Genomic DNA, 112,031 nt, shown 5'->3' on the forward strand with positions numbered 1-112,031 from the left:
TCTGCTAGCCAACCCAGGTGGCCTTGCATGGGATGGGAAGAATTGTCATCACACAGTTGTTATCAGGGAGTTTTTGTTCGGCTCCAGCCTTGGGCCCGTGCAGCTGGCGCCGTGGTGTCCGCATGTTGATGTTGTTGATTTTTCTTTTATGCGAGCAGCTCAGGAGAATTTTAAAGCTGTTCTTTAACACTCCGACACTGGTCTCTCAATCTCCCGTTGGAGAGCCGCGAGCCTCCCCATGATGGTATCAAACTTCTGTTCCGTGAAAAGAAACAAAAACATTTAATTTTTTGATCAGCTGACGATAAAAGTTTTTGTTTACCAAATGAATTCTCTTGGAAATTGCCACCTATTTAATAACTGGATGGGTGAAAATCACCTGAAATTAGTGTTCTAGGGTTAACGAGTGATGATATTAAAGTCAGTGATGGTTGGAAAGCCACCAGGTGTCTCTACAGTTGTGTTCCAGTTTTTCTCCTGCAGTGCAAAAACAACTCGTAAGCTATTTACGTGAGGATATATTTATCCCCTGTTCATCGCAGGTTTCTAATCTGATTTCACATCTAGAAAAAGACACTTTCTCTGCTTTTGATTGTTGAGTAAAAAGAGGTTTACTTTAATCTGCTCAGTAATCCCATTCCCCAACTACATCGTTTCTAACCTACAGTGGTCAGATATGAACATAAGTCAAACATAAGTTTGATCATTTAATTACATTTTATTTATATAACACCAAATAAGAACAACAGTTGCCTCAAGGTACTTTATATTGCAAGGTAAACACCCTAAAATATTTGCAAGAAAACCACAATCAGATAGCCCCTATGAGCAAGTACTTGGCAACAGTGGGAAGGATAAACTCACTTTTAACAGGGAGTGTAATTATTATTATTTCTTTAAACTGAGCAGTATTTCAGGGATTCACCCGTAGCCCTGTGTTTTTTGGACACTACGTGTCTTTAGAGGAAAAGATTCGACATTCATTATTTTTAGGGGTGGATTCACTGTGTCTTAAAATGTCTTCAGGTTGTCATATTTTCTTAGTTTACTGCTCTGGAAACACTAGTGGTTGTCCTAATGTGAATGTGAAGAACCCTGCATCCACATAAAACGAAAAGAGTCTTTATATGTCATCATTAGCTATCCCAGCCTTCCAAGATGGGAAGGAACGGCAGGTCGGTGCTGCCCAGGTAGGTTCTCCCTCGGTGCTGGAAGACATCGCTGATGGCCCATGTGAGGCGGCCCTCCGGGTCATGAAGCGTTCCCATGAGTTCGCCATCCAATCCCAGCTCCAGGACCAGAGCGTAGCGTGGCAGCAGAATGTTATACCAGTTCAGGGGAACCACCTGGAAACACAAACGCATTGAATGTTTACTATTAGTGCTAAAGTGTAAAATAACTTTAGCACTTAGCTCAGAATAACTCAGAATGTACAGCTAAAATCTGGTAATGTGACAGTTTCCTGCTTTACTTCATTACATATGACAGTAGACAAAGAAAACTTTAATGGAGTACTGCTATTAGCAATTTCAAGACATCAATTTGGACTCCTTTTGTGCATCTTACAGACTACAAAAATCTATGAATTTACAATAATCAACCTAATGAATTGCTAATAATAGAAGACACATGACATAAAGAATGACTTCTGAAAGAGTTCTTCAAAAGTTTTCTTGTTCACTTGAAATAAATAATAAATAATAATACTATACACATTTACAGTCTTCCACTTTTTGTTATGCCCCCCCAATAATTTCCAGATAAAAACCAGACCCGAGGCTTACAGCTACTAACAACACAGGACACGAAATGATGATTAAGGAGAGGAGAGAAAAAAAGAAAGACATTAATACTTCCTGTTCCCTTTTTTATTAAGATCTTTGCATGGAGTGCTGTCTTTGTTTGACTTAGCTTTGCATACATGTGGAACTATAACCGGAGATGGTGTCAGGCTGCAGGGAGTGGCAGGAAACAACATTAGACAAAGACGTGTCAGTGTTTTCTTTCATTCAGACTAAAATTGAGATATGTCCACTGTGCTAAAATCCTATAAACTTAAAATAAAAGCGAGTTTTTATTTTCCTGGGAGATCAAATCGTGTCTGAACTGAACCATTTCTTTTGTTGCCATGTCTTTGATTTAATTTTCACCCTTGAAGCAGTTCACCAACAGTTCAGATGTGTGTCCTGGGATGAATTCATTCAAGTGTGTCCGTGTGTGTCGGAGCAGTGTATTTAGTGTCTGTGTGTGTCCAGCTAAAGAGGCCCTGACCCTGTCCTGTTAGATTTCACACTGTCTCGTCACCATGCAGTCAGCAACAAAGCTTGACCACACTATAAATAACTGAGAATCACGGAGACCAGATGCATTATGGGAAAATAGATGAAACTACACTGCTTCTCAACAGAACCTCTGAACTTAAGCTGGGAAGCAGCTAAAACCTTTCATTATTAATTAATCTGCATTGAGCTTCTCAATACAAAAGATGTCCCAGCTACTAACAGCTTATTTGTTACTTTACAACAAAAAATAAACATTTAAGTGATTAATACTTTACTAAACTAAAATTTTCAGGTGATAGTTTAAGCTGATCTATATTTATCCCTATTAGTCAACTGACAACTTTTTTTAATAGCTTTGTTTTTATCATCGGCATTTTTGGCCGGATCTTTTAAATACTCAACTCAATCCAACATCACTAATTTCAAATTTTATTGTTGCTTTGGGGAACTGAAGTCATTTCGCAATTCCAGCCAAACAATATTTTAACTGGTTATTTGCAGAAACTACAGACTTTTTTTCTGTGTATTTACATCTTATATTGACGCCTTTATTATTAAATTTAAATAATCTTAATTTAATTGGACTGAGTTGCAGCTATCAACACAAAAACCAGGATGAAATCAGCACTTATCTGAGATCTTAAAGGCTGTTTTAAAAATAGAGCAGATCCTGTTTAGTTGCCAATAATCACACAAGTGAAGGTTTGACTCACATTTTTTTCTTATCACCCATCAGCACATTATCCTCATAATCAAAACTCACTGACCTTGGCAAGGAAGCGTTTGATCACTGGGTACGGAGCAATCATATCCAGGAAAGGTGGCATGAACTTCCGAAAGCGAGGTGTTGTTATGCCAACCAGGAATGTACCGTGGTCACTGAGGCGGATGTTGTCGGGATAACCAATCATATTGTCCATGATGACCTCCTTGGTCCCAGATTTTGGGCCTTTTAACCAAAACCTGATATACAACAAAACATTTTTCTTGATTTGAGTTTTTCTTCCTTTTGGGGGGAAAAAAGATCATTTTAAGGGAAAAGCTTAGTTTAGGCCTCCAGAAAATGAATGCAACTTTGTATAATATCCTCTAATCAATCCAAACCTCAGTATACGTCCAATGCTGGTTTCCGCCAGTAGCAGGAAGTCTTCGTCAGGTGACAGGACGATGCCGTTCGGCATGTAGAGAGAGTCCAGAAGCACAGTCACACTTCCTGACTGGGGATTGTAGGAGAGAAGACGGCCAAGGCTGTTCAGCTCGATCACCTGAAAAACAATCAGAATTGTTCAGTTTGAACGGTTTAGCACAGCTTAGCCTGATTTTGTACAGCTCTGTATTTAATGTATCCAAACGCCATTTATATAAAGCTCCAGTTTATCTCTTTAGTTTACATAAACTCATGCTGCTCATTTTATCATCGCTCTGCTTTGTTGAATCACCTAAAATACACAAAAAACTACATTTGTTTCTTTGCCTGTTTCACTTCAGTTAGCTTATTTGAACAAATCGTAGCTTATCTGAGATACATTTACTTTTATCTTCATTTATTAATTTCTTACTACTTGAAAATAAGGAAGAAACTATCTCCCTCTGCTCTCAACCAGTCATGACAGATGGCCGGCCCTCCTGAGCCTCGTTCTGCTGGACGTTACTTCCTGTTAAAAGTGAGTTTTTCCTTCCCACTGTTGCCAAGTACTTGCTCATAGGGGCCATCTGATTGTTGTGGTTTTCTTGCTTGGCTTATGAAAAACATTTAGAAAAATGGTTTTATTACATTATTTTATTACATTTAATAATAATAATAATAATAATAATAATAATAATAATAATAATAATAATAATAATAACTTTATTTATAAAGCGCTTTCAAACAAAGTGCTGTACAACTATTTGAAACTAAAAAGATAAAAAAGAAATAAAAGCAATACAGGTAAAAGACACAATACAAGTTAAAAACAGTAAAAATTTAAAAACTAAAAGCCATAGAATTAAGACATGTAAGATAGGGTGAACAAATGTGTCTTCAGCTTAGTTTTAAAAACCTCCACAGAGCATGCCTGCCTAATATCTTGAAGGAGGGTGTTCCACAGAAACGGGGCAAGGGCAAGATTGCACAGAGAGGGTGGATTCTGGTCGTGTTATAACTCCCTTATCCAGAGAGTGACATTTAATGACCGTAATAATGCTCACTAGAGAATCCATCAGCTCTGTCTTGAACAGTAACGGTTCCACCTTATGTTAAAAGGGTTCTCACTATCTACCACCCAAACTCCACATAAAATAAAACATGGTCATCCCTCTGGCAGTCGACTGCCACGGTGAACCAGGAAATCATATTTCTAATTTACATAATTACTGTGAGAGGTTAATCAGATTTTAAAGTGCTTCCTGAAGCCTCACCAGCAGGACTGAATGGACTCTTGTTGGTTCCTTTTTTTTGGCAAATTGGGCAGATGAACAGAGACAAAGAACTAGCTTAAGTGTCCTCTTGTGTTTTTGAGTGCTGTGGTTACTAAGCAACTCTGAAGGGGAAAAAAAACAATCCTCAATGGCGCTTGCTTGCATCAGCAGTCCTTTTTGCGATCTATTAGAAGACCAGAGCTGCTGCCCACCTTTGTTTCCAAATCTTCTTTGTGCAAATCTATAGTAAAAATTGTGTTTGGATTATTATTTTAAAGCCCAGACCTCCTTCTCACCTCCAGTTTGACGTGCCTGCGTCCCCAGCGACTGGAGGAGTCCGTGAAATAGATGATTCCAGTTTGGGAGGAAATCTCAAGCCCGTTTAAAAAGGTAAAGGGAACGCCATCAGCTCCTGAGGACAAACAGAATGACTTTACTGGTCTTAAAGGGATTCATACAGCATGTGGAGCACAACTAGCACACTCTGTACCCTCTGAATTAGCCAGGAGTAAAGTCTTTTCTCCGGTTTTGGGATCCACGCTGTGCAGCCCAAAGTAAGAGTCAGCAACAATCAGCTGACCGTGACGATCCAAACGGATGCCATGAGGGCGACCGCACACAGGTTCATAGTCTGTACTGCTCCCTGCAGACACACAACATGTGGTGCTGTGAAAACATTCAATGTTGTTCATTTTTGTGTCTTTTTGACATGCAAAAATCAACTTAATGATTTCCATTAGTCTCATATGTGCTTTTAAATACTAAAAAATAAACCTCAAATTATAAATAAAGGTTTACTGAATAATTAAATGCATCACCTTTAATATTCAGGTTTCATGTGTGCTGCAAATTACATTTTTCCCAGTGTTGTTGTAGCTAAATTCAGCGAGTCATCTGGTTTGGGTTATTTCCACTGAGGTAAATGAATCCTTGTTAACTGCCAAAGTTCATTATCATCCAATTTTCTTCTAACCAAATGAAGCACTGAGCTACTTTGACTGTCCCCTTAGACATACGAGCTCCTATTAGCCCTCTGATACTCAAAGTTAAAATTTAACTTTAAAAGTCATGTGAAGTCAGCTATTAAATGCCAGCTTTTATCTTCATACTATTTAAAAAAGATGAACTGCTGATTTGAAGGACATAATGTCACAGATTACAACAGCTACACAGTAAAGTTATCAAGACCACAAAAAGTTAGGAGGAAAGTGAGGAAGGATCAGTCATCCCTGAACAAACACCAACCGCATTCTGGTAGATTTTGTCCCATGTGAGTGATGAAGGTCAGGCTGTCGTCAGGACCGATTCTCCACAGCTTCCCGTCCACTGTGCCCGTGTACACATTACCTGAAACACACACTCCATCAATATGTAGCTTGCACGTAGATGTCTTCACACAGGAATAAGAGAGAAGGGGGAAAACAAACTCTCTCACCATGCTCATCAGCAGTGAAGGATTCCGGTCCGTGTAGTTTCCCAGTGAACAGCCTACGACCCTTCTGCAGACGGGTGTTGACAGCCAGCGGCCCTTCCAGAGCCGGAGGTGGCCCCTTCAGTCTGAGGAAACAAACCGTGGGTAACAATACAGGAAAACTGAACAGCAGCACAGAGCTAGATGAACTTTGTGTTATGAGCTATTATAATAGTTTTTGAACCTTAAATGAAAGTAAAAATGTAAATACATGGTTTTACGAAAGCTACTCTCTATATACACAGAGGCAAAAAGCATTTTTGATTGAATTAAAACATAAAAATGCAATCTGACTTTGACTGGTCTGCCCTTAAACTCTTCTCCTTATACACATCTGATCCAGTGGTTTCACTTTGCTTGTAAAACAGCAGTTTGGTTCTTGCACCCGCTTTTAAAAGGCTATTAACTGTATCTGCTGCACTTCCCACTATAACCATGTTTGCGGGCCTGAAGCGCTCCGCAGTCACGTTGGAGGGACTCCAGCTGAAAGTGTGAATACTTACACATGTGGTTTGGGGTCGATGGGAGACGGCAGCAGGTAAACTCCAACAGCTACAGCCAGGAGAGCCACTAACAGAGATCGCCTTCCCATTCTGAGCGAGACAGGAAAGAAAAAGCACTGGTTACTACAAAATTCATGACATCATAACACAGCTGCAAACTATTTGTGGCCAAATATTTCTGCCACCCTTTGACATTTTGTTGTTTTTCACTGGTCTATTGACCACAGAGCTGAATTGTTTTAAATGTATTTTAACTTAAAAAAAAAAAAAAGAAGTATCCATAAAGGGGAGACAGTTACTATGAACTTTGGATGCCTACAGATGTGAATTTCGGGGAGTTCCAGCACGATAACACGTTTTCCAGCAGTGACCTTTTAATGCCAAATCATGACTCGTGTTCTTAAAAACATTCATTCTAACACCATGAACATGATTATCTCCACCAAAAACAATGTTGTGACTTCAGTCAGCAGCTCCACACACGCTCCTCCTCCTCATCTGCTCTGACAGATTCATTAACCATGAAGGATCCAGAAAGGGGAAAAAAAAAAATAGAGGTCGTCCACTATTAGAACATTTCATGCTTTCAGGCAGCTTCATGGACACAGATGAGATGTACATGATTAAAATCCCCCCATAACGAGACATTTTGCATGTGTAGATAATTTTGAGCATAAGTCAAAGTAGAAATGTTAACATCCACAAGGAGATTTAGAATTAATTCATTATTATTAATTAGTTAACTAAAAACGTTATTTGTGTAGCATTCATGCAGCTAAAATTCCATCACGATTTTTCGAGAAAATGTGTGATAATTATATTTCTGATGATGATTTCTATCCATGTTTGCAACTTACAGGAAGCTGCAGCTGCATTATAGCACAACACTATTAACACAGCATTCAATCCAGAAATGTGCATCCCCCTTTTTCGATTACAGCACATAGAAAACAAATCAAATGTTTAAACTGAGAATATTCGCTAATTTAAGAAAAAAAAAAAAGAGCCTATTTGGATTTTGTGGCCATGTTTCCCCCTGTGTAGATTGCTGATTCATTTTTACAAAACTGTAGTCTTAGGCTGGCACGTGGCTCTCAGTCTCAGATATTCCCGGCTTTGTCTTAATGTTGTGAGAGTTGCTCACGAATGGCCTTGCTCTATGTCATATGGGTCAGTCCTAACACAAAGTAATAAAACAGCATCACTATTAGCAAAAAAACTGTCACAGAGAATATATATATATATATAAAAAATACAAATACAATTTTTTTTAATAAAACAATGAATGTATAAAATAATTCTGGATAAAAATAAAATAAGAAACAATAAATAGAATAAAACTACAAACTACTTACAATAAAGTAAATAAAAATAAAGTAAATCTGATTAATTGTCTTCAACCGACAGAAATCGCTACCTTATCGTGGTGGAGGGGTTTGTGTGTCCCAGGGATCCCAGGGGCTATGTTGTCTGGGGGCTTTTGCCCCCTGGTAGGGTCTCCCATGGCAAATTGGTCCTGGGTGAGGGACCAGAGAAAGAGCGATTCAGAAGACCCTTATGAAAAGAATATCGAGGGAACAGTTTACCCTTCCCGGGATAGGATTACCAGGGCCCCGCCCTGGAGCCAGGCCCGGGGAGGGTGCCCGAGGGCGAGCGTCTGGTGGCCGGGCCTTAGTCCATGGGGCCCGGCCGGGCACAGCCCGAAGAGGAGACATGGGCCCATCCTCCCGCAGGCCCACCACCCGCAGGAGGCGCCATAGGGGTCGGGTGCATTGTGTGCCGGGTGGTGGCCAGGAGCGAAGGCCCTGGCGGACTGACCCCCGGCTGCCAAGACTGGCAATAGGGACATGGAATGTCACCTCTCTGGTGGGGAAGGAGCCTGAGTTAGTGCGTGAGGTTGAGATTAGATATAGTCGGGCTCACCTCTACGCATGGCTTGGGCTCCGGAACCAGTCTCCTGGAGAGGGGCTGGACTCTGTCTCAGTCTGGAGTTGCCCCTGGTGAGAGGCGGCGGGCTGGGGTGGGTATTCTAATATCCCCTCGGCTTGCTACCGGTACGTTGGGGTTTTTCCCGGTGGATGAGAGGGTTTGTTCCCTGCGCCTTAGGGTCGGGGAACGGATCCTGACTGTCATCTGCGCCGAGTGGCAGGCAGTTCGGAGTACCCAGCCTTCTTAGAGCCTTCGGACTGCCTCGAAGAGATTCTGGCAAACCGTCAGGCGTCTCAGGAGGGGGAAGCGGTGCTCTACCTGCACTGTGTATAGTGCTGGCGGAGCGCTGCTGACGTCGACTGGGAAAATTGTCAGGCGGTGGAAGGAATGCTTCAAGGACCTCCTTAATCCCACTGACACGTCTTCCGAGGAGGAAGCAGAGTCTGGGGATGAGGGGAATGACCCGTCAATTTCCGGGGGCGAGGTCACTGAGGCAGTTAAACAACTCCTTGGTGGCAGAGCCCCTGGTGTTGATGAGGTCCGCCCCGAGTTCCTGAAGGCTCTGGACGTTGTAGGGCTGTTCTGGTTGACACGCCTCTGCAATGTTGCGTGGAGATCAGGGGCAGTACCTGTGGACTGGCAGACCGGGGTGGTGGTCCCCATCTTTAAGAAGGGGGACCGGAGGGTGTGTTCCAAATACAGGGGGATCACACTCCTCAGCCTCCCTGGGAAAGTCTATGCCAGGGTGCTGGAAAGGAGAGTTCGTCCGCTAGTCGAACCTCGGACACAGGAGGAACAATGCGGTTTTCGTCCTGGTCGCGGAACACTGGACCAGCTCTTTATCCTCTCGAGGATACTTGAGGGTGCATGGGAGTTTGCCCAACCAGTCTACATGTGTTTTGTGGACTTGGAGAAGGCATTCGACCGTGTCCCTCGGGGTGTCCTGTGGGAGGTGTTGCGGGAGTATGGGGTGTCTGGCCCATTGCTACGGGCCATTCGATCCCTATACAACCGTTGTAAGAGCTTGGTTCGCATTGCCGGCAATAAGTCGGACTTGTTCCCGGTGGGTGATGGGCTCCGCCAGGGCTGCCCTTTGTCTCCGGTTCTGTTCATAATTTTTATGGACAGGATTTCTAGGCGCAGCCAAGTGGCGAAGGGCTTTCGCTTTGGTGCCCTCAGAATCTCATCTCTGATTTTTGCGATTGATGTGGTTCTGTTGGCTTCATCGGGTGAGAGCCTCCAGCTCGCACTGGAACGGTTCGCAGCAGAGTGTGAAGCAGCGGGAATGAGGATCAGCACCTCCAAATCTGAGGCCATGGTTCTCAGCTGGAAAAGGGTGGAGTGCCCACTCCGGGTCGGGGATGAGTTCCTGCCCCAAGTGGAGGAGTTCAAGTATCTCAGGGTCTTGTTCGCAAGTGATGGGAGAAGGGAGCCAGAGATTGACAGACGGATTGGGGCTGCAGCTGCAGTAATGCAGACGCTGCACCGGTCTGTCGTGGTGAAGAGGGAGCTGAGTGTAAAAGGGAAGCTCTCAATTTACCGGTCGATCTACATCCCTACCCTCACCTATGGCCACGAGCTGTGGGTAGTGACCGAAAGAACGAGATCGCGGATACAAGCGGCAGAAATGAGCTTCCTCCGAAGGGTGGCTGGCCTCTCCCTTAGAGATAGGTTGAGAAGTTCGGCCATCCGGGAGGGGCTCAGAGTAGAGCAGCTACTGCTCCACATCGAAAGGAGCCAGCTGAGGTGGTTCGGGCATCTGACAAGGATGCCCCCTGGGCGCCTCCTGGGTGAGGTGTTCCAGGCATGTCCCACCGGGAGGAGGCCCCGGGGCAGACCCAGGACACGCTGGAGAGATTATATCTCTCGGCTGGCCTGGGAACGCCTTGGTGTTCCCCCGGATAAGCTGTAGGAGGTGGCTGGGGAGAGGGAGGTCTGGGCCTCTTTGCTTAGGCTGCTGCCCCCGCGACCCGGCCTCGGATAAAGCGGATGAAGATGGATGGATGGATGACAGAAATGGTTTTGTTTAAATAAACAAAACCATTTCTTCTTCAAGCTATTTCAGAAAAATGTACAACCTGGTACACAAAAGTTCACCAGTATTCAGGAAAATTGCAAAGCTTAAAACTTCCTTGGCGTCGAGCCTCCAGACACTCACTGAATGTCGCTTCCTGCTCAATATCGACTGGACAAGACGCACATATCAGCTCAAATATGAAGCACAACAAGCTGCCTTTGTTAACACATTTTATGGTTACGCTACAGGACCTGCAGTTAATGAATGCTCGGAGTGTACTTTGGCTTAGTGTTGATTACACCAAGCTCCTCTGATTCCTTTGAACATAAAGGAAACACTGTGGAGGTTTTTCTTGTTTCCTCACATCAGGTGATGTTAATCAGTCAGAAACTCAGATGTGGCATTTGAGTGTCAAGTGGAAAAAATCTGACATTTTGCAGTTGTGACAGCTTTGTAGGAATGAGAGAATTCCCAAAGAGTGAGCTCTGGGGAACAGTTGTGCAACAGATTGCTGGATTTCCAGCTAACCTCCTTAAATTTAGAGGCTAAATAACAACTTGTTCTGCACATTCTCCTGCCCCATATCAATAAATAAAAAGTCAGGAGACTTTGTTAAAATGAGTTTGTTACAATTATTTCCCATTATATATATATATATATATATATGTATAGTTATTTCTTTTTTTCTGGTATTTGTTAGTTGGTAAAGTAACAGAATCATGTCTGAGTAGTTTACTAATTCACAAAAGGGTTTAGTCCTGATGATAAGGAGAACAGTGGTCCCTGTATGCAGCACATAAAAATTATTAATTAATCAGCTTAGCAAGGTGACCGCTGTGCTCCGGGGACAAGTTGACATGCAGAAAGCTTGAGCCAGCACAGATTCTAGATCAACATTCATCAGCCCATCTCAATCAGTAAAAACCACTGTAGAAAAACTGTATTTAAAATGCACACATAAATAAAACAAACTTTCCCCATCTTATTTTAGATATTCCTTTATTTGATAAGCTTCAATTTTTACGAGTCTGCTATTGTAAAATAAAAACTTGCCTTTAAAATAAAGTTTACGCTGACTCAGTGCACCACCTTCTGGTACAAACTGGTATTACACAAAAGTACAGCCTGGCCCTAGTTGGACTTCTGTTGATTTCTCTTCAACACAATATATGGATGTTTTGGACACTGTTGATTGCTTTAGTTAATTCTGTAAGACTTTAAATTATTTTTAATCATATGAATTTACAGTAAGTGCTTTTAAGTGTAAAAAGGTACATTCTTTAGTTGTTCACCTAAAGAAAATATGCCTGAGTGCAAGACAGGGTCTTCTTACGCCCTTAAAAAATGCCAGATAACATAACAGCATGTTTCTGGGACCGCATGTTTGTCACCCATGTTGTATCGTTAGGTAATGAAGCATTATCTGGTTGCAACGGTGCGTTAAGGTTCAGCTTTCACCACCATGTATTACGTATTCAGACCATTTGTTCTGGCCAGTGGAAGCTCCACTGAAAACCATTACAATCAAACCTGCTACACCCGAGAAGTTTTTTTTTCTTAGTGGGTCATAAAAAAGTCTTTAACTCGCTTTCAATCTTTTAGGATAAAGCAGGTAAACGTATAGCCACAGATGTTTGACGGGAGGTTTGTAGAGCGCAAAGAGAACATTCCCACTTGCTGGTCGTGCGTGCGTTTGGTAACATGAATCACTGGAAATAAAAACCTTTTATAAGTATGTAGTCGAAGCCGAAATGTAGTCCAGAGCCTAGTAAGTCCAACAAACTATTGAATTCGGGTTTTTTTTCAAGTTGTTATTCTCCTAAAATAGAGCAGATTCAATTAATTTACACATTTTTAAGCGCAATCTGGCACAGGGCTCACAGAGAACGGTCAGTTTAAACTCGCGTTCGGTGGATTAGTGACTGTTTTAAATGAGCGCGAGCTAAAAATGAAACGAAGTATCAAACTTACATGACTGAAGTTCTGAGCGCGCGACTCCTCCGTCTGCTGGATAAGCCTCCGTATCAAGCAGAGGCGAAGCGGTAACGTCAGGACGACCGGAATGTACAGGAGCTTATCCGGTTTGGACCATCAAAAATAAAAGCCTCATTGGCGATTGTTTTGGAACCTATTTATGTCTTTGCTTAACAGAAATCCAGTGAAAAGAATTACAAACCCCAAAATTTACCGTCAAAGATTTTAACGTCATTTAAGTTAGTATAAAATTTTGATTGAGGACATTTTTCCAAAAATGGATTGATTTACAAAATATATCACTCTTGCTCAGTTTTTATTTTGAAAGTGGTATTGACGTTACTCCCGTATTTTTCCTGACAACTTCATACAAGAGGTTGAGTTCGAAAGAGGGACTCCCACATTTATATGAGGTTATTTGAGTTAGGGTCAAACAGAGGACGAAAGGAGGAGCTGCTGCATTGCTACTAGTGATGGGATTTCCGGCTCTTTTTAGAGAACCGGCTCTTTCTGCTCGACTTACTAATAAGAGCCGGCTCTTTCGGCTCCGAACCGGCTCTTCAGGTTGTTTTGTTGCTTTAATTAATTTATTATTACAATGATATTAAATTATGCACAAAAGGAATTACTAATGTAAAAAAAAAGTGGTTTTATTTATATATGTTTATATATAAATTAGAGATGGACCGATCCGATATTACGTATCGGTATCGGTCCGATACTGACCTAAATGACTGGATCGGATATCGGAGAAAAATAAAAAATGTAATCCGATCCATTAAATATCACGAAAGCATCTCACAAAACTTGCAACACGCCGTAACTCACCTCAGAACGTGTATGCATCACGTGATAGAGCAGCTGTGGCATGCGGGACCTGGGTGGTCTGGATAGCATGTGGAGCTTCGCTAGCAACCCCGCATTTCATCTCCGACAAAGTTATCCCCGAGAGAAGTAAAGCAAGTGTGTAAGTCCATCTCTGAATGTTTGTAAAGCATTCCTGCGTTAAGCTTAAGGAGCGACTGCCTCTCGCTCTCCGGCTGCTACTTCAATCGTGAAACTGCTTAACGATCAGCTGATCGGCTTTTCTGTCACGACTCCTTCTCTCTTCTTTGTTTTTGGCCCACTTTGCACCAGAAAGAGGAAACCAGCGGCTGAACAACAGCAGAACGTTTAAGCTTGATCAGCTGTTGCTAGAATGTATTTAATATTACTTTCTACTCCAGGATCTTTTTCTACGTAGCTGACGGCTGGTAACTGTGCAGGGGCGGATCTAGCAAAGTTTAGCCAGGGGGGCCGATAGGGCATTAACAGGGAAAAGGGGGCACAAAGACATACTTTTCTTTCTTATTCTCATTTACAATGTCTAGCTTTTAATAAATAATTATCTGACACACAAAGTTTTAATTTGATGTAAAATGAATAGAAGTCAATTACTGTATATAGTGACTATTAAGTCTAATATATATACCCTAGTAAGCTATAGTACTTTTTCCTTTGGGAAGGTACCATCTGTGCAGTCTGCAATTTTGTTGAAGAAAGATGTTGAATCTATTTAATATTTCTTGAAAAATAATTGATTTCTGTGCATTTTTTTTCACACTGCATCAAATTAAGGTTGATTACGTCGATTAAGCATCATGAGGTGGAGCGTGAGGGGTGGTTCCCTATTTTTTATTTTTGTTGTTGCTGGGAGTTGTAACCCTATTAGTTAGGTTGCTTAATATTTACGCTAAGTACTCTTTAAAATACCAGAATAGGGAGGATGGTGTAGGTTTAAGTTTATTAGATTGATCAGTATTGCTGAACTATTAAATATTTTTTTTGTACACAGGTATAACAGAATAGCTTTAGTGTAGTTGTTGTTTTAAACTTGAGTATGAACTTGCAGACTTGCAAAATGCAGCAAGATATTTTAAAAAACAGTTTTGTTGATTAAAAAACACTATATCGGATTCATATCGGTATCGGCAGATATCCAAATTTATGATATCGGTATCGGTATCGGACATAAAAAAGTGGTATCGTGCCATCTCTAATATAAATATATACAGTGGCCCCTAGAGACAAAGCATGTACAAACTCCAAAACACATTTCTAGCGTTAACTGAAATTCCAAAACAGAGCTACCTAGATCACTTAAATTACACAATTGAAAGCATATGTGTATTGTTTGTGTATTTATACACAAGCACTCATATATATTCAAATAATTTAAAAAAATGTTCATTTACTTGTTACTACCACACACCATATCCGGTCGTTGTTACTTGCCGGCTTGTGTAGGTAGGTAACAAAAGCTCTAGGTAACAAAAGCTCAATACTGCCCCTAGCATCCTGGAGCACTTCTGTTTGGCTTTTGTACGTATTTTGGAGTTTTTACGTGCTTCTGAGTTTTTACGTGCTTCTTAGTTTGTACGCGCTTCAGGGTTAGTACATGTTTTGAAGTTTGTACGTGCTGCTTTGTCTCTAGGGGCCACCGTAAATATACTTTTTTTTATTCACTCCACATAAAATGTAATAAATAAATCATATAATACAAAAACCAACTATTCACAGTTCAACTTTTAACTATTTAAATTTTCAGCTTTTTCTTTTTAAACAAATTTAAAGTGAAACAACACAAAACACTGCAAACCACAACACAATTACATATAAATTAAACTATGAAAACAAAAAGAAGATGCATATTCTCTGTCATATGGGCCTGCATAAATAAACTTTCTCAATCCTTTATCATCCGCAACTGAAAATAGTCGTGGATGATCACTATACCTTTCTAATGTGATGTTGTTGTCCCTGGCTTTCTTTCTGTCTCTCCCTCCTGCTCTGTGAGTGTTGCTACTGTGAGTGTAACTACTGCCCCCCCCCCCCCCCTCCCCCCCCTCTGCAGTGCAAAGCACAAGGCTCGCATGCTGAGTGAAGCAGAAAAAAAAAGTGAGAGAGAGAGAGAGAGAGACCCATGGCTGGCGATAAGGAGCCGGCTCGTGTCGTTCACGTCAAAGACCCGGCTCTAAGAGCCATTTCGTTAGCGACCGACACATCACTAATTGCTGCCAGAAAGTACTCGTGACAATCTCTGAACAGTTAGAACACAGCAGATACCTCTGGTAACCACAGGTAATCATATTGGTCCAGATTAAAGATAAATAGATTATTAAACAGAGCACTGTTGGCCGAGTCTTCTCTGTCCACGAGTAAAAAGGTACTGTTTGAAAAGGTATTTGCCCCCTACCTGATAACTTAGCTTTTGCATATCTGTCACATTTGTTCTGGATTATCCAAAAAAAAAAAAATTAAACAAAGATATCAAGAAAAATAAAATGCTATTTTTCAATCATCATTTCATTTATTAAGGGAAAAACGCTATCCAAAAAGTAATTGCCCCTTTTTGTTAAATCATGAATTAACTGTGATTAATCAAAGATTTTTGGAAAGCTAAATTCAATTTCATCATCTGATTATTACCAGACCTGTTGAATCAAGCAATCACTTAAATAGATCTTGTGAGACAAATTCAAGTACGCTAAATGATCTCAAAAAGCAACACATCACACCAAATTCTAAGGCTTTGGGACTCCAGTAAACCAAAGAGAGCCATTTTCCACAAATGGAGAAAATTTGGAACAGTGGTGAACCTTTCCAGAATGACCGGCCTTCCTAAATTACTCCAACAGCCCAGTGACGACTCATTCAGGAGGTCACAAAAGAACCCAGAACAATATTTAAAGAACTGCAGGCCTTAACCTGTCTCGGTTAAGGTCAGAGTTCATGATTCAACAATAAAACATTTTTTTTTAAAAGAGACTGGGCAAAAATGGCATCCATGGGAGAGTCCAAGGAGAAAGCCACTGCTGGCCAAAAGGAACACAAAGGCTAATCTCACATTTATCAAATAACACCTTGGGGATCCTTTCTGAAAATATTCTGTCGACTGATGAGACAAACGGAGCTTTCATTAAGCTTTGTTTAATATTAAGATTTGTTTGATGATCTAAAACACATGTGTCAAACTCAAGGCCGGACATTTATATCTAGCCTGCGAGATCATTTTATATAGATTTATTATTATTGTTATGCATGGCCCGGCGATATGAGGCGCTAATAACACACAAACTACAGTTCCCATAATGCAGCACTGCAGCCTCCTTGCTGAACGCTAGCTAGCTGGGAACATTCCCGCATCAATCAAGTCAAACTTCTATTATTGCGAAGCTAGCCCCTCACAATGGCGAAGAGACCGGTGGGAGGCTGAATATAGGGCTTTGGAGTTGACGTCACGTTGCAGTGCATTGTGGGATCGCGGTGCCATGTCAGTAGGCCAGAAAGCAAAACAAGCGCACAATGTTGGAGTGTTGGAATTCGGACTGCCAGAACCAAAATCAGCGCAAAAGACAAAGGGCTGTATCGCGACCGATTGCGCCCAGACGCCAAGAGACGGTACTTTGAAAAAATTGCGTGCATTGGTAATGTGGACCCGTATGAAATAAGGACGTGGAGTGGGAACCCAGACGACCACTGTGACCTAGTTGTGTGGACACAGAGAGACCTTGCTGTGATACGCATCTTCCCTGATGTGGATTTCTGGGAACCGTGTTTAAAGCAAGCACAAGACTTCTTCCTTAAAGTGTGCCTTCCTGAAGTTGTTGGGAAATACTTCTCCAAACAACGTGCTGCTCTAAATAGCCTGTAATGTTTCATTTTGTGGTTCAAGATTGATGCCAGCTGTGTGTTGACATGTAAATAGTTTGCATTTCATTTTTTTTTCTTTCAACATTATGTTTATTAAAGTTTTACATATATACATATATAAAGTACATACACAAACAAATTTACACAATAAACGAAACACAAGGTACATTCAATGAAAGCACTTGAGTCCATGAGACCTCTGACAGATTTTAAAGAATAATTTTCAGATTGCAGCATATGGTTGTGGTCCTGTACAGGGAATAGCTAGGCTGTCCCTGTCTCATACAGTAAACCAGATAGATCTTTAGTCCCAATATACTGGATGTAGCGCCCCCAAATTTTCTGGAAAATTTCTTGTTTATCTTTTAGAGTATATGTAATTTTCTCTAATGGTAAACATAAAGATAATTCTTTGAACCTTGCATTTCATTTTTATGTACTTGCTAAGTACATGTGAACAGATCAAGAATAAAAAAACAAACAAACAAGTATACTATTCTTTTCTGTTTTATTGAAACTACTTCACACAAAGTACAATTATTTACAATGAACTACACATGCAACACAACAGCTTTATGAATACTCAACAAGAGCAAGTTTCATTTGGCCCTGGTTTGACCACCACACTGGGGCACATATTCACCAAAACACAGCAAACAAGCAAACAAGCAAGTCTTTTTGCACTTTGACATTTGTTTTACTTTTCAGATCTGAAACCTATAACTTTTATACTGTATGTGTTTTGAGTCTACGGGGACTTACTTACTTTTAGCACGTTTAGCAGTTGATATTGGCTTCTTTTTTCAGTACTGGAGCTTCCTGCTCATTGAAGACTTTTCTAAAAGGAAATGCTTAATCCAAAATGGCGTTTTAAGGGCTTGGATTAATGTCAATTTCAGCAAATATTCTTTCTTATGTTAAAAGAACATGGATCTCTGTCAGTGATAACTTCTGACTTTATAACTCAAATTTTAAGAGAGAGCTTCACTGCTAAGCTTTCATCTGTGTGGGGTTCAAATCCCTTATTCAGATTAAGATTAAGATTTTATGTGACATTACATTGGCAAAAATTAAATTTACTTGAATAATGTGAGTATTGGAGTAAGTACTTGAGTAATTTTTGAATAACTTTAATTTTGTAATGTGCATATTTTATGAATAATGATTTTTCAATACTTTAATCTACTGAATAAGTAAGAATTAGACTTAATAATCTTTTTACTTTAAAAAGGGAAATTGTGTACAATCTTTTATTCTCCAAAATGCACATAATAAAAATGTTTTGGGGAATGTATATGCTTTTTAAAAACCAATTGCTTCTTACCTGATGCATGCTATAACTTTCAGCAAAACTGAACTAAAATTTGTTAACAAGCTTACCAAATAAGAAATGTTTTGTGAATTTTCTTTGCAGAGCGACTGGAAAGCCGGCTGTTATCAAAGCCCACATGCCCTAAAAAGGAGGGCGCGCTGGCCAGTAATGAGTTCATCACTAAGTTTAAGATAAGAGTTGATCAGAATAGAGGCGATGATGAAAGTCTGGAGCATCAGTTGGAGGCTGCCAACCTGTCTGATGAATCGTTCGAGGCCCAGACAGAAGTCAACGGACAAATATGATCACAGACATTTTAAAAACGCGAGTTGAGAGTTAAGGGGGAAAAATATTGTAATAAGTATATATTTGAATTGCACACTAAGATATAAAGTGATGGCAGCGAGCACAGTGTTGCAGGATTTAATTAAAAACACATCTGACTAAGACCAACTGAAATTTAGAGTTGTGTATAATAAAGTTTATTCATGATTAATAAAACAAATCTGTAATATTTTTCTTTCTCTTTTGTCCATTTGAATCTCGCTACAGCTTAAATAAAAGAAAAGAATGTGTTTTGAATAAATTAAACTCTATTCTCTCTTTTTCTTTCTTTCTTTTTTTCTTGGTGGGTTTTCATTTGCAATCAAACGCAACATTATACAATTATATAGTATAGTAAGAAATATCCTTTAACTTAATTTAGTATTTGTTTTTTAATTTTTGTTTTTATTGTTTCCCCTTCAGTTTTGTGCTTATCACATGTTCTAATCTGACATATTATGCAGTAAATTATTTTTGCAATAACTTAACAGGCCATTGTGGGAGCCAACATTCACTTATAAAAGACATATTTGTATATTCTGTGGGCTGCTTTATGGTTGTGTCATTTAGAAACATAAGCCACAACAGACTTCCACTGGAGAGTACTTAAAAATTTATTTTTATGTAAAGATATTTTAACAACTACTATACTAGGAGAGAACCTGTTGTTACATGGATTAATTGTACAAACTGTAGAGAAATAAGTTTAAGCGTGCAACTTTTTATTCATTTTTAACTGTGTTAATGTTTTTATGTTGATACAGCCGCCTCATATCTGTTTCCTGAGTGTTTTTTAAACCATGTACTCCATCTATGAGTAAGAACATGAATGAATTCCTTTCCAAATTTGTAGTTCTTTTTTCCAACTGTTTTTAGTATATATGTAACATTTCTTTACACACAAATGCTGGTATTCTTTTGCACCAAGACGTTAAAGAAATGCTAAGAAAAAATGAAAATACTACGTTGCAACCTGTGTGTGTGTGTGTATCTGTATCTATATAGGTATAGATATATATGTGTATTCGTACCCTTTTTTCATCATCTAGTTTCCTGTGCCAGATCTTCTACTGATCCACTGAGGCAGACATGTAAAAAAACATGAACTAAAGCATATTTCTGTATATAAACAGGACTTTAAATCTTTATCAACAGCTACTTTAGAGGAAATTCTTCAATAAACTGCAAGGCTCAACTCAGAGGACAAAACCCAACCTGTTATAAATAGTGTGACAGCAAACTTTCTCTTGTGTAAAGTTACAAATAGGAGTAATTATCCACAGGAGCTTTTATACATAATGAAGTTATAATTCGTCCTGTAGAAATTGTACACAGTAAATTTCCCAGTGTTAAATCAGCAGTGTTAAAGTGTATTTACTCTAATAGAGTCATTATAACGACAGCTGGAGCAAAACGCCTCCCAGTGTGGGCGCGGAGTTAAAAGACTGAGTGTCAATGTTACTCTAGATAGAAAGCTCCTCCCACCACAGACTCCTTTTCAAACCGAGAGAATTTTTCACGATGCCATTTTCTTTACATCAGTTACACGTAAGTTATTCATATTCACTTATTAAAACCAACAATTTGACATTTTAAACACAGGTAGCATGTTAAAAAAAGGTTACATTCCTTTTGTCCATGTTTATTATATATTTCATTTTGTACCTGAAGCAAATGTGACACTGTCTGTATGCTAACGTAAGGTTGTTAATTAGTGTTGGCTAAGACTGTAAGGCTTGTTAATTTATTTCAGTGTGTAGTGGTGATTGTGTTGTGTTCTAGCATGTTTGAAATTCCATTAAATTAAACCCTCCATGTGTTGGGAGCTACATATTAACATTAGCTAGCTAACAGCATTTTGGCTAACCTTGGTGCACGGGCAATTCGCTTGTTATTGCTACATTTTAAATTATGTAAGGCAATCATTAACTAATTAATATTTTACACTAATGTTACATCTTTAACTTCTTTTTGGATACCTAGCTATAGAGGTCGTTTTCAGTAAGGTTATTGTCTTATTTCAATTCCGCTGTCTTTAGCGATTTTACAGTTACAGTGATTACAACCAGCAGGCAGTATAAACTTGATAAAGTATCCAAAATATCCAGGATTCAGTTTGTAATGTTTTCTTTTAGTAGTTTGAACTTAAGATGGCAGTGTTTGTATTTGTAGTGAGTTAACTTGATGTTAACTAATGATGGTATTGACACAAGTTACCTTTTTCCATTTTTCCAGAGGGGCCGATGGCGATATGGCAGCCTCGCTTCTGTCAGTCTGCATCAGGGCAGCTGTGGCTACAACTGTAGTTTGCCTCCACCAGTGTGTGAATGTGAGAGTGAATGAATAGTGGTATTGTAAAGCGCTTTGGGTGCCTTGAAAAGCGCTATATAAATCCAATCCATTATCATTATTTTGGTTAGCAGACTGTTCAGTATGTTAAACTAAAGATGAACAAAATACTGACTCCCTAGTGCTAAGTTAGATCAGACAAACGGTAAAAGTACTAGTAATTATTTTAGTTTTGTATTGAGGAATATATTTCATGTAGGTGAAATACTCATTTAGTACAGGGCTTAAAAACTACAGCCAAGGGGTTGACATACATACAGTGTAAGAAATAACAATGCAAGGCTGTTTTACTGGTATTTATGGGACTGGTTTAATATTCACATTTTCTGTTTACAGTAGTTCAATGAAGAGCACTGACTATAAGAAATTACTGTCTACAGGAAGCATGCTGCTTAAAGCAAAACTGGGAGGTGTGCAGAAATTTGCTAGAGTATCTGAGCCAAGCCTTAAGGAATTTTGATTGCCGGTAAGAAACCAACATGGTATAAAAAAGGTGTTCAATGTGCTTTAAGTTCTTTTTGTTATTTAGTCTCTTCAAACTGCATTTTATGATTAATTGAAAATGATCTACGTTTTGGAATCATCTTAGCTACGAATGTATATTTAGTGGAAAAACTGTATAATGTGAGTGTAACTCCTAATCTACCACTTATCAAGCATGTTACTGGTGCTTAATAATTTAGTTTTTATTTGTTTGAGTCACTTTTGAAAAAGCTAAGCAGAAGTTATTTGGAGACGACAGTGACTGCCGTTGGTTGAAAAGAGAGGTAAAAAAAAACTTGAGTGGTGTTGCACACCATTTTATATTATTTTTTAAGATAAGATAAGATAAGATAAGATAGAACTTTATTAATCCCTCGGGTGGGTTCCTCTGGGAAATTCGACTTCCAAAAAGCACAGCAACGACCGAAGTTACAGTTACAGAATTGTTATACATATATATATATATATATATATATATATATATATATATATATATATATATATATATATATATATATATATACACACACACACATATATAAATACAGAGACAAATATAAATAAAATATACAAAGGGGATAAATAGAATAAATAGGAATAAAAAATAAAAATACAAGTGAATTGCACATTTCAAGTATTGAGTCTATTGCACTGTTGACTATTTACAAAAAGTATTGCACAAGGTATTGTACAGTGAGGTGAAGAGGCACTACAGCTTAGTTGTTCCCCCCTCCTTTGTCCTCCTGTTTCCCCTCCCTCTCCCCTCCAGAGAGGAGTTAAACAGTCTGATGGCGTGTGGAAAAGAGGAGTTTTTAAGTCTGTTAGTTCTTGTCTTGGGGAGAAGCAACCTGTCACTGAACAGACTCTTCTGATTGTTTATGGCCGTGTGCAGAGGATGCCCAGCATTGTTCATAATGTCCATCAGTTTCTTTAATGTCCTTTTCTCTGCCACTGTCACCAGAGTGTCCAGCTTCATGCCGACCACAGAGCTAGCCTTCCTGATCAGTTTCTCCAGCCTGGATGAGTCCTTCTTTGCTGTGCTGCTCCCCCAGCACACCACAGCATAGAAAAATACTCCAGCAACCACCGACTGGTAAAACATCCTCAGGAGCTTCCTGCAGATGTTAAAAGACCTCAGCCTCCTGAGGAAGTACAGTCGGCTTTGGGCTTTTTTATACAGGTGCTCTGTGTTGCATGACCAGTCCAGTTTATTGTCCACCCACAGCCCGAGGTACTTGTACTTGTTGACCACCTCCACCTCCTCCCCCTCTATCTGAACCGGCAGTGGACGTTCTCTGGACCTCCCGAAGTCCACAACCAGTTCCTTAGTCTTTGAGGTGTTGAGTTGCAGGTGGTTTGTGTGACTCCATGCGACAAAAGTCATTATTTTAAAGTCATTATTCAATACGTTGTTATTGTTAACCCTTTAAAGCGTCAGAGCTGCACGCTCCGTTTTGTGTAACTATTTTTAAATCCCTGTAGAACCTGAACCGTGTAAGCTAGCGCAATAATTTTTTTTGCATATGAAACCAGAGGAGTTGTACTTACATCTTATGCCATCAGCTTGTCCTCGGTCACGGTTTCCTTCCACATATAGCTTTGCAAAAACTGCATAAAAAGCGCTTGCAGGAACAAAAACATAATATTCCAGAAACACGCTTTGCCGATCCGATCAGCTGTTCGTAACACTTCCCACAGTGAAACAGACGTCAGCGCGAATTATAGCATGTCCGCCATTTCCTGCCCAAAACCGTAAGTGACGTCATTTTCGTGGAAAATGTAGTTTTTTACTTATAGGCCTTAAAAGCTTATACTGGTGTTTTTATAAGTCACGTTTGACTTTTCTGAATAGTTTCTGCTTAGAACTCGAATTGCACTGCTGGAAATAGTTTATTTTGATGCACCTGCTGTTTTCTTTGCGAATTTGCATCATAGGATTGTTTTTTCGTTTTTCCTGCAGTATATAAAAATTGGTGTATCTCCAAAATAAAACTATGAAGACACTCAAAATAAATTTCCTGTTGTTGTAAACTATTTTTTGCAACTTTTTTGTATTTAAAGTTTTGAGGGATAAACCTCTTAAATTTCTCCAAGTAGAAATGTATGTAAAAAACAAAACAAAAACGATTTTCAATTTTTTTGTAGTTTATTGCACTTTTTTGCAATTAATGTAGTTACTATGGACTTAATGCATACATATTATTAAAATATGGGCTATAACAGTTGTATAGCAACTTGAAATGCTCCCACAAATGGCACTACAACATGTAAAAAAATAACATAAGCTCTTGGTTCTATAGTAGGTCGTAAGGGTTAAATATCGTCAAATAATCGAGATCTCAATTTCAGTGAAAATAATCATGATTATCATTTTTGCCATAATCGAGCAGCCCTAATGTCATGTAATCTTTTTGTTTACTCAAACTTGTGTGCTTGTTTCCAGCATTTGCAAAGTTTGGTGTGCCAGCTGTAACAAAAGGAGTGAAAGTTTTTGATAGTTCAGGGACTGAGTTGGATGATGATATATTTGAGGATATAGTAACAGATCCCTCAACTGGGTTATTAACCATCAAATATGAAAAAGGTTTGTTTGAGTGATGTGTGTTTCACTGGATGTCATTTTTTAATATCATTATTACATTGTTTATTAAAAAGAGTTTATAAAATGTGTCTATAGAGGGACCATGTAAACTCATTTGTTTTGCTCCTGTTTTTGAGGTCTGGAAACAGCTGCTGCAGAAGTGTCTCCTGAGCAGTCCCAGTTATCATTGCCACATTCATCAGATTCACAGGATATGGTCATCCTTTCAGACAGCCCTTTGAGGAAACATCAGAAGCTGGATGCAGAAGTTAAGCAAGTAAGAGTTAGCAGATTTCCACATTCTTCTAACAGTGTCATTTTTGTTTGTAGTTTAAGTGCTCTGAACTGCAGTGGTTATATCAACATGTAGAATGTTTTTTTTTTATTGTGTTTTCCATTGGTGGAATCGATTCTCACCAGCAAACCTGGTGGAGAACGTATAATAAATGAATACAATCGGACCAAGTCCCTGGTGGATGAAACCAGAAGAAAAACATACTGGTCAACATACTTGACAGAAAAAAATGGGTAATTTATTTCTGGCCCTGTGATTTTACTATCATTTTCAAATTATTTTAAATCTCTATGAATTCCAGGGAAGCTGACTAGTTCTTTTCCTTTTGATCTTGCAGTACATCACCACCACGACAGGTAAAAGAAATGTATGCCAGAGGAATTGTAACCTTTTTCTCTTACCTCAGTGGCCTGTACTCCAAAAATGGCTATGTAAGTAGCCCATAGTAATAACTGATACAACCAAAATCACGTTTAAACATTTTAAATCCTGCTAAAATGTATGTTCTTATCAACTCTTCATTGTTACATAACTTATTTTGTTTATTCATTTATCAGTGTCTGTACATGTCACTCTCCAAGGAACATTATTATGATGGCGAGGGTAGCACCGGGTACTTGGCCTGGAGGATTAAAGCCATACAGAGATGCACTGCTAAAGGGAGGCGATTATCATCTGGAGGTAACATTTATAATTCAGTGGAAATACATAATACAGTTCCACATTGTGGTTCTTTATTAATAATGGTTATTAAATGTTGTTATTAGTTTTGATAAAGATGTATTTCATATTGTCTAGCACCAGGAGATGGATCATCGAGTGAAGACCAGTGTGGTGGACCAACTGTCAGACGAGAGTTGCAGTTTGTTACAGAGAAGTTACTGAGTGAGGATGAGTGCAAGGATACAATCTCTCTGATGAAACATTCAGCTGATGAAGACACAGTCAAGAAGAAGATGAAGTTGACATTTGTTTATCGACACAACATGGTCCTTGGCCTCCTGGCCCATACAGAAAAGAAATAGTAAAAACTTATATGTGATTACTCATGAAAGTGGCCACTTTCATGAGTAAATCATATAAGGCTTACATGATTTACTCATGAAAGTGGCCACTTTCGCATTACTTTCATACATTGTTTTAGTAAGTATCCAAAACATACAAGTTTCATTATATAATTTTTCAAGGGATCTTATATCTGTTTTCACACTTATATGCTTTTCATACAAGTTTCACACAAGACAGATACAAACTTTATAAGATTTATATATATCTTTTCCATATGGGGGGCCCTATTTCAGGAAGCCGGTTTAGAAAACTCAGAGTGAAAAACGATACTCAGGGTTGAGTAACCCCGAACTGTCCAACTCGGAATATTCGGTTTCAGAAAGGCTGATAACAATTAGTTCAATCAACGCGGAGTTGCTTTAACTCCAAGTTAAGCGCGCGCACGAGGATACATAAAGCCCTGATTAGTGGAGCACAGATTAAGCGAATTACCATGGAGAAGGAGGGAAAGAAGGCGCGGTCAATGTATTTTACAGCGCTTGAGGCTGAAATTCTGATGGCAGCATATGCTGATAACATGCAAATTTTGCAGAAAAAAAGTAACACAGCCTCAGCTGCAAAAGAAAGGGAGCATGCATGGCAAAACATAGCCGACAGAGTCAATGCGTGAGTGTTAATTTAAACATTGATCTAGGGATTTCCACCCATTTAACACGTTATTTTATTATATTTGATTTTGTATTTTATACCTTTTATTTTGTGATGTGATTTGAGCGCAGGTGCAACCCAACAGGCCCCAAACGTTCCTGGCAGCAAGTAAAAATGAAATATAAAAATATAGTCCAAACAGGTAAGGTGTAATTGTATTATGAGCCATAGTGCTTGGTCTGTTTGTCCGATGTAAATCAATTGCAGTTAGAGGCTACATTAATTTCCCCTCTGTAAGCACTTATTGAAATTATCTGAGCACATTATAAGTACATATTTGCTTACTCTGTATGCTCAAATGTGGCCCGTTATGGCCACTAGAAAAAAAGCGGAGGCCCGAAAAACAGGTGGGGGTCCTCCACCACCACCACTCACAGAGGCTGAGCAGTTGGCTTCCACATTTGTGATAATGTTGGCAGCATCACATGTGATCTTCACAGTGCAGAGAACACAAATTAGCATCCATTACTATGATGAAATAATTTGTTAGTTTGAAATGCTACAGGGAGCTATGTACCTGTACATTAATGCTGTGGAAAGACTTCCTGTTCACATAGTCTCCTTCATTTACTGAAGGAGCAATGATTGGAATGTGAGTGCCATCTGTACAGCCAATCACGCCTGGGAACCCTGAAAATAAATGTAAAATTTAAGTAGTAGTTCAAGTATCACCACATCATGTATTAAATTTTGTTCATCCTGCTACCTGCAATTTTGTGGCATCCCTCTTTGATGAATCTTGTGGGTCTATGACCGGGGAACACCACAGACGAGTACAGGAGACGTTTCAGTGCAACTGTAACATTCCTGACTGCCCGACAGACGGTAGCCTTGGGAACGTGCTCAGCATCACCAATATTATACAGAAAGCTCCCGTTTGCAAAAAACCAAAGTGCAATACAAATAATATGTACAGAACTGAGAGGATGTCCGCGATGTGTCACATGCGCAATATATGGCCTGAGGATGTTATCCAAATAACTTATTGATTGTGCTGAGAAACGGTAACGTTCGCACAGGAAATCATCAGGTAATGATAAAATGTCCATACGCGCTCTGATCACTCTCTCCCGGCGGAGAGCTCTGCGGAGTATTTGGGCTTCAAGATCTACTGGCTCTTCAAGGAAGGGACACGCCATGTCTGACACTTCCTACTGTCAGGTTTCCGACAAAGAGGCGGGGACAGTCAGGGTTAGTTGTAGTAAACCTGCTAGGGGGCAGGTTAGCTTCACGGAGTGTGTCGTCATAGTGACTCACTCAGGCTTCAGCTGAACTCGCTTTGTGAAACCGAAAACCCAGAGTTTTCGTTAACTCAGGGTATACTTACTCAGAGTTTGCACTAAACCGGCTTTCTGAAACAGGGCCCTGCTGTCAAGCAACATACTGTCTGTTTTTTTCACGTTTCAAAGATATCAAAGGCTTGGTGAATATTTGTCATTACTTTGACAATGTAAACACACTTTAATATTTTGTAGATAGCAGATATAATTCTCTATCCCTGTTACAGATCGAACAGGATTTTGTACTGATGTTTGGTGAGGATGTATCAGGCAGGTTGCTGGAGAGGTGGCCAACAACATTCAAAAGAAAGATTATCCAACAAGGCAGAAAGCTTCCTTCTACCAGTGACCTGGAAGAACTCTTGCTGGCAGCTGACTCACCTGAGGATGTCACTGAAGTTAATTGGTGAGCTGTTGTTTCTTTGATTAGCACATTCATAGCATATATAATGTTTGTCACAGAACAGTTATCCTTTTTGTCTTTTGGGTCTACTCAAACATTTTATCAATGCATTGAAATATATTGTTGATGATGACTCAACTTTATTAAAAACAAATAATTTTTGCAGGCTGGGACAGTGACCTCTCAGCAATTCTATTGCTATTACATCTGATTCCACCATCTGGTCAGGGTCGGAAGAGACCAGGAAAGGTGTCAGCTTCTCAAGCAGAAAGGCGTCTTGTGGTCTTCAAGAAGGTTTGTGTTTCTTTTCTATTTTTATGTTATGAATTACCAGTTTAAGAAACACTTGATTCTTATTGCCTGTCTGTATTTGTCTTTTCAGACTGGAACAAATATCCAAGAGCACCTTGATTCCATCACTACCAGCACTCAACCCTACCTCCTGGCTGTTGGGGTGAAAAAGAATGACATCCACCGGTTCTTCATTATTCTTGACAAGAATGCCATGCCATGCAAGTCTACCTCTTCACTTGGTACTGTTGATGAACTGTTTAAAGCACATTTTGTGTTTGGCACATCTTACAACACTATGCTTCACAACATGTACATGTTCATCCAGACCACAGGTTTTAGAAAATATTTAAATACCAAACACCTTAACTATTTTGACCAGCAGGCTGACACTGATGTTAATCTACAGCCTGATGTGGCAGTTAAAGAAGTTAGCACTACAGGGGAGGTGATGTCAACTAATGTAGAAGAAACACCCACAACATCTGAAAAGGTCAAATAAGAGCACTTTGGATAGGTGTGCCTCTGCTGTTGCACAGCTCAGGGCAGCTGGATTAAGCCAATCTACTGTGAGTAGTTTTGTCTCCTCAATGGAGGAAGTGTTTTTTGAGATTCATACTCAGGCTAAAGATGCAGCCTTACAGAGTGTACCTTTACAGTACACCACAAGTAAAAATAAATATAATAGTAATAAAATAAAGCATTGGGAGTCCTTTAGTCTGGAAAGATTAGCTTTAGGACCAGGAAAGATGGTGACACTTGGAGAGCTGGAAGAAGGTCCAGAATTTGCTTGGAGCTGTGTTGTCTAGCAGTTTGTTTTCAGCTAAGTGGATAATAACACACAGTACAGAGTACCGCCCTGACTTTATCATCTGTACAGATGTAGTGTCTGAGATTCTGCTTTTTTGTAAGATCAAAAGTATTGTTGTGAAAGATGACATTGTGTTGCTCTGCGGAAAACTGATGGAAACCCTGTGTTTTGATGACCATCATCATGCATTTAGGGTCAGACTGCATCCCAATATGGTGCTGAAGGTGTTGAACATAAATGAGCTGTGTTGCTTCTTCAAATCAAATATGGCATTTCAGTTTCCTCCCTGTATATTGCCGTTTTATGCCGAACTAAATTCATTGTTTTAAAGTGTTTTATACACTACATGAGATGTTTTTATATTTTGAGCCTGACATAAAAATAAAGCTGTTAAATGTATTATCTAGTTGTGGTTTTTGCTCACTTGTTTTATATGTAAAAGCATTATTAAAAACCAGGTTTTCATGCTGCAAAACAGTGAATTGAGTGTAAAGGTAACACTACAGGAAGAGTTTTAGTAACATTACTTGGTGTAAAATTAATTACAAATTTTACTCTATGAGAGCTAATTTTTCACTAGAGATTAGTGTATGAATAACACAGTATAGAGTAACATGACACTACTAGTAGTGCTAAGTTGATTTAACACTATGCGGTGTTACTCAGTGTTAAATTTTTACTCTATTTAGAGTTAAATTTACTCTAAAATTTTAACACTATAGAAAGAGTTGATTTAACACCAATTCTGAATGGCACCAAATAGACTCGGAAACAGTGTTAAATTTAACTCTTTAAGTGTTAGTTTGACACTGCAAATTTTACTGTGTACATTTAAGCTATATAGTTCCCTCTGTGATAACTCTGCTATGAATGCCTCTTATTAACTTTTATGCTTTTACAACCCACTATGAGCAAACACTCAGCAACAGTGGGAAGGAAAAACTCCCTTCTTGAAGGAAAAAACCTCTGGTAGAACCAGGAAATCTGTCTAAACTAGTTGGGGGTTAGAGCAACAGATGCAAGTCTTCAGATCATTTGCAGTGTGACTGTCTTTGTGCACACTTTAACCTGATTCAGTTTTCTTATTTGTCAAAATGCACCATGGGTAAAAACAAAACAACAAAACAAAACAAAATAGTAATGAAGGAGAATCCTCAGCAAAGATGAATTAAACAAGTTTTATTTTGATCAAATTTTACTTTAAGTAAAACACATCTTTATTTGATGACATTGAAGTCATCAAATAAAGACAGTTTTGATGGAGCTCCTGACCCAGCCCAAGCTCTCTATGAAGACGAGGAAAAACTCCCCAGGGGGCCAGATCGATGGGAAGAAACCTCGGGAAAGCCCATTCAAAGAGAGATCCCCTTTCCTGGGATGGCTGGGGGGGTTACAGGAACTCCAAAAAAGCTAAATTTTTATTTCTTTTCTTTTTAAGATTGACCCACTCTATCTATTCCTGTCCAACAGAAAAAAGAAAGGAAGTTACTACAATGTATCACACTTACATGATAAGGTGTGAATTGTGTGTTTGTGTGTGTTATCTTAGCCAGGGGTGAAGCTGGAGCTCCTCCAGTGTTGGGCGCTTCTCCGGGGCTAAAGCTAAACATGCCTCCAAGAAATTGCGGCATTCTTGAAAGAAAGAAAAGATCAAAAAGATGAAGATGATAGTTCTAGTGATCCAAGGCAGCAGTGAATCTGGAAGTGTGAAGTTTTCTTACCTGTGGACAGACGCTTTTTGATGCTCAGTTGCTTTGTGAGGAACCTCGCGGTACTAAAGTATCGTGCATGAAGCGCTTCATACAACACCACTCCCATTTGCCACACCGTGGTGGGTCCACACCTGTAGCAGCTCCTAATGTACCACTCGGGAGGGATGTGAAGAGGAGTGCCTAACAAACAGACACAATTGCAATTTCTTCTAAAACAAAAGACACAAATTGTTACATCTGTGAAAAGCAAGAGCAGAATATGTTACCATAGAAGATGCGATACAGAGATCGCTGTTTAACAAAGCAGCTCAGTCCAAAGTCAATGATGCGAACTCGAGGCACATCTGAGCCGGTCTCAATCAGAATGTTTTGTCCCTTGATGTCCCGATGAAAGATGTGTTTCTCCTCAAGTTCCTTTACAGCATCAACTAGTTGCTTCAGAATGACCTGGAAAAGATGAAAAACACAATAATGAGTTAATGCTTTTCTGCCTTGATTGAATGCTGTACAGTCTAAGGCTCTTCCAGTCAACTTACCTTGGCCGTGTCCTCTGTTAAAGTTCTTCCATTTTCTGCTTTGTATTTTTGCAGGTCCACAGCAGGGACAGGTCTCTCCAGCACCAGGATCAGCTCTTTGCCAAGGTCGAACCACTCCAGCAAGGACACAGGTGCTGATATTCCCACTGACCCTTCTGCTTCACCTGCAAGTTTAAGCATAATGGCCACTTCCACCGAGAAGCATCTTCCCATTTTCATCCTGAAATATTACAACAAAGTGGATGATGAGGAACGCCGCATTCAATCCAGTAATGTGAAACTAATTCAAGTGTTGGACGCTTACCGCCACTTTGCAGTAGACTTTATTTTGGGAATGTGTTTGATGGCAACCTAGAAGACACAGAGCATTGGTGAGCATTTCCTCAGTATGACATAATGAAAGGTGGAAAACACAGCAGACGTCTCAGTTTACGATATTATCCATTATCTGCGTCACTGCCTGTCTTACTACCATCAATCTGAACACTTACTGGAAAACGATCTTCTATCCGGTAGCCAGCAAACACTGCTCCGCAGCCTCCTTCTCCCGAGCTGGTGCTCCTCCACATATCTGGCTTGGAATTCACCTGAACAGACAAACAGCAAATCTGGTTTATTACAGCTGTGACACAAATTACTCTCCTCTGTAGCCTAAATGTTCCTTCTGCCCTTCCCCTGAATATAAAACCCAAGCTGCTTGCTACTTACGTTTTTGGTCTGCCACTGATTTTTTTGCCCTGGTCCACATTCCTTTTTTTTTTCTTGGAGTGGCTCTCTGTTGTCTCCCGCGGCCTTTCTTTTGCCATTTTTTGCGCACTCCTGTTTGTTGTTCAAGTCTGGAGATGTGGAAAACACCAAAAGCACATCAGCTCACTGGATGATAGACACAAACACTAAACACCAATATCTTAAACCTAGCAACCACACTTAATCTACCCCCTTATTCAACTAATTAGCCTACCTTTACCAGAGTCCAACGAGAAGGATGCTTGCTCCTCGTCACCGCTCATATGGTCGAGAAGTTTAGCCTTCTTTGCTTTCTTTGTTGTGCCCTCTTCATCTTGCACAACCTTGCGCTTCACACCTTTGACCACATCTGAGCTGGTGGAAGGACCAGCCTGCTCAGCGACCCTGCTCCTTTTTATTGGGGTCTTCTTTTCAGGACTGGCCTTTCTTTTAGCAGTCCTGCTCTTACAATCTATAAACGACAACAACACAGTGGTGAAAAAGCAGTTTGATGGCAAAGAATTTGAAATTGCTTTTGCTTAAATTATCACAAGTTTATTCTTGGGATAAAAAAAACTGACCAGTGCGAATTGATTACTAGGTTCACTAAGTCTTAGATCTTGATGACACTTGTTTGGTCTGTTTTTACTGTTGAGTCCAAGAATAAACTTATGACATTATTTTACCAAAAGACCGGTAACCTTTCTTTGATTAGACATCTTGGTATTAAAGCTATTTTTTCAATCAAACATATGATTCAAATACTCTAAAATGATTCACACGGTGTCAACATTTCTAGGATTTGGATTTTTAACCAGGATTTATTTTATTATTTTTACTTACCTTGATCTCCTGAATCTTTCTTATCAGCTGGAGTGGGTCATTTTTCTTGTTTCCTTTTTCATTGTAATTTTGGAGAACTTTTAAAATCGGATAAATGTAAACCGTAATGAGTTATAGATTGAGTTAATATTCCTTCAAAATGTGCACCTTTCAAAATGCTTGACTTTTCTAACTGAATTCTGTAAGTGAGCTTATAAGTAAACTCTGGAAAACTACGGCAACACAACATAGAATCTTGCCTTTCAGTGACTTCCACTGACTGCCAGCAGTTCAAAAGTAGTTTACAGAAAAACACTTAGTTATTTGGAGACGACAGTGACTGCCGTTGGTTGAAAAGAGAGGTAAAAAAAACTTCAGTGGTGTTGCACACCATTTTATAATTTTTTAAAGTCATTATTCAATACGTTGTTATTGTTAACCCTTAAAGCGTCAGAGCTGCACGCCCGTTTTGTGTAACTATTTTTAAATCCCTGTAGAACCTGAACCGTGTAAGCTAGTGCAATAAATTTTTTTGCATATGAAACCAGAGGAGTTGTACTTACATCTTATGCCATCAGCTTGTCCTCGGTCACGTTTTCCTTCCACATATAGCTTTGCAAAAACTGCATAAAAAGCGCTGCAGGAACAAAAACATAATATTCCAGAAACACGCTTTGCCGATCCGATCAGCTGTTCGTAACACTTCCCACAGTGAAACAGACTCAGCACGAATTATAGCATGTCCGCCATTTCCTGCCCAAAACCGGAAGTGACGTCATTTTCGTGGAAAATGTAGTTTTTTACTATAGGCCTTAAAAGCTTATACTGGTTTTATAAGTCACGTTTGACTTTTCTGAATAGTTTCTGCTTAGAACTCGAAATTGCACTGCTGGAAATAGTTTATTTTGATGCACCTGCTGTTTTCTTTGCGAATTTGCATCATAGGATTGTTTTTTCGTTTTTCCTGCAGTATATAAAAATTGGTGTATCTCCAAATAAAAACTATGAAGACACTCAAAATAAATTTCCTGTTGTTGTAAACTATTTTTTGCAACTTTTTTGTATTTAAGTTTTGAGGGATAAACCTCTAAATTTCTCCAAGTAGAAATGTATGTAAAACAAAAAACAAAAACGATTTTCAATTTTTTTTGTAGTTTATTGCACTTTTTTGCAATTAATGTAGTTACTATGGACTTAATGCATACATATTATTAAAATATGGGCTATAACAGTTGATAGCAACTTGAAATGCTCCCACAAATGGCACTACAACATGTAAAAAAATAACATAAGCTCTGGCGGACTTGGTTCTATAGTAGGTCGTAAGGGTTAAATAAATATCGTCAAATAATCGAGATTTCAATTTCAGTGAAAATAATCATGATTATCATTTTGCCATAATCGAGCAGCCCTAATGTCATGTAATCTTTTTGTTTACTCAAACTTGTGTGCTTGTTTCCAGCATTTGCAAAGTTTGGTGTGCCAGCTGTAACAAAAGGAGTGAAAGTTTTTGATAGTTCAGGGACTGAGTTGGAGATGATATATTTGAGGATATAGTAACAGATCCCTCAACTGGGGTATTAACCATCAAAATGAAAAAGGTTTGTTTGAGTGATGTGTGTTTCACTGGATGTCATTTTTTTAATATCATTATTACATTGTTTATTAAAAAGAGTTTATAAAATGTGTCTATAGAGGGACCATGTAAACTCATTTGTTTGCTCCTGTTTTTGAGGTCTGGAAACAGCTGCTGCAGAAGTGTCTCCTGAGCAGTCCCAGTTATCATCGCCACATTCATCAGATTCACAGGATATGGTCATCCTTTCAGACAGCCCTTTGAGGAAACATCAGAAGCTGGATGCAGAAGTTAAGCAAGTAAGAGTTAGCAGATTTCCACATTCTTCTAACAGTGTCATTTTTGTTTGTAGTTTAAGTGCTCTGAACTGCAGTGGTTATATCAACATGTAGAATGGTTTTTTTTTTATTGTGTTTTCCAGTTGGTGGAATCGATTCTCACCAGCAAACCTGGTGGAGAACGTAATATAAATGAATACAATCGGACCAAAGCCCTGGTGGATGAAACCAGAAGAAAAACATACTGGTCAACATACTTGACAGAAAAAAATGGGTAATTTATTTCTGGCCCGTGGATTTTACTATCATTTTCAAATTATTTTAAATCTCTATGAATTCCAGGGAAGCTGACTAGTTCTTTTCCTTTTGATCTTGCAGTACATCACCACCACGACAGGTAAAAGAAATGTATGCCAGAGGAATTGTAACCTTTTCTTCTTACCTCAGTGGCCTGTACTCCAAAAATGGCTATGTAGGTAGCCCATAGAATAACTGATACAACCAAAACACGTTTAAACATTTTAAATCCGGGCGGCACGGTGGCACGGTGGTTAGCACTGTTGCCGCACAGCAAGAAGGTCCTGAGTTCAATTCCAACACCAGGCCAGGTCTTTCTGTGTGGAGTTTGCATGTTCTCCCCGGTTTGCGTGGGTTCCCTCCGGGTACTCCGGCTTCCTCCCACCGTCCAAAGACATGCAGCTTATGGGGATAGGTTAATCGGATATCCAAATTGTCACTAGGTGTGAATGTGAGTGCGAATGGGTGTCTGTCCCTGTGTGTTGGCCCTGCGACAGACTGGCGACCTGTCCAGGGTGTACCCTGCCTCTCGCCCTATGACAGCTGGGATAGGCTCCAGCGCCCCCGCGACCCTGAAAAGGATAAGCGGAAGCGAATGGATGGATGGACATTTTAAATCCTGCTAAAATGTATGTCCTTATCAACTCTTCATTGTTACATAACTTATTTTGTTTATTCATTTATCAGTGTCTGTACAGTCACTCTCCAAGGAACATTATTATGATGGCGAGGGTAGCACCGGGTACTTGGCCTGGAGGATTAAAGCCATACAGAGAGCACTGCTAAAGGGAGGCGATTATCATCTGGAGGTAACATTTATAATTCAGTGGAAATACATAATACAGTTCCACATTGTGGTTCTTTATTAATAATGGTTATTAAATGTGTTATTAGTTTTGATAAAGCTGTATTTCATATTGTCAGCACCAGGAGATGGATCATCGAGTGAAGACCAGGTGGGTGGACCAACTGTCAGACGAGAGTTGCAGTTTGTTTACAGAGAAGTTACTGAGTGAGGATGAGTGCAAGGAAGCAATCTCTCTGATGAAACATTCAGCTGATGAAGACACAGTCAAGAAGAAGATGAAGTTGACATTGTTTATCGACACAACATGGTCCTTGGCCTCCTGCTGTCAAGCAACATACTGTCTGTTTTTCCACGTTTCAAAGATATCAAAGGCTTGGTGAATATTTGTCATTACTTTGACAATGTAAACACACTTTAATATTTTGTAGATAGCAGATATAATTCTCTATCCCTGTTACGATCGAACAGGATTTTGTACTGATGTTTGGTGAGGATGTATCAGGCAGGTTGCTGGAGAGGTGGCCAACAACATTCAAAAGAAAGATTATCCAACAAGGCAGAAAGCTTCCTTCTACCAGTGACCTGGAAGAACTCTTGCTGGCAGCTGACTCACCTGAGGATGCACTGAAGTTAATTGGTGAGCTGTTGTTTCTTTGATTAGCACATTCATAGCATATATAATGTTTGTCACAGAACAGTTATCCTTTTTGTCTTTTGGGTCTACTCAAAACTTTTATCAATGCATTGAAATATATTGTTGATGATGACTTTATTAAAAACAAATAATTTTTGCAGGCTGGGACAGTGACCTCTCAGCAATTCTTATTGCTATTACATCTGATTCCACCATCTGGTCAGGGTCGGAAGAGACCAGGAAAGGTGTCCAGCTTCTCAAGCAGAAAGGCGTCTTGTGGTCTTCAAGAAGGTTTGTGTTCTTTTCTATTTTTATGTTATGAATTACCAGTTTAAGAAACACTTGATTCTTATTGCCTGTCTGTATTTGTCTTTTCAGACTGGAACAAATATCCAAGAGCACCTTGATTCCATCACTACCAGACTCAAACCCTACCTCCTGCTGTTGGGGTGAAAAAGAATGGACATCCACCGGTTCCTTCATTATTCTGACAAGAATGCCATGCCATGCAAGTCTACCTCTTCATTGGTACTGTTGATGAACTGTTTAAAGCACATTTTGTGTTGGCACATCTTACAAACACTATGCTTCACAACATGTACATGTTCATCCAGACCACAGGTTTTAGAAAATATTTAAATACCAAACACCTTAACTATTTGACCAGGCAGCTGACACTGATGTTAATCTAACAGCCTGATGTGGCAGTTAAAGAAGTTAGCACGTACAGGGGAGGTGATGTCAACTAATGTAGAGAAACACCCACAACATCTGAAAAGGTCAAATAAGAGCACTTTGGAATGGTGTGCCTCTGCTGTTGCACAGCTCAGGGCAGCTGGATTAAGCCCAATCTACTGTGAGTAGTTTTGTCTCCTCAATGGAGGAAGTGTTTTTTGAGATTCATACTCAGGCTAAAGATGCAGCCTTACAGAGTGTACCTTTACAGTACACCACAAGTAAAAATAATATAATAGTAATAAAATAAAGCATTGGGAGTCCTTTAGTCTGGAAAGATTAGCTTTAGGACCAGGAAAGATGGTGACACTTGGAGAGCTGGAAGAAGGTCCAGAATTTGCTTGGAGCTGTGTTGTCTAGCAGTTTGTTTTCAGCTAAGTGGATAAATAACACACAGTACAGAGTACCGCCCTGACTTTATCATCTGTACAGATGTAGTGTCTGAGATTCTGCTTTTTTTTAAGATCAAAAGTATTGTTGTGAAAGATGACATTGTGTTGCTCTGCGGAAAAACTGATGGAAACCCTGTGTTTGATGACCATCATCATGCATTTAGGGTCAGACTGCATCCCAATATGGTGCGGAAGGTGTTGAACATTAAATGAGTCTGTGTTGCTTCTTCAAATCAAATATGGCATTTTCAGTTTCCTCCCTGTATATTGCCGTTTTATGCCGAACTAAATTCATGTTTTAAAGTGTTTTATACACACATGAGATGTTTTTATATTTTGAGCCTGACATTAAAAATAAAGCTGTTAAATGTATTATCTAGTTGTGGGTTTTTGCTCACTTGTTTTATATGTAAAAGCATTATTAAAAACCAGGTTTTCATGCTGCAAAACAGTGAATTGAGTGTAAAGGTAACACACAGGAAGAGTTTAGTAAACATTACTTGGTGTAAAATTAATTACAAATTTACTCTATGAGAGCTAATTTTTCACTAGAGATTAGTGTATGAATAACACAGTATAGAGTAACATGACACTACTAGTAGTGCTAAGTTGATTTAACACTATGCGGTGTTACTCAGTGTTAAATTTTTACTCTATTTAGAGTTAAATTTACTCTAAAATTTTAACACTATAGAAAGAGTTGATTTAACACCAATTCTGAATGGCCACAAATAGACTCGGAAACAGGTTTAAATTTAACTCTTTAAGTGTTAGTTTGACACTGCAAATTTTACTGTGTACATTTAAGCTATATAGTTCCCTCTGTGATAACTCTGCTATGAATGCCTCTTATTAACTTTTATGCTTTTACAAAACCACTATGAGCAAACACTCAGCAACAGTGGGAAGGAAAAACTCCCTTCTTGAAGGAAAAAACCTCTGGTAGAACCAGGAAATCTGTCTAAACTAGTTGGGGGTTAGAGCAACAGATGCAAGTCTTCAGATCATTTGCAGTGTGACTGTCTTTGTGCACACTTTAACCTGATTCAGTTTTCTTATTTGTCAAAATGCACCATGGGTAAAACAAAAACAACAAAAACAAAACAAAATAGTAATGAAGGAGAATCCTCAGCAAAGATGAATTAAACAAGTTTATTTTGATCAAATTTTACTTTAAGTAAAACACATCTTATTTGATGACATTGAAGTCATCAAATAAAGACAGTTTTGATGGAGCTCCTGACCCAGCCCAAGCTCTCTATGAAGACGAGGAAAAACTCCCCAGGGGGCCAGATCGATGGGAAGAAACCTCGGGAAAGCCCATTCAAAGAGAGATCCCTTTCCTGGGATGGCTGGGGGGGTTACAGGAACTCCAAAAAGCTAAATTTTTATTTCTTTTCTTTTTAAGATTGACCCACTCTATCTATTCCTGTCCAACAGAAAAAAGAAAGGAAGTTACTACAATGTATCACACTTACATGATAAGGTGTGAATTGTGTGTTTGTGTGTGTTATCTTAGCAGGGGTGAAGCTGGAGCTCCTCCAGTGTTGGGCGCTTCTCCGGGGCTAAAAGCTAAACATGCCTCCAAGAAATTGCCGGCATTCTTGAAAGAAAGAAAAGATCAAAAAGATGAAGATGATAGTTTCTAGTGATCCAAGGCAGCAGTGAATTCTGGAAGTGTGAAGTTGTTCTTACCTGTGGACAGACGCTTTTTGATGCTCAGTTGCTTTGTGAGGAACCTCGGCAGGTACGTAAAGTATCGTGCATGAAGCGCTTCATACAACACCACTCCATTTGCCACACCGTGGTGGGTCCACACCTGTAGCAGCTCCTAATGTACCACTCGGGAGGATGTGAAAGAGGAGTGCCTAACAAACAGACACAATTGCAATTTCTTCTAAAACAAAAAGACACAAATTGTTACATCTGTGAAAAGCAAGAGCAGAAATGTTACCAATAGAAGATGCGATACAGAGATCGCTGTTTAACAAAGCAGCTCAGTCCAAAGTCAATGATGCGAACTCGAGGCACATCTGAGGCCGCTCTTACAATCTATAAACGACAACAACACAGTGGTGAAAAAGCAGTTTGATGGCAAAGAATTTGAAATTGCTTTTGCTTAAATTATCACAAGTTTATTCTTGGGATAAAAAAAACTGACCAGTGCGAATTGATACTAGGTTCACTAAGTCTTAGATCTTGATGACACTTGTTGGTCTGTTTTTACTGTTGAGTCCAAGAATAAACTTATGACATTATTTTACCAAAAGACCGGTAACCTTTCTTTGATTAGACATCTTGTATTAAAGCTATTTTCAATCAAACATATGATTCAAATACTCTAAAAATGATTCACACGGTGTCAACATTTCTAGGATTTGGATTTTACCAGGATTTTATTTTATTATTTTACTTACCTTGATCTCCTGAATCTTTCTTATCAGCTGGAGTGGTCATTTTTCTTGTTTCCTTTTTCATTGTAATTTTGGAGAACTTTTAAAATCGAAAATGTAAACCGTAATGAGTTAAGATTGAGTTAATATTCCTTCAAATGTGCACCTTTCAAATGCTTGACTTTTCTAACTGAATTCTGTAAGTGAGCTTTATAAGTAAACTCTGGAAACTACGGCAACACAACATAGAATCTTGCCTTTCAGTGACTTCACTGACTGCCAGCAGTTCAAAGTAGTTTACAGAAAAACACTCTGGCAAACAAAGCCATAATATTTCATATAATTCAATCATTTCATATCAGTTAAACGGTTTCTTTCATTATCGTTCATCGTTTGTATAAAGACCTCATGTATGGATGACAGTATGAAGATTTGTGGTTGACCACACACTAATACAGGGAGTGCAGAATTATTAGGCAAGTTGTATTTTTGAGGAATAATTTTGTTATTGAACAACAACCATGTTCTCAATGAACCCAAAAAACTCATTAATATCAAAGCTGAATGTTTTTGGAAGTAGTTTTTAGTTTGTTGTTAGTTTTAGCTATTTTAGGGGGATAACTGTGTGTGCAGGTGACTATTACTGTGCAGAATTATTAGGCAACGTAACAAAAAACAAATATATACCCATTTCAATTATTTATTTTTACCAGTGAAACCAATATAACATCTCCACATTCACAAATATACATTTCTGACATTCAAAAACAAAACAAAAACAAATCAGCGACCAATATAGCCACCTTTCTTTGCAAGGACACTCAAAAGCCTGCCATCCATGGATTCTGTCAGTGTTTTGATCTGTTCACCATCAACATTGCGTGCAGCAGCAACCACAGCCTCCCAGACACTGTTCAGAGAGGTGTACTGTTTTCCCTCCTTGTAAATCTCACATTTGATGATGGACCACAGGTTCTCAATGGGGTTCAGATCAGGTGAACAAGGTGGCCATGTCATTAGTTTTTCTTCTTTTATACCCTTTCTTGCCAGCCACGCTGTGGAGTACTTGGACGCGTGTGATGGAGCATTGTCCTGCATGAAAATCATGTTTTTCTTGAAGGATGCAGACTTCTTCCTGTACCACTGCTTGAAGAAGGTGTCTTCCAGAAACTGGCAGTAGGACTGGGAGTTGAGCTTGACTCCATCCTCAACCCGAAAAGGCCCCACAAGCTCATCTTTGATGATATCAGCCCAAACCAGTACTCCACCTCCACCTTGCTGGCGTCTGAGTCGGACTGGAGCTCTCTGCCCTTTACCAATCCAGCCACGGGCCTATCCATGTGGCCCATCAAGACTCACTCTCATTTCATCAGTCCATAAAACCTTAGAAAAACCAGTCTTGAGATATTTCTTGGCCCAGTCTTGACGTTTCAGCTTGTGTGTCTTGTTCAGTGGTGGTCGTCTTTCAGCCTTTCTTACCTTGGCCATGTCTCTGAGTATTGCACACCTTGTGCTTTTGGGCACTCCAGTGATGTTGCAGCTCTGAAATATGGCCAAACTGGTGGCAAGTGGCATCTTGGCAGCTGCACGCTTGACTTTTCTCAGTTCATGGGCAGTTATTTTGCGCCTTGGTTTTTCCACACGCTTCTTGCGACCCTGTTGACTATTTTGAATACATACAGTGTAAGAAATAACAATGCAAGGCTGTTTTACCGGTATTTATGGGACTGGTTTAATATTCACATTTTCTGTTTACAGTAGTTCAATGAAGAGCACTGACTATAAGAAATTACTGTCTACAGGAAGCATGCTGCTTAAAGCAAAACTGGGAGGTGTGCAGAAATTTGCTAGAGTATCTGAGCCAAGCCTTAAGGAATTTTGATTGCCGGTAAGAAACCAACATGGTATAAAAAAGGTGTTCAATGTGCTTTAAGTTCTTTTTGTTATTTAGTCTCTTCAAACTGCATTTTATGATTAATTGAAAATGATCTACGTTTTGGAATCATCTTAGCTACGAATGTATATTTAGTGGAAAAACTGTATAATGTGAGTGTAACTCCTAATCTACCACTTATCAAGCATGTTACTGGCGCTTAATAATTTAGTTTTTATTTGTTTGAGTCACTTTTGAAAAAGCTAAGCAGAAGTTATTTGGAGACGACAGTGACTGCCGTTGGTTGAAAAGAGAGGTAAAAAAAACTTCAGTGGTGTTGCACACCATTTTATATTATTTTTTAAAGTCATTATTCAATACGTTGTTATTGTTAACCCTTTAAAGCGTCAGAGCTGCACGCTCCGTTTTGTGTAACTATTTTTAAATCCCTGTAGAACCTGAACCGTGTAAGCTAGTGCAATAAATTTTTTTGCATATGAAACCAGAGGAGTTGTACTTACATCTTATGCCATCAGCTTGTCCTCGGTCACGTTTTCCTTCCACATATAGCTTTGCAAAAACTGCATAAAAAGCGCTTGCAGGAACAAAAACATAATATTCCAGAAACACGCTTTGCCGATCCGATCAGCTGTTCGTAACACTTCCCACAGTGAAACAGACCTCAGCACGAATTATAGCATGTCCGCCATTTCCTGCCCAAAACCGGAAGTGACGTCATTTTCGTGGAAAATGTAGTTTTTTACTTATAGGCCTTAAAAGCTTATACTGGTGTTTTTATAAGTCACGTTTGACTTTTCTGAATAGTTTCTGCTTAGAACTCGAATTGCACTGCTGGAAATAGTTTATTTTGATGCACCTGCTGTTTTCTTTGCGAATTTGCATCATAGGATTGTTTTTTCGTTTTTCCTGCAGTATATAAAAATTGGTGTATCTCCAAAATAAAACTATGAAGACACTCAAAATAAATTTCCTGTTGTTGTAAACTATTTTTTGCAACTTTTTTGTATTTAAAGTTTTGAGGGATAAACCTCTTAAATTTCTCCAAGTAGAAATGTATGTAAAACAAAAAACAAAAACGATTTTCAATTTTTTTGTAGTTTATTGCACTTTTTTGCAATTAATGTAGTTACTATGGACTTAATGCATACATATTATTAAAATATGGGCTATAACAGTTGTATAGCAACTTGAAATGCTCCCACAAATGGCACTACAACATGTAAAAAAATAACATAAGCTCTGGCGGACTTGGTTCTATAGTAGGTCGTAAGGGTTAAATAAATATCGTCAAATAATCGAGATCTCAATTTCAGTGAAAATAATCATGATTATCATTTTTGCCATAATCGAGCAGCCCTAATGTCATGTAATCTTTTTGTTTACTCAAACTTGTGTGCTTGTTTCCAGCATTTGCAAAGTTTGGTGTGCCAGCTGTAACAAAAGGAGTGAAAGTTTTTGATAGTTCAGGGACTGAGTTGGATGATGATATATTTGAGGATATAGTAACAGATCCCTCAACTGGGGTATTAACCATCAAATATGAAAAAGGTTTGTTTGAGTGATGTGTGTTTCACTGGATGTCATTTTTTTAATATCATTATTACATTGTTTATTAAAAAGAGTTTATAAAATGTGTCTATAGAGGGACCATGTAAACTCATTTGTTTTGCTCCTGTTTTTGAGGTCTGGAAACAGCTGCTGCAGAAGTGTCTCCTGAGCAGTCCCAGTTATCATCGCCACATTCATCAGATTCACAGGATATGGTCATCCTTTCAGACAGCCCTTTGAGGAAACATCAGAAGCTGGATGCAGAAGTTAAGCAAGTAAGAGTTAGCAGATTTCCACATTCTTCTAACAGTGTCATTTTTGTTTGTAGTTTAAGTGCTCTGAACTGCAGTGGTTATATCAACATGTAGAATGGTTTTTTTTTTATTGTGTTTTCCAGTTGGTGGAATCGATTCTCACCAGCAAACCTGGTGGAGAACGTATAATAAATGAATACAATCGGACCAAGTCCCTGGTGGATGAAACCAGAAGAAAAACATACTGGTCAACATACTTGACAGAAAAAAATGGGTAATTTATTTCTGGCCCTGTGATTTTACTATCATTTTCAAATTATTTTAAATCTCTATGAATTCCAGGGAAGCTGACTAGTTCTTTTCCTTTTGATCTTGCAGTACATCACCACCACGACAGGTAAAAGAAATGTATGCCAGAGGAATTGTAACCTTTTTCTCTTACCTCAGTGGCCTGTACTCCAAAAATGGCTATGTAGGTAGCCCATAGTAATAACTGATACAACCAAAATCACGTTTAAACATTTTAAATCCGGGCGGCACGGTGGCACGGTGGTTAGCACTGTTGCCGCACAGCAAGAAGGTCCTGAGTTCAATTCCAACACCAGGCCAGGGTCTTTCTGTGTGGAGTTTGCATGTTCTCCCCGTGTTTGCGTGGGTTCCCTCCGGGTACTCCGGCTTCCTCCCACCGTCCAAAGACATGCAGCTTATGGGGATAGGTTAATCGGATAATCCAAATTGTCACTAGGTGTGAATGTGAGTGCGAATGGTTGTCTGTCCCTGTGTGTTGGCCCTGCGACAGACTGGCGACCTGTCCAGGGTGTACCCTGCCTCTCGCCCTATGACAGCTGGGATAGGCTCCAGCGCCCCCCGCGACCCTGAAAAGGATAAGCGGAAGCGAATGGATGGATGGACATTTTAAATCCTGCTAAAATGTATGTCCTTATCAACTCTTCATTGTTACATAACTTATTTTGTTTATTCATTTATCAGTGTCTGTACATGTCACTCTCCAAGGAACATTATTATGATGGCGAGGGTAGCACCGGGTACTTGGCCTGGAGGATTAAAGCCATACAGAGATGCACTGCTAAAGGGAGGCGATTATCATCTGGAGGTAACATTTATAATTCAGTGGAAATACATAATACAGTTCCACATTGTGGTTCTTTATTAATAATGGTTATTAAATGTTGTTATTAGTTTTGATAAAGCTGTATTTCATATTGTCTAGCACCAGGAGATGGATCATCGAGTGAAGACCAGTGTGGTGGACCAACTGTCAGACGAGAGTTGCAGTTTGTTACAGAGAAGTTACTGAGTGAGGATGAGTGCAAGGAAGCAATCTCTCTGATGAAACATTCAGCTGATGAAGACACAGTCAAGAAGAAGATGAAGTTGACATTTGTTTATCGACACAACATGGTCCTTGGCCTCCTGCTGTCAAGCAACATACTGTCTGTTTTTCCACGTTTCAAAGATATCAAAGGCTTGGTGAATATTTGTCATTACTTTGACAATGTAAACACACTTTAATATTTTGTAGATAGCAGATATAATTCTCTATCCCTGTTACAGATCGAACAGGATTTTGTACTGATGTTTGGTGAGGATGTATCAGGCAGGTTGCTGGAGAGGTGGCCAACAACATTCAAAAGAAAGATTATCCAACAAGGCAGAAAGCTTCCTTCTACCAGTGACCTGGAAGAACTCTTGCTGGCAGCTGACTCACCTGAGGATGGCACTGAAGTTAATTGGTGAGCTGTTGTTTCTTTGATTAGCACATTCATAGCATATATAATGTTTGTCACAGAACAGTTATCCTTTTTGTCTTTTGGGTCTACTCAAACATTTTATCAATGCATTGAAATATATTGTTGATGATGACTTTATTAAAAACAAATAATTTTTGCAGGCTGGGACAGTGACCTCTCAGCAATTCTATTGCTATTACATCTGATTCCACCATCTGGTCAGGGTCGGAAGAGACCAGGAAAGGTGTCAGCTTCTCAAGCAGAAAGGCGTCTTGTGGTCTTCAAGAAGGTTTGTGTTTCTTTTCTATTTTTATGTTATGAATTACCAGTTTAAGAAACACTTGATTCTTATTGCCTGTCTGTATTTGTCTTTTCAGACTGGAACAAATATCCAAGAGCACCTTGATTCCATCACTACCAGCACTCAACCCTACCTCCTGGCTGTTGGGGTGAAAAAGAATGACATCCACCGGTTCTTCATTATTCTTGACAAGAATGCCATGCCATGCAAGTCTACCTCTTCACTTGGTACTGTTGATGAACTGTTTAAAGCACATTTTGTGTTTGGCACATCTTACAAACACTATGCTTCACAACATGTACATGTTCATCCAGACCACAGGTTTTTAGAAAATATTTAAATACCAAACACCTTAACTATTTTGACCAGCAGGCTGACACTGATGTTAATCTACAGCCTGATGTGGCAGTTAAAGAAGTTAGCACTACAGGGGAGGTGATGTCAACTAATGTAGAAGAAACACCCACAACATCTGAAAAGGTCAAATAAGAGCACTTTGGATAGGTGTGCCTCTGCTGTTGCACAGCTCAGGGCAGCTGGATTAAGCCAATCTACTGTGAGTAGTTTTGTCTCCTCAATGGAGGAAGTGTTTTTTGAGATTCATACTCAGGCTAAAGATGCAGCCTTACAGAGTGTACCTTTACAGTACACCACAAGTAAAAATAAATATAATAGTAATAAAATAAAGCATTGGGAGTCCTTTAGCCTGGAAAGATTAGCTTTAGGACCAGGAAAGATGGTGACACTTGGAGAGCTGGAAGAAGGTCCAGAATTTGCTTGGAGCTGTGTTGTCTACCAGTTTGTTTTCAGCTAAGTGGATAATAACACACAGTACAGAGTACCGCCCTGACTTTATCATCTGTACAGATGTAGTGTCTGAGATTCTGCTTTTTTGTAAGATCAAAAGTATTGTTGTGAAAGATGACATTGTGTTGCTCTGCGGAAAACTGATGGAAACCCTGTGTTTTGATGACCATCATCATGCATTTAGGGTCAGACTGCATCCCAATATGGTGCTGAAGGTGTTGAACATAAATGAGCTGTGTTGCTTCTTCAAATCAAGTATGGCATTTCAGATTCCTCCCTGTATATTGCCGTTTTATGCCGAACTAAATTCATTGTTTTAAAGTGTTTTATACACTACATGAGATGTTTTTATATTTTGAGCCTGACATAAAAATAAAGCTGTTAAATGTATTATCTAGTTGTGGTTTTTGCTCACTTGTTTTATATGTAAAAGCATTATTAAAAACCAGGTTTTCATGCTGCAAAACAGTGAATTGAGTGTAAAGGTAACACTACAGGAAGAGTTTTAGTAACATTACTTGGTGTAAAATTAATTACAAATTTTACTCTATGAGAGCTAATTTTTCACTAGAGATTAGTGTATGAATAACACAGTATAGAGTAACATGACACTACTAGTAGTGCTAAGTTGATTTAACACTATGCGGTGTTACTCAGTGTTAAATTTTTACTCTATTTAGAGTTAAATTTACTCTAAAATTTTAACACTATAGAAAGAGTTGATTTAACACCAATTCTGAATGGCACCAAATAGACTCGGAAACAGTGTTAAATTTAACTCTTTAAGTGTTAGTTTGACACTGCAAATTTTACTGTGTACATTTAAGCTATATAGTTCCCTCTGTGATAACTCTGCTATGAATGCCTCTTATTAACTTTTATGCTTTTACAACCCACTATGAGCAAACACTCAGCAACAGTGGGAAGGAAAAACTCCCTTCTTGAAGGAAAAAACCTCTGGTAGAACCAGGAAATCTGCCTAAACTAGTTGGGCGTTAGAGCAACAGATGCAAGTCTTCAGATCATTTGCAGTGTGACTGTCTTTGTGCACACTTTAACCTGATTCAGTTTTCTTATTTGTCAAAATGCACCATGGGTAAAAACAAAACAACAAAACAAAACAAAATAGTAATGAAGGAGAATCCTCAGCAAAGATGAATTAAACAAGTTTTATTTTGATCAAATTTTACTTTAAGTAAAACACATCTTTATTTGATGACATTGAAGTCATCAAATAAAGACAGTTTTGATGGAGCTCCTGACCCAGCCCAAGCTCTCTATGAAGACGAGGAAAAACTCCCCAGGGGGCCAGATCGATGGGAAGAAACCTCGGGAAAGCCCATTCAAAGAGAGATCCCCTTTCCTGGGATGGCTGGGGGGGTTACAGGAACTCCAAAAAAGCTAAATTTTTATTAATTTTTTTTTTAAGATTGACCCACTCTATCTATTCCTGTCCAACAGAAAAAAGAAAGGAAGTTACTACAATGTATCACACTTACATGATAAGGTGTGAATTGTGTGTTTGTGTGTGTTATCTTAGCCAGGGGTGAAGCTGGAGCTCCTCCAGTGTTGGGCGCTTCTCCGGGGCTAAAGCTAAACATGCGTCCAAGAAATTCCGGCATTCTTGAAAGAAAGAAAAGATCAAAAAGATGAAGATGATAGTTCTAGTGATCCAAGGCAGCAGTGAATCTGGAAGTGTGAAGTTTTCTTACCTGTGGACAGACGCTTTTTGATGCTCAGTTGCTTTGTGAGGAACCTCGCGGTACTAAAGTATCGTGCATGAAGCGCTTCATACAACACCACTCCCATTTGCCACACCGTGGTGGGTCCACACCTGTAGCAGCTCCTAATGTACCACTCGGGAGGGATGTGAAGAGGAGTGCCTAACAAACAGACACAATTACAATTTCTTCTAAAACAAAAGACACAAATTGTTACATCTGTGAAAAGCAAGAGCAGAATATGTTACCATAGAAGATGCGATACAGAGATCGCTGTTTAACAAAGCAGCTCAGTCCAAAGTCAATGATGCGAACTCGAGGCACATCTGAGCCGGTCTCAATCAGAATGTTTTGTCCCTTGATGTCTCGATGAAAGATGTGTTTCTCCTCAAGTTCCTTTACAGCATCAACTAGTTGCTTCAGAATGACCTGGAAAAGATGAAAAACACAATAATGAGTTAATGCTTTTCTGCCTTGATTGAATGCTGTACAGTCTAAGGCTCTTCCAGTCAACTTACCTTGGCCGTGTCCTCTGTTAAAGTTCTTCCATTTTCTGCTTTGTATTTTTGCAGGTCCACAGCAGGGACAGGTCTCTCCAGCACCAGGATCAGCTCTTTGCCAAGGTCGAACCACTCCAGCAAGGACACAGGTGCTGATATTCCCACTGACCCTTCTGCTTCACCTGCAAGTTTAAGCATAATGGCCACTTCCACCGAGAGCATCTTCCCATTTTCATCCTGAAATATTACAACAAAGTGGATGATGAGGAACGCCGCATTCAATCCAGTAATGTGAAACTAATTCAAGTGTTGGACGCTTACCGCCACTTTGCAGTAGACTTTATTTTTGGGAATGTGTTTGATGGCAACCTAGAAGACACAGAGCATTGGTGAGCATTTCCTCAGTATGACATAATGAAAGGTGGAAACACAGCAGACGTCTCAGTTTACGATATTATCCATTATCTGCGTCACTGCCTGTGTTACTACCATCATCTGAACACTTACTGGAAAACGATCTTCTATCCGGTAGCCAGCAAACACTGCTCCGCAGCCTCCTTCTCCGAGCTGGTGCTCCTCCACATATCTGGCTTGGAATTCACCTGAACAGACAAAACAGCAAATCTGGTTTTATTACAGCTGTGACACAAATTACTCTCCTCTGTAGCCTAAATGTTCCTTCTGCCCTTCCCCTGAATATAAAACCCAAGCTGCTTGCTACTTACGTTTTTGGTCTGCCACTGATTTTTTGCCCTGGTCCACATTCCTTTTTTTTTTCTTGAGTGGCTCTCTGTTGTCTCCCGCGGCCTTTCTTTTGCCATTTTTTGCGCACTCCTGTTTGTTGTTCAAGTCTGGAGATGTGGAAAACACCAAAAGCACATCAGCTCACTGGATGATAGACACAAACACTAAACACCAATATCTTAAACCTAGCAACTACACTTAATCTACCCCCTTATTCAACTAATTAGCCTACCTTTACCAGAGTCCAACGAGAAGGATGCTTGCTCCTCGTCACCGCTCATATGGTCGAGAAGTTTAGCCTTCTTTGCTTTCTTTGTTGTGCCCTCTTCATCTTGCACAACCTTGCGCTTCACACCTTTGACCACATCTGAGCTGGTGGAAGGACCAGCCTGCTCAGCGACCCTGCTCCTTTTTATTGGGGTCTTCTTTTCAGGACTGGCCTTTCTTTTAGCAGTCCTGCTCTTACAATCTATAAACGACAACAACACAGTGGTGAAAAAGAGTCCCCGACATCAGGACTGGAAGCAGTTTGATGGCAAAGAATTTGAAATTGCTTTTGCTTAAATTATCACAAGTTTATTCTTGGGATAAAAAAAACTGACCAGTGCGAATTGATACTAGGTTCACTAAGTCTTAGATCTTGATGACACTTGTTGGTCTGTTTTTACTGTTGAGTCCAAGAATAAACTTATTACATTATTTTACCAAAAGACCGGTAACCTTTCTTTGATTAGACATCTTGTATTAAAGCTATTTTCAATCAAACATATGATTCAAATACTCTAAAAATGATTCACATAGTGTCAACATTTCTAGGATTTGGATTTTACCAGGATTTTATTTTATTATTTTACTTACCTTGATCTCCTGAATCTTTCTTATCAGCTGGAGTGGTCATTTTTCTTGTTTCCTTTTTCATTGTAATTTTGGAGAACTTTTAAAATCGAAAATGTAAACCGTAATGAGTTAAGATTGAGTTAATATTCCTTCAAATGTGCACCTTTCAAATGCTTGACTTTTCTAACTGAATTCTGTAAGTGAGCTTTATAAGTAAACTCTGGAAACTACGGCAACACAACATAGAATCTTGCCTTTCAGTGACTTCACTGACTGCCAGCAGTTCAAAGTAGTTTACAGAAAAACACTCTGGCAAACAAAGCCATAATATTTCATATAATTCAATCATTTCATATCAGTTAAACAGTTTCTTTCATTATCGTTCATCGTTTGCATAAAGACCTCATGTATGGATGACAGTATGAAGATTTGTAGTTGACCACACACTAATACAGGGAGTGCAGAATTATTAGGCAAGTTGTATTTTTGAGGAATAATTTTATTATTGAACAACAACCATGTTCTCAATGAACCCAAAAAACTCATTAATATCAAAGCTGAATGTTTTTGGAAGTAGTTTTTAGTTTGTTTTTAGTTTTAGCTATTTTAGGGGGATATCTGTGTGTGCAGGTGACTATTACTGTGCATAATTATTAGGCAACTTAACAAAAAACAAATAAATACCCATTTCAATTATTTATTTTTACCAGTGAAACCAATATAACATCTCCACATTCACAAATATACATTTCTGACATTCAAAAACAAAACCAAAACAAATCAGCGACCAATATAGCCACCTTTCTTTGCAAGGACACTCAAAAGCCTGCCATCCATGGATTCTGTCAGTGTTTTGATCTGTTCACCATCAACATTGCGTGCAGCAGCAACCACAGCCTCCCAGACACTGTTCAGAGAGGTGTACTGTTTTCCCTCCTTGTAAATCTCACATTTGATGATGGACCACAGGTTCTCAATGGGGTTCAGATCAGGTGAACAAGGTGGCCATGTCATTAGTTTTTCTTCTTTTATACCCTTTCTTGCCAGCCACGCTGTGGAGTACTTGGACGCGTGTGATGGAGCATTGTCCTGCATGAAAATCATGTTTTTCTTGAAGGATGCAGACTTCTTCCTGTACCACTGCTTGAAGAAGGTGTCTTCCAGAAACTGGCAGTAGGACTGGGAGTTGAGCTTGACTCCATCCTCAACCCGAAAAGGCCCCACAAGCTCATCTTTGATGATATCAGCCCAAACCAGTACTCCACCTCCACCTTGCTGGCGTCTGAGTCGGACTGGAGCTCTCTGCCCTTTACCAATCCAGAGAGTGAGTCTTGATGGGCCATCTGGCCCATCAAGACTCACTCTCATTTCATCAGTCCATAAAACCTTAGAAAAACCAGTCTTGAGATATTTCTTGGCCCAGTCTTGACGTTTCAGCTTGTCAAGTCAAGTCAAGTCAACTTTATTTGTCAATTCTGCCACATGTGCAGGACATACACAGAATAGAAATTGCGTTACTCTCAAACCCTAGTGATTAGAAAAATGCAAATAAAATAATTAAAAAGTAAAAATTTAAATAAATACATTACAATTTTACGTATAACAAAAAAAAGCTATGTAATATACAATATACAATATTCAAGTAAGAAGGCATAGTTGTGCAAAATAGGCAAATAGTGCAAATGGGGATTTAGTAGTGTACGGTAAGAGATAGTGTAACAACAAAGTCTTATGAGGTCCAATGCTTAAGCAGTCCAATGCTCCACGAAGTGACTGGAGCAGGCCAGTGAGTGCGTCAGAGAGTGAGTGTGTGTGTGTGTGTGACAGAGTTCAGTGAGACCGTGGTGGAGAAGAGGGGAGAGGGCGGCAGAATCGGGAGGGAGTTTAGCTTCCTGACAGCCTGATGGATGAAGCTGTCCTTCAGTCTGCTGGTCCTGGCCTGGAGACTCCGCAGTCTCCTCCCTGACGGCAGCAGCTTGAAGAAGCTTTGCATTGGGTGCGTGGGATCAGCCGATATGCAAAGGGCTTTTTTAGTGAGACGGGTGCTGTAAATGTCCTGGAGGGAGGGGAGAGAGACACCAATGATCCTCTCTGCAGCTCTCACTATGCGTTGGAGGGTTCTATGGCAGGACGCATTGCAGGCTCCAAACCACACAGTGATGCAGCTCGACAGGATGCTCTCGATGGTGCCTCTGTAGAAAGTGTACATGATGGGGGCTGGAGCTCCTGCTCTTCTTAGTTTGCGGAGAAAGAAGAGACGCTGCTGTGATTTCTTGGCCAGTGCTGTGGTGTTGTACGTCCAGGAGAGATCCTCTGTTATGTGCACACCCAAGAACTTGGTGCTGCTCACTCTCTCCACAGACGCTCCGTCAATGGTCAGAGGAGCATGTTGGGTGTGCATTCTCCTGAAGTCCACAACAATCTCCTTCGTCTTCTCCACATTCAGAGAGAGATTGTTGTCAGCATACCACGTGGCCAGGCGTCTCACCTCACTTCTGTAGTCGGTCTCATCCCTGTTGCTAATGAGACCCACCACCGTTGTGTCGTCCGCAAACTTGATGAAGAGGTTGGAGCTGTGTGATGGAGTGCAGTCATGGGTCAGCAGAGTGAAGAGGAGGGGGCTCAGCACACATCCCTGCGGGGCCCCCGTGTTTAAAATGATGGTGCTGGATGTATTACTGCCGACCCGTACTGCTTGAGGTCTTCCGGTGAGGAAATCCAACAGCCAGTTGCACAGTGAGGTGTTGAGCCCCAGCTGGACCAGTTTTTGAGTGAGCTGTTGGGGGATTATAGTGTTGAATGCTGAACTGAAGTCTATGAACAGCATTCGAACATATGAATGGTGTCTTGTTCAGTGGTGGTCGTCTTTCAGCCTTTCTTACCTTGGCCATGTCTCTGAGTATTGCACACCTTGTGCTTTTGGGCACTCCAGTGATGTTGCAGCTCTGAAATATGGCCAAACTGGTGGCAAGTGGCATCTTGGCAGCTGCACGCTTGACTTTTCTCAGTTCATGGGCAGTTATTTTGCGCCTTGGTTTTTCCACACGCTTCTTGCGACCCTGTTGACTATTTTGAATACATACAGTGTAAGAAATAACAATGCAAGGCTGTTTTACCGGTATTTATGGGACTGGTTTAATATTCACATTTTCTGTTTACAGTAGTTCAATGAAGAGCACTGACTATAAGAAATTACTGTCTACAGGAAGCATGCTGCTTAAAGCAAAACTGGGAGGTGTGCAGAAATTTGCTAGAGTATCTGAGCCAAGCCTTAAGGAATTTTGATTGCCGGTAAGAAACCAACATGGTATAAAAAAGGTGTTCAATGTGCTTTAAGTTCTTTTTGTTATTTAGTCTCTTCAAACTGCATTTTATGATTAATTGAAAATGATCTACGTTTTGGAATCATCTTAGCTACGAATGTATATTTAGTGGAAAAACTGTATAATGTGAGTGTAACTCCTAATCTACCACTTATCAAGCATGTTACTGGCGCTTAATAATTTAGTTTTTATTTGTTTGAGTCACTTTTGAAAAAGCTAAGCAGAAGTTATTTGGAGACGACAGTGACTGCCGTTGGTTGAAAAGAGAGGTAAAAAAAACTTCAGTGGTGTTGCACACCATTTTATATTATTTTTTAAAGTCATTATTCAATACGTTGTTATTGTTAACCCTTTAAAGCCGGTCAGAGCAGCACGCTCCGTTTTGTGTAACTATTTTTAAATCCCTGTAGAACCTGAACCGTGTAAGCTAGCGCAAAAAATTTTTTTTGCATATGAAACCAGAGGAGTTGTACTTACATCTTATGCCATCAGCTTGTCCTCGGTCACGTTTTCCTTCCACATATAGCTTTGCAAAAACTGCATAAAAAGCGCTTGCAGGAACAAAAACATAATATTCCAGAAACACGCTTTGCCGATCCGATCAGCTGTTCGTAACACTTCCCACAGTGAAACAGACGTCAGCACGAATTATAGCATGTCCGCTATTTCCTGCCCAAAACCGGAAGTGACGTCATTTTCGTGGAAAATGTAGTTTTTTACTTATAGGCCTTAAAAGCTTATACTGGTGTTTTTATAAGTCACGTTTGACTTTTCTGAATAGTTTCTGCTTAGAACTCGAATTGCACTGCTGGAAATAGTTTATTTTGATGCACCTGCTGTTTTCTTTGCGAATTTGCATCATAGGATTGTTTTTTCGTTTTTCCTGCAGTATATAAAAATTGGTGTATCTCCAAAATAAAACTATGAAGACACTCAAAATAAATTTCCTGTTGTTGTAAACTATTTTTTGCAACTTTTTTGTATTTAAAGTTTTGAGGGATAAACCTCTTAAATTTCTCCAAGTAGAAATGTATGTAAAAAACAAAACAAAAACGATTTTCAATTTTTTTGTAGTTTATTGCACTTTTTTGCAATTAATGTAGTTACTATGGACTTAATGCATACATATTATTAAAATATGGGCTATAACAGTTGTATAGCAACTTGAAATGCTCCTACAAATGGCACTACAACATGTAAAAAAAAACATAAGCTCTTGGTTCTATAGTAGGTCGTAAGGGTTAAATAAATATCGTCAAATAATCGAGATCTCAATTTCAGTGAAAATAATCATGATTATCATTTTTGCCATAATCGAGCAGCCCTAATGTCATGTAATCTTTTTGTTTACTCAAACTTGTGTGCTTGTTTCCAGCATTTGCAAAGTTTGGTGTGCCAGCTGTAACAAAAGGAGTGAAAGTTTTTGATAGTTCAGGGACTGAGTTGGATGATGATATATTTGAGGATATAGTAACAGATCCCTCAACTGGGGTATTAACCATCAAATATGAAAAAGGTTTGTTTGAGTGATGTGTGTTTCACTGGATGTCATTTTTTTAATATCATTATTACATTGTTTATTAAAAAGAGTTTATAAAATGTGTCTATAGAGGGACCATGTAAACTCATTTGTTTTGCTCCTGTTTTTGAGGTCTGGAAACAGCTGCTGCAGAAGTGTCTCCTGAGCAGTCCCAGTTATCATCGCCACATTCATCAGATTCACAGGATATGGTCATCCTTTCAGACAGCCCTTTGAGGAAACATCAGAAGCTGGATGCAGAAGTTAAGCAAGTAAGAGTTAGCAGATTTCCACATTCTTCTAACAGTGTCATTTTTGTTTGTAGTTTAAGTGCTCTGAACTGCAGTGGTTATATCAACATGTAGAATGTTTTTTTTTTTATTGTGTTTTCCAGTTGGTGGAATCGATTCTCACCAGCAAACCTGGTGGAGAACGTATAATAAATGAATACAATCGGACCAAGTCCCTGGTGGATGAAACCAGAAGAAAAACATACTGGTCAACATACTTGACAGAAAAAAATGGGTAATCTATTTCTGGCCCTGTGATTTTACTATCATTTTCAAATTATTTTAAATCTCTATGAATTCCAGGGAAGCTGACTAGTTCTTTTCCTTTTGATCTTGCAGTACATCACCACCACGACAGGTAAAAGAAATGTATGCCAGAGGAATTGTAACCTTTTTCTCTTACCTCAGTGGCCTGTACTCCAAAAATGGCTATGTAGGTAGCCCATAGTAATAACTGATACAACCAAAATCACGTTTAAACATTTTAAATCCGGGCGGCACGGTGGCACGGTGGTTAGCACTGTTGCCGCACAGCAAGAAGGTCCTGAGTTCAATTCCAACACCAGGCCAGGGTCTTTCTGTGTGGAGTTTGCATGTTCTCCCCGTGTTTGCGTGGGTTCCCTCCGGGTACTCCGGCTTCCTCCCACCGTCCAAAGACATGCAGCTTGTGGGGATAGGTTAATCGGATAATCCAAATTGTCACTAGGTGTGAATGAATGTGAGTGCGAATGGTTGTCTGTCCCTGTGTGTTGGCCCTGCGACAGACTGGCGACCTGTCCAGGGTGTACCCTGCCTCTCGCCCTATGACAGCTGGGATAGGCTCCAGCGCCCCCCGCGACCCTGAAAAGGATAAGCGGAAGCGAATGGATGGATGGACATTTTAAATCCTGCTAAAATGTATGTTCTTATCAACTCTTCATTGTTACATAACTTATTTTGTTTATTCATTTATCAGTGTCTGTACATGTCACTCTCCAAGGAACATTATTATGATGGCGAGGGTAGCACTGGGTACTTGGCCTGGAGGATTAAAGCCATACAGAGATGCACTGCTAAAGGGAGGCGATTATCATCTGGAGGTAACATTTATAATTCAGTGGAAATACATAATACAGTTCCACATTGTGGTTCTTTATTAATAATGGTTATTAAATGTTGTTATTAGTTTTGATAAAGCTGTATTTCATATTGTCTAGCACCAGGAGATGGATCATCGAGTGAAGACCAGTGTGGTGGACCAACTGTCAGACGAGAGTTGCAGTTTGTTACAGAGAAGTTACTGAGTGAGGATGAGTGCAAGGAAGCAATCTCTCTGATGAAACATTCAGCTGATGAAGACACAGTCAAGAAGAAGATGAAGTTGACATTTGTTTATCGACACAACATGGTCCTTGGCCTCCTGCTGTCAAGCAACATACTGTCTGTTTTTCCACGTTTCAAAGATATCAAAGGCTTGGTGAATATTTGTCATTACTTTGACAATGTAAACACACTTTAATATTTTGTAGATAGCAGATATAATTCTCTATCCCTGTTACAGATCGAACAGGATTTTGTACTGATGTTTGGTGAGGATGTATCAGGCAGGTTGCTGGAGAGGTGGCCAACAACATTCAAAAGAAAGATTATCCAACAAGGCAGAAAGCTTCCTTCTACCAGTGACCTGGAAGAACTCTTGCTGGCAGCTGACTCACCTGAGGATGGCACTGAAGTTAATTGGTGAGCTGTTGTTTCTTTGATTAGCACATTCATAGCATATATAATGTTTGTCACAGAACAGTTATCCTTTTTGTCTTTTGGGTCTACTCAAACATTTTATCAATGCATTGAAATATATTGTTGATGATGACTTTATTAAAAACAAATAATTTTTGCAGGCTGGGACAGTGACCTCTCAGCAATTCTATTGCTATTACATCTGATTCCACCATCTGGTCAGGGTCGGAAGAGACCAGGAAAGGTGTCAGCTTCTCAAGCAGAAAGGCGTCTTGTGGTCTTCAAGAAGGTTTGTGTTTCTTTTCTATTTTTATGTTATGAATTACCAGTTTAAGAAACACTTGATTCTTATTGCCTGTCTGTATTTGTCTTTTCAGACTGGAACAAATATCCAAGAGCACCTTGATTCCATCACTACCAGCACTCAACCCTACCTCCTGGCTGTTGGGGTGAAAAAGAATGACATCCACCGGTTCTTCATTATTCTTGACAAGAATGCCATGCCATGCAAGTCTACCTCTTCACTTGGTACTGTTGATGAACTGTTTAAAGCACATTTTGTGTTTGGCACATCTTACAAACACTATGCTTCACAACATGTACATGTTCATCCAGACCACAGGTTTTAGAAAATATTTAAATACCAAACACCTTAACTATTTTGACCAGCAGGCTGACACTGATGTTAATCTACAGCCTGATGTGGCAGTTAAAGAAGTTAGCACTACAGGGGAGGTGATGTCAACTAATGTAGAAGAAACACCCACAACATCTGAAAAGGTCAAATAAGAGCACTTTGGATAGGTGTGCCTCTGCTGTTGCACAGCTCAGGGCAGCTGGATTAAGCCAATCTACTGTGAGTAGTTTTGTCTCCTCAATGGAGGAAGTGTTTTTTGAGATTCATACTCAGGCTAAAGATGCAGCCTTACAGAGTGTACCTTTACAGTACACCACAAGTAAAAATAAATATAATAGTAATAAAATAAAGCATTGGGAGTCCTTTAGCCTGGAAAGATTAGCTTTAGGACCAGGAAAGATGGTGACACTTGGAGAGCTGGAAGAAGGTCCAGAATTTGCTTGGAGCTGTGTTGTCTAGCAGTTTGTTTTCAGCTAAGTGGATAATAACACACAGTACAGAGTACCGCCCTGACTTTATCATCTGTACAGATGTAGTGTCTGAGATTCTGCTTTTTTGTAAGATCAAAAGTATTGTTGTGAAAGATGACATTGTGTTGCTCTGCGGAAAACTGATGGAAACCCTGTGTTTTGATGACCATCATCATGCATTTAGGGTCAGACTGCATCCCAATATGGTGCTGAAGGTGTTGAACATAAATGAGCTGTGTTGCTTCTTCAAATCAAATATGGCATTTCAGATTCCTCCCTGTATATTGCCGTTTTATGCCGAACTAAATTCATTGTTTTAAAGTGTTTTATACACTACATGAGATATTTTTATATTTTGAGCCTGACATAAAAATAAAGCTGTTAAATGTATTATCTAGTTGTGGTTTTTGCTCACTTGTTTTATATGTAAAAGCATTATTAAAAACCAGGTTTTCATGCTGCAAAACAGTGAATTGAGTGTAAAGGTAACACTACAGGAAGAGTTTTAGTAACATTACTTGGTGTAAAATTAATTACAAATTTTACTCTATGAGAGCTAATTTTTCACTAGAGATTAGTGTATGAATAACACAGTATAGAGTAACATGACACTACTAGTAGTGTTAAGTTGATTTAACACTATGCGGTGTTACTCAGTGTTAAATTTTTACTCTATTTAGTGTTAAATTTACTCTAAAATTTTAACACTATAGAAAGAGTTGATTTAACACCAATTCTGAATGGCACCAAATAGACTCGGAAACAGTGTTAAATTTAACTCTTTAAGTGTTAGTTTGACACTGCAAATTTTACTGTGTACATTTAAGCTATATAGTTCCCTCTGTGATAACTCTGCTATGAATGCCTCTTATTAACTTTTATGCTTTTACAACCCACTATGAGCAAACACTCAGCAACAGTGGGAAGGAAAAACTCCCTTCTTGAAGGAAAAAACCTCTGGTAGAACCAGGAAATCTGTCTAAACTAGTTGGGCGTTAGAGCAACAGATGCAAGTCTTCAGATCATTTGCAGTGTGACTGTCTTTGTGCACACTTTAACCTGATTCAGTTTTCTTATTTGTCAAAATGCACCATGGGTAAAAACAAAACAAAACAACAAAACAAAATAGTAATGAAGGAGAATCCTCAGCAAAGATGAATTAAACAAGTTTTATTTTGATCAAATTTTACTTTAAGTAAAACACATCTTTATTTGATGACTTTAATGTCATCAAATAAAGACAGTTTTGATGGAGCTCCTGACCCAGCCCAAGCTCTCTATGAAGACGAGGAAAAACTCCCCAGGGGGCCAGATCGATGGGAAGAAACCTCGGGAAAGCCCATTCAAAGAGAGATCCCCTTTCCTGGGATGGCTGGGGGGGTTACAGGAACTCCAAAAAAGCTAAATTTTTATTTATTTTCTTTTTAAGATTGACCCACTCTATCTATTCCTGTCCAACAGAAAAAAGAAAGGAAGTTACTACAATGTATCACACTTACATGATAAGGTGTGAATTGTGTGTTTGTGTGTGTTATCTTAGCCAGGGGTGAAGCTGGAGCTCCTCCAGTGTTGGGCGCTTCTCCGGGGCTAAAGCTAAACATGCGTCCAAGAAATTCCGGCATTCTTGAAAGAAAGAAAAGATCAAAAAGATGAAGATGATAGTTCTAGTGATCCAAGGCAGCAGTGAATCTGGAAGTGTGAAGTTTTCTTACCTGTGGACAGACGCTTTTTGATGCTCAGTTGCTTTGTGAGGAACCTCGCGGTACTAAAGTATCGTGCATGAAGCGCTTCATACAACACCACTCCCATTTGCCACACCGTGGTGGGTCCACACCTGTAGCAGCTCCTAATGTACCACTCGGGAGGGATGTGAAGAGGAGTGCCTAACAAACAGACACAATTACAATTTCTTCTAAAACAAAAGACACAAATTGTTACATCTGTGAAAAGCAAGAGCAGAATATGTTACCATAGAAGATGCGATACAGAGATCGCTGTTTAACAAAGCAGCTCAGTCCAAAGTCAATGATGCGAACTCGAGGCACATCTGAGCCGGTCTCAATCAGAATGTTTTGTCCCTTGATGTCCCGATGAAAGATGTGTTTCTCCTCAAGTTCCTTTACAGCATCAACTAGTTGCTTCAGAATGACCTGGAAAAGATGAAAAACACAATAATGAGTTAATGCTTTTCTGCCTTGATTGAATGCTGTACAGTCTAAGGCTCTTCCAGTCAACTTACCTTGGCCGTGTCCTCTGTTAAAGTTCTTCCATTTTCTGCTTTGTATTTTTGCAGGTCCACAGCGGGGACAGGTCTCTCCAGCACCAGGATCAGCTCTTTGCCAAGGTCGAACCACTCCAGCAAGGACACAGGTGCTGATATTCCCACTGACCCTTCTGCTTCACCTGCAAGTTTAAGCATAATGGCCACTTCCACCGAGAGCATCTTCCCATTTTCATCCTGAAATATTACAACAAAGTGGATGATGAGGAACGCCGCATTCAATCCAGTAATGTGAAACTAATTCAAGTGTTGGACGCTTACCGCCACTTTGCAGTAGACTTTATTTTTGGGAATGTGTTTGATGGCAACCTAGAAGACACAGAGCATTGGTGAGCATTTCCTCAGTATGACATAATGAAAGGTGGAAACACAGCAGACGTCTCAGTTTACGATATTATCCATTATCTGCGTCACTGCCTGTGTTACTACCATCATCTGAACACTTACTGGAAAACGATCTTCTATCCGGTAGCCAGCAAACACTGCTCCGCAGCCTCCTTCTCCGAGCTGGTGCTCCTCCACATATCTGGCTTGGAATTCACCTGAACAGACAAAACAGCAAATCTGGTTTTATTACAGCTGTGACACAAATGACTCTCCTCTGTAGCCTAAATGTTCCTTCTGCCCTTCCCCTGAATATAAAACCCAAGCTGCTTGCTACTTACGTTTTTGGTCTGCCACTGATTTTTTGCCCTGGTCCACATTCCTTTTTTTTTTCTTGAGTGGCTCTCTGTTGTCTCCCGCGGCCTTTCTTTTGCCATTTTTTGTGCACTCCTGTTTGTTGTTCAAGTCTGGAGATGTGGAAAACACCAAAAGCACATCAGCTCACTGGATGATAGACACAAACACTAAACACCAATATCTTAAACCTAGCAACCACACTTAATCTACCCCCTTATTCAACTAATTAGCCTACCTTTACCAGAGTCCAACGAGAAGGATGCTTGCTCCTCGTCACCGCTCATATGGTCGAGAAGTTTAGCCTTCTTTGCTTTCTTTGTTGTGCCCTCTTCATCTTGCACAACCTTGCGCTTCACACCTTTGACCACATCTGAGCTGGTGGAAGGACCAGCCTGCTCAGCGACCCTCCTCCTTTTTATTGGGGTCTTCTTTTCAGGACTGGCCTTTCTTTTAGCAGTCCTGCTCTTACAATCTATAAACGACAACAACACAGTGGTGAAAAAGAGTCCCCGACATCAGGACTGGAAGCAGTTTGATGGCAAAGAATTTGAAATTGCTTTTGCTTAAATTATCACAAGTTTATTCTTGGGATAAAAAAAACTGACCAGTGCGAATTGATACTAGGTTCACTAAGTCTTAGATCTTGATGACACTTGTTGGTCTGTTTTTACTGTTGAGTCCAAGAATAAACTTATTACATTATTTTACCAAAAGACCGGTAACCTTCCTTTGATTAGACATCTTGTATTAAAGCTATTTTCAATCAAACATATGATTCAAATACTCTAAAAATGATTCACACGGTGTCAACATTTCTAGGATTTGGATTTTACCAGGATTTTATTTTATTATTTTACTTACCTTGATCTCCTGAATCTTTCTTATCAGCTGGAGTGGTCATTTTTCTTGTTTCCTTTTTCATTGTAATTTTGGAGAACTTTTAAAATCGAAAATGTAAACCGTAATGAGTTAAGATTGAGTTAATATTCCTTCAAATGTGCACCTTTCAAATGCTTGACTTTTCTAACTGAATTCTGTAAGTGAGCTTTATAAGTAAACTCTGGAAACTACGGCAACACAACATAGAATCTTGCCTTTCAGTGACTTCACTGACTGCCAGCAGTTCAAAGTAGTTTACAGAAAAACACTCTGGCAAACAAAGCCATAATATTTCATATAATTCAATCATTTCATATCAGTTAAACAGTTTCTTTCATTATCGTTCATCGTTTGTATAAAGACCTCATGTATGGATGACAGTATGAAGATTTGTGGTTGACCACACACTAATACAGGGAGTGCAGAATTATTAGGCAAGTTGTATTTTTGAGGAATAATTTTATTATTGAACAACAACCATGTTCTCAATGAACCCAAAAAACTCATTAATATCAAAGCTGAATGTTTTTGGAAGTAGTTTTTAGTTTGTTTTTAGTTTTAGCTATTTTAGGGGGATATCTGTGTGTGCAGGTGACTATTACTGTGCATAATTATTAGGCAACGTAACAAAAAACAAATAAATACCCATTTCAATTATTTATTTTTACCAGTGAAACCAATATAACATCTCCACATTCACAAATATACATTTCTGACATTCAAAAACAAAACCAAAACAAATCAGCGACCAATATAGCCACCTTTCTTTGCAAGGACACTCAAAAGCCTGCCATCCATGGATTCTGTCAGTGTTTTGATCTGTTCACCATCAACATTGCGTGCAGCAGCAACCACAGCCTCCCAGACACTGTTCAGAGAGGTGCACTGTTTTCCCTCCTTGTAAATCTCACATTTGATGATGGACCACAGGTTCTCAATGGGGTTCAGATCAGGTGAACAAGGTGGCCATGTCATTAGTTTTTCTTCTTTTATACCCTTTCTTGCCAGCCACGCTGTGGAGTACTTGGACGCGTGTGATGGAGCATTGTCCTGCATGAAAATCATGTTTTTCTTGAAGGATGCAGACTTCTTCCTGTACCACTGCTTGAAGAAGGTGTCTTCCAGAAACTGGCAGTAGGACTGGGAGTTGAGCTTGACTCCATCCTCAACCCGAAAAGGCCCCACAAGCTCATCTTTGATGATATCAGCCCAAACCAGTACTCCACCTCCACCTTGCTGGCGTCTGAGTCGGACTGGAGCTCTCTGCCCTTTACCAATCCAGCCACGGGCCCATCCATCTGGCCCATCAAGACTCACTCTCATTTCATCAGTCCATAAAACCTTAGAAAAATCAGTCTTGAGATATTTCTTGGCCCAGTCTTGACGTTTCAGCTTGTGTGTCTTGTTCAGTGGTGGTCGTCTTTCAGCCTTTCTTACCTTGGCCATGTCTCTGAGTATTGCACACCTTGTGCTTTTGGGCACTCCAGTGATGTTGCAGCTCTGAAATATGGCCAAACTGGTGGCAAGTGGCATCTTGGCAGCTGCACGCTTGACTTTTCTCAGTTCATGGGCAGTTATTTTGCGCCTTGGTTTTTCCACACGCTTCTTGCGACCCTGTTGACTATTTTGAATGAAACGCTTGATTGTTCGATGATCACGCTTCAGAAGCTTTGCAATTTTGAGACTGCTGCATCCCTCTGCAAGATATCTCACTATTTTTGACTTTTCTGAGCCTGTCAAGTCCTTCTTTTGACCCATTTTGCCAAAGGAAAGGACGTTGCCTAATAATTATGCACACCTGATATAGGGTGTTGATGTCATTAGACCACACCCCTTCTCATTACAGAGATGCACATCACCTAATATGCTTAATTGGTAGTAGGCTTTCGAGCCTGTACAGCTTGGAGTAAGACAACATGCATGAAGAGGATGATGTGGACAAAATACTCATTTGCCTAATAATTCTGCACTCCCTGTAAACACGGTGTCAGCTACATTGTCATCTGATTTAAAGTATTTATTATGTACATTTAACTGTCATGGTACGGAGTCTGTGACCCAGTGTTTTGTGTTTGTTCATTTATATTCATTGATTATTCTTATGTATGTTTTTGGTTCTCTTTATCGTTTTCTTCTTGTGTTATATTCTTAGGCTTTAGGTTTCTGTTACTTTGCCTTGCCCCTGTGTCCCACATGTCATGTCTAGTCACTCTTGTTTCCATGTTCCCCAATTTCTCCCCAGTCAGTTATGTCTCTGTGTCAACTCTGTGTCTTTGTAAAAGTCTCTTGTTTGCTGTTTTACTTTGATAGTCATGTGTGCTATGTTAGTGTCATGTCTGTGAAGGTTCTCAGTCATCTAGGTCATCGTAGTCTAAGGAGTTTGGAAAGAAAGCGTCTGGACTTGAAGTTGCTTGAAGATGTTTCACCTTCTCGGATGAAAAGAACTTAAACTTTGCTTGAACATCTTCAAGCAACTTAAAGAAGTCCAGACGTTTTCTTTCTAAGCTCCTTAGACTATGTTAGTGTTTTCAGTTTTCCTTCCCCATGTTCTTGTTGTTTGTGATTTCTCGCAGCTGTGCTCTCATCCTGTGTCTTATTCCCTCATTTATCCCTCTGTGTATTTAAGCCCATTGTTTTCCTCTGTTTGCTGTTGGGTTGTCTGTGTATCATCCATGACAATTAAACTAAATAGCAAATGCAACTACAATTTCAATGAGATTCATTCCTGGCATACTGCGGTGGCTGAAAGTAGACACCAAGCATTATCACTGTAACTGATGTAAATATTGGACTTGGAGGGGATTCATCTGATAGACTGATGCAAACATTACTGTGAGGAAAATTTTGAATCTCCCAATTTTCTTTTTTTCTGAAAGAAAGAAAGTTGGTTACTGTATCACATTTGTATGGCAAGATGTGAATTCAGTATGCATGTGTGTTTGTGTCAGAGAGGAGTTTATCTGAGCCAGGAGGTCCTCCAGCATTGGGTACTTCTCCAGGACTTTGTTAAAACTTGTTTTCAAGACGTCTAAAATGAAAGAAGGACAAGAGATATCGAGATGATAATTCCAGTGAGCCAAGCGATCACACTGATTTTCTGCAAAATTTTCTTTTTGAGAGTCACTCGGCTGGGCAGGGGGTATAACACATCTGCAATGCAGCAACATCTGCTCTCTGGGCCTGTGTGAGAGTTATCTCAATGGCGGGAATGAGGATGTTGGAATTTGGCATCTCAGGCACCAACTCTTTAAGTTATTTTCACTTTGTAGAAAGTTAAAGCACAGAAAAGAAAAACAGATACATTAGAGCGTGAGATACTTTGACCTGAGGTGCGCGCGTGCGTGTGACTGTGCACGCGGGTCTAGGCTTTCTATCGGATTCAATCAGGATATAAAGCGAAAAGGCACTACCGTAAAGACTGGTGTAAAAGCGCAAGGAAATTTATGCGGCGGAACGCGCATATGCACAAAATGCAACACAAAAACTGACGCGCGTGGTTTTATTCGCGCGTCAAACGCGCTACACTGACGCGCGTTTCACGCGTTTTCGCGACGCAAATCTGCTTCCGAATTTTCGCGGGACCCGCAATCGCGCGTCATCGCGCCTTTCCATTGACTTTACATGTAAACCTGACGCTCTATTCGCGTCCATCGCGTTCGGTGTGAACACACCGTAAGAGGCGGCTGGCTTGACCGCGGCTCACTTTACCGCGGTAGGAAACGCTGTGTGGTAAAGTCCTAAAAATGGAACATGTAATGATCACCGTGACGCAAACCGTAAATTTTATCTGAGATCAAGGTTTAAATCACCGTCAATTTCAGTCTTTTGTGTGGGAAATAGATTCAGAGTTTGCCGACATGCCATCATACAGAGGTCCGTTGGCTGAGTTGGGGAAAAATTCTCAATAGGGTTTTTGAACTCAGCAAGGAAATCTGTCAGTTCATGGGCATGGCATGATGCGATGAAGGCATTTCAAGTGAAGCTATCACAAATGCACCAGTGCAACCTGCCTCACTTTCCCTGTTGCCAAGTAATGTTGAACCAAGTCAGCGCAACAGTGTTCACAAATGCGCACTTTGCTGATAAACGGAGCGCACTGAGTTCGCGTGGCGCTTTGGTGACTTTGAAGCACAAAATGAGAATTTCGAGCTGCTTCACAATCCATTTACAGTTGACGTGGAAACTGCACCTGTGCAGATTCAGATGGAGCTGCATTCTAATGGGACACTCAAGGGAAAGCACGACACTGAATGGTCTTCAGAGTTTATTAGTTCTATTCCTTTTTTTTTTTTTTTTTTTTTTTTTTTTTTTTTAAATGACATCAGAAACAGCAGTATGCGACATTACGTGATGGCAGAGCTTCAGTTCATCCTTTGTCATTTTTTTTTTTTTTTTTTTTTTTTTTTTTTTTTAATAAATAGGACAGGGGGAATGAATGAGAGAGAGAGGGGGAGAGAAAGAAAGAAAACCAAAGGGGAGAAGAGACGGTGAGAAGGGGGGGGAAGAGAGACAAAAAAAAAAAAAAAAAAAACTCCTGGGTCACCTGTATGGAGAAAAACAAACAAACAAACAAACAAACAAACAAAAACAAACAGAGGAGACAGCAAACAACAAAGAGCAACATAATAATAGAGAAAACAAAGCACCATCACAATAAACTAGCTAGTCATAGATATCAGTATTTACTAAGTAATAAACGATATTGTGCAGCACGCAAGATAGACAGCGCACAGTGTGCTTTGAGGCAGCAGCCAAGAAAGCTTTAGTCCGCGTCTGTGAATACCCATGTGTGCATACCTGTGTGGATCAGCATGCTTGCATTCCAAAGGTTTCTCCATGTAATGATCTGCTAGGGAGTGTGGGGGGGCCACAGCCCCGTCCTCCAGGGTGTGAAGCGGGTATGGAGGAGATCAAAACTCCAGACATCCAGAGGCCCCCAGAACACAAGAGACCATGGAAGACCAACAGAGGGGCAGCCGCGCCACTGTCCCAGTAAGAGCTGAGGAGAGTCCCAGATGAGGGCTCGCCCAGCAGCCGCGGAGCAGAAGTCAGGGGGAGTTGCAGTGACGCGCCCGTGAGCTCCGCCGGCCCCCAGCTGCGCCTGAGTGACCGAGCCCTAGGCCGAGAGGCCGGGGGCACCCCACCTCCAAAGGGGCCCGAGCGAGCCCCAGGCCCCAGGCCCCGACAAGCGGCCGCCAAGGAGTGAGCCGGTGTGTACCCGGACGCCCACCCCCAGACACAAAGAACCACCAACACACCGACACCTGAGGGAGTCCGCCACCGGCAGGGGAAGTGGTGGTGGGTGGAGATAGGCCTCCAAACCTTGGAGGGCCTGAGGTTTTCGCGACGCAAATCTGCTTCCGAATTTTCGCGGGACCCGCAATCGCGCGTCATCGCGCCTTTCCATTGACTTTACATGTAAACCTGACGCTCTATTCGCGTCCATCGCGTTCGGTGTGAACACACCGTAAGAGGCGGCTGGCTTGACCGCGGCTCACTTTACCGCGGTAGGAAACGCTGTGTGGTAAAGTCCTAAAAATGGAACATGTAATGATCACCGTGACGCAAACCGTAAATTTTATCTGAGATCAAGGTTTAAATCACCGTCAATTTCAGTCTTTTGTGTGGGAAATAGATTCAGAGTTTGCCGACATGCCATCATACAGAGGTCCGTTGGCTGAGTTGGGGAAAAATTCTCAATAGGGTTTTTGAACTCAGCAAGGAAATCTGTCAGTTCATGGGCATGGCATGATGCGATGAAGGCATTTCAAGTGAAGCTATCACAAATGCACCAGTGCAACCTGCCTCACTTTCCCTGTTGCCAAGTAATGTTGAACCAAGTCAGCGCAACAGTGTTCACAAATGCGCACTTTGCTGATAAACGGAGCGCACTGAGTTCGCGTGGCGCTTTGGTGACTTTGAAGCACAAAATGAGAATTTCGAGCTGCTTCACAATCCATTTACAGTTGACGTGGAAACTGCACCTGAAGCAATGCCCCAGCTCTGTCTGCATGCGGCTCGAACCTTGTATATGTTTTCATTTATTTTTTCTGGGGTTTTGGCAGCATGTTCATATTTCTAACTTGCATAATTTTGACAGGATATATTTTTATGGAGAGCAAAATATTTAAAGTTAAAGTTTATTTATTCTTGAATTATATTCCAGTGTTTTTATTCATATTTATGTTTTAAAGAAAAACATTGTTTTAGTGTGTTCAATGAATGTTTTTCTTAACTGGGCCACGACCTAAAGTGTGCCTTGAGGTTTGGCCCCCTGTGCAATTGAGTTTGACACCCCTGATCTAAAACATTTAAGTGTGACAAATACACACAAAAAACCCCAAAGAAATCAGGAAGTGGACAAATACTTGTCCACAGCCCTGAACAACATGGCTTATTTGTAAATAAAAAGTCTGAAGTGAGACCATTTGAAGAACAAGTAGGTACGCTCAGATAATTCAAAAGGAATGGGGTCACATTCTTAGTAAAACTGAGTAAAATAATGAGTAAACAACTGAAACAGAAGACAAAAATCACACAACCCTTTAAGTTTCTTTTATAATTTCACCTTTAATAGATGAAGCCCGCCTTGCCGTGAGGAAAGGCCACATTTGGTAACGATTGAAATCACCTACAAAAATAAACCCGCCTCAGCCTACGGAGAGAGAACACGATGAGACCTTCAGCCTCTCCTTCAGGTTTGCCCGCAGCTGTTGAACTGTACAAAGGCACAGAGATCGGGACATTTCAGACCGAGCTCCAACTGCAGCTCAGATCTGAAACCTTTACCCAGAAAACCCTTTAGATTTTTTTTTTTAACTCAAGTGTAGAACAACAGAGTTAGCGTTGTGTTTTCAAGCTCGTCATAAACCTGAAAAGGTGTATCGCTTCTCTATAGTGAGTCTGGGTGAACAACAACAACAACAACAAAAACAGCATCACTGGGAAAAATCAGGAAGAGCTTCAACAACACAGGTCTTTGGCATTTAACACAACAGTTTGTGGATGTTCAAACCTCAGACCCAAGCGCACAAATCTGAGAAGAGAAGCTTCAAAACTGCTCAGAAAATTAAGCTTGCGAACGAATTTAGTTTAGTTTGTTTGGGTTTTTTCGTTTGTCTTTAAAGAACAAGATTTAAAGATTTAAAACAATGAAGTAATACATATTCTTACATGTAAAGTTCGTGAATGTTTTCTGAGCTGTCATTTTACACTATATTATCCTATATAAATTTATATCCAGTTTGGGGACAAAAAAATACTAAAAGTGAAAATGTGAAGCTAGTTTCAAAGAAAAGCAAAGGGAAGGCTGAAAGCTCTTAAATACGCATGAAGCGTAAAAATATTAACATTCAACAGGCTTGATGATTTTGTGATGTTTTTATAAAGAATTAATCCAAATTAGCCTAACAATCAGAACAATAGTCAAATTTCAGCAACATCTAAAGAAATAAAACATATGCTAACAAGGAAAACAGGTTTAAATAGTGTAAAATGACAGAAAGTATAAGAATATTTCAATTAAGACTAAGGAGCCAATGGTTTGCACGCTATCAGACTCTAGGTATGTTTGAACAGCCTTAAAAACAACATCTCTGAATACATACAAGGTATTATATCTGATCTTCATACATGAACACTACTGGCCCAAAAAGCTTTCCATGACATAATTCCTCAGAAATCCTAATTTCTATCAGCAGCAGGTACACGGCACCTGAAAACTATTTTCCAGACGCTGTCCGACTGCTGTTTTATCTAAAATAACGCATGCTTTTAATGTTGAACAGCCCAGGATTGTTTACAGTAAGCAAAATATTTCACAGCCAACTCTGAGCGAAATTCTACGGAAGCTCACTGAGACCAAAACTTATTAAATGACCTCACAATCGTCGACTTCTGCCACACTATACTTTCATCAGTTAAAACAGAAAAAGAATAATAAGATTATAGTGTGTTAGATGTTAAGATAAAGTAGAGCATGTGATCGCGGTACACAGGAGAAAAAATTAAATTTTAAAAACCCGTTTTCCCTGAATTCAAAGTTAAAGTGCCCCAAAAATTAAATTTCATGCAAATAGTCGGGGATGATGTGTTTTAACAGCTAAAGTTGTTTATGAGATACACAAAAAGCAACAACATGGCTTCAAGATTCAGTTACTGTTTCCATTCAGACTTTCGCATCACTTTCAACTATAAAGTATGGAAGCAAAAGAGGGCCAAAATAATTGTATTTTGTTTTCTGAATTTGTTAACCTTGAAAAAGTAAAACCACCAATAATTAAAATTATATACTCAAAGTTTTCAAATGACATACTAAAAATTAATTAATATTAATTAATTAATATTTAAAAAGACCTCCAAATTTTAATTTCTTGTATTTACATGTAACCATTAAGTTATTAAATGAGTTTTGTCTTTGGAAATTACATAAAAGTTGGGAATTTCTACAAGACACTGAAAAAGGAATTTAAAAAAAAATGCTGATATTCTGAGAAGGAAAGGGTCAGGGTGTTTCAACTTTTACCAAGAAATGCTCCAAATCAATAGATACTACATTTCCCATAATCCAACATTTTCTAACATATTCCAGTTGGCCGCCTTCTCTTTTAAACCTTGCATGTTAAAGTTTATAATGCTGGACTTTTGCCCATGATAACCCAGAGATTATATATAAAATTAATTAATTTAAATTCTAAAGGCCCTTTTTTGCTTCCATAATATTAACCCAGTGTTTAATAATAGAAGAAACTGGGGTTAAAACCCCTTTAAATAAAACCTCTAAACTATATATACTGTATGTTTTTCCCTCTGGTGGGATGAGGCCCCTAATAGATGTTTTGCTCCAGGCAACAACACAAAAAAATATCTTTGGTTATAACAAAAATAAAAACAAAATAACTCTATAAGATAAATCAAGTTTGACACAGAAGCAAGAGAACAGTTGGCGTGTTTGACCACTAGATGGCGACAGTCTCCTACAGAAACGCCCTGCAGCACCCTCAGTTTGACATCATTTAGTACCTGCAGCTCAAACAGCAAACAGCATTTTGCAACATAAAGATAAAATGCAATGAACATTAATGTTTTGACTTGTTTGTCCAGATTATTGACTGTTTTCTTTAAAATTACCCCCCCCAAAAAAAATAAATAAAAAAAATTCCACGCAAACAAGAAAAAGCCTCTTTGACTTTTAACTGATAGATTACATCGTCACAAAAAATATTGCATATATATATCACAGGTTTTTAAGGCCTTTTCTTAAGAAAACCCTTTTCTCGTTGAGCCTTCTTTTGCACTCTGATGCATTTCTTTAGTTTTTCTGCCTTTAAACCCTCATGTTTACTACAGTCCTGCGTGCCTTGATTTGTGTCCCACTCTTATTTTATCCTTAAGAGAGGTTTATGAGGTCAAGGCTGCACATTTTAGTTCAAGATAAGCGTATCAAAAAGTTGCGTTTTAAATGAATGCCTGCTGACAGACGGGTTGAAACGCACACAATGCCGCTGTTTTTCCTCTCTGGTCTCAGCAGCTATCAGCACTCACAGACCTCCTTTTCTTGCACTCATTGATTCGAGGAGCTCACGTGATGCAAAAAGTGAACAAGCAGTTAATCAAAGTGACTTGCGGTTGGAGGAAACCCCCGTCACGGTCCTCAAGGCCACGGTCACATTGCTTGTATGACAGTCTTTCCCATGTATTAGCTCCTCGTGCCATTTATCTTCCCCTAGTTTTTGTCTTTCCTGCATCTAATGTTTCTTTTCTACTTCCTCTGAACCGCTCAGTCAACTTCCAGAAACCTGTCAAATCTCCACACTGACCACATGGTGGGGGGGGGGTCAAAGTTCAAGCAGTTTGCTTTAGTCTATTCAGCTCATGGTTCACGAAACTCTGCTGGTGGTGGAAAAAACACAAAGGCTTCAGATCCCACCAGTTCATCTTCACTCCACATGAAAAAACAAACAGCGTTTTTTTTTTTAGTTTTTTACAAACTGCAACCAAAACTAAACTACTTCCTGTTAAGTTCCAGTTAAGACTCATCTTATCGTTCTTTTACTCTTCCTATTAAAAATCTCTCTAGAGTTCCTGCATCTGTTTTCCGTTACATCACCTTTCATTTCTCCTTTCTTTCATGCAAACAATCTCAGGCTGGCTTTTATGGAGTCCTAAATGTGCCAAAAAATATGAACAGATAATTAAATTCCATATAAATGGATAACGAATATAATAAGAATTTCTTCTCAGATTCATATATTTTGATTGGACATGTTTTTGGAACGGATAAATCCAGAAGAACTCCAATCCATTTTCATTCTTTGTAATTAGAGCTATTATTATTGGAATCAGTATTTACTTTTACAACTACTGTGAGTTAAAATAACTCCATTTTATGATAATAACTTTTTTTAAATGGTCTGTCATGCTCTGATGTTTGGATTTTCCGTGTCCTGCTGAAGTCTGAAAAAACTATTCTCAGCATCTGTGTCAACAAGCAGATTGTTGCTCCGCCTCTACAATAAAACAAAAATAAGACTTTGTTTTAAAAACAAAAACAAAAAGCAATAAAAAGCTTCACCCATATAAATTAAAAAAAAAAAAAAATGTACAGACCTTTAAAACACACAAGTTAAATAAAAATAATTCAACATATGGCCTTGAGTCTTTCACAAGTTCAAAGGATAAAAAGGTGAGGGAAACAAAAAGGATGAACTGCATAAATTATGTGACAGCAGGACAGAGTGAGAGAAGAAGAAGAAGAGAGGGATGGACGGCGAACAGGGAAGAGGATGAACGGATATGGCACAGTGAGTGAATCTTTGGTGTTTGCAGGCAGACGGAGCCGAGCGGGAAGCAGTTTGAAATCTTGAATCCAGCAACCAAAATTCTGTCTGTTCGTCTTTTTTATTTGCAGTCTCTTTTTTCTGTCCTCTTGTCATCCTTTATTATCCCTTCTTCCAGGTGCTGGATCCTCTCTCCCGATTCTGTGTTCACATCCCTCCCTCCATCAAAATGTACACCAGGAGATTAAAAATGAAAAACAAAACAAAACATCCCCTTCGTCCCTCTAGGGGGCAGTAGTCCTTTTTCAAGGAGGTTATATCCTCTTAAGAAGGCCCCCTGACCTCCAGCAGTGCCTCCTGCAGTCTCTGCCGGTAGGTTTCATAGCGACGAATTACTGCGTCCTTCTGCTCCTGTTCCTCCTTTTCAAGGATCCGCAGGAAGTTTTTCAGCTCAGGGATAGAGAAGGCATCCCACTGAGGAGAAAAGCAAGAAAACTTCGCTCAGTTCTGTTTTTTCCTTTTTAATTGATAAAGTATATGTCTATGGATGATGCTTGATAGTACAGTAGGAGTGGTTATTTCTCTTTTTATGCGTAGCATCCATCTTGGGATAACAACAATGGCACCTTTACTACTTTTTAAAAACACGTTTTTTAAAAAGTTTGTCGTAGAAGTTTCACTAGGAAAACAATTCTTTTTTTTTTTTAAATAGTCAGCTGCTAGGTTTGAATATAGAATGATAACAATAATGTACAATGATAACTTAAAGTAAAAGATTTAAAAGGAACGGGGAAAAAAAGACTAGGATGGTGATTGCCAAACACTGTGGCCCCCTGTTGGGCTGTAAAGGTACTACAGAATTAATTTACAGTCACTTTCTTTGCCAGTTTTTGTCATTTTTACTTAAAAATTGCGATTGAATATTTAAGTCATGGGGATATTAAAAAAAAAAAAAAAAAAAAAAAAAAAAAAAAAAAAAAGGTACTTGTTCATTTTCTGTCTTTTTTTAAAAAAAATCATAAACTCATAGGTTTGTTAAGAGCAAATGCTGGGAGATACTTGAGATCAAACAGTTTATGGCAGGTCAGCCTCAATAAGTAAATCCTCAGAAGATCTAAATCAAATGAAAACACAAAAGAATTGTGCATTAGAGTTTAAAGTTTTGAAATGGGCCACAGCAGCGTCTCGTTTGGGAATGGCTGAACTCGGAGACGAAAGAGCACAGAGGCCAGGAAGATGTCAATAAAGCTGAAATGTGGTGATAATCAGTGTTACCATGACTTCTCCCGTCTGCTGTTCTTTCAGGACAAAGCTGAGCAGGTCTGGGTCGGGTCCCGCCACCAGGCGAAGAAACAACGGCTTCTCAGCATCCGCCAATTTGCATGTATAAACTGCAAAACACACACACACACACACACACACACAAACAGATTTAATTAGTCTGTACAGTATGCACGCTGCATGCAACCACAGGCAGCTGTTCCTCTGTGCACATATAAATGGATTTGGCAAAGGATGAAAGGATGGGAGCGCCATATTACCATGCGGTAGTTTACAGGAACAGACAGTGAGGGACAGATTCTGTTATTGCCAGCAATGTATTTACATCTGCAAAAGATGTAGAAGGTGCTAGAGGCTTGATTATTCTGACATTCACATATTTCCAAACCTCAATCTGAAAACTCATCGGTTTGTCTGCTGACAGCAACCGAGGACAAAAGCCGATTTTTCAGGGCTTACGGTGTAATTAGGATGTCAGGGTAGTGTGTATATTCATTTACAGACCTCCTGCTTCATCAGTGTGTTCTCAGCCCAGTGACACTTTGTGATGTTCCTTCTGCAAGGTGCCCTTTAGCCCTCTGGCCCCAAAAGTATTGCTCATGTTTAACAAAGATGCAAAGTCCTTGTAAGGAGGTTGGAGAGTGCTGGGGGCATCGTTTCTTGGGTTAACAGCCAGAAGACTCTGGTTTCTACTCCTTTTGAGCACTTTGTGTTTTAGAACTACTTAGTTAGGGTTAGGAAAAGATTGCAGTTTGGGTTAAAACCCTCACTGGCATACCAGTAACCCTGCTCGTTAACAAAATCTCAAAGGAGTGACCAATCAGCATCACTTCTGCCTTAATGCATGCCACAGCACACACAACAAAGACCGGTTTTCTGACAAAGCAGTACTAACCGACAGCGATGAAAACAGTCTGACTCTGTGTGTCGCTTACAATTGCATCTTTTGTCTCTTCCTAACAAATTCTGCATATTTGTATGTTGACCATCATTTATTGGTTTAGAAGATTTACAATTTAAGGATTTCTAACTTTCAGAAGGGATTAAAATAAAAGCAAAGAGCTAAAGAAAAAACAGTGAGCAGAAGCAAAACAATTGAAGGAGATGTTTCTGCACCCTGTACATCCCTACAAGCTTTGGTTCAAATGATTCTCTTCTTTACATATCCAAGTTCTCCTCGACCACATCGTGAGTCGTCTCGTCTCAATTTGAAACAAAGTCGAAGATGTTTCTACATTTCCAGACCGCAGTTAAATCTCAGACACTTAACTTTTCTCCTGAAACACCAGACAAGTTCATTAAAAGTCCTCAAGTGTCTGCAGTCAGGCGTCTGTCTAGACTCTGTCTTTTATTAGCTGTACGTCTCCAGTCATGAATGCAAACCAGAACAGGAGCGTTTAAAGAAGGGGGAGAAAACACACAAAAACACTCTAAATCTATAAAAATTTGAGTTGAAATGACTCACAAGCTTCAAACAAGCATCTGCAGGTTGTGTTTATAGTTTTAAATCAATGCATAAGGTTAATAAACTGTCTTCTCCTCACTGAAAGACATCGTGTGACACCCAACAGCCTGTAACAGCTGCTCATTCACAGCATGGATGTGCGCTGTATTTATATCTGCATGTGTGGGTATCCCTGGTGAGCTGTTATAGTAGGGAGAGCCTCTGGCATCCAACATGAGGGTGAGGCCCACACACACACCTCATACCGAGCGTGGCAATAGTGGCATGAAACCCCGTCTCTCACACCCAGTCTTACCCTGCTCCTCCCGCCGGTATCTCTTGTACAGGGCATATTTAGCCGGGTTGTCTGCAACTGTGAATTTGCTCAGCAAGCCGACGATCACCTGAAGACACGCGAGAAAGAAAAACACCCGTCAATATTACTTTGACAGCTCTTCTAGAAGATTTTTGTGTTGCTTTGTCGTTAATTTATTGCTTAAAAGGATAAAGAACATACAAAACTGAGTGAAATCAATGAACTTAGCCCTGTCTGTCTCTCGACTTCAACCGGTCTGTCATCAAATCTTAATTAACCTATTAAGCAGGCTGCAGTGTGTTCACATGTGTGTGTTTGCGTGTGTATTAACAACCTCTTTGACTGTGGTTTTAGAGCTGACATGAAGGGTGTTGGAGACTCCTTGGGGCAGATAGAAGGCCTCCCCAGCTCTTGTCTGACTTCCCTGCACCGTCATTGGCCTCCGCAAATCCATCTGGACCTTGATGAAACCCGTGTACACACCGCCCGCACCCTGACAGAGACAGAGTTAATGTTTTAATGTGGCCACTATGGTAGCTGCTACATGATCTCTCTAAGTGAGCCCAGTTCACCCAATAAGCCCAGTGTGACCTGCAGGACAGATGGCCCCAGATGGAGGAAGACTATCTTAATCTCATTACTCCATATGGGGCTGGGAGGAGTGTGTGTGAAGGTCACGAGTAGACAAAGAGGCCAAGAATGAAGAGAAGTAAAAAAAACAAGTAGACGTCAAAGATGGAATGATAAAAAGACAAAAACGGGATGAACAAGAAAGACAAATCCTAAAGAATGAAGACGGAAATTGGACAGAAAAGGTGTGCTGAAACAGAAACATGCAGGCTTCTCATAGTGAAACTACCCATTCATCCACTCACTACTTAAAATATGCAGAGCAATCGGCTCTAAACTGTCCTGATGATCTATTAACTGCAAAAGTAACAAATATTCTCAGTTCTCAGTTTTTTTAAAAATATAAATGAAAATAAACATTTAGACTTTTTTTTTTTTTTTAAAGGATTGAATGTGAGCTCTGAAACCCATTTACAGACATTATTATAATGACTGTGGAACAAACTGACTGTGAAAGTTAAAGTTTCACGATGAGCATCTTGTGAATACACCCACTTTGAGTTATGACTCATTTCAGCATAAAATATTTTGGAAAGTATCATCATTATTTCCTTAATCAGTGAGTTTGTCTTTTTTCTCAGTTATAAAAAAGCAAAACAATGACAAGTAATTAACAATGGAGTGTTTAAAGGTAGCTCAAGTTCCCAACAGACTTTATTATCAACTGGAAAATTGCACAGATTAGCCTTAGACAACACTTTGTTTTAATCTTTATATAATGCTCTAGTAGTATGGCATTTGATCTCATTACATACATGCTGATTTGGGCATGAGTGACCAATATAAGCTGATATTATGTGTCTATGCAGCTTTTTTGTCCATTTATTGTCTTTATATTCTAAAAACTCATATATTCAAATGTATAAATGAATGTAAACTTTTTATTGGCCAGTTAAAATGTGATTTTTAGTGGACAGACTCAGTTATTATGTCTGGGCTCCCCTCTGAGTGTCAGACTAGAATCTACTGGCCTTTAGATGTGCCGTTTCCCATCTGTTAAGAGTGCGGTCAGCTTAACTCCTTGTCTGAAAATAGATGATTTTCCATGACTAAGGGAAAAAAACCTCAGGAAACATCCTCTGTAACCTGCCGCTCCTTCAAAAATGCTTGCATTCTTTCATGTGGTGCTTTAACGGCCAGAAAACCCCAGTTTCACCTGACATCTCTCATTTCTACTGAAATTCACTCTGAGTTGAAGTGGAGAGAGACAACTTCAGACACCTGTCACGCTGCCAATGAAAACACTGCGGGGCGAGAACAATAGCAGGAATAACATCACATCACTCTGATGCGAGCACTGAGGAATGCTGGGAGCAGGAGGGAGGCAGAAGTAACACAGCAACATTATAAACTTCAAAATCTGAGATTTAGAGCCTGCACAGCTCTGCAGGAGTCTGGAGCGTGGAACCATTAAGACAGCCCTGGTTGATGGGTTTTGTTTTTTAAAAAGGTGTGTTTGCGTGAGTGTGTGTGCGTGTGTGCATATTATACTCACCAGCGTCATTTTAAGGTGGTCTTTGGTTAGCAAGTTGTACTGCTCGATTCTCTGCCAGATTTCCTCTTTGCTGAACTCTGTCCGCAACTCTCTCTCCTTCTCCACATCCTTAGAAGAAAAGGGACAAAGAAGGAAAGGAAACGCGACATGATAAGTCACAAACCAGCCAGGACTATTAAAACAATACATCCTCTGTTTAGACAACAGCGGTGGGACACAAAAACGAGGGAGGGAATAATTCTTTCTAATCCAAATCAAGAACCAGCGTTTTATTTTCTGATTTTACAGGATGATACACGGCAATACTACAAAGCTGTGCACATTACTCTGACATAATGTACTGTATCTCTTGTTGGTTTCAAGTGGGTGAGACAACTTTAAAACCAAAAAGATCTCTTTATAAACAAGCCTTAAAACAGATAACCAGAGCTCCAAGGTGCTCAGGGTGAGTGTAGAGCTGCCAAGAAGAAGCTCTGCTTCTGCACAATCCTCGTTTCTGTTTAAGTTCATTAAGGAAAGCAACGAGCACCCGACAGCTCGAAATGTGTAGAGTTTCATATTTTTCTCATCATGCAAAAAAATTTAAAAAAAGGATTCGAACAAACAAGTCATGCTAACATAAATCAAATCAAGCATTTTTTTTAACCTCTATCATCTGATTTTTATACTATGCTTATTAAATTTTGATGATATAATCTGGTTATCCGGTGTTCCCAGGCAGAAAATGGATGGATAAATGAATAAATAAAGCTATTTAATAGTATTAAACCCAATCATATTTAGCCCAGTTTTATACGTGCAACAAGCCAGCTTTTTTTTTTATTACATATCAGCTTGAGAAGAGTAAACTTGTTAAGATCATGTTTGTTGATATAAGTGCTCTGCAACAGACAAAATGTAATCCCCACTTATATTTGTCATGAATATATTTTGTCAAAATATACCTTCCTGTGAATATAAACAGGAACAGGTGTCAAGCGTCTGCTTTTTTATTTATTTTTAAACTAACAGCTCTGACTGGAGGGCGAGTACATGACAAAAACACCTTTTTACATCAGTGTAGGTCTCATGATAAGCGACTGACTCCTAATTTTAGACTAAAACATCCTGGAGGAAAGAGCTAACACTTCATGAGAATTGCATTTGAAAATATAACAAAACAGCACAAAAAAAAAAAAAGAAAAAAAAAAAGTGTTTTTAAGGAGAGAGACGTCTCGTCTGACTGACCGGAGGCCACGTGGACTTGAAGAGCATGCATAACCGATTCAAACAGCCTGTGATGTGTGTGGCATGTATGTTTGACAAGTCAGCCACACAACAGACCTCACTGTGAGAGTCGCAGATCACACATCAGCACTGTGGTTTTATAAATAACCCTAGAAGATAGGGGGAGGCCAGAGGGTGGGGAAGGTCCAAACTTAGGTCAGCTGATAGGAAATGTTCACAATAAAGACAAAAAGAACCAATATGAGAACACAAACATACACATCCAAACCCTTTTAATGAATCCTAAATGAGAATGCATTATATGTAACTGCAGGCTACGTGCGTAAAACTGTAATTCAGGTCACATGAAACAAATACGTTACATAATGGGTTGTAAAGTCAGGGATGTTGACCTCAGAGCCAAATAAAATGGTTTCTAGAAGCCTCTGAAGACACATGGCCGCTTTTCAGAGGTAAGAAAGTGATTCATATGTAGCTCAAATAACAGCTGTTACCCACTTTAAACCTGAATACTGATGTTTTGGAGTTATAAATGACCACGAGGAAGGTTTAAATGTTTCCTTAAACCTTTCAGGAAAGCCTCCATGTGTTACAATTGGGGCTCAGGGGAAGTACCCAAGCAACAACTAACATATAAGGGCTATAGACTGCAGTTCCTCTAGTTGCCACTTTAGGATAACTCTAAAGTGAATCAATATCCAAAGACTCCCATCTTAAAATGGCAAAAATATTTTAACATGTAAAACAAAAATCGTCTTATCCTCTAAGAGCAGCATCCTCCTTTATAAGAACTATAAGGGGGTAAATCCTATGGATGTTCTGCCTGGCCTTTGTGGTCTAACCGCTTTGACTTATCGAAAGCTCACTGCAGCTCATCTAAACTCTTTAAAAAGCCAAACATTGTCTTCCTATAATAAAACCAATTAATTGTGTGGCCGAGAACTTGACATCTTCAAATTTTAATGTCAAAAAATTATCAGCAGATTATAGAACAACGGAGTAAATAATCAGCTCCTCTCCACAGATGTTGTTTTTTTACTCCAAGTCACATAATTTTTTAAAGCTACAACTTTAAGTCTCAAAGCAGTGGATTCCAGATGTTCAAAGCAGAATTTAAACCTGATTTCTATTATTTTCTGTTTATATATGAGAGTGCCAGTGCAGATGCTCTAGACAGACTTTAATTCCCCAGCAGTCTGAGCTTACATGGGCATAGTGCAGCTCTCCGCAGCATCTATTAAAAACCACATACACACACACACGCACACACACACACACACACACACGCACGCACGCACAGCAGAATCTAGGCAGGCTTTGAAGGCACATACACCCTTATATGGATAACACACGCACACAGTGCTCAAAGTAAAGACAAGGTGCCAATACAGCATGTGCAAACACTGAGGTTTATGGCTCTGAGAAAAAACAGCAACGCCAGTTTAGGTCCGCGCTAAAGTGCTTTATGTTTAAGGATAACACTAATCTGACAGATTTACTTCTCTGCAGCTACATTTACTTTACTCTTCTAATGCATGCTTACCTGATGAAGTAGGTCCTAAATGGATTAAAAGAAAATTTACGCCTTGTTTTTTAGCTTCATTTGGGTTTGGAGTTCCTCAAAAGTAAGAAATTACTGTTTTACCTTTGAGGGGTTTTCTGGGGTTTCAAGTTGTTGCATAAAAATAAGCAATTGAAATCACTGCAAACAACAAAAACAAGATAATAAAAATGATCATGCAGCATGTTTACTGAGCTATTATTCAGCCTCTATAGTGACCACCTAGTATGTACAGTTTTAGCACTGTGGGTACTGGCTATAGGTCCTTCATTAATTAGGTACACTTGGATCAACACCAATCCTTAAATAATATAAATTAGTTTTTATTCTTAATCTGTGGACACATAAAATAAACCTTTATTTTATTTTTATTTCCTTTGCCCAAACCTGATCTTTCATTTGGGGTACCTTTTTGCTGACAAGCTTCCAAGATACTTCAGTTATTCCCGCTCAGTCAACACTCCTTTTTGTGCTGTGAGAGACTTGACAAAACCTGGTTTTAGGCTTTTGTCAAGACAAGCCTGGTTATGTTTGAACTTTACAGTACACGCCTCTGAAGTCACCTCCTGACACCCTGTTGATCGTAATCTGTCTGTGTAATAAGTCCAGACACTGACTCATTGGGATTAAAGCAGATCTGATCAGTCACACAGGCACAGAAACAAAGTCACAACAGTTCGAGTCCCTGTTTCACAGATGCTTTCATCTACTTGGTAATACCTGTGTCTACCTGAGTGTCGTGACGTTGATTTTGACCTGCTGGGGTTTTTCCACCATCGGTCTCACCTTTAAGTGGTTGCTAGGTTAGACGAGTCAAAGCTTATTAGCAGGAAGTGACAGATAAGCAGATTATGTGCCATCTCAATGTGCACACGGAGAGGACAAAAATGAAAGAGAAGGTAAGATGTGAGTGGGGATATGATAAGAAATACTCCCTCAAGGGGAATCCTTCCTTCCATGACTCTGCAGAGTTTGTGTTCGTTTGTGGGAGATCGTGTAGGTCAGTAGATAACCCTGCTGATCTACATCAGCTGTCCTCACCTCATCTTAAATAGTCAATTCAATGCTTCCACACACCTTCCCTCTAATGTGTTTCCCGATAAAAGTCCTAATTAACCAGTTTAAGCAGAGAAACAGCAGGATTAAAGTGACATTAGTACGAAGCAGGTGTGTGTGTGAATGTGGGCGTGTCAGCTTCTCCACTTTGAGCAGGGTAGACGGGGTTAAAGGTAACTGGGAGGGAGACGGTGACCACAATCCAAACAAACAGGACGAGCAGAGCACAGCGGAGCTGCAACACAATGAGGTCATGGTCCAATTTAAGCGTGCAGCGAACACTCCCACCAAAGCTGGAAGAGCAACGCTGCACTGAAGGGACAGAGGAGAACAGAAAGAAGGTTTTTAAAAAGAGGTCTGCCATGACATTATTAATCACAATGAGTCAAAGAAGGACAAAAAGGCCTTTAAACATCAGGCTCCACCTTTATCACTTCACTGAAGTCTACAGTTGGTATGTGTGGGAAGTGATTTCAGTGTTTTCTAGGGAAGTCTTGATTCTGCGTCAATTCAGAAGACAGAAGTTTTAAAGAAGTGCTGAATTGCTTCTTTAGAAGTATTGATTTGCACTAAAAGCTGAATATTTTCCAGCTTTGTGGCCAAATTTGTTGGAATTTTTTTCAGACGAGTGAATCCTAAAGTCCAAGATCCTGCATTACTTGTTTAAACAGACAGGGCACCAATATATATTATTAAGTTTGTATATCAACATGATATGTCTTATTAATACTGTGAGTATGCAAGACAGTGTATTCTGTCCACAGGTTGAAAAAGACAAAAGCTATATAGAAACATGCTGCTAATGGAGCATAAATGAGGTTTGAGTGGTGGAAGGTGATAAAGGCAATAATATGCTCAGTTAAACCACCGAAAAGTTGTGGTTCTTTTAAGTTTATTGTATCAAGACAGGTGACGTATTTCATTCACGACAGGCTATTAAAATGCTTTCCAAGTACAAAGTGGCAGTATTTATATTTGAAGAATAATCAGTGCATCAGACCAAGTGTAAAAACAGAACTGAGTCAGCAGGGAAAAGGAAGAGAAAGGCTGTATAAAAGTGAGGAGACAGAAAACGAAGCGCGAACAGAGGAAACCCTCAAAGGGGAGAGTCATATCAGGCTTTATGTTGAAGTAATCTGAAGGAAAACTGGTCTTTTGTTTTCTCTGGATCTTATCGCGCACACACCATTTGTCTCTGTTTAGCACCGTCACGCTCGTCTGCATCGCCTGTCTGTAAACACATGACATCACTGTGTGCATGTGTAGATAAAACACGCTTAGCTCAGACTAACACTGTGCACTTGTGTGTTAAAGGTGCTACAGGCAGACTAAACACAGTCATTCACCTAAACTGAACCTATATTTTAAAGGACAACAAAGACACTTCGAGTACAGCTGGGTAGTTTTCTGCCCTTGTCTTTGACTCAGATCTGTATGTTTGGGATAATTAAAGGCAAGTCCGTTTAGCAAAACATTGACAGGAGTTAACACCGGGACACTCCTCTATAGGTGCAATATATTACATCATTCTCTCAACTCTATCCCTCCTTTATCTTCAGTGGTGCTGGCGCTTTCATGGAAAGCTCTTGACTTTTTCCAGATTCTAGAAGATTCTCCAGTATCTGTGGTCTAGTTTTAATGTCACCTGTGTTTTCCTAAACAAATTCTTAAAACTTAAATGAAAAAAAAAAAAAAGCAATAAATGTTCATTACAAGCTTTTAAAGTCTGATGGGACATCTTTAAAGATTTCATTATCATCATGAGACTAAAGAAAGCGCCAAGCGTCACTCTGGAGAAGCTTAATCATAGATTGTTTGAAATTCTGTTTTATGTTATAAAAATGAACAACGAGCCTTCATTTCTTACTGTAAACGGTGTATTTTAAAATTAATTCTGCCTGCTTCGAGGCCAGCTTCACATTTCTGTACTGACTCGATGACTACAAATCATGTTAGTTTCCCACTAAACTGAAATAATTAACCAAAAGTCCACACGGTGAACACGTTTATATCAACTATACTTGGCAATAACTTTGCACACACAAAAAGAAAGAGAAACTAGCAGCAACTACTGAAATTTATTCCCAATCTCTCTTTTAAAGCTGAGGCTACTTTCTACTAGGATAACAAAACAAAACAAAGCACCTTTTATTAATTTCCCCCCTCCACAGCCTCCCTCTCTCTGTTACTTCCTGCCGATCCATGGGGGGAAGTCGAGCCCAGCCACACCTTTCCTCTCAGCATTCCTACAGTAATGCACGTGCACATGCATGTGCAACATCACTTAAATGTCCCACAGACGTCCTCATACTGTTCTTCTGTAACAGACAGGTCGTACGCACACGTTCCAGAGTTACTCGTGCATCTATACATGTTGAGGTATTTTTCTTTTCTTTATTTCTGTCATGTCTATGTAATATTACATCGTCAGATACTTATATTAAACATGACCAAAGCTTCAAGGTCAGACGTATGCAGAAGTAATCCCAGTAAGGGTTGGGGAGATTCAGACTGCTCTAAACAGTTTTTTTCTACACTTGTTTTTATATGATGTCATAGAGTGAGGGGATATCCCCGCCTACCTGCTGTTCAAATCATCCGTTTAAGAGCTGAGATGATGAAGATTTGAGAAGCTGCATCAAGGCTACGTATAAGACAAATAAGGATTACTTTGAACACTGAAACTTGCAAAGCTGCTCCAGCAGAGTAGCTGTAAACCACAATTATCCATTTTCTATAACCACTAGCTATCATTCATTCACACTTTGGATGATTTCCAGAGCCTCGAGGCTGACAAAGCTGCTAGATGCAGTCTCTGAGCTGTTATTTTAAGCTTTGTTAACTCTTCAAAAAAAAAAAAAAAGAGTGAAAATATCCAGTGTTACTCCTCAACACAGCTCAAAGCTAAGATATTATGTACATGATTTATAAAGGGGAGGGGGAGAAGCTGCAAATAACACAGCTACCCCCAGCAAACTTTAGCAATTTCAGCTTAAATAAACAAAAACAAAAGAAACAAAACTGAAAAAATAAAGTTACTTTAAAAATGCTTGCCAGGTGATTAAACATGTATCACTTTGACTCTCAAACTAACCTGAGCAACATTAGCTTTTTGTTGTTCTTCTGATATCATTAAAGATATTATTGCCTTTTTCTTGAAGATTCAAACGTGCTCAAAAATAATCCGCATTAAAATGAATGTAAAGATAATTACAAAACCTCATCAAAAGAGAGGAGAGTCAGAATATCATTAAATACAATCCAAACACTTATTTATAGACCAAAATCAAGTTGATAATAAGTAAAATATTCAGCTTTAACCTCAAATATAAAGTTTAAAAACAGGCAAAATATGAAATAAGTCAGAAAGAAGAGAAAATGATGTTATTGTCTGCATGCCAAGAGGTAAAAACCTGCAGACTAAATCAGCAGGACCACACAGAGACATCACTTCAGCACAATGATGTGAACCAAACTGGACCGCTGACAATGCGTTCTGAGTGCGGTCAGGGAAGTACACCATGAAAACATGTTCAGGACACACAGTTAAGCCTCAGCTCAATCAGCAGCCTGTGAGGAGACCACCAGGCCACCCAGAGATGGGAGAGCGCTCTGCTCCCAACACCGACAAAGACGTGCAGAAGATGGAGGAGGAACAGGGTTAGAAGAAAAAGCAGGGAGTGAGGAAAAGAAAAAGTAGAGAAAAAAATGAAATAAATCAAAACCGTTTCTGTCGTTAGCAGCTGTCATATTCTGACGCCACGTTTAATAAAGCCGAATCGCTTTTCTTCTCAGGCTCCGCTAACACTCAGGCTGTTGACACAGTTGCGTTGGAGATTAATACAACATTGAAAGCATGACGCCGCTGCTGTCTAACCGTTTGGGTCATCAGCCCAAACTGCTAAGTGCCTGCTGAGAAATGTTCTCATTAGCCTGAAAATGGCTTTCATTAACACAGCTACATACAGGGGAAAACACACTGCTGGGGAAAGACTCACACAAGCAATCGTGTCTATAACAAACCCTCGATCGATACAAATTAAGACTGATGTTGGAATAATGCATTATAATTTGGTCTATTCTGGTCTTGCCACACATGACAGCACAAATAAAATATATTTTTAGGACCTTATTATTCTTGATTTTAAGACCGTAACGATTCCCAGGAACACTGGCTGAAGTCGAGGCTTTGCACAAGAAGAATTGAGCAACAGACCCAAAGAGGTGTGTTCATGTGTGTGTGTTGGGGGGAGGGAGTGAGTAAGCATGTGTGGGCTGAGATTTTGAAACTTCATAGTTCTGACCTTGGAGGAAGGCAGTGAAACAAACGAGGTGTGTTCGAGCCAAAGATAATGGAGAGATCCCCTCGAGACTTTTATTCCACTGAAAACAAACTGCAGATTACTTTCAATATCATTTTCAGTTATTATTGATGACTGAATAAATCATTTATCGCCTGACCCATGAACCTGATCAATATGGAGGGTTTTTTTGTCCTTTTTTCACTGATTTGTTAAAATGTACTTCTGATTACTGATTATTTTATTATTTTTTTGTCATCTATTGGCCAAGACATTCACTGAAATGCCCAATCTGACAGAACTTTGTGAAATAGTCATCTATTGATTAGTACGTCTGGACACTTTTCATGTTTTAGGACATAAAAAAAAAAAAAAAAAAAAAGCAAAATGGGAAAAAAAACAAAACAAAACAACCCCCCCCCCCCAAAAAAAACATCCACATTTGGAAGCTGAAGGGTTGGCAGTGGTGTGAATGGTCTCACTGCTACAGTTATTTTAGTGGAGTTTTTAACTGTAAATTAATTGGGTAGGTTTAGGTGATAAAAAAACAACAAATTATTTTTTCAAAAATGTTCAAATGCAATGGTTATCACCTTTTTCATAGGGTTCCAGGGGACTTGTACTCCTACGCTGTGGGTTAAACCTGATGTGCACCATCGCATCGACATCAACAGCCCAACCACAAATGTCCCATAAATGTAAACTTGCGTCCTAAACCGCAGTGCTAGAAATGAAGCATAAGGGTTGGATCCATGCTGCAGTTACAAAATATGCTGCCTGTGTAAATAAATTAGTTTCAAAGTCACGCTGATTACAACGAAAAACAACAACCAGAGGACAATTTGTGATGTTGAACACAAACGGAGCGCTTTTTCAGGGCTCTCTCACATTTTCCCAGGGTTGGAAAGACCTTAATAGCTGATAGTTTTGGTTAAACTAATATAATCTCCTGTCACATTGCTTATCCTTGATTTGAATCAACAGTTACAGTACGGCCCCAAAAATAGTGTTATTTCTAAAAAAAACAAAAAACATTTTCATCCTGATGGTCATGAAAACAAGTTACTGACCGACAATAACAAAGCTAATGTGAGGATGTCTGATGGAGTTAAAAACCCAGACACCAATAAGACTTAAAAGTTTAAAGTTTACTGAGGAGCTGGAAGACTACAGGAACCCCAAACCAGTTTTCCAGAGTCCTACATCGCCAACTCTCATGCAAAAGAAACAAACAAAACAAACAAACCAGCCTCATTAAATCCTCTAATGAGATGTTACAACCTCTCTGAGAGCCACAGTCATAATTTAGACAAACACGGCCAAAGAAAGCAAAAGCAAACGAACACAACGCTGGCAATGAAGGTTTGTGGAACAAGGTTCGCTGCTGGCAAACCCCCCACAGCAGCCTCAGTCGAGTCACACATGAAGCAACAGGACAGCGAGTCAGTCATATCTGAAAACATGAACACTAAATCAGCCTCAGGCAGTCTAACACTCCTCCTCCAGGAAAGTTATATTGAGCCCCTGTTGGGTGTGTAAGCACACATGTTTATGACTTTCTGAAGATACTGTAGGCGTCAGTCTAATTTATACGCCCACCACGAGCACCATGTGACCAGGTACATTCCCATCACCACAACTGTGGTTAGCTTTGTGTTGTACTGTTGATAAGATGGATTAAAGTGAAAATGAAGCATGTTAAATAAAGATCCAGCAGCCTTTTCAGTAATGCTGTGCTGAATAAACAGTGAGATTTTTAAGCAGTGACACAAGCCAGAGTGTAGGTTCGCTGGATTCAATTTTAGTGCTGCAAGTGTGCTGGAGACCACCATAAATACAGGAATATAAACAGAGTTGGTGGGGAACAGGGAAAGCATGCTACAACCTGATCATGTTGGACACAGTGTTGGGACGATGCTATTGTTTTAGTTGTTTTTATTTTCTTATGGTATTATTCCTTCTCTTTTATATTTTATTCCATCATTGTTGTGCATTTTACTTATTTTAGTTGCATTTTCGTTTGTAAAGCACTTTGTGCAGCATGAGCTGTTAGAAATGTGCCGTATAAATAAACCTGACCTTGACTTTGATTAAAATGGCACAAAAGTCAAATGTGACGCTAACTAGCAGATATTAAGCCAATCAAACATGCGAGTTGTGGTGAAATTAGATTAGAGACAGAAACGAGGCAAGTCTTCGATGGAGCTACTTCAGATAATAAACAATAACAAGGTCCAGGGCAGACTCCACCAGATAACACTAACAGCTAAGCTCATATGAGAACAAGGAGTAGTTGAGTAGTTGAGTAGTTGCCAGTGAAAGGGTAAAAGTATACAGTCTTGTAAACAATGGTTAAAAACAGGCTAATAAAGCTAGCAAAACATTAAAAATAAAACCCCCACTGAAATCCTTAGTGCTTAAGGCTAAACTATATCCATAATGGCTGTGCATATATTATATATTTATTTTATTTTATTTATTTATTTATTTATTTATTTATTTATTTATTTATTTATTTATTTATTTATTTATTTATTTAAATACCAGCACACAGTGACTCACCTGGTTACACAAAGACTTCCAATAGTATAGAAATCGATAGGAAAATGTCATTCACCTTCGCTTCACTGTGACCCTACTAAACATTTTATGATGATGTCCAATGGCTCATTGGCAGACATGTCAACCACAAGTCGTTCAAGCTCACCTCTCCCTGGTCACATCCAACACTCAGCTTGGGTCTTCAACTGTAAAACATCCTAAGCCAATAGGTGCCATGGCAGAGGCTACATCCATCTTTAACGCTTCAAAAGGTTTGATTTGATTTCCAACGAATAGCTGAGTTTTGGACAATTTTGGCACCACTACAACTTTGCTGAAAATTGGTTCAAACCTAACAATCCAAACCTGCGAACAGTTTAGAAAAGTTTAGGAAATCACAGCGATTTGCTGCCCTGACACTGACCTGATCATTCAAGTCTGGCCATGTTATACGAGCGTCCAACAAAAGTGCATATCTGAAGGAAAATAAGGAAAAGCATATCACTATAATTCCAGTTTAAACCAGTTACACAACCTAGGTCAGGAGCTTGTTGCAATCATATCATTTACTCATATTCATAGTCATTAAACTGATTCATAGTTTGTTTTATTATAACAGTCTTAAATTACATAAAGTAGTGCTAACAATTGTTGTGGCAATACAATGGAAACAATGAGCTGGGTCTGGATGGGCATTATAGTGAAAGCAAACAATACCTGTGAGATATGCAACTCCAAGTGGATGTTATGATGAAGAGTGTAATGTTGCCCTATAGTTAGACCAGCCCTACACCAATTACACTATGGTGGAAAATCCTTTTTAAGAGTCTGAATAACTCTCCACCTCCTTACAAGCGTACACCAACGTTAAATCAGCTAGAACACAGGTTTGGTTATAATCAGCAAAAACCCAAATGTTGAAACCACACACACCAAGATAATGATCACCAGACCATTTAAAAAAAAAAAAAAAAAAAAAACACAGACCGTGGAGGTTTTCAGTGTGACAGATCCAAGATTACTCTATTTCAAATGACACACAGGATGAAGGGTTACTTCACACACAAGTCTGTGAGTCTTCATACTGTCATCAGGGCTAAACCTAACGTTATGCATGTTATGGAGCGATGAGTGGGGCATATGGAAATTTACTGACAGACACACCAATAACACGTCTTTTTTAATGAACGGATTACTTAGGTGAGGTAGCTCGTCTGCCAAGGATCAGTGATGAAGTAGTACGGCGTTAATTTACTTCAATACTTTAACGGCAGCAAGAGGAGAACTTGTTTTTCTATTGTACCAAGGGCAGCAGATGCAGATGCCGCAGGTCTGTTGTTTTGGAAAAAGAAATGAAAATAAGGACAGTTGTGCATGAATGTCTTGCATTTCACTCTGATGATAACGAGCAAATTACAGAGAATCAAGACACCGTATGCAAACAATGTTACAGTGCAGCATAATAAATAGAAACCCAGACTTTTACATGGAATTCAAAATTCAATATGCTTTATACTATGAAGTAAACACCCTACAATAATACAGAGAAAACCCTTTCAGATGGCCCTCTATGACCAAGCACTTGGTGACAGTGGGAAGGAAAAACTGCCTTTTAACAGCATCAGGCTCAGGGAGGTTCAGCCATTTGCTGCAACAGGTTGGGGGTGAGTTTCAGTTGTACAACACAACATGTTCGTATTAGGAAGTACAGCTAGTTGTAAACCACTCTAAGCTTCAGCTGTCTCAATATCTAAAATGTCTCTGAGGCAGCCATGATTCATAATCATTTTTATGTTGCACAAAATGTTTCTGATGGCCTTATGGGTTCAATTGCCAGTTTCTTATCACACACTGAATAAAAACAACAAGTTCACCTTATACATTATGGTCATTATTAGGGAGAGTTGGTCAGGTAGGTTCACTGGCTAAAAAGTCGAGCATGATGTTGGTCTGAAAGGGACATCTTTGTGTAATTACTCTCCTTTGTGCAGGGGACTGTTTCCATGCTGTGCAGAGCTTGGCTCAAAGAGAAATTCAATAAAATCCAATACAAAAAAAGATTTCTTGCCTTTAGCAACTTCAAAGCTTTATACACAACACTTGATCTGAAATCACAACCAACTAAAATGCTGCCTTTATTTCTGTTATATAAGAAACAACACTGCTCACTCATCCTGTCCTTATTCATTACCCGCCTTTCCAAAAGCAGCTTCTTCTTACCAAAACTGTAACCGTTAATTTACCACAACATGTGCAAACAATAAAAAATAAATAAATCCTTGTCGACAAGAGAACCTTCAAAACCTGCAAGAGAAGGCCATCTTCATCACATCAGCACACATTCTCTGAAGACCTGATACAATTTATCATTACTTGAGTCTCACTTTCTCCTTCTGCACATCAAAGAGGGCTCCAGACCACCTCAAAGTGTGCTGTGGTTTGCTGATAATGGTGCCCCGGAGATCGCAGCCAGCGTAACTACTCCCAGATGAGCTTGTGTGACTGAGGGGTGCTATCTGAGACGGTGGTAACAGCAGGGACCAGCCGACGCATGCTTCATTACTGGTCATATAAACACAGAGCAGACAGGGCACGAAAGCCCACTGCTCACTTTCTCACAAACAAGTATAAATAACGACATATTGTCCTGTTGCTTTTGCATCGTGTTACATTGATTGTACACTTTGGGATCAGGTTTAAGTTCAGGGGGAAGCGCTCGCATACCAATCCCCTGAGTTAAGAAATGCTTTTGAAAAAAAAATAAAAAATACACCTTTACATTGTAAGATCCACGTTCCATCTGGTGCCCTTTGACCCTGTAATGTGATGCTACAGGTGGCCAGTCTCTTCGCAGAGAGGTATGATAAATTAGTGGTGGCGGTGATAGTTTGTGATCCTCTTGACCACCTGTTCGGTGAGTTTGGATGATAGCCGTGCAGCAACGTGTCTGTTTCAGGCAGCTGGTTGTGTGATTCATCATTAGCCATGAGCAGGCTCACAAGTAAAGAGCAGGGTGAAAGAGTTATTGTGCAGCTGCAGCAGCTAATGATTATTTTTGTAATGAAAAAAAAAACATATCTTCAAATTCAGAGGACTCATCTATTTTAGTTACTGATGCACTAAATATAGAGAATAGAGGAAAGTCCTCATTTGAGAGGATGCATTAATGCTTGATAAATGGTAACCTCAGTAACACCGGTTTTGTTAAGGGACACTTTATGCCCCCTACAACATCTGAGGGACAACAATGGGAGAAGTTTTTTTTATTGCATAGTGCAGATGGCAATAAATAATGTGCTTTATTGCACTCTCCAATATGCTAAATATATATAAAGTCATGAAGACCTTTTTCTGATCCTTTTCCTCTTCCACTTTGTCTCCAGCATGCACGCAATCCTGACAAACACCTCATATTCTCCATGACGCAGGTGGTTTGATTCAAAGGCAGATTTATCTTATTATACAACACTGCTGTGCAGAGGACCTGTGTGTGCATGTGTCTGTGTATATAAGTGTGTGTGCTTCCAGGAATAAAAGCACTCTGGTTCTGTTTGAAGAGATAGCGAGGGCCACGCGGCTGAGAACAATATCACTTATGTTTCATTTGGAAAAGCAGAACATAAGAGAGGGCAAAGGCAAGAGTCTCATAAAAAGCTTTATATAACCTGGAGGCAATCAACAGAGATTGATCTCAAAGAACAATGAGCTGCAACACTACAACTAGTGATATCTTAAAGGGCAGTTTTTAGATTTGAAGCAGTCGATGTGTTCAATTTTGAAACTACTCTAAAATAATTACAAGGCCCTCCTGCAGTAAAGTATACAGAAGGGCCTTGTCAATTTATTTCTGTCAGTGTTTAAAAGCATCTGAAGCTAAGAATTCACCCTGAGGGGCCATTTAAACATAAAAAAGAAAGTCAGACAAATGCGAAGCATGGTGAAGACAGGTTTAATAGCATAGCTAGCAGGTCTCAAAGGGTTCACCATGTAAACGAAGGACATGGATTCCAGGTCTAAGCTTCCATAAAGTATGGGAAACCTGCCCTCACTTTATAATCTCTGCAAACACTTTCCACACAAATGTATGCGCTCAATCTGTTGCTTCAAGTCATATTGAATAGAACACCAAGGTGAATTTTTATGCTCTTTACGTCTAGTTTCAGCAAGCCCCGGCTCAGCTTGCAGCTTCACAACAGTAAAGATTAACCTGCTGTGGTCCTGAGGGAAATCATAAAAGTCCTAATGATAAACCCTCTGGGGAACATGAACCCTGTACATGTTAATTCATGGCACTCAATGCAATATCTGGTGGGACGTTTAAATCAAAACTGTACAATTTAAACCAATAATGCCCTGAAAGGCAAAGTCTGTAGATCCTGAAAGTCAGAAGAATCAATCCTCTGGGGAACATGACTGCCTGTACAAAACTGCATTGCAATCCATGTAATAGCTGTTAAAATACTGCACTCAAAACCATGAATATTTCCATTATTATAGCCTTGAAAGACAAGGTCAGGGGATCATGAATGTGAGAATGATCAATCCTCTGGGGAACACGATTTTGTAATTTTGTAATTTCTGTACAAAATATTATTCCAGGCAATCTAATAAGTTATTGAGGTACTTCCTACCCTGCAACTACATCATATAAAGGATTCACTGTGAACTTTACGACAATCAGCTACAGTGATAATCTTAATATCTGTCAAAGTATCACAAATAATATTCTGATCTCATGAAGCAGCCTTGAAAAGTTAAACATCAAGGTGATGACATTCTTCTTGGGCATGTTGAGCCTTCATTTACCAAAAGATTTAGTTCACTGAGATAGAAACACAATTTGCAGTTTAGAAACAACTTTCAGCACCTGGTTTTTCAAGTTGTATGAAAGCTTTGAGGCCTTCAATGTCAGCATTTACAAAACTGAAAGGAGACCTTCTGTTAACACCACCTCAGTGTTTACAGTTGGCATGGCAAAGCTGTGAGTCTAAACACACTAAAGGTTAACTGAGAGGACTTTAAACACAACTGCAATTCACACACAATCACATGATGCTTGATCTGCCAGATGACCAACCTGAGGTCTCTCACTGTGGCAGCTGAGGAAGTTATAATCACAGACTGACGAAAGACACGCCTGAAGTCCTTGTTTGTCTTTTCTTTTTTTTTCTTTTTTTAATAAAAGGATGGACAGGGCACTGCTTTGCTTTATTACTGTATTTCCCCAGCCCTGAATATTGATTAGTGATCAGAAAAAATCAATAATTTTTGCAGCTTGCACAGAAATAATAAATGATAAAAAAAAATTATGGCAGCCTCATTGCTATCCAGAGTTATTCCTGCCTGTTTGTGGGGTAAACATAATCATTATTGGTCTCCATAGTTAAGATTGTGTTAACTTGAGTATAATTTGGTGTTTTCACAACCACGGATGAAGGACTTTCTGAGAAAGCCTAATGACATGCAGGACATTGAGGTCTGCTGGTAGGTGGGGGTGGAAACGGCCACCAATAGATCGTTAGCAATGACTAAAGTTTCAAAATAAGAGCAAGGGGATTGCTCACTAGTAATATGGTTGTCTTGTTCTTTTGAAGAGATGAAAAATAAAAACTACGAAATGCAAAATGACTTGAAAAACAGTTGGCCAGCCTTTAATATGTATAGCCAGGCAGCACGCCAAAGTAAAGTCTGTGTGAGAAACACTAACCATGAGTTTAATCTGCATCTATGGATGTGGCCCAGTAGTCTTTGGCACGGTTCAAAGACAGCCAAGGACAAACCAGCTCTAATTCAAACTAAAACCTTTAGGACTTAATGGTCATGATATTGGACAAGAAGCTTAAACTGGGTACTCGTACTACAAAACCAAGAACTAGTACAAGCAACTGTCTGGACTGTGACAACTGTTTCAAAACCAAATGTGACAGCAGCAGAAAAAAAGGAAGAAGGATTTGCTGATGGTAGAATGACCTCTGCTAGAAAAAACAATTTGACATTACAATTATTTATGATGCAGCATGCCACCAACTCTTGTGAGAGGTGGACAAGACAGCAATGCCAATGAAAAGAATTTAAAACAATCCTGGAGCAGCGTCAAGAGAGAAAGACTGACACAAACAGAACAAGTCAAGACTAAATCTGCAATATGGCTACAGTTAGTGAACTCCAACAAAACTTGGGTGGCCTTGTTATAGAAAGAACAGGATATAGAGTTGAGAACAGACCACGGTGACATACAACAATGATGGAGGAAGGGGTAATGGTTGGAGGAGGTGAGAACATGTTGGACAGACAGAGGAAGGAAATCTAGAGAGGGGGAATGAGAGAAAAGATGGATTGGATTCACACAGACAGGAAAGACAACACAGGATTAAAACAAAGGTGGCGTTTTAAAAATAAATCAGTGCTGGCCATCCACAGCAGAAATCACTGACTCTGTATACACGTTTTTATAAAAATCCACTGGTTACACAGTGAAAAGACTTTAAACTGAAATTAGTGCAAACAATTCAGACTTTTTACGCTGAAAGAGAAGTACGGCTATGATATAATCACTTCCTCTCTTCTGGTCGCTCCAGCTGACTCTAACCACAAACGTCAAGTCTTTCTGGATGACATGCCATCGGTCATCAAGTCAGGTTTCAAAGTAAACAAACAATTTCCAAAGAATTACTTTCTTCCCTAAAGTCAAATCAACTGACTGTGAAAATCCAAACAAGGAAATACAGGACGCTACATTTCAGACATGCTCATGTTTAATTATCAGTATGTTAAAAGCTGGAGTAGGCAAAGGTTTTTGGCATAACTGGAAAGAAATAGTCATTTTATAGCGATAAGGCCAGGAGATTGGCCGAAGTTTCCACTTCAGTTCACTTTAGCTTTCTTCTCTCTTTTTTAATTTAAGTGAAAGTTCTCCTTGGGTTGATGACAACTGAATGTTACCTGCACTATTCTCAAACTGGGCAATTCGGCACAATCTCACATCACATGGATCTTATACTACAAAGGAGGCTGGCTAAAGACCGTTTAATTTGATTAAACTTGAGTCTGTTGGACATTTGTTTGTCATTTTTCATTCTATGAAAATTCAGGCAAACAATGCGTGTGTAACAGTAGTTTATAATAACCTCTCTGTATATAACTATATTTAAGAAGTCTGAAAGAGGAACTATACTCCTGCACCTGAGATCTGGGATCTTTGGCCAATCAGAAGTGTTAAGACCACATCTGTTGAATCCAAACAAGAAAGATATAATGGGCTGATTTGTGAAATTCCATCTGGAGAAGCTGGGTTCAAATCCCACATGAGACCATGTAAAACCAAATGACAGCAACTGTAGCATGTATGCATGTACATCTGCCCGTCCTCATCTGATGGGAAGATTTTAGAAGAGATAACAAATTATATTTAAAGTTAACTAAGACAAAACGTATCTTATTATTCTTTGTTTAATGTATAAGGTACTCATAAGCTGAAATCTTAAAGGAGACTATTCTTTAAGGCCAGCAGTCCAAAAAAATGTGGGTGATGTGGATCTGAGGCAGCCACCTCCTTCAGCTCTTCCATGGGACACCGAAGGGTTTTCAATACAGCTGCGAGATAAAATCTCTCCACCTTGCCCTGGGTGTGCCCCGGGGTCTACTTCCTGTCAGACATGCCTAGAATATCTCGCTTCAGAGGCCTAAAACCAATATAAATGTCTCATTCAGATGTGAGAGCAACATCTCTACTTTGAACCCCATTATCCCTGAACAGATATTCTAATTTTCCATCTATGTAATTATTTGACCAGTCATAACTGCATTTTAGTTATATTTGGCCCGGTGAAGTAAAAAAATGCTAGGAACCCCTGCTATTAGACATAACAAAAACACAAATGTTCTCCAATAGAGGAAAGGAAGTTCAGTTTGCAGGTAAAAGAATGTAAGAAGTCTACAAAATAAAGTGGGAATAATTTGCAATTTGGGCTGTGGCAGGAATACTGGTCTAACCAGACATATGAAGCAGAAGTTCACAGCAAGTAAGAGAGAGAACGAACAGGAAAGATAAAATCCTTATCTGTAAACCTCTACAACAGTCAGTCAGTCTGTCTATCAGGTACCCTTGAAGACAAAAACCATGAGATTCAACCCCCCCCCCCCCACCCCCACACACACACACACACACACACACACACACACACACACACGAGATAAGGTGGTTAAAATCTAAGCTCAATAGCAGAAAATGGCCTTACTTTAATGTTTACTCGGATTCCTGAAGAAATTCCCATAAAAATCACATCTGATTAGAAGGTAAATCCAGCAGGACAAATACTGGTCTAACCAGACATATGAAGCAATTGTTACTATACCTGCCATTCTAAAGAAGATAGAGGGGGAAAAAAACAAAACACCTGGAGAAGGCTACAGGGTGCGGTCCGGGAAAATATACTGGACCATAAATCTATCAGCAGGGGAAGTGAATGATCAACAGTAGGGGGAGGATCCACAAACAAATACTATTCTCTCACACCGTGCTATACAAAGTCACGTCAGGCTCATCTGATGGGCGAACACGCTGACACAGGCTGGATGTAGCTCATACTGCTGAGCACTGTTGTCTTTACCTCCTTCAACAGTGTCATATTTATCAACACGAGCTGAGCAATAGCAACTTCCTGCTTCTGACTGGCACATTCAAAGATTCAAGTTCCTCTCATGAGTCTGAGTCTAACACTGCAGTTGTCATGTAGTACTCATGATTTATAGGCTGGGAATTCAGGCATTAGGAGTGGTGATGAGTAAGTAATGAGGTTAATTCTCTAAGGTATACCTCATATCTTTAAGGTTTTTTTTAAGTGCAACATTTACAAAACCAAAAAGTCCCCCCCCCCTTTATTACACAAGAAAACTGAGCTTCAAATAATTTTCTGTAAGCCAGGCTTGTGCTGATTGGCTGCCTCTCTTAAACAAAAGGTTTAAATAGCAGGTGGGCAGAGCTGGGTTCCAATGATTATTAGAACAAAATAAGGTCTTTATTTGCCATTTTGGTTTCTTTTACAGCAGTAGATGGTTAACCATCCTCCTTCACTGTTCATTAACTGAACTAACAGGGAGCCAGCAGTAGGGTTGCCACGATTAGTCGACTAGTCACGATTACGTCGACTATCAAAATCGTCGACGACTGATTTAATAGTCGACGTGTCGTTTGAAGCTTTGTAAGATCCTGAAAGACGCAGGAATAAGTAGCAGGATTTAAGAGTGTAATAACAGACTGAAACAGAAGATGGCAGCACTGCATGTACAAGGATGCCAACTGCCGTTAAACCCCGAAGAAGAAGAAGCTGTGTCCCAGAATTCATAGCGCGGCCCAGCTCAGTTTCCAACAATGGTGGCAGCTAGTTGGTTTTACTCTTATTATTCTTTCTGGGTCACAAAATAAATGTTTAACATATTTTTAGGCGAGAATGTAGCTGTGTAAACCTCAAATATCTGCTCAGTTTATCAAGACACCACATATTTTCAAAAGTGCTCCGACGTTTTCAGAGACGTCTGTTACCCACTAGCTCGATAGCTAGCCGGAGGCTAGGCTAGGCTAGGCTAACTAGAGCCTTGAGAACACCGGACTCCCGGCAAATCGTTTTCAAACCGACCGCCGTCTTTCGCTACTCAGGTTAAATATATATATAAGTCACTTAGATAACTTCAAAATGTTATTGTTTGGCTTTTTTTAGTATTTTATTTGTTCCTGAGTAAATCGGTTTGGCTGAGATTAAAGTTTTTACACAGCTGAATAAACGTCAAGCAGACAGCTGATTATCAGAAGTGTGAGATGCTCAAGAATTTACTCCGGTGTCCTGTTATATTTTAGATAGCAAGGAGTTTATTAAACCACAACAATCTGCAGATTTCATTAAAATTTAATAAACTATCATCTTGTCTTTATTTTTAGTTAGCACATACCTTAAACACTTAAAGCTGTAAGCTAATGATAGTTATATAAGAGCAGATGCTGCTGGTGCAATAAGCTGTATGTCCAATGGATGATGATCTGATTAGTCGACTAATCGCAAAAATAATCGGTGACTAGTCGACTATCAAAATAATCGTTTGTGGCAGCCCTAGCCAGCAGTAATTAGGATCTAGATAAACCATCACAAAGTTTGATTGGGGTAATCTGTGGAGAGATTATTAATGTTTGTATGTTGTTGTGTTTGTTTTCTATTTAAATAAACATTTAATAATCAAGGAAATCCCCAGTTATAATACATATTTTAAAATGTTATTAAATTAATCACACAGTTATCATGCTAAATAATCAGGGCAATATTGAATGAGACAACTGTAATTAAGATTTTTGCCATAACTGAGCAGCCTCAGGGGTGGGCGGGGCTTCTGTGCTCATGACCATACAAGGATATGCAGTTTCAGTGACATCATATAGATACAAGAGTATAAAAAGTTGTCTCATCCTGCTTGTTTATGATTAGTTATTCATTATTTGAAACTCTGGCCATGTTTAACCTATTATACCAGTATACATAAACCACAGAAAACAAGGTAAAGCATAATAGGCTCCTGCTAAATGAAATGATTTAAAAACTACAGATAATGAGTCTAAAAATTTAATAAAAAGGTTTGAACTTGGATTCTAGAGATTTCTTTTGCTCACATTGGGTAAGCTGTTGTGTGTTCATATCATGTAGAGGATGGAAAATTCATTTGATAAAATAAAAGTTTAAAAAAAAATCGGGCAGAAAGACGCAAAGGAAATCTGAATCAACTGCAACAAAATGAATCAGTGAAAAAACAAGTACCTACTTCCTTCTTTGTTTTTTTAAGATTTCAGATGGATGCAGATTTTCAGAAAACCATTTGGATCCCGGCCTTTTCCAGTTTGGGAATAACTGATCTAGTCAAATATCATATCTCTGAATTACCCCCCAATTCTTAAAAATGTGGAACTTCCATGTGGGAGCGCCTACTGATACCTGACCCCACAGGATATTAACTTATTCATGGTCAGCTGAAACGGGTAAGTGAAGACCCAACTGCTGACATCCATCCATGCATTACTCAAGCACAACGCTACCACTGTCAGAGCAAAGTGTATTAGATCATCCGTACCATCAAGACAAACCCAAAGATGTTCCAAATAAATATGACAGCCTAACAGAAGCAAGCATAATCCAGTTATCTAAATGACAAAACCATTCACCCAACAAGAACTGGGAGCCCTTCTTCACATTTTCACCTTTTTTGCAGCTCCATAGTGTATTTATTTCCAGTCTCAAAGGGACATGACGTTCAATAAATCAAGTGATATTCCTGCAGTGATGTAAAGGTTTTACAAAACATTTGACGGCAGCTCATAATCGGACTAATTATGGAAGAGTCAGAAACTGCCGGAAAACAGCGCACAGTGAGCCTACAGTCTGAAAGCATGATTTGAATTAAAGATGAGCTGCTTTAGCTGTCCAGTGTCAGCGTCCTGGGGGCTGGGGTGGGATTAGCCTTGTGTGTTTTTTGAATGAGACACACAGAACCACTGGTCAGCATGACATTTTCCCGACAGAAACGCCATTCACACACTGAAAAGGTGGATGTGTGCAGGCGTGGGTGTAGAGATAAAGCTTCCTCCGGCCTGACTGCTACATCTCATTTCCCTGGTTGGCCGTCCAGAATCGGTCCATCACTCTTTATTTGTCGTCCTCCTCTCCGTTTAAACTCAAGCTTATTAAACTTCACTTTGTCGTAAACCAAATGAAAAACGCCACTCTTGATTGATCACTATCAATGGGGAGGCTATGTAGTGCTGCTACTGTTTGTACTGTTACTGTAAGTATCACACTTGGTGGTGGAGCTGAAGATAGAACTGCACTCAAACTGGACTTCCTCGTTTTCTAATTCATACAAACACACATAAATGTGGCATTCATTTCAGCTGCTATACAGCAGATTTTAAAATGAAAAGGCATAGAAAACATAGGAAAAGCAGAATTGGTTCTATTGCTGCTACCAGCAAAAGAAGTACTTTTTACACATAAATAACATTTTCAACATAACAAACCAGATTTAGGCTCAATTGGAGCTATACTTGTGCATCATTTTGGCCAAGATACCAATTTTATGGGCCACTTTATGTCTTTAAGCCTTTCATTATTTCATATATTTTGTCTCCAGAAAGTAACGACATCTTAGATGGTGATTTGAGCTGGCTCTACGAATAAAACCTAGGAGCAAACAGCAGCCTCCAGGACAGAAGTAAGGCATGATGAGTCACGGGTGCAACACTTACAAGGTCGTGCAGGTCTGGGCCAAGTATCACAGTACTGTCCTGAGGCATTTGAGGGAGAACATTTGGAGTAAAGGACCTGAGATGCGGTGTAATGAAATTTGGCACTCCGCTGTAGCAGCTTTTGTCATCAGAGGTGACTGTGCAAAATACACCAACTACACATGAACCCTCCTAGCAGACTTAAGGGCGGTCTAACAGGAATGACCTGCCGCTTGCGTCTGAGGCTGAGGAAGATCCCTGCCTTAGGCATCCTCCCCAAAATAAATGCATTTGTAGAACAGGACTTGCAGGGAGTTGCCACAACTTAGAAGAGGGTGGCAGCCACGTTTAATTTGACGACATATTTACCAGCATAGTTTAATTTTTTTCATTATGTGAGTGTCTTTAGGTCTACCTCAGACACACAGGCTTCCCCTGGGTATACTGACATAACCCCAGTTTCATACACTACCGTCTTTACTGCAGTGAGCACATTCCCCAGATTCTTTAGCTGTAACCATCGCCAGTATTTAAAGTAATCAATTACTACCTCCACACAGCTCAGCGGTGAACACAAATACACATCTTCTCTCAATAACCATCTATTCTCCGATACACAACCAGCAATTTTATACAGAGGTCGCAAACATTTTCCTCAGGGGACACGTCCCCGCTGTAGTTGTAATTACTGTTGGCATGTGGGAAACCGCCACACAGCAGCCAGCGCCCCCTTTTCGAGTCCAGTTTAAGACACCACAGGTCCCAAACTCTCTCGCAGCGGTCTGTGGGCCACATTGTGCATCCTCTTCTCACTCCACACACACTTCCATGAGGAATGAGGGCTTGTGTTAAAGGCCTGTTATGGAAACGTGAAGGGTCATGCATTGCTGGAGAATGTGCAAGCTCCTCATCTCTCACACACACACTTTAAGTGGGCAGACAAGAAGAATAGCTCTATTATGTTACAGTATGCTGAGTGTGGAACAAACCAGCTGTGTCTGCAGGACTGTCTGTGATACTGTGTGTGACTTTAGGAGTGCAGTAAGTCAAAGATCTGAAAAGCGACCTTGTTTATTAAGTTCCAGACATGATAAAGCTGAATGTTTATGGTTGTACTTCAATCCTGAGCTCAGCCCAGCCCTAATTTATACAATCTGCAGGGAAAAGACTTGACTTGGGGGTGTGGTGGTCTCATCTGACACCATCTAATCACCACTATGCTGATTACAGTCCCACACTTATGTATTTTAAGAGTTGTTTTGCTGAAATAATCTCCCATATGCAGTGATTAAAATGGATACAATCCTTGAAATTATACATGTATTTTCATTTTAATGACCTCCTGTAATATAATAACCAACAAAGGACACCTGTTATGAAATCTAATGTAGGTTAAACCTGCTGCTAAAACTGTCAAAAAGGGATTAAGCCACAAATGGGAGGTTGTTATGCAAATATCCCGAAAACTTGCTTGTACACTGACAAAACCCCATTAACAATTCTGATGATTTTATGTTTTCAACTTCATAGCTCGAGCTAAAGGGACACTACAGGGACAGCTCAACATGGTAAAATATAAAGTGGAAACTTGCTCCCGCTAACAAATTCAGCATAAAGAACAATTCACAGGATTGCAGGGTTTGAAAGTGTCTCTGCTCCTTTAAGCTAAAGGGACACAACAGGTGAATAAAATATAAAAGTGGTGGATAAACTTTGAAGGGCTACTTAGTTTTACTTTGGCTATATGCCGGATTTAAGTAAAGCTACGTAAGTGAAAAATCTGTTTGTTTATTTTCTTCTTCATATGAGCATCTCTTAGAAATAAGGGAAATGTAGGTTTGAGAGATTTTTTTAATGCAGTACGGAACGACGCCCATATCTGAATGAGACAGCTGGACTTTAAAGCTTCTCTAACACAGAACAACTTATTTATAAGGAAAAGCAGCGTACAGGGAGTTTGTGTAGACAGAGAGTGTGTGTGTATTCTTAATCTTTACCTTTTTCTCTGTGATTTTTCCGGAGGGTTTTTTGAAGAAAGAGGTCCTGGCCGTGAAAAAGTACTCTTCGGAGTCCTCCTCCAAGCTACTGTAGCCACTGCTCATCGTGCTATTCCACGTCATTTGCGGGAAAAACTTCTCCACTGAGAACCGGCCACATCAAAAAACCACCCAAAAGAAAACAAATATCAGCTCTAAACAAACTCCAGCCTCAGTAAATGGCCAAACCTCCCTCTGTTTCTGTCCGCAGGCTTCGCTGTTCGACCAGCAATGAATGATTTCCTCTTTCAAATCCGCTCAACTCTCTCCCGTTCTTCCCTTCCTCTTCTCCTCCTCGCTTTACTCCACCGGCATAGTCAAAACAACTCAATCAAACCTCTCCATTTATAAACAGAAAATGAAGCTAGTAACTGCTACGAAGCAGAAATGTCAGCAACTATAACTAATAGACCAATTTCGAAACTGCTAATGAAGAAATCCCACAAGTTCCACTCACACGCCGTCTGTTAAATGCATGAGTCTGTGTGACAGCGAGGCGAGGCTACAGTAAGACCACTCCCATTAGGTGCGATAACTCCAGCCAGCCAATCCCCTGCCTGACAGTTAATAAAACCTCGCCCAATACAACAAGTTGGCCAATCAGCGCTCCGATGCCCAGTTTGAGTGGCGCGGATCAAAGAATTTGGCCAAAAAATAAAAAATTATATATATATATATATATATATATATATATATATATATATATATATATATATATCCTCTCTTGTATTTCAAAACAAGCATATTTGTTCTACACTTGGTAATTTTTTTTTATTTTATTTTCCTTTTTTGACAGTTGTAAGTTAATCTGTGAAAGGATGCTGCATATTTCTAAAAATACTTCAACACAGAGAGCAGATTCCAATTTGCATTTTTTTAGCCTCTTCACTACCTGCTGATATTCAAAATACCCTAAGGCAAAGATAGAAAGCCTTTTTACAGTCTCTCATTTGTTCCTGAAAATGTCACCTAGGAAAACTGTCATTGTGAACCCACAGACTATGCAAAAAAAAGTCTTAAAAACCCTTTACAGAGAAGAATAAAGTTACCTGCATTCCTAAAGAACACAAAAAAAGTCAGAGGTCAGTCAGTTATGGAGCACTGATCTGCAGCTGGAGCTTTTACATTTTCCTTTCCTCGTTAATCTACCTAAACACTAAAAATAAATAAGAAAAACCCTGTGTCTTACCTCAATCAACAGGTAGAAAATTAACAATAGCTTTCTAAGCATGCTTCTCATGTACCAGCTAGTATCTAAATGCAGGAGAAATAAAAGGCCAGTCGTCATTGGGTGGAACCAGTCTTTTCAGCCTTTTAACCCTCTCAGGCTCAAATTAAGTTTTTGTTGCTAATGCACAAAAGAATATCTACAGTGGTACTTCTGAGTAAAAAAAAATATACATAAAATATGTATGTGAGGTAATCAGGTTGTTAGCTTTTACTTGTTGCAAATCTGCAACGCCTGCCTTGAGAGGGTTAACTGATTATCCAGAGATGATTTTTCTTGTGATGAATGTTCTAGAAACTCAGGGGGTAGGTATCCTAGTTAAAAGGACATTTATCCCTTCTGCTCTTTTTCTAATTCACTTGAAATAAGGCTGCAGGCGAGAAGATGCTGTCTGACAGCTTTTAAACCCAGTTCAACATCAGTTAAGTTTTCCATTGCAATTACTCTCACTTCATATTCCTTGAAATACAACTATGATGGCAGAATCCTAACTAACTAAGTTGCTCTAGTATTATCTCTACTAATAACTGTAATATGTAAATTGTATAAATCTGTTGAGGCAAGATGTGATTTGGGGTCAGGAAAAAGTTTGCCCCAGACAATGAGAGGCTCAGAATAAAATCAGCCAAACCCAAATGAGAAGGCTCTGTGGGTGTGTCTTGGTATTACCATAAGACTTGGTCTTTGGTGGAGAGATGGAGCCAGACATTTAATCTTTCACAAAAAGAGTGGATTGAAATGTCACTGAAAAATAAAAGTAGCAAAAAAGTTCCTGTGTTCAATCAGTGTTGAAGGTTCGTTTCTGGAGCCAGAACCTAACAAAGGTCCAATTACAGCGCACCAAAGACTTTTCTACTTTATATTGTTATAAGCTACTCCATGGTCTCAGGATTTTAGAAGGATTTGTGGTTGTACCATACCTATAGCGTAGGTTTATTCCACAGGCAGTTATCAACAGTTATCAATATTTGGTGGCTTCCTTTTTTATGAATTCAGATAAATCTGAAGTTGCAACATGCTGTGGTCCAGTGTTCAGCACCTCCACACTGTATGAAGGTCCTGGGTTCAAATCCAGCCCGGCCTTTCTGTGTGGAGGCTGTATGTTCCTTTTGTGACTGCATGGGTTCTCTCCTGGCATTTCTCCCACAGTCCAAAGATTAATTTGTAATTTTAAGTATAAAGTGAGTGTGAATGGTTGTCTGTCTGTCTTTTGCCCGGTAATAAACTGGCAGCCTGTACAGGTTAGGCTCCACCCTCCCTTTTGTGACCCTGAATTGGATAAGCAGAAGACAAAGGATGGATGGATGGATGGAATCTACTGAACGGTCATCACATGATTACCAGTGTTTTGCTTGCTTGCTTGACCACAAGTAAATTATAAACCAACAGGCTCCCTACACCAAAAAACTCTTTCCTCTTTCCTACAACTTCTCCATGTTCACATGTAGGAACATGTTTATTCTACAGCTATAACCTGCAAGCAATATTAAGGTATAGCTATTTATAGCATCCTTTTTGGCTGTGTGTTTTTAATTAAATATGAGTTTCACCAGAAATGAAGCTACAGCCTGTATGCTGCCGTCATTCAGCGTCATAAAACATGTCAGAGAGTAAAATCGTTTTATACATTATGTTCCGCTCAAAGGAAACCTGACCGACAGCTGAGTTTACGTGCTTGTTAAATGGATGGAGTTTCACTCATGTTTTGAGCGGGTGGTGTTAAAGCTGCTTTCATCACCCTACAACTGGAAACTATTATGGAGCAGCGGGGCAATTAATGGGCTATGTACCTTCTGTTTTGGGGAGTACCTCCTGGGTACTTTAACTCTGCTGCATGCAGAGTTAAAGATTGTTAACTTCATGCTGTACATTTGTAGCCCACCCAGCTGCAATAAAGGTGCAAAACATCAGCAAAGCAGGTTAAGCATCAGATTGAAATCTACAGTACATCTGCACTAAATCAAGCCTAACCCGCTCACACATGGGAAAAACCAGTGGACAGCTGGGAGATTTTTTAGACATACAGGCTCTAATTTAAAACCAGCGGAGTTAGAGAAGAGACCAAAAATAAATATGGCACATCTGGAGCAGCCAAACCAAAAATACCTTTCAAATTCTGTAGAGATCATCCAAAACACACACAAATACACACAGATAAGCAGATTTGCCACCATGCTGCCATTTACTTCAGTGTATTGGTGCAGAACGAGTGTAAATAAAGAAAAACATACTTTAGATCAACTTGCGTTCTAATCCTTTATGAATCAAATCAAACGGCCTTGTGTTTTAGCCTAGTCGAGCCGGTCTAGAGGTTCAGGGATTTAATTTCAAGGATTTTTGTTACATGTCATTGTTTATCGCACTTCTTTCCTCATACGATGATTTAGTGTTTTACTATCATACAGCAGGTGTGCAATTTCCATACTGAGTCATATATGTTAATAAATGCATATATGCTACCCAGCAAAAAACAAACTAAAGAGACTGAGGCGTTGAGATTTGGTAAAACCTGTGAGGTCTAAAACACCATCAGTGATAAGTCCTTTAATCCTTAACCCTATCAGAACGTGGTTTGTTCTGGCAAGTAGATAAAAAAAACAACATTTTAAGAAAAAGATCAAGTATCAAAGTCCTTTTTTCTTTCTTCAGAATGCACAAAGAGGTTTGTAAAGCACCAATGTACTCCTCTTTGCATCTAATTACACCTAGCAACGGCCAGAAACCACTTGCCAACCCAAAAACACAATTAAATAAATAGTACAATAGGGTAAATTATATTATTTAGACAGAAAAATAAGTTTTAAAAATGTATAAATAAAGATTAACAAAGTAAAAAGAATACAATAAAAAAAACTTTGCAAAAAGTTGACTATAATACAAATAGAATAAAACAACGAGAGTTGAACTGAAAGCCACACCCAGGACAAACACTCACAGAGCTCTGTTTATGTGCATGTGTGCGTGTGGTGAATGGTATTAATCTGCTGTCCAGTCACTTTGGCCTGGAGCCAGTCTGGTTACACATTACTGACATTCCAGGAGTAGGGGCAGCTTCTACCTAACATACAGTCACTGTACTGTAACTGTGTGGAGCGATTAGGAGATTAAAGCTTTCCCACAGCACCAAAACGGGCACGGCACTCAATCTGAATAAAAACGCAAGACACAAATTTCTCCAGGACTCAAATACCTTAAATATACTTAAATATCAGCAAATGACAGTAACATGAAACTGTCCATATATTAGATTTCCCGATACGTTTATAATATATTTTTGGCAATTTTGTTTAGATTGCGCAGTGCGCATTGACAGGAAATGAGGAAGTGGCATGCGGTAAAAATCCAACAGATTGGGAGTCAAACTGGGAATTCAGCTGTTATTATGCAGCATGCATAATACTGCCTCTACTACTGGGTCAAACCAATTACTAGATAAGTTAGAGGATTATGTACTCCTTTCTGGCCGTCAAGTTAAATCCATGCTAAACCCTTCATAAAGAAATGCATCCTCTCAGCAATTTAATGTTTAGTTCATGTAAGTGTTGAAAAATTAATGAGAGAAAGAGAAATATAATTTGTTGCGTGTGCACAGTGGTCTGTTAAACTGGTTTCTATGTTCATACATGACGTGAATGAAAGGTTACAGTTATATAATCATGGACAAGATAAAGCAGAGAGGTTTTGGTGGAGGAGTGCTATCAGCTGGTCTGTGAGATGGATGATCTGCAGCACTGCAGGCGTAGTTACACTACATTACATACAGCCTACAGAACTAGTCAGGAAGTATTTGAGGTATTCACTGTCTCTGCATTAATTCAAAAGTAAGCAACAGTAATAATTACATTTATATTAAAACCAGCGTTTATGAAATGCTTTGACAGACAGTTACATATTAGGGCCAAATATATAACAGAATAATGTCAAAGAAAGTTTTTTAAAAAAAGAGAACAAAATATGCATATTTCCAACATAATTAATAAATCTGTCATCCTCAGATTTAAAATTTTATCCTTTTGAATAGCAGGACCCCACCTGAGGATCTAAGCCTCTGCATGGCTTGTGGCCAGACATAGACTTCTTTAAAAGTATGAAAATCTTCAGATCAACTGGGTCAGTTCACATAGGGAGCCAATGAAGAAAAGCCAGGATAGGTGAGATGTACCTACTAGAGATGTGTCTAGAGTAAATAAAAGCATGAATTACTTTCTCCAGGTTGGTTCTTCAGAGCATCCATTTCACTTCAGATCTTATTTGGAAGAATCTGGGATGGACAGCTCTTCTTTATATGTTGCTCAAAGTCTAAATCTACTCTGAAGTTTCTTTCATGCATGTGCTTTGATGAATTAACTTCAATATTCTTTCCATGCAACCAAATTCCACATGTTACATTCATTTAACACTGCTACCTTTTTCTGTTTTCATGTATTCACATGACTTTGAGTCTGAATGCAAAGCATGTAAAGCTTTTTAAAAACGTATAGATAAATAGTAACTTAATAATAACTGGTTAAGGAAGTGCTGCTTATGTTGCAGAATCACATATTTCCTTTAAATCTGGTTTAAAACACAGTTTAAAGTCTTGATTTTATGTTTTTAGGTGCAGTTTTCTCTTCTAGATGTTTTTACTTTTCTTTTTTGAACTAGACCAGAAACATCTACAGCAAAAGGTTAATTACCCATTTTATCAAGCTGTTACTGTAGTTGATAGCATGTAACTGGAGCAGAGGCTTGGCTTTTGTATTTGCATGTTTCATACAGAAACCTGCTTTTTTTTTTTTAAACTCCATGACTCCAAAGATAAGATGAGAAAGTCTGTTGTGCAGCTGAATGTCAAGTTAAACATTAATCCAGTTCCAAAGTAGGAGCAGGCTCTTGCAGACCCCTGCTTCACCCAGTACCCACATCCCACATGTATCCTGGGTGCTGAGATAGAAAGCAGCACCAGAAGATCAAAGGTGAACTGAAGGCTTTTCATCTAAATAGCAAAGGTTTGCTTGTACATTTGAGTAGCTGTCACTTGATCCCTTGACAGTTAAAATCACAATGCCAGATGACGGTGGTATAAACTCAGAGTTTTGGCAAGCAGCTTATACCACAAACAGCACATTTACGTTGAAATGATAGCGCCTTCTAGTGGTTTCATGGCATCTACACCTGAGTACAATCCAAGCCTTAGGGAGGAGGTTGGAGAGGATGGACGGGTCAACAAAATGCTACGTTTTTTTTTTTTTTTTTAAATGGTATATTATATTATATTACATAATATTATATATATTCTTATGTTAAATTCTTTAGGATTTTTAGCCTCATAGACCAGAAAAACTCACAGTAAATTGCCTTGGGGTTAGCCTTGAACATGGGCCTCTGCGTTAGCCTTGAGGCACACGGGTTCGCTGCTGAAAACAAAACAAAAACTGTTCAACAACTTTAACTGCATTGATTCCATTGCCAGTAAGCAGCACTATAAAATACTGTGGAAGTGTAAGTTAACGGCTATTGACAGGAATTTGGAAGCAGATCAGCACAACTTCCTGAACCGGAAAAAAAACTTCCAGAAAACTGGATATTGAATGTGCATAGCCATGGGAGCCTGGGGAAAGTAAGGATTCCTTTACGTCTAATGTACAGAACAATATAGCATGGGTACTGACTGCTAATGTTGACTTCACAGGGTGCACGATCGTTGGTACATAGGCTAGAAATCAGGGCACCAGCAGGTAGATGAAGGTGATAGGTCAAACTGTGAAGAGTATGTCATATTTAGAAAACCAAGGTGGAAAGAGACAAAGACAAATGAAGAGAGAGGAGTGTTAAAAGTTCCCATGACCTCATTGAGTGAAGATGTCGTCACCTTGTGTTATTTGCACAAACGTCCAGGTGTGTGCTTATTGGTTATTTTTGGGCAGGTGGTGGGTGTGTAGCTGTTTCCTAATTTAAAAGCACTGTGAGTTTTAAAGGGGGTGGGCGTGTCTGCTGTAAAACTAGAGAACTTCTGTAAAAGGGCAAAATCACTGCTAGATCAAAGACTAACACGTTTAATTTATATCCCCAAAATTTAAAAGGCAGGAGTGACACAAAAGCCTCATATTTTTATGTAAATTAAGTATTTACATAAATTCTTATTTTAATTTTAAAAAGCCTCTTTAAGGAGAATGTGCAGGTTTTGTTTTAACGTGACAGAAATCGTGCTGAAACCCATCTGAGATTTTAAAGTTTAGGGTTATTAATCCTATAAATTATCCTTCCAGTGATCTCTACGGGGTGTCCTGGGTCCGGCCCCGGGCCTCCACTCAGTTGCACATGCCTGAAATACCTCACCTAGGAGTTGCCCAGGAGCACATTGAGACTTATGAAAGGGATAAATCCAAAAGAATAAAAGTTAAGTGGTCATGAGACCAAAGGGCAGGCCGAGCATTTTAAAGATTTTGTGAATCTAATTGCAACTCTATGTGCCACGATGATGAGAAAAGCCCCACATGCAGGTAGAAAAGTAGCTCAGATCTGCAGTGAGTCAAAAGTGCACTTCAGTATCCCGAAGAAGGAAGGGTTTGTGTTAAAGGTTTTCCACTGTGGTCTGGGAGCGCTCAAACTGGTAAAATACAGGATATAATCAAGCCAAAGCCTCAAGGTGCAAACGTCTTACATAAAAGGAAGGAAAGGAAGAAGATTCACAGCTTAAGGGTGCAGGACAGTTAACATTAATGTGGCATAGCGTGAGGCCTTCCCGGTACTTTTTGCTTTGGTGTCAAAAGGTGTTAAATATCCAGCCAAACTCAATGCTGCCTCAGGGACTGTGAAACTAATTCACAAATGTATGAAAGCTTTAGTGTAAGGCACACTTCACGACTATCATCCATAGAGCATATACATATGAGAAGACTGAGTATATTTTTGTGTGGATTTCAGTGTTTCCCAGCCTCTTCTGTGTGCATGCGTGTGTGTTTTCCCCTGCAGCCACAGCTCTTCATCCTGACAGACAAAACACCGAGAGTCTCGTGATCAAAGAGCAGAGGAATGCTGCTGGAGGATCACGAGACTCTCGGTGTATCACATAATCACTGACACACAGCGAGAGGAGGGATGCAGGCTTAAACTGAAACACAGCAGCTGTGTAGATTACACTGCAGCTGGATGATCCGAACCACACAGCAAGGTTAACGCAGGTCAGGCTGGGAAGGGACATGAAGGGAAGACACTAAAAACGGAGACACTTTTGCTTATTTGCTTCAAGTTCAGGCTATGCTAGTTGTAGCTAAACAGTGTTCTATGGTACTCTACGTGGTATTGAGTACCATGGTATTCAAATACACATCTCATTGTACTGACTCCAGCAAATATGACATGTATTTTTCAAGGAAATCTCCTCAGAGCTGTCAAGTAGTGCCATCTTTCATCCAGTTAATTACTCAGTTTTCATCAAATATCTGCAAAAATGACATTCCCATCAGCTTCAGGCACCTTCAGTAAAATCACAAGCTTAGTCTAACTTTTCAGTTCAATTAAAGACCAATAGTTGTTGCCACCTTCATTACAGCTGGATGGTGGGTGACTGGACCTGTTGACTATTTTTGCATTTTCTGGAGGTATTATTAATTGAATTATCTGAGAAAGAACATGGACTGCGCGTAACAACATCCATCTTTTTATACAGTCTGTGCATGTGAACTGTGCAATAGCTTAAAAACCACACAGCTGCTCTCTGA

General features: G+C 39.5%; 6 protein-coding genes and 1 pseudogene across 9 annotated transcripts; 2 read left to right on the plus strand and 5 right to left on the minus strand.

The window, feature by feature from the left end:
- Nucleotides 1-225: 225 nt before the first annotated feature.
- On the minus strand, nucleotides 226-12,656 carry LOC113009693 (adipocyte plasma membrane-associated protein). Of its 2 annotated transcripts, XR_003270233.1 has the most exons (10): nucleotides 12,574-12,656; nucleotides 6,657-6,746; nucleotides 6,118-6,239; nucleotides 5,928-6,029; nucleotides 5,173-5,325; nucleotides 4,979-5,094; nucleotides 3,387-3,547; nucleotides 3,050-3,245; nucleotides 380-1,346; nucleotides 226-255 (listed from the first exon to the last, which is right to left on the minus strand). XR_003270233.1 is itself a non-coding variant. In XM_026148152.1 (9 exons), exons 2-9 carry the CDS (start codon nucleotides 6,743-6,745, stop codon nucleotides 1,137-1,139), a joined length of 1,149 nt encoding a protein of 382 aa, XP_026003937.1. In that variant the 5' UTR covers nucleotide 6,746; nucleotides 12,574-12,656; the 3' UTR covers nucleotides 269-1,136. The 2 variants fall into 2 exon arrangements, 1 of the variants encoding a protein (XP_026003937.1); XM_026148152.1 differs by lacking the exon at nucleotides 226-255 and having other exon boundaries at nucleotides 269-1,346.
- Nucleotides 12,657-21,268: 8,612 nt separating this feature from the next.
- LOC113009184 (uncharacterized) lies at nucleotides 21,269-53,869 on the plus strand. 3 transcript variants are annotated; one of them, XR_003270126.1, is made up of 23 exons: nucleotides 21,269-21,719; nucleotides 24,180-24,320; nucleotides 24,455-24,594; nucleotides 24,738-24,845; nucleotides 24,950-25,043; nucleotides 25,170-25,293; nucleotides 25,411-25,636; nucleotides 27,836-28,014; nucleotides 28,178-28,305; nucleotides 28,394-28,544; nucleotides 31,416-31,492; nucleotides 41,825-41,910; nucleotides 43,324-43,464; nucleotides 43,600-43,739; nucleotides 43,885-43,992; nucleotides 44,097-44,190; nucleotides 44,709-44,832; nucleotides 44,950-45,209; nucleotides 45,294-45,472; nucleotides 45,631-45,758; nucleotides 45,847-45,997; nucleotides 48,871-48,947; nucleotides 53,585-53,869. XR_003270126.1 is itself a non-coding variant. In XM_026147364.1 (4 exons), exons 2-4 carry the CDS (start codon nucleotides 27,870-27,872, stop codon nucleotides 28,802-28,804), a joined length of 684 nt encoding a protein of 227 aa, XP_026003149.1. In that variant the 5' UTR covers nucleotides 25,737-25,755; nucleotides 27,836-27,869; the 3' UTR covers nucleotides 28,805-29,556. The 3 variants fall into 3 exon arrangements, 2 of the variants coding, with proteins under 2 accessions (XP_026003149.1, XP_026003148.1); XM_026147364.1 differs by lacking the exons at nucleotides 21,269-21,719; nucleotides 24,180-24,320; nucleotides 24,455-24,594; ... (15 more) ...; nucleotides 48,871-48,947; nucleotides 53,585-53,869 and adding an exon at nucleotides 25,737-25,755 and having other exon boundaries at nucleotides 28,394-29,556; XM_026147363.1 differs by lacking the exons at nucleotides 21,269-21,719; nucleotides 24,180-24,320; nucleotides 24,455-24,594; ... (15 more) ...; nucleotides 48,871-48,947; nucleotides 53,585-53,869 and adding an exon at nucleotides 27,657-27,751 and having other exon boundaries at nucleotides 28,394-29,556.
- Nucleotides 30,278-32,992, minus strand: LOC113009186 (serine/threonine-protein kinase pim-2-like; annotated as a pseudogene).
- LOC113009183 (serine/threonine-protein kinase pim-1-like) lies at nucleotides 47,733-50,704 on the minus strand. Its single transcript, XM_026147362.1, has 9 exons — nucleotides 50,401-50,704; nucleotides 49,775-50,011; nucleotides 49,524-49,649; nucleotides 49,306-49,400; nucleotides 49,120-49,167; nucleotides 48,817-49,035; nucleotides 48,547-48,727; nucleotides 48,290-48,460; nucleotides 47,733-48,200 (listed from the first exon to the last, which is right to left on the minus strand). The coding sequence occupies exons 1-9, from the start codon at nucleotides 50,459-50,461 to the stop codon at nucleotides 48,109-48,111; spliced, it is 1,230 nt and encodes a 409-aa protein (XP_026003147.1). The 5' UTR covers nucleotides 50,462-50,704; the 3' UTR covers nucleotides 47,733-48,108.
- A 1,171-nt stretch (nucleotides 53,870-55,040) lies between the features above and the next one.
- On the plus strand, nucleotides 55,041-58,759 carry LOC113009185 (uncharacterized). Its single transcript, XM_026147366.1, has 9 exons — nucleotides 55,041-55,218; nucleotides 55,354-55,493; nucleotides 55,616-55,746; nucleotides 55,851-55,944; nucleotides 56,467-56,590; nucleotides 56,708-56,967; nucleotides 57,052-57,230; nucleotides 57,389-57,516; nucleotides 57,605-58,759. Exons 2-8 carry the CDS (start codon nucleotides 55,431-55,433, stop codon nucleotides 57,399-57,401), a joined length of 864 nt encoding a protein of 287 aa, XP_026003151.1. The 5' UTR covers nucleotides 55,041-55,218; nucleotides 55,354-55,430; the 3' UTR covers nucleotides 57,402-57,516; nucleotides 57,605-58,759.
- Nucleotides 58,760-59,489: 730 nt separating this feature from the next.
- Nucleotides 59,490-62,463, minus strand: LOC113009771 (serine/threonine-protein kinase pim-1-like). The gene is made up of 9 exons (XM_026148300.1): nucleotides 62,158-62,463; nucleotides 61,532-61,768; nucleotides 61,281-61,406; nucleotides 61,063-61,157; nucleotides 60,877-60,924; nucleotides 60,574-60,792; nucleotides 60,304-60,484; nucleotides 60,047-60,217; nucleotides 59,490-59,957 (listed from the first exon to the last, which is right to left on the minus strand). The coding sequence occupies exons 1-9, from the start codon at nucleotides 62,216-62,218 to the stop codon at nucleotides 59,866-59,868; spliced, it is 1,230 nt and encodes a 409-aa protein (XP_026004085.1). The 5' UTR covers nucleotides 62,219-62,463; the 3' UTR covers nucleotides 59,490-59,865.
- Nucleotides 62,464-72,766: 10,303 nt separating this feature from the next.
- LOC113008858 (ras association domain-containing protein 3) lies at nucleotides 72,767-103,609 on the minus strand. Its single transcript, XM_026146702.1, has 6 exons — nucleotides 103,062-103,609; nucleotides 78,120-78,227; nucleotides 76,329-76,487; nucleotides 75,995-76,082; nucleotides 74,229-74,344; nucleotides 72,767-73,427 (listed from the first exon to the last, which is right to left on the minus strand). The coding sequence occupies exons 1-6, from the start codon at nucleotides 103,182-103,184 to the stop codon at nucleotides 73,278-73,280; spliced, it is 744 nt and encodes a 247-aa protein (XP_026002487.1). The 5' UTR covers nucleotides 103,185-103,609; the 3' UTR covers nucleotides 72,767-73,277.
- Between the last annotated feature and the right edge of the window lie 8,422 nt (nucleotides 103,610-112,031).

This window comes from Astatotilapia calliptera, chromosome 17 (assembly GCF_900246225.1).
Source record: "Astatotilapia calliptera chromosome 17, fAstCal1.2, whole genome shotgun sequence".
Taxonomy (NCBI): Eukaryota; Metazoa; Chordata; class Actinopteri; order Cichliformes; family Cichlidae; genus Astatotilapia; species Astatotilapia calliptera.

What these genes read in the sequence shown, in the direction of transcription:
- LOC113008858 (XM_026146702.1), bottom strand. Translation starts at nt 103,184, where the DNA reads ATGACGTGGAATAGCACGATGAGCAGTGGCTACAGTAGCTTGGAGGAG. An exon ending in GAAAAATCACAGAGAAAAAG is followed by an intron (nt 78,228 to 103,061) that starts GTAAAGATTAAG and finishes TTTTCTTCTAAG; the next exon opens with GATGTGGAGAAGGAGAGAGA. An exon ending in ACCACCTTAAAATGACGCTG is followed by an intron (nt 76,488 to 78,119) that starts GTGAGTATAATA and finishes TGTCTCTGTCAG; the next exon opens with GGTGCGGGCGGTGTGTACAC.
- LOC113009184 (XM_026147364.1), top strand. Translation starts at nt 27,870, where the DNA reads ATGTATCAGGCAGGTTGCTGGAGAGGTGGCCAACAACATTCAAAAGAA. An exon ending in GATGTCACTGAAGTTAATTG is followed by an intron (nt 28,015 to 28,177) that starts GTGAGCTGTTGT and finishes TAATTTTTGCAG; the next exon opens with GCTGGGACAGTGACCTCTCA. An exon ending in GTCTTGTGGTCTTCAAGAAG is followed by an intron (nt 28,306 to 28,393) that starts GTTTGTGTTTCT and finishes TTGTCTTTTCAG; the next exon opens with ACTGGAACAAATATCCAAGA.
- LOC113009771 (XM_026148300.1), bottom strand. Translation starts at nt 62,218, where the DNA reads ATGAAAAAGGAAACAAGAAAAATGACCACTCCAGCTGATAAGAAAGAT. An exon ending in GAAAGATTCAGGAGATCAAG is followed by an intron (nt 61,769 to 62,157) that starts GTAAGTAAAATA and finishes TGTCGTTTATAG; the next exon opens with ATTGTAAGAGCAGGACTGCT. An exon ending in TCTGTATCGCATCTTCTATG is followed by an intron (nt 60,218 to 60,303) that starts GTAACATATTCT and finishes TCTGTTTGTTAG; the next exon opens with GCACTCCTCTTCACATCCCT.
- LOC113009183 (XM_026147362.1), bottom strand. Translation starts at nt 50,461, where the DNA reads ATGAAAAAGGAAACAAGAAAAATGACCACTCCAGCTGATAAGAAAGAT. An exon ending in GGATAGAAGATCGTTTTCCA is followed by an intron (nt 49,168 to 49,305) that starts GTAAGTGTTCAG and finishes TGTGTCTTCTAG; the next exon opens with GTTGCCATCAAACACATTCC. An exon ending in AAGTCTACTGCAAAGTGGCG is followed by an intron (nt 49,036 to 49,119) that starts GTAAGCGTCCAA and finishes GTAATATTTCAG; the next exon opens with GATGAAAATGGGAAGATGCT.
- LOC113009185 (XM_026147366.1), top strand. Translation starts at nt 55,431, where the DNA reads ATGGTCATCCTTTCAGACAGCCCTTTGAGGAAACATCAGAAGCTGGAT. An exon ending in TGGATGCAGAAGTTAAGCAA is followed by an intron (nt 55,494 to 55,615) that starts GTAAGAGTTAGC and finishes TGTGTTTTCCAG; the next exon opens with TTGGTGGAATCGATTCTCAC. An exon ending in TCAAAGATATCAAAGGCTTG is followed by an intron (nt 56,968 to 57,051) that starts GTGAATATTTGT and finishes TCCCTGTTACAG; the next exon opens with ATCGAACAGGATTTTGTACT.
- LOC113009693 (XM_026148152.1), bottom strand. Translation starts at nt 6,745, where the DNA reads ATGGGAAGGCGATCTCTGTTAGTGGCTCTCCTGGCTGTAGCTGTTGGA. An exon ending in ACAAAATCTACCAGAATGCG is followed by an intron (nt 5,326 to 5,927) that starts GTTGGTGTTTGT and finishes GTGTGTCTGCAG; the next exon opens with GGAGCAGTACAGACTATGAA. An exon ending in AGCATTGGACGTATACTGAG is followed by an intron (nt 3,246 to 3,386) that starts GTTTGGATTGAT and finishes GTTGTATATCAG; the next exon opens with GTTTTGGTTAAAAGGCCCAA.